We start from the raw sequence: 141,259 nt of genomic DNA on the forward strand, positions 1-141,259 counted from the left end.
TTTTCCTCCAGCAGCTTCCTGTCAGCCACTCTTTTTACTGTCGTGTCACTCATATCTCTGAATGACCAGAGGGGCACTGTATTAACTGGCTCCAGGATGTTAAAAATGATGCTGATCATCATTGTTACATCAATCTCTTGTCAGGTATGTGTGCATATGGGTCATTAGAATTCAATATAATCTGAAAGCTGGTATATCACCGAGTCATCACTAGGTTTTATCAGGTTATTGAAACTATTGTCGTGAGGATAAAATATCTTGGATGTTATTTCTGGAAAAAACTACTCAACCCCCCTCATAAAGACGTCACATTACTGAAGTAATTTATTACTTATAAATGAATGGGTGGATACTTAAACGTGCATTATGTAGTGTGGGGGGAGAATTTTGATTTAGAAGAGAAAAGAAATCTTCACTGACTGATTTTGAAGACTGAATAAACAGACTGTCCTCAAAGGATAACACAATTTTATACTGTCTTACTTTGTTTATATTGGCAAGACACCTTGAATAACCGCCTAACTAGCTTCGAGACAAAGCTAGTGCACCTTTACAAAGGAAAGAAAATATGCCCATAATAAGATGTATCTAGTGCTGATCAGAGAGCACAACATGAAAATGATCTGAAAGTCAAAACAATTGAGACACAAGCTGCGAGTGTCGAAAAACAAACTGAAATTATTCACAAAAAATACTTTTATAAGATCATAAAAAACGTCAACACTATCTTGTTTTTCCTGGACAGCCTCGGTTTGTGTTTACTCATCCGTTCCTCTCTACTTTGCATGAGGCAGCCAGCTGGGCTGTTCCGTGAACGCACCTCCCTCTTCCTGAGTGGCTCTCCTACTTTTTTTTGTCGCGCGCTGAAGGGAGCAGCCTGCTGCCGCTGCGTGACTTTACTCAGCCCCGAGCCTCAGTCCACAGGGTCAGGACCTGAACCGCAGGAGGAGAGTCTGAGACCGGGAGGATTTACAGCAGGTGAGAGGATCGCATCAGACCTCGACTCGTGTGAGAAAGTGGGAAACAAACATCAGCACCGTTTCCCACGGACTAATCTCCCCAAGAGGGCGGGGGCTGGGTGTTTTTTCTCTAAAGGGGTACCACTCGTTTACACACACCCCTCCTCGGCAGCATCCTGAGCAGGTCTTCTGGTCATTTCCACTTTGAAACCAGCAACAGGTTGAGCCGCAGCAGCAGCAGTGTGAAGGCGACACCATGCCGAGCAAAAGCCAGTGTCTGCGCCCGCGGATGTGCACGCTGGAGAAGGGAGACAACGGCTACGGCTTCCACCTCCACGGGGAGAAAGGTAAGACGGGGCAGTTCATCCGGCTGGTGGAGCCCGACAGCCCGGCTGAGACCTCGGGGCTCCGCGCCGGAGACCGGCTGGTGTTCGTGAACGGGGAGGAGGTGGAGAACGAGAGCCACCAGCAGGTCGTGTCCCGGATACGAGCCACTCTGGGCCGGCTGGAGCTCGTGGTGGTGGACCCGGACACGGAGCAGCTGCTGAAGAAACACAACATGAAGTGTCTGCAGGAGTACGTCACCGACGGCGTCCCGCTACCTTTCGACGAGGAAGAGGAGGCGGTGGAGGAGCAGCAGCAGCAGGAGGAGGACGAGGTGGTGGTGGCGGAGGAGGAGGAGGACGTGGAGGTAGACGGGAAGGAAAACCTGGATGTCAAAAAGGACGAGGTGGAGGAAGACGAGGTAGAGGAGGAGGAGGAGGTGGAGGAGAAGCAGGAGACACCGAGGGAGTCCACGCCGGTGCCGGAGAGTAACGGGGAGATCCACGGGCACGTCGAGAAGAAGCTGAGCATCAACTCTGAGAAGGTGAGTGAGGTAGACAAAAGTTTCCGCACTGTGTCACCACTCGTCGTCACCTCTGTGTCCTCCAGCTTTACTTTAATACTGACTTTAAACCCACTGAGGAGAGAAGAGGTGCTCTGTGCACCCACATGCTGCCGGGCTGTGGGCGCGCAGGGTCAGCTGGCTGCACACTCGCTGTGGGTGAGAGGACAAACACCCTGCTTCAAGCCAACAGGGATTTAAAGGAGAAGTTCAACCAAAAAAAGAAAATTCAGTCATCATCTACTCGGCCTCATGCCGATTGGAAAGTCAGGTGAAGTTTCGCAGTCCACAAAACATTTCTGGAGCTTCACAGCAGAACAGCGTCCTCTGAAACAACCGAGGTAGATGGGGACTTGTTTTAAAATGTTAAAAAAAACAACCGTAAACAAACATAAAATGGCTCCATACAGCTCGTCCAGCGCAATCCAAGTCTGAAGAAGCCATAAGATCTGAAATTGATTTGAAAATATGTTATTTACACTCTTTTAAAGCCCAAATCTTCATGCTAGCTGCTAAGCTGAAAGCGTTAGCACACACCCTGTCTGATATAGGTCGACCATGCACCAAGGTTGTAGATAATGTCTTTTTAAATCAGTTTGGTATCTCAGGGCTTCTGGAGACATGGATTGTGCTGGACAAGCTGTATCCAGGTTGTATTTTTCATGTTTTAAAAACAAGTCCCCATCCGTTCAGTTGTTTCTGAGAATGCTGCAACACTGTTTTGTTGTGAAGCTCCAGAAAAAAAGGTTTTGTGGGCTATGAAACCTCACCTGACTTCCCATCAGCAGGTTGGCTGAGTTGATAATGACTGACTTTTAATTTTGTTGGTGAACTTCTCCTTTAAACCATGACCACCCTCTCTGTCTGAACTGATTGTTATGCGTCTCAGTGCCTCAAAGAGCAGCTCAGCCTTCTGTTATTACAGCGACGTGACTTTGTCAAGCAGCAATGACAGGCTGCAGCTCCACACCAAAGCAGGAAAACACTTTGAACCGACATGGTGTTGTGCCTTTGTGTAGTTAAAATCAACCATGACAAATATCTCACATTGCTAAAGCCATCCACAACAAACAATAGGAAATAGCTGGTCTCTTTATATTTTTGTTAATCGCCACAAAATGAGTGAATTTGTTTTCAACCTTTGATCGTTGTCTGTAAAACATTATGGGCACATTCTCTCTCCGCAGTGGCCACTTGTTGCTGTGTCTGCCCTTTTTTTTCTCTTGCCACGCTGTCTGTCTGTGTTTGTGTGTGTGTGTGTGTGTGTGTGTGTGTGTGTGTGTGTGTGTGTGTCTGTATGTGTGTGGCTGTGAACTCAGGGTTCATTAAAAAACACTTGAGGAGACGAGGGTCCCTTCAGTCTGGAACATCTGTGCCCCTCACTGCATCCTGGATGTTTACCCCCGAGGCTGTTTCTGTCCAGCTCTCGTTCTCTTGGCACATTACTGTAGGTGGGACAGAGGTGGGAAGAAGGGCCACAGTGTGCTGAGACAACAGCAGTCATGAACAAGACCCTGTTGTGGTCAAGTCTTTCTCTGTGTCACTCTGTCTAATAGCACGGAAACACGTCCGCAAGTGCATCTAATTTTCTGCCCATGTGACAGGCAGATGGTAGCCAAGCTGGCATCTGTGTGGTCTGATGGAGACAATATTGTTTAATAATGAAACTGTCCCCCAACAAGCTTAAATTAATTATCTTCAGTAAATATAAAGCTACTGTTTGCAGCAGATTATCTTACCTTAGTGTAAAGTATGAAATAAAAACAGTCTGCCATATAATCCCCTGTTAAAACACAATGTATCCCTTTTACACTCAAAGCAGACACAGTATAACATGTTAATTAGTGAACTTTAGAGGTGCTGGTCGGCAGATTTTGTTATGCAGGGGCCTACGAGAGCTAGCTGTTTCCCTGTTTCCAGTCTTTATGCTAAGCTAAGCTAACTGACCAAAGTTCCTTTAAAACCGATTCATATTTCCATCAAAGATTCGCTCAATAGTTGATTGTTGGATCTCAGATCTTTCAGTTGGTAGCTTGGGTCAGATGCCAACACAAAGCATCAGCATTAGACTATCTAGGGATGAGACTCAACAATGTGTTTCTCCAGGAAGTTACATTTCGTTGCTTTAAGTCTACGAAATGCCAAAAAAGGGAGAGCACAACTAAATGTCACATTGTCGATACCGAAGCTCTCCTGAGCAACTCGGTTTTCTATTTAATGGGCTTTGTTGTGATGACATTTGACATGTGTTGCAAAAGCGCGATTACAATTAAGACAAGGGAGGAAATTACGTGAAGGACGATATCAGTTGAGGAACTCTCACTCACTGCTTCCTCACATTGTTTTCCTCAGAACAACAGTGTAATGACGGCGTTCACATATCCAGAGCATGCAGTCAATGTTTCAGGTATTCCAATGGCCCACACTTGTGCACCGCACTTGAGGTAAATGTTGTTTGTCCGAGGAATATACAGCGATTGTTCCCGTGTTTACTCTCGATACTCTCCACAGATGGCTTAATGGAGCTGTGGCGGTACCGTTCACACTGGCACGCAACCCAGAAGGAAGTGGCGTTGTAGAAACAAACAATAGCACTCCTAACAAACTTATTTTCACCACTTGGATTTTTAATTTCAGCTGCCTCACAGAGCTTGACAAATGGAGCAAAAATCCAGCACGAATCATGCATTTCTGTTTCATACAAGAGCACAGTGTGTACAAGTCATGTACAAGTCAAAGTTTCTTGGGGACAGACGACACCGTTAAGTGTGAGAGGGTGTAAATTGGACTCGAGGGATGCAGTTTAGAGTACTCTGTGTCTCTACGGTACAGTCAGAGGCACCTCAGGGTGTGTTTTTCACATCGACTCTTTTAGGAATTCTCTCCCTGCATCCTGTCCGGCATTCCTGTGCCCGGCCAATGACACACACACACACGCACACACACACCCATGTACAGTCTTGGAAGACAGCGTCAGTTCAACAGTCACGCTGACGTCCACACTCCTGACGTCTGGCCCCGTCTTTGAAGGGACACAAAAGAGGGTTCGAGAGAGCGACGCCTTCTCCGGAAACTAAGGGGGGCTCGCTCACGGTTGCCATGGTTACGCTGATGTCGTGTGTGTGTGTGTGTGTGTGTGTTTGTGTGTGTGTGTGCTGTGCATGTGTGAGAATGGAGGTAGGCGAAAGTGAGACAGTGCAGGGGAGGTGTGAAAAAACTGGAACAAGCATTGATGGAGGTCAAAACATGGAGCGTGGCCCGGGAAGAAAATAGGAGCGGCTGTCGTCATCGTGGAACAAAACACACGCACACACACGCACACACACGCACACACACGCACAATAACACATAATCGGTTCCAAAGGTCGTTGTTTTGTTTACCAGGCAGTAAAACTTTTACTAAACCTTTGCTGAGTGCAGTGAAGTGGTAGTGGATGATCTCTCTTTCTCTAACAGCTCATGTTACCAATCTGGATCCATCAACTCATCCAGAAAACAACTTGTTGATACGTGCTGTCTGTCTGTCTGTCTGTCTGTCTGTCTGTCATTTAATTCAGTCAGTTCTTGGAGAGTGAGTCTGCCTTAAAACACCATTTGATTCACTGAAGCCTCATATTGGCTTCAGCTAAATTTTGGAGGTATTTTTTTCATCAAATGAAGACTGGATCTTGTCCTTCATCACATTGGAAACATGTTGGGATCTTTTAATGGACAAACAAAGTTGAAACTATAATGATACTCAGTAGAGCACTTCTCATAGATATCAGCAGCCTTAACACATGGATGAAAACATATCTTCCTTGGTGAGGATAACAAGGTTAACCTGTCCTTTAATTTGTCAATAATTCATATGATTAATTGCTACATTGTTTGGTCTTATATTTTACAGAATATAGCCCGTCACAAGTCCAAAGAGACAGCTTCATATTTATTTTGTTTTACCAGCAGTCCGAGACACAAATCCATTAACGATGATAGAAAACAGAGAAAAGCTGCAAATCCAAGCAGAAAACAGCTGATGTTCAGAATACATCCTTGAAAGATCACAATACATCGGTTATTTAAGTACTGATGAAAAGCAGATGATTTCACTAGCTTTGCAGGTCATTATTTAATAAACATTTTTTAAAATGTGATTGTGTCATCATACTGCTCCGGCTGCTTCTTCAGTGATTCATTCAGACTGAGAGTGAGAGAGAGAGAGAGAGAGAGAGAGAGAGAGAGAGAGAGTGTGTGTGAGGGTGAGAAGTTTTTTTTGGGAGTCTCCCTGAATGGGCGCCGGCTGCTTACATAAACACTAATTACAGGAGAAGAAGAGTGCTTGTGTCAGATGAAATTGACCGAGGATAGATGAGATCTGGTACTCTGGCAAGTGTTTGTAAGAGTGTGTGCGTGACTCTCTGGAGGTGTGTGTGATTCTCCTGTATCTAGATCTCTAGTATCTCTTGTGGCGACTTAGTGTCGATGTGCCTGCTGGTCGTCGCTCCTCTCTAATCTGAGCCTCTAATCTGCGCATTCACATAAAACCTGCTCATTAAAGAGCTTGAAGCCTTCAACCGCTGCTTTCCCCGCACATGCCTTGCTTTTTACATAGAAAGCGCGGTTCCTTAACTGCACGGGACGACGTGTTTTCCCTAAACAAATCATCATCCTCAAGCTGCTGCGTGGGAGGATTCGGTCTATATTTGTATACACTCCGCTGTACGGCCTTCAGTGCACAGCTTGACAAAGGTCTTTGTAATTCGCCTGTCTCCTGAAGCAAAAGCTAATCACGTGTTTTCACATTTCAAACGACAATGAAATATTTAAGTGACCATGTAAAGGAATTATTCAGCCAAGGGTTTCATCACGTCCATGTGACATTCCTATCTATGTACCGTCATGTCTCATTCAGGAGAGAATAACTTGAGTTATCGGTCCACGTTCACCTGACGTAATGCCTTCAGGAATAGCCCATGGATACGATTTTCTGTTAATAGAATGAACGTCAGCTTTCTATGATTATTTGTCGTGCATTAGAGGCAGAAATAGCCACACCCTCAGTAACTATTCGAAGCAGGATGGTCAGGGGTGTGTTTCTGGCTGCCTGCTGCTGTCTATGGGAGTCTTGGCCTGTGCACAGACCCCAGGACGTTTGTGCTCATTTCCTGTCATTGTTGTCGGTGGAAGACTTCCCCCCACCCCGTCGTCTTGATCCTCTTCTCACCCCCCTGGAGTCCAAGCAGCTTGTAGCAGGACAATAATAACTGAAAGGTTAGAGAAACTGTCTCACCGTCACTGTGTCTGAGCAAATACCAGCTAAACAGAAAATATAATGCAGTGATACAGACGCTGGATGAATAGCCAGTCATTCCAGGTGAATCGTTGCTCAAAGTAAACAGCATTTCCAGCAATGTTTGTTGGTTTCATTGTCATTGAAGCTATTGTAACATTGTTCAGGCTCTGTTTGGATAATAGAGTGCTTGTAACGGTGTTTGTCTGACAGGATCAGATGTACTCAGTGATTCATCTGATCGGCCACACACGCTCGCTTGACATTCGCTCACACGGCAGATTTTGAGCATTTATATTTGTTTCGTGTGAGTGTTTTTACATTACTGTGTGTGCTTGTGTTTGTATGTGTGTGTGAGAAAAGTTTGGGAGTCAACCCTTCCCTCTCCTGCTCTTTGTTGGTTGTAGGGCCGTGTGTTCAAGAGGAAACTGCCTTCATGATAAGACGTGGCAGAGATGGTTTATCGTGTTACTACTCCAACATTTATTTGTGCATTTATGAGAATTAATGAACTAGTGCAGTGACACACTGGTTGTATCAGTAACCAGGAATATTAATCCAATGGCAGTATTGGATTTACAAGTAGGGCTGCACTTATAGTAAAGCTCTCATTCAACCGAAAAATCCCTTTTGTTTTCAGTCCTTTCAGGGTCGTATTATCACATCATTGATAATGTGGGCATGGCAGCAGACATAATTCATTTTATTTACTAATAGCAGCTAATACACTCAATAAGTGAGAATCGCAGAACTGTAAAAGAGCCATTAAGATAACAATTAATCCGTACCAAAGGAAACGCAACCACATTCTCATATCTAATGCTGCTCCAGTTACATTCATGTCTTACAAGCCACATGCAGTGGTTAGATTCTCTCTATTAAGTTATCTCTGTGTACGGTTTGTTTTTTAGTAACCACCACCAGACAGGCAGTCTTCACAGTGGCTTTCATTGGAGTAGCTGTTTTTGTGTGTATTATGGGCGGGAATCTCGGAGTAACTCATGATACGATATTATCAACAATCCCAAGATAACCACCAGTATATCACCGGTGTTTTGCAAGACCGTCACGCACTATTCATTCCAATATGTGTTTATCCAGGGAAAACGTAAAAGACTTTAGAAACACACTTGGTATCATCTGAGGAACAGCGTGTACCAATGTAAGTGTTCTCTGGGCCTTTTTAGTAGCAGACAGTGGAGCGATGACAGGAAATAAGGGGAGAGAGAAGGTCTGTAACCAAGACATTATGATTTCATGGTCAGCATCTTAGAGGCCAACAGGACAACCCAGTATTAGCTTTTTTAACTGCTAACCAGAGTTCAGACAGCCTGCACTATTGTTTAAATGTCACATGGTCAAAAACTGGCAAAAAGGCACAAATGTTACATCTTGAGCAAAGAAGGATCCAGTTCTACATCACCACAGAACGTAATATCGCTCTATTGATTATGTCCTTTCAATTTTTATCACTCTCGCTCGCTGACACTTCTCAGTGACGTCAGTCCAAACAACAGCACCACTGTCCCGTCCCCACGGCCCAGGTCAGGGGTGGAACCTGAACCCTGCGTACGCCAGTGTATGTGAGTGGGTGGATGTTGGGGTTGCTGGTGATTGGGTCCCATGGGATACTGGACGGAGACTCTACAATGCCACATTCCAATTCCCTCTCCATTCTGCTGAAGGTTCACCACCCCCGGCTGGACAATGAGCCGGAGGGCCGCGCCCTGCCGAGGTTGGGAGGGAGGGGAAATGACTTGCTGCTCGCCTTGAAATAGACTTACCCACCCCACGCCTCCCACCTCCCTTCCTACCATATGAGACAGAGATGCCATACATCGAGTACGACCAAGACAGAACAAATTAATGTACACTGTTGGTGTTATTTATGTACACTGAATGGTACCAGTGTGGAAATGCCAATCCCAAAATACTTCAGAAATTGTTTAAACAGTTAATAATGCAGTTTGCTTTTTTGCTGTCTGTTATTTGGTAGTGGTATTTTGGCTATGCTCAGTCCGAGGCTCTATAGATTATAATATCGGTCTCACACGTCTGGGTATGTTAGCATGCTACACAATAATAAACTAAGATGGTGCACATTAGAAAACATTATGCCTGCTTTGGATTAGCATGTTAGCTTTGTCGTTGTGCGCACAGTTTTAGACCCTCAGTTCTTGTGTTTATTCATGTCTGCAATATTTTCTCTTGTTATTTTGGCTTTTATTCAATGTCAGCATGATATTTCCATCAGCCTCAGCTGTTGTGCTAAGTGCTTATTAGCAATTAGCACATGTCAGCATGCTAACACATCAAAATAAGATGGTGAACACGGTAAACATACATGTAAACATACGTGCGAGGCATCAACATGTTAACATGTTGGTATTAGCATTTGGCTGCAGACCCTGAACACAAATAACAAACATTCAGTAAATGGCCTGCAGTTACAGTATGTTATTATTTTCTTCAGAAACTCATCATTTTACTTTTTACATGCTCTAGGATAGAGATAAAATATACATTTTTCCATTAACAATAGCCTCAATAAAGCCACACTGCACATTTTGAATAAAGAGCATGACTTTTTCTGGAGCAGTAACTCTCAATCTCTTCACCGTGCTAACGCCTATGGCTTCATCACTGCCCGCCACCTACACGCTCCGCTTCCAGCTGGATACAACAGGCAGCTGAGAGGTCTAAGTAATGAACTACTGGTGTGTATGCAGTGTGAGTGCGACCTCATCGTGTTGTCACTTCTGCTTGAATTTTGAGGCCGAGGCATTGCAGTTTTTTCTCTTTCTCTTTCTTATTGATTTTCTCACATCAGATAGTGCAGTGCCCTGTGTGTTGGCGTGGGAGAAGTGGAAGAGAAACTTGAGGTTGTTTAGCTGATGCTGGTTTCAGGTCTGCAAGGGCGGAGGGTCAGGGACAGGAAGACTGGTTGAGGAGATAAAATCTGTTGACTCTGTGGTTTGTGGTGGACTGAATGCAGTGGTGATTTTTAAATGGTAGACTTAAGAGTGGACAAACTCAAGATGCAGAAGACCCTTTAGTAAAAAGCAGAAGCTGCCAGCTCCATTTTCAAAGAACTTAAAGCGATGGCGAGGCCTTTCTGGTAATCAAGACCACCCCATTTGGTCTTATCAGTGCATGCACCCCTGCTGTGATGACTGACGTTACTTTTCTATTTTCAGGCCTTCCCCCTAGAGAGTCTATTGTAACGGAAACCCTCAGTGGAACCTTTCTTTGGTGTCTTTTGTAGAGCCAGTTTGTCCCATCCTCAAATGGACGAGGGGGGGACAGTAGGGTGCTTTGTTCCCCCCCTCTGCCTGCCTCGCAGCTGGTTCAATGGTCCAGCTTGAAATCCAACACCCCCCTCCTGCCTGAAGGAGTGGTGCGTTCCGAACACTCAAGAGCACAAAACTTGTGCTTCGTGGTTAAAAAGGAACCAGGTTCACATCAAACATTTATTAAGTCTGCCCCCGAGGCCGTCAAAAACTACACATGACAATCACAAGGAGCGGGAGGTCAACGATCTGTCATGTCACTGAGTAACCATGTTGCCTGGCAGTGTGTCACTTTAGTGGTTATTCTTTATGGTGATCAAAGAGGCTGAACTCAGGGGAGAGCTGCCCCTCTCTTATTAGACCGGCGGGGGGGACGAAGAAGGGGAAAGAGAGATGAAAGAGAGGCTGATTTAGAGGACATATCTGCATGAACACATCAGCTGAGTCTGACAGTTTTCATTTGAGTTTACTGGATGTCGTCAGCGGCCGTTTGGTTAGAGGGAGAACAGTGCAAATACGTCAGTCAGGTGTTAATTATAGGAAATTTCAGCATGTGACCTTTTTATGTGAATCAAGAAAAGGGTAGTTGAGTCAGAAAGCCAGAGCTGTGCAAGAATGACACAAGCCTGCAGCAGTAGACGTCCTACACTGAATGTGTGCTGCTTTATTAAGGCCTGCAGTTACACATCAGACCGCTGGCCAAGCATGGGGAAAATATGAAGCAACTGGCAGCCGCTGGCATCTCTCTCACACACACACAGACTGCTCCATCCACGCCAGAGACCGCTCACAGCTACAGTGTCGAAGCGAATCAGCAGGAGAGGCTTAGAGATGCAAACCTGCGGTGGCTGAGTCACGGGGTGGCAGCGGGTGATAAACATGATGGATGGTTACAATGGAGGTAGTTGGCTGCTTTTTAATGCTCTGCGAGATTATTTGGAAGATGATAATCAATCAATTTGGCTTGTCAAACACTCACCTGTGGGTACCTCAAGGTAAAAACAAGGACTCTGTGCTCTTGTGACCTTTAAGCCAGGGAACGTGCACATAAATAATGACATTTAATCATTTTTAACATGGCATGTTTCTCAGAATGGCAAAGCTGGTCTGTCAATCAGTCTACACTGAAATATCTCAGCTACTCTCAGATGGATTAACATGAAATTTGGTACAGACGTTCATGGTCCACAGATGATGAATCTTACAGACTTTGGTGACCCTCTGACTTGACCACCATGAGGTTCACATTTGTGTTTTTGAGTGAAATATCTCAACTGTTGAATGGATTGCTGTGAAATGTGAACACACCACATCCATGTTCCCCTCAGGATGAATTATAATAACTTTGGTTATCCTCTATTTATTATGCACCATTTAATTTGTCCAAACGTTTAGTTTACGACTAAATAATACAAAAGCAATGATATTAGCATCAGATGCATTTTGTGTTTACTGCTAATCAGCAAATGTTAGCATGCTACACACTTAGCTAAGATGGTGCACAATGGGGAAAAAACAATATCTGCTTAACATTAGCCGGTTAGCGTTGCCATTGTCAGCGTGTTAGCATACTGATGTTAGTATGTAGCTCAAAGCCCTGCTGTGCCTAGCGTGACTCAACGGATGTAGACGGTGGGTATAAGCCTGCCTGTTTGCCTACTTCAGGCAGCCAGTGGCATGCAGAATGTTAGCATTTTATAAATTCTCACTGCTATTAGAAACAACCTTGTCAGTTAGAAACCTCCGTGCTGAATATGGCAAGTTACAGTAAGCTGACCTGGTTGCTGACTGTAGGAAGATAGCAGTCATTGCCTCTTTTGCGGGGATTTAGCCATTTTAATGCCAGGGCACCATCACTGCATCCTTGTCTTTGCGTCTCCCAAGTATAATTCTCTATAGCAGAATGATGATGTGTGCAGCCAGACCTTTTTCTAGCACTAATACAGCGCTGTTGAGATAGGTCTGGCTATGCAAGACTACGCTGTGCCGAAGTTCAGCCTCACAGAGCTGCTATTATTGTTCATGTAAAGGTTCATTTTAGTCTTTATTTTATGTTCTTCTTCTATTGACCCTTTAAGTTTTAAGATCTCTTCCACGATAGAAAATGCGTTTTTTGACTGACCATGAAAATGCCTATAACATCTGTGACCTTTGGTTTACTGTTTGTAAAGCTGCAATTTGTGTTTTAAATATTCAGTTACATTCCAGGCAGCAAAGATTTTCCAAAAATGGCTTTTTATGGGGTTCGGGAATTCATCGCTTCACTTTAGACTCAAGAGAGTAAAGACAGAGAGAGGTGTTGCAGTTACAACAGAGGCCTGTAAGTTGAACTTTGCCTCAATATCTTATCTCTTGGCTATCGCAGCTTCCTGAAGAAAACCAGAAACAAGTCTAAAACAGGGTTACATCAACCTCAGGATGTAGAACCTGTAAACTCGTGAAAACACATAGAGAAACAAACTGTGCGCAGCAGATGTAGTGAGATTTGTGAGGCAGCCGAGTGACTCAGAAGTGTGTTTTGAGAATATTAACACGGGGCCTGGTATTGTTTTGGAGCGATTGGTATTCAAAGCAATCACTTATTTTTTTGTTGCCAAAGCCATCTGAAGACTGTGCAGTGGGGACACAAACCACACTCAGACATTAGCGGCCCTGAAAGGGACTTTACAGCCGCAGATGTTAGAGTGGAGCTGGTTCAATAGACATGAGTCTAAGTGCAAACAAATATGTTGCAATTCTACTTTCCAAATGACAGAAAGTGGTTTCTCTTTATGTGGACTGCCCAGTATTACTCAAGTTTGTATCCACCCAAGTCAGTGTTACTGTTTTAGCATTATTAACTGCTGATGTTCAGTTCAAAGAGTTACTGGACTTTATATCAGCCGGGCATCGCAGTACAACTTGTGATACATCATCCAAGAAAACAATGGTATCATGAAACACAGTCTACACGTACTGCAAGACAGTACAATACATCACAATCTGTGTCGCCGAAGAGACAAACAAACCATAAATAGCTATTTAACATTTCAGAGTGCGTCCAGCATTTACTCACGACATTATGAGATAAAACAGTGAGGCTTTTGAACACTCACACAGCAGCACGTACACACACGTGCTGATATAAGAAATGTAAACATCCAATAAATAAGAAAATATCTTCACTTTTTCGTTTTGTGGTCAAATCTGTTGACAGGAGGCGTTATATGTTTATAGAGACTGATGTCTGCATGACTGTGAGTCAGTTGCCATCACAGAGTGTTGTGGTTGTATTGTAATACCTATCGTGAGCTTCTTAATCTTGCACCCGACAAAAAAACCCATATTATAATTGAGAGGCAATGAAAACCAATACTAATTGTTGAAACAAACCCAAATTAACTGAAAATAAACTGAATTGAAAACAACAATCAAATAAAACGAAATAAAGATTGAAATGAATGAAAAATAAAAATGTGTTATTTTTGCCAAGAGTTAGATCAGAAGTTCACTCTCATGTGTGTTCAGCAAACATGAGGCTGTTTAGCTTAGCTCAAGACTGGAAACAGGAGGAAACAGCAGGCTCTGCTCTAAGCTAACAAAACCTGCCTACCAGCATTTCTAAAGCTCAGTAATGAACATGTTACATCTTTTTTATTTATCTGGAAAAGAAAAAAAAGGAAAAATGGGAACCAGTGACCAGTTGCCAGGCAACCAGCAGTTGTACCAGGAAGTCACTGGTTCAGACCAGGAAAGATTACAGCACATTAACCTCATTAAAACATATATACTAGTGTACAATACAAGCGGTTTTCACAAAATGTTGAACGAGTTAATGTAAGATACAGGAACCTGTGATGTGAGAGGTCGGTAGAAATAGTTCTTTCGTGTTTGTGCAACAGTTTGTGTTTCTATCACCATTCCTCCCTTCTCCCCTCTCTCACATCCAGCTTTTTTTACAGGATGTTTCAGGTTAAGACGGGATGAATATTAGTGCTGTGTCATAGCTTATGTTTATGTTCGGGGATCATGACGAGTTGAGTTTCTAATCCATGTCAGATTTGCCTCGTGGTCATGCTAACCAGCGTTTCAAAGAGGCTTGTTGATGCCTGGCTTCTCTTATTAGACGTCAAACACTCTTATTTAATCCCGGCTTTGTAGAGACACTTCATCCTCTACATGCAATCTAATGAAAACCTCCTTTCCCATGATGTCAGGCATGTGTGTTTTTGTGCATATATTTGGTGTGTTTTTGTATATTGATTTCTCTTTCATGTCAGGAAGTTGAGGCAGTGCAGGGGGGAAGCATATTGAGGGAAGATGTGTCAACAGTTCCTGTTCAACACTTCCCTCCTCAAAGGAAAGTTTGTGTCACAGAGACAGTGTGTTCATCTCGAAACACTATTTTTCTGGCCTAAGAGGAACATTTCACACAATAGAAAACTATGTAACTTTGATCTTTAAGTGATACAGAGAGATATTGATAATGAGGAGGGTTCGGAGTATTTGAGTGTCTGGGTGTTTCAGAAGTGCATCAAACTCCTACAAAAACTGTCTTTTCTTACTCCCAAGTGCCCACTAGATCCATTTAAGTAACATATGCCTTTTCATGCTTTTATCTGTAAAAAGACTTAAGGACTACTACACCAGAGATCCTGAGATGGCAGCCATTTGATTGACAGCTCATTTGAGCAGATATGAGCTTCTATGCCCGCCCTAGAGCCTACAACAGCCGATGAGTGATCAGTGAAGACAAGTGACCCTTTCTCCCTTTCTCAGTGTGATTCAGATGATTTGCTTGGCAGTCACAGATACCTTTTTTTCATTATTTAAAGATATTAAAATCCCTAAGTGTAAGTAGGACTTTTACACAGGGTGACAAATATGTCAGGGTTGACTGTCAACATCACACTACATGAGGAAGTCGAGCATTTCCACAGCCCTGCTGCAGGCTTGCAACAGCCAAACTAACTCTGAGGAAGATGACTTAATCTTTCTTTTGTTTTCCTTCCACATATCATGAGCCTGCAGATGCTTTAGGCTCTGGGAAGTCCTCTAAACAAAATAAAGAGTCTGAGAGGAAGTATATAAATGCAGACCTCAGGACAACACTAAGCCTGTCTGAAACAAATATTTAGTTTTCCTCGCTGTATGACACTGGTTTAGGCAAGAGCCTATGAGACAGAGTTATATGATATCAGTTTGTATTTACAGAATTTCCCAAGGATGTCCCAAGCAATGTACAGCAGAAACACAAGCATACTGTACACATTTGACAAGTAGTCATGTCCTCGGTTCCCATCCTGTCCTGCTCGTTCAGCAGATTCCACAGATTTCAGTCCCGCGTGGAGATTCTTCTGCCCTCCACTCCTCTTCGACACAAACCCTCCTCTGTTGTCCCTGCCAGAGCCTCTCTCACCCTCTCTCCCTGCACAGGGATGCCTAACTTCAGCCAGAGCACCCAATCAGTGAGTCAGTTGAGTTGTTGGCCCTCAGTGTTACATCTGCTTCTGGGTGTTCAAAGCACGGATAGTTGAGAGCTTCTATCTGTTATCTAATTCCAGGCTTTCATAGGTGGAGAAGGTCAGTATCGAACACTCAAATGTCCTTTCAGACTGACAGCAGCTAAACGAACCATTTACTCAAAGCAAAGGTAGAAGAGGCAGCTCTTTTCTGTTCAGTCTGTACTTTGAATTGCATCTTTTACATTTAAAGAACTCATAAAAAAGGTTTTATTTGAAGTGTGGGTGTAACACTCGAGAGGATGAAGGACGCGCAATCAGAGATGCCCATTTTTGTGTAATCAGTAACCATTATGATGTAGGGCTGTCATCAGGAGCACATCTGATCAGCAGGATAGATGTTTAGCAGGCACTTGACAGAGACGGACACAAAGACAGCCAATCTGCATCACTGATGAGAACAGACAGCTGCTATGCAGCAGATGTTGTGCAACTGTAATGCCATTACATTTAATCTATTATATCTGCGGAGGTGTGTCACAATGTGTAGTACTTCTCATCGTGTTTTTGTTTAAGATATTTAGACAGTATGGGAAAGGATCTTTGATAACATGACATTTGACATTGACATTTTGGGAAATACGCTCATTCACTTTCATGCTGAGAGTCAGATGAAAAGACTGATACTCCTCTCAGATCCATGCAGTAAATATTAAGTTACAGCCGGCAGCCGATTATCTTCGCTTACCATAAAGACTGGAACTAGTGGGAAACAGCTAGCCTGGCTCTGTCCAAAGGTAAAAATCCTGCCTACCAACATCTTAACCTTACTATTTTGAGCTTTATAGGGGATGGTAGGCATATTTAATTTCCTGTAGAAAGAGCCAGTCTAGCTGTTTCCCCCTGTCATGCTAAACTAAGCTAATCAGCCGCTGGCTGTCTCTTAAAGACAGTAATAACGAACTTCTCATTTAAATCTTGGCAAGATATCAGGAAAGTGTATCTCCCAAAGTGTCAAGCCAGGCTTTGCAAAGCTATCCTTTTTATATAAAATGAAATGTTTCTCCCTTAATATATAAACTGCATGTAAGTGACCATAATTTAAGAATCATTACTTGTCCAAATTAATCCTCCTGCCAGCAAACAGTTCAATCTAAACCGTCTGTCCTGTCCTGTCCTGAAACTGTCCCAAAGTGGTCAAAGATCATCTGGATTGTGAAACAAAAGTGCGGTGTGTGCAATGTACTGGTGCCACATCACATATTTTCTAGGGGGAAAAAAGAAAAACACCACTCACTTTCATTTGGTGCCACCAATGTACAAGTTTACAAAGTGTGTTTTTAAAAATCTCTAAATTATATACTTTCATTCTTTGCTGTTTAATTGGAAATAATTAATCTTCTTCTTAACATGGTCATGCTTGTTATTCCTGGAAGTGGGACCAAAGGTAACTTGTCAGAGGGTCTTGTTTTGCTCCATGAGAGAAAAATATTTAATTCTTGTCAGAGGTGGGGCGTTTGTCCACCTCAGTTATTATAAGTTAATTTGTGTCCACTGATGTTGTGAAGTAGCTTTAATAAATCAGCCTCTCGCCTGCATTTTCTAGAAAGTGAGTCATTCACTCTACTTATTAATAGAGGTTGTTCATTGTCTTCAAGTGTTCAGTTGACAGAGGGCGGGAGCACACAGGGAGTGATGTGGAAGGAGTGTCAGGTCAGACTTGGTCACAGTGACAAAGATTATTCTGACCAGTACTGCCTCTCCTGTAGCTCCCGTATTTCTGACCTCTTTGATGACCAAACCATTAAAGCCCCCTCTGCTAAATAAAGAAACTGCTTCATCCATACTGCGGAAGGGAGGTTCTTAGTTTGAGTTTTTTCCTGGATGACAATACAGCTCTAACTCTTCCTGCCATCCCAGAGCAGGACTGGATGGGACTTGGCAAGGGGGGGAGCGGTCAGAGGTCAACGCCCAGCTTCCATTGTCCTCCTCGGAGCCTGGAGCGGGCAGTGCTCGCGGACCACACCGGAACTGGTCCCTTCCTCCAGCCGGCAAGGCCAGAGTCGAGCCGACTGCCTCCGTCCACCCCCTCCCCAAATTCTCCACGGCAGACCTCCAATCACATGCCTCCAAGACCCTCTTCCTTCCTGGCGAGCAGATTGTAGTCACATGGAGTCAAACAGCAGCTCGTGATTGTCAAAAACAAACTGCACACACACACCCCAGCATGCAGCAGCCACCTGTATGTTCAACCTCGGCTTTATATTCAAGGTTAACGAATCACAGGAGCTCTCCGTAATCTTTGTGCCTCTTGTTCTTCCTGAACACACATCCATGGTGGAGGTACTTTTAAAAGCGTATGTATTAGTCTCTTGTAACATGTCACATACAGTGTATTAACACACTGTATCTGTTTTCTTTCTCCTCTTTCCTCTTCCAGGAGGTGTGCACCGAACAGCGGCCACGTCTCTGCGTGATCCAGCGAGGGTCTAATGGATATGGCTTCAACCTGCACAGCGAGCGGGCACGGCCGGGCCAGTACATCAGAGCTGTGGATGAGGACTCTCCAGCAGAGAGGGCCGGCCTGCTGGCCAAGGACAGGATAGTACAGGTACTTTAATAAGGTCAATGATAGAAGACTGTGAGACCATGCAGGCAGTAACTCAGTAATAATAAGAGGGATATTCGGGAACATTATTATTATTCCAGTAAGATGATTTTACTGTGTTGAAACTCCTTGAACAGGCTGCCAGAGTTTGGTGTTATGTAAGAGGCATTAATGTACAGTAAGTCCTTGGCAGTTTAAAGGAAATGTACTTTTCAATTCATCTTTATGAGGAGGAACTGATTAGAGTCATTAGAGTTACACAAAAATACACATCCAAATAGTGTATCTTGATTAGTCTGCCGTACTTCCGCTCCAAGCAGCCTACAGGGATTTTTTTATTTGGACAGAAATAGAGAAGAATGGTGTGTTGCATAATCAGGCTTCACCTATTAGGTATGAGGAAGGAAGCCTGTTTACTTCCACTGAGAAAAAAAGTGATTTTTCTTGGTAGTTCTCAATATCAGGTCTTAAAATATGAAGTAAGACATTTTATATTGTATCAGGATAGAATATAAAAGTAACAAATTAACAGTTTGAGGGACTGGTTACATGAAAAAAAGATATTTTTAAACAGAAAAGCTGATACTTCTTACTTCTACTCCATTACATCAAAGGGAAATATTCACTTGTTACTCCACTACAATTATTTTACAGCTTTAGTTACTAGTTACTTTACAAATCAGGATTATTGCACACTAAACATCTGGAAATGTAAAAGTACAGCTGAAATGATAAGTTGATGAATCCATGTATAGAAAATTAAGACTGACAGACTATTTAGATAATCGTTTGGGTCATTTTCAATGTAATGTAAAAACATTTCAGTAACACAGTTGTGAAGATTTGCTGCCTCTCCTTTTAATTATTCTAACATTTTCAAATCATTTGTAATCATTTTGAGGTCTGGACTCTTAGTTGGCCAAACATACGTTGTGAAGGTGTCACTTTGACACCTTATGACAGCGCAAAGAAGTGTAGCAGTGTGCCAAACAAGGCAGAGAAGAAGAGGGCTGCAAGCTAGAGAACGTGGATGTAAACAATTCAGGATTTAAAAATTGGGTCTTAGAAGGCATATAACACGATTTTTAGACCTCAAAGATACACACAATGCATCTTGGTGAGAAACATGTTGGTTTACAAGAAAAATGCTTCCTTTACTACTGCAGAAATATAATCTGACCGATCCACATCCACTAAAAATGATTCAGTCCACCAGGTCTTCTGAATACTGCACTCTGTCAGCCCTTTTCCCAAAGTTAACTGTGTGTTCAGAGGAATGTGAAGTGAACTAACAGCCGCTGTGTGGGGTCTTAAATCCCTCCAGACGACTCTGATGTAACTGTCACTGTTAGCAGCCTCACACTGCAATAATCAGCTTCTTAACTGGTCAGGGGTCTGCTCTGCCTCCCTTCCTTTGTGAGACACGTGTATACAAAAAAATCTGATTTTCCAACATGTGTTACTATAATTCCCACATCACATAACTGCGGCTACAATGTAGGATTGTCACAATAAACTGTGTGTCATACAAATCTTCAGAAAAGTGTGGCAATAAAATGTTAGATAAAATCTGTTATGCTCCACAAAATGTGATTGCAATATATCCTAATGTATGAAAGACAGCGCTGTCACTGTATTTTTACCACACACCACATGTCCGCTTTTTATTTACAACCTGCCACACTTCCACTCATTATCAAGCCAGCAGAAGCAGAAGCATCTAACAATACACGACTGTGACTCATTCAGTGTAGTACATTTTTTTAAAAACACATTTAACAAATCAGAGCAGCGGCATGTCCATTGATGTGGACAGTCATGCGCGCCTCCCTAAGAAATAGAAAGAACTAAAGTGAAAAAGAAGAAAGAGGACGGAGGGATTAAAAGTACCATGGAGTTTGAGGTCTCTGAGAGTCTAGCGAGGGGTTTCCAGTCCCCCAGAGGGCCCCAGACAGCCACACCACCCACTGAGGAGCGGGCTTTGTGGGGAGTGGACAGCCATTGTTACCGCTGTTACTGGCCAAGCAGCTATTGTCCAGCTTCCTCTGTGGGACTGGCTTAGACATGCAGGTCCACCCTATGACCTAAACACACGCACACACACACCCTTCGAGACATTTCTAACATGCTTTCCCATGGTGATTTTATCCCAGAACCCTCAGCTGGTGTGGGAGGGAGCCACCTGACATGTTGAGTTACTGTATACCAGAGAGTACAGCTGTCACACAGTCGCGTACCACGAAACATGTAAACATGATGGAACACAAGTTGATTTAAAGGACAAACTAAACCAAAGAAAATCATAATTCTTAGGGCAGCAGGGCTGGTCAGCACGTTGCAACAATTGTTTTGTAAGTTAGAGGTTGAAAGAGTGTGTATGTGTGTGCGTATGTGCGTTTGTGTGAGGACACACAGGATTTCCTGCCCTGGGAGCCTCTGGCAGACAGAGTGATAATATTGGCAAAGAAATCCTGACTGTTTGTTCATGTCTGTGCAGGAACAAAGACAAAAAAAGGAAGAATAGTAATTTTTCTTTTTTTTTTTGAAGGATTTCCGGTTTTAATAAAATGTGTTTTCTCCTCAGGTGAACGGTGTGTCAGTGGAAGGGAAGACACACTCAGAAGTAGTGGCGGCCATTAAAGTCGGAGGGAGCGTGGCTCGTCTGCTGGTGGTGGACACCGACACAGACGCCTTCTTCAAGAGGTGCCGAGTGACCCCCACCTCAGAGCACCTCACCGGTGAGAGGATCATTGTTTGAGATGTTGTAGATAATAGATCCGTCTCCTCCTGTCTTCCTCTCGATCCCACCAAATTAAAAGTCTGTCACACAGTTTCTTTCCCTTCCTCCTCCTTTAAATCTTTCTATCTCTCTTTGACTCTTTCTATCCTGCATGGCTCTTTAACTTTTCTTTCTCCCTCTGCCAAGAAATGCAGACAGAGACGCTGAGACACTTCCTGCCCTCCACTTCATGTTGATGCCCTGAGTAGAAAGTTAATCTTTAGACATAAATAGATCAGATCAGACAGATTGGAGTCAGACTCAGGCACATTGTTGTTTGTAAAGAGGGAAGGCTGCAATGCAGATTTCTCTCTCTCACACAAAAGTCGTCTTTTATTTTATTTTTGTTTTTTATTGATGCAAAAGCAGAACATTAGTGTCTACAGATACAGCAATGACTGAAATGGGGACAAAGAAGGCAAGGACAGAAAAAAGATTAAAGAATGAATTGAAAACAAAACAAAAACACGAGTGACGTCCAAAACAAGGATGAAGTAGTCATTATTAAAAAAGAAAAGGGATTCAGCGCCTTGCTCAAAGGCACTTTGAGTTGACATAGATCCCGGTGTACCTACCACAGCCTCCAGGTGGAGCTCTAGTACAGTCTGTGATTTGGTGTCTGTTTTTGAAGGCCATCCATCTGTCCACAGCCAAAGATCCTCTGGCAGGTGCTATGTGTCCTTGCCTGGCCAAATGTCTGTTTTCTTTCCCCTTTTTTTAATATATTTTATTATTCGGAAATGTTGACAGGGAAAAAGTACAGTGAGCATGGTACTTGATTAAATAGTCCATGTATTTTTTTTCTAGATCATCCAGCACATCACCCACCATTTTCAGAAATTGATCTCTCTCTTTAAGTTAGATCTGCTAGTAAGCACATTGCGGTTTCATAATCTCCTGGACTCTTAAAGATTCAGTGTTTCAGTCCAGGATGATAAAATAATAAAGCCCTGCAGGAGAGAGATTCCAGTCAGGTGTTTCCCAGGTAACTGCCTGCACTTCACATGCTGCCCACTCAGAGGACACCTGCCTACACTGACTCTTAACTTCAACACACTCACACACAGCCTCTCTCTGAGCTGGCCAGCAGCTTTGTTTGGTTTCCAAGGCGCTCGTTCCAAGTGGCCTCTCAGGCTGGAGCTGGAACTGTGTTTGGACTTGGAGAGGCTCCTTTCAGAGTCACAGACACACAGACACACACACACACACACACACACATATACACACACAGCAAAGACCCGAGGAAGACGTGAATCTCAGATTAACTCTGACGGAGCAGCTGCTATCACCTCGAATAATAATCATTAGGTTAGAAACATTTTTGGGCTGTGTGGAGGATCAGAGGGATGGAAGGTAAGGGACGTGTCGGACCTCTGGGATGATGTCTGTCTGCAGGTGCAACCTCTAGAAAAATTATGTTAAAACATGGCTGCACGGGAACGTCAATGCATTTCTGAGACAACATGTTCCACCACAGCTATCTGACATGTGGAGGGATTAATTTGAGGAGGAGGAGGGGAGGTATGGAGGACCAGGAAGAGCACCATCTCATAGAAGATGAACCATGTGTGAATAATAGATGATCAGCTCATACCAGTGCCATGTAATAGAGTAGGTGTTGGCGGCATGAAAGGTGAGCTGCAGAAAGACTCTTGATCTAGCAGAGTGGAGCTTCCTGCTCTGATGGTGCAGGACTAAAGGACTTAATTGGTCTTGACAGACAGAGAAAGACAGAAAGAGTTGTATTTTTGGACTCTAATGGCCGATTCTTGTGTTATTCTCATGCTTATAGGTCCACTGCCTGAGCCTGTCATGAATGGAGGGATGGAGGAGAAGGTAAGATTCACCAGCAGCATAAATATCACTGAGGCAAACACAGGATGACACTTGAAAGAGTGTAGAGCCATCATTTGGTGTGGAAATCAGCTTTAGAGCAAAGCCAAAAGTAGGATTTGAACTTTGAAGTGCGTGAAGAGCTGTCGGTCTCCCACAGCGGCAACTTCCCTCCTCACCGATGGAGCCTCTCCTTCCTGGCAGAGAGGAAGATAACAATAGTTCAGCCTTCTGCTTTGAATACTCTGTAGCTCCTCGTGAGGCAGTCCGGCAGGCCAAGGTCGTACAGCGTACAAGTCACACGCAGCTTTTTCTCTCTCAGGTGTGGTTTGCCACATCAGAGAATTGAGGCGCTGGTGAAGTGAGTTATTAATCACAGAGACGTGTACTGAGCCGACTTTCCTGCGATTGTCTAAATGTTCTGGTGTTCATTGTATGGTGCTGTGTGGAAAACCACACCCAGCTAAAACTCCATTAGCTTTGAGTTATTTGAAAGTGAACAAGGACAGATTGTGTATACAAAATAGAAATCATCCAAGAGATAAAGTTCATAGTGTATTATATGATGGGTATATATCTTGTTTGTTAATCCGTAAACAAACGTGTGTTCAGACATAACATAAAGTAAATCTTAGAGGCGATTCAACTGCGCACAAAGTCGACACAAAGATGCAATTAGAGACAAATTTGTCTGGACTGGAGGGAAATAACAGAAAGGAACAGTATCTGCTGAGTTCTGAGTTTATTTAGAGGCTGAGCTGAAAATAAACACTCAGAAAAGCTTCCAGGGACACCGTCTATGTGTCCTTTTCTAGCTAGCTAGTATAATGTAACGGCTAACATTTGTACAGCTGGTACATTGGCTGTCTGAGTTGAATAAATATGAACGGTCAGCAGCAGTCAAATTCAGCGAATTACACAAGATGAAAATTTGTTTGACTTTCTATCTGAACACACCTTAAAAATTACAAATAATCATTTAACAGGGGGTTATGTGCCAGACTCTAGTTGCCAGGCAACCGGCAGAGACTCCAGGAAGTTACGGCTCTCAGCCAAGAAATAGTCCAGCACATAATGACCCCATGAAACGCTGAAAAGCTGGTTTTACACTTCACATTTTTTGCAGATAACACAAATAACGTATAACAAGTTAATTAGTGATCTTTAAAGGCGCAGGTAGGCAGATTTTGTTACCTTTGGATTGAGCTAGGCTCACTGAAACCTTGTCTGTGCTAAGCTAAGCTAAACAGCTGCTGGCTGTAGCTTTATATTCACAGTCCAGAAGTGAGAGTGGTACCAGTCATCTTACATAACTCTCAGCAAGACATCAAAATGTCTAAATATCCCTTTAACACAGCTTCTTCTGACTGAGAATAATCAAACTTTGAACTGCACTGTATATTCCAACAAAAACACAAACTGTATGTGGTGTGTGTGCTTTTCTAACCTCTCCTTGGTTGTTAGTGGCATCACAGGAATGCTTTTTGAGGTTCTCTCAGGTTACCAGAGTGTCTAGTTCCCAGGTGAACACACTAGACTTTAATGTAAATCAGTGATAATAAGATCGCGATAACTCCAGACTTGTATGAAGACACCAGAACACAATCTAAAAGAAACCACTGTGCTGACCGTGGCTGCCTTCCTCTTGGGCGTTTAGCCAAACATGCAAAGAAAAGCTTGACCCGGGCTTCCCGTTACTCAGGGACCGGAGCAGTAAAGTTACATGTTCCTCGTATTGTTGCGTAACAGACGCTTGTTAAAAGGTTGGAGAGCTGTGAGGGAGGGTGGTGCGAGAGGTCAGGGAGAAGTCGTCTTTAACGGCCAGTGGTTTGGAGTGGGTTAAAAGTCCTTGAACATGAGTAGGTTTAACTGGCTTATGTTCAGTGGGCTGGAGACTTTAATACTGATACTTGAAATCCCTCGTCCTGTAACCTTTTCAGCACATTCAAACTGCTACATGAAAACTCAGAAAGAAATGTTGAATGATTCAACCAAGAAGAGACACGGGAAGAGTTTCTCAAAACAAATTCTTCTCCCTGCCCACAGATGTACTAAATACCTCTTTTTGGTGATTCCCAGATCAATAAATTAGCATCAGGCATGTTTGACAGTAAAATTGCCAAGAAAGAAAAATCATAACTCACCATTATTTGGTCTTACGTTGTACTTGGGAATTGTCTTTTTTACTTATGCTTCACAATATTTTTCTTTTCTTGAACTAGTTGGCATGTTTGAAATGTCAGATTTCTACTGTGCTCAATAGATAACCAACTCAAATGCAAGGCTGCCCCCCTGTGGTGTGGTCCGGTACCGCACCAAGGCTGGAAAAAAGAATAATCAATCTCACTTGTTGAAATGTGACTCCCTCGCAGCTCAGTCTTCATGGCAAAATGTTCATGAAGTTGTTTGTGTATTTGATGGTTTTTCTGTTTCTATAAAGAAGTGACGCTGATGAGCGTTTGTGTTTCCAGGTGAACGGTAGAGGGGCCAAAGAGGCGGAGAGGGACTCAAAGCTGTCAGTCAGTCCGTCTCCATCCAACGCCTCGTCCAACGCCTCGCTCACAACCCCGCCTACAAACACCCCACCTGAGGTACATCACAGGAAATACTCTGAAGCACAAATAAAACATGTAGCATTGAAAAAAAATGACTGCTCCTTTGTATGATATAATGTCGACCACAAGGCCCTCATCCAAACAACGTGATGTGCAGCACATTCTTCATGAAATATGTTGACAATCTGCGCCTTTTCTGTTTTTATTGTTCAGGGTTTGATGTCTGAAGCCTTCCCAGCGCTCAACCTGTCCCTGCAGCAGGTCAAAGAGCTCGCCCACCAGAAACGCTCCAACAAGAGAGCCCCGCCAATGGACTGGACCAAGAAGAATGAACTCTTCAGCAACCTATAGGCCTCTCAGATCACCTCGCACACACACACTCACACACAGATTTTGTAGTGATTCTTAAAGAGAGACATCCGAAAGACATTTCTTATCGTCATGACACTAAAAATAGCTTTTAACTATTGGCCGCCGACAAATCAAAGCTGTTCTGTAAAATATAGTATTCTTCTTATTAGTACTCTTCATGTTATTATAATCCAGATATTATACTGTTCATGTATAATGTGCTACTAACAAGAACAATTCATATGCCAATGAAGGAGAACTGGACCATTTTGAGAATGTGTTTGTGCGTATGTATCCACCATTTTACTTTGTGTGTGTGTTTGTGTGTGGACCCTGACAGTCCCTGCTGGCAGGAGTCTGATGCCTGTGGAAACGCCTTTAACGAAGCACTCCTCCGTCTATCTTTTAAAGGTTTATACTAACATTTAAAATGTTAAAAGTTGTCTTTTGTTAGAAAGACAAAGGGACCAGTCACGTTAAACCAGCCTGACAATCAGTTCATCATTTATTTTTTAGTTTGTAGGGATCCTGACACAAGACTGAGTTCAGTTTACTTTCAGGTCATTTATTTCATGATTGTTTTTACTTTTGAAGATGACAGATGTTAGTACAGAAGGTGAGAACGGCCATGCTTGCAATTGTTTTCTTTTAATGCCATTATCTCAAGATCATACGTTCATTTTTTCATTATCTTGAGAAAACGAGCTTCGTTATCTAGAGATAAGGAGACAATCAACCTGTTACCACAAAAGGTTTCCTCGTATTACCTAAAATGTTTATCAGAGCTCAGCGGTGCGGTGCCAGCACTCTCTGGTAGTTTATTTTCCAGTTCCCCTATGCCAACTTGAGTCTGCTGGATAGTAACACATCTGCTTTAAGTTGACATTCTCACAACAAAGAGTTTATAAAAAGTGGTTTGCTTATGGATCTCATTAAGTTGAGTGATTAATGATCTTGTTATCCGGCGAAATCGGCCTTTGACAAGAAAAATGTACTGTTATCCCGAGAAAATGAGCTTAGTTATTTGACATAATGAAATGTTTAAATTGTGTTTCCAAGATAACGGCATTAAAAAATGTCAACGTGGCAGTTTCTCTGCTTCCGTACGTCAGAGCTTGTTGTGATATTTTCAGATAAGGCATTGCTTTCCTCATAAAATTATTTCTAACGTGAATCCCTTTTTTGAAATACTGGCTTTATACTGGAAAGAACTGTGTTAAAGTGGGTTCTCTTATAATGTATGTATATATATATATTTCATATTTCATGTATATTTTTACATTTCCGACACAAATTCAAACTCTCCGACATGAAAGAGTTCATTTTACTCACGTGTATCCAAACTTTGTCTGAATACATGACATCATCTTTTATTGAATGTGAACTAGTTTATTATGAGTAACTTATACTGTCCTCACTTTGCCATCACGTCCACTGAATGGCTCTTCAGTTCGCAATTTAAGGATATGGGATATTTTTATTGCTCTGTGACATTTTTACACATTTCTATCAATGTCTTAAAAAAATATGTAACTTTGAGATGATGTATTTCTTAAAGAACGTCTGCGCTTCACTAGGGTTTATGCATTTGTCCAGTATTGACAATAGTGATGATATTTCAAAATGAATGATGATGAATTATATGAAGAGTTTTTTTGTAGCCTGTGTAAGCAGTAATTTCTATACTGTAATAAATCTGTCATCACAACATTATCAACTGATGTTTGTTTTTATTCACTTATATCATCATTACTTGCTTTGTAAATCAATAATTAGCAACACATGCAGCAATAAATATATTTATTATGTTGGTCACTATGTGTATGCAATGAGAAACAGCAGATATGATCAATATTTGTATATTGGATCAACAACAATGGATCACTTGACTACTTGCAAGGCTTGTAATGATAAAATCACACAGGAATATCATCTGACACTACACTTCTCCTCAGTTTCACAGAGCTTGGCAGCTTGTGGCATGCACTTTTTTCACTGTTTTCTCACTGCTCTTATGAAGTTGTTTCCAGACTTACTAGGCAGCTGTTGTTAGTGATAATAACCCGATATGCTACCTGCTCAGCAACACACAGCAGGCAGACGAAGTTAGTGATCCGCTGGTTAAAATGAGCAAAGAGTTGGTAGAGACCAAGTTCAGAGGTGAAAGAGTGAATATTCAGAATAACATTCTCCAGGAGGCCACAAACAAAGGTTTCATGTAAAGGCTAATTTACGCTCAAAGTACTTGAAATGACTTTCATCAACACATCGCAATGGCTAAATGCTGTCAACACTTTTGCCTCTTTCCTAACAGGTACATCATCACAACCTCCTCAATCTTAGCATGTTTGTTCTTGTCAGAAAGTCTTGACTCTGAGCTGCCCTCTACTGGATATGTTACATGCCAACATAAAGGACACATGTACTGTAAGTATGTGGGCTGTAACATAGTTTGAGATTGACATACACTGTATGTAAAGGGAGCACAGAAGAGCCTTAAGGAGGTGGTAATAAACAACTGTTTGCTTGTTTCCACTGCCCCCAAGTGCTGAAAAAAATAGCTACTGCAGGTTTAAAGTGTAACACAGAGAACAGCACAACATATGTTTTCTGGCCTCTAATGATTTTTATTTTAAACAACACCAGAAATAGTTTGTTCAAGCAGTTTTTTATGGTATTTTAAGATAGAAAAGTGAAAAAGGAACAATCAGAAGGGGGGCCGAAATGTAGTTAATTTCCGGTTTCATAAATCTGACCCCATTATTGTAAATATGATTCAAAACATTGGCCTCCTCACACTGTTCCTTTAACGGAAACTGTTTTAAAGACATCACAAATGTGTCATTGTCATACTTAATCACTTCCTGCCTGCCCTCAGACTGTGTTAATATTTATTTTTTACAGGACACTGAGTGGTGTCTGTGCTCCTCTTCTGCCCTCCAACATGTCACTCTGTCTCCAGCAGCTGTCTCCTACTAATGGCCACGACCTTTCTGCTCCTTCACTCTCTTTGCCATCATTATCACAGCTCACTGTCACACCCTGCTCACTCTCGATGGGATAATTAACATAATTGGACTCTATGACATTGATGGACATCAAAAGGAATGGGGTGTAATGGTGACTTGGCATAGAAAGATAATAATAATAATGATAATAATAATAGAATAGAGATGGTACAGCAGTGTGATTATGATGATAAGGATGATGCTCAAAACTGTGAGTGTTCAGGGCTGATTGTGGAGATAATGATGATGAAACTCATCATTAGATTAAAGAACAGTTAGCCTTTTGGGGGATATCAATTTGTTTTGTAAATAAGGTGATTATCTTTATCAGCATGCATATATGACAAGCATCTTCTAACTGTAGCTTCATATTTACATTAAAACATTATAGTTGTATTTAGCGGACAGGAGACTGATTTGAAAAACAGAATGGACAAATTGAATCCCCAATTGCTACCAAGCTCGAAAAACACTGGGTCCTATATTTCTCATAATAGCCAACAAACAGCATCTTGTCAGACCCTCACAGCCAGGTAAATGCTTTTATCTTTCCAACTCCACACACCCAATTTGTAATGCCCGCTCTCTGCTAGTCCAAAATAAATGTCTTGATTTCCTTTTTTTCTTTAACTTGACAAACCTATAAGCCAAAGATGCCATGAAATAACCTTGAAGGGCACCGATTTTACTCATCAAAGTCTGTTGAGCGCTCCAGCTTATGTTTGAGTTATGTTTTTAGGGTTATTGTCTTTTGTGGTTCCAGAGGGAGCTGTGTGAAGTCTGATTTATTTACTCTAATGTTGTAATTTCAGCCAGCATCTGGTGGAAATTGGAAAAATAACAAAAACAATTGGATGTGTGTAGTTAAAAAATAGGTGCGATTATAAGACCTCTGCAGCCCAATCAGGTCGAGGCCAATCAGCCACTTGCAGTATAAAACATTCGTCACCAGTCAAGTCGCATTGTGGGTAATGTAGGCACAAGATTTTCACAAGGAAGAAGATAACCTGTGATTCTGCTGCATGGTCTGACAATGTAATAGCAGTACAATGCTAAATCAGTGCGGTATATTTATGTTCAAACACTGGAAAATGTGATTCATAGATGAGAGGGAAAAAGGAAATAATCAGCAACTCATTGCACTCAAAAGCAGTGTGTTAGTGACATCTGATCACCCATCTGTAACAGTTTTCTTCAGGCCTGTGATGCTGCCAAGAGTGAAATGTGAAGTCTTTAAAAAATCCTTTCAGAAAGGAAGGACACAACATACTTTCCTCATACATTTTACAACTGGTATGTAATTTTTTGACATCCCACTCTAACCAGATGTAACTTATAACTCCACACTCACATTATGAGTTTCCTCACAACAACAAAAGACACATTGAGCTTCATGTCCTATTTGGTGCACTGGCACACGATAAAGAATGATGATGATACTGTACGAAGGAGGATGGGGGATGGTGATAATTAAGACGATGAAGGGCAGGTGCGGGTCGTGCGCTGGACCTTCACAGCTTAGGTGCAAACACGACCGGTTGCGAGGCAACCGTGTCCATCGGGGGGTCCTTGTAAGGCCTGGAGCTGGGGTGAGACAAGGGGTCGACACAACTCTACCTTCAAACCCCACAGCATGCTAAAAATAGACCAGGGGTGTGTGTGTGTGTGTGTGTGTGTGTGTGTGTGTGTGTGTGTGTGTGTGTGTGTGTAAAGGACTGTGGAGAAAATGAAAGACATAAACAGAGATACATGGAATAAGTGACATCAAGTGTACGGAGAAGGATGGAGGAGAAAATCTTCGGGAGGTAACAGGCCAATGAGTGAAGGCAAGGTCTGACGCATTAGTAGTGCGTAAGTCTGCTGTAATACGAGCTTTTTTCTATCCGTCTTCTCCGAGAAAGCTTCATCCCCTTCTGCCTTACTTTCCTCGTGCACACACTCACACACACACACCCCATCTCCTTTTATAAAAATACCCAAGGACAATCCTCACTATTAATAGGAAGTGTTGTCAACTGGCTCTGGAGAAATGGGACCTTCTGTTCAGCTAACTATTTTTGCGGTCCTTTGTAGCCATGACCCCTTACACTGTGAATTACATTCATTTTCCAGACTATCACAGACAATAAATACTGGTTTAATTCATACTACATCAAATCCTTCAGGTTGTCTCAAAAAAATTTCAAACACTTACCACGAAAATACTTTTTGTCTTACATTTAGAAGCAAAAAATGCAGATATATCATAACAGTAAAGTATTTGGTCCCCTCACATGTAGTATCTTTAATGGCCATGGTCATTGTTTTCTTCTCCAAGTGCCCATCATAGACTCCCACAGAGACCTGTTTCAGAGTAGCAGTGATGGACTCAGTGTTATATTATTTACTCGACTCCTCTTTCAGCACTGGGCTCGTTTGGTTCCAACTCTGGAGCGGTAATCGAGCTCCACACATACTGCAGGTGATTTATAGGCCTCGGGGTCAGCATCTAGTAGCCCTGTCCTCAGCTATTCCCCCGACTGCTACAATCTGACTGCATGTATGCACACTGTGGCACAAGTGAGCTCCTGCAGTGGTTGTTAGCTATTTTGTTAGCTTACGACTCAAGCCATTTGTCATTGGTTTACGAGACCTGTTGAAACTGCTTTTACATTCAAGAATTTTAATATTTCAACCTATGAACATGTGAATGAATCAGCTGTAGGTTTTCAGGACTGAGGTAATGATATGCATATAGAGTAGTTTTAATTTTTTGAATAAGCAAATAGTCTAAACCGTAACGTTAGTACCAGTTATACCCATCATGCACTCCTATTTTTACACTGATAAAGGTGGCAGATTCACTGCTTGAAATTCTTAATAATTTTAGAAATAATGGGTTCGTGGCACCCATTAGCTCAGTTGGTAGAGCGGGCGTCCCATGTGCAGAGGCTTTGCCCTCACTGCAGCAGCCCAGGGTTTGAGTCCACCCTGGGCCCTTTGCTCCATGTCACCCTCCCTCTCTCTAATAATAATACATGTAAAGTTAGCATCCTCACCGGTTGATGATTCATGTAGAAGACACAGAAGTAAAGGAGCAGCTTGTTCTTGTACTGCAGTGTAGAGTCCAGTATTATTAAGTATGATGAGGAAAAATCCAAGATTGTTTTTTCCAACGCAACTATGTTGCACTGCTCAGGTAACATACTTGGACAAGCGAGAAACAGGATAGCTTAGACATGTTAGCATCTTACATTAGAGCAGACAAACGAAAATTACATTACATTTTATCTTTTGTTTTTGGTGTTGAAGACAGAATAAAAAAAGTCAGCACCCTCCTGACTCTTTATATATGGGTTATCTCTCTCATGACAGTGCTACTTGGAGTCACCTGCATCCTCTGTAGATATAAAATTTTCATTCTGAGGTAATAAAGACACAATGATTTTTACTTTCAGCTGATAATGAAGACATAGAGAAGAAAAGACATGATCATGAATATAATATTCCACTTCTGCAACAATATCCTCCTCTATCCTCTTTAATCGTACGCACTGGACATTTAATACAGCCCCACAAACATTGATGTTGGTATGTGGAGAAGTGGAAGAAATCCCATCTGTCCTGCGTTTGACAGACTGTGATTGGACAATCACTGTTCAAGGGAGGAGTTTACTGAACAATAAATTGGATCTTAAATGACAGGGACAATTGTATCCTTCTGTGATGATTACTATAATGGTATGTGTGTGTGTGTGTGTGTGTGTGTGTGTGTGTGTGTGTGTGTGTGTGTGTGTGTGTGTGTGTGTGTGTGTAGATTAATTGTAAAAAAAAAAAAAAAAATTGAGACAAATATTGATTACCACTCCATTAAATCAGTAATTTCTCATCTTTTCTACAGAGACAATTGTATCCTCCTATTGATGATTACTATGATGACGTGTGTGTGTGTGTGTGTGTGTGTGTGTGTGTGTGTGCGCGTGTGTGTGTGTGTGTGTGTGTGTGTGTTTGTGCGTGTACCCCAGGAATAGGGCTTGCGTTGGGACAGCACTTAAAGCTTAGCACCATTCCAACTAAACACCTGTCACGCACACATACACGCACGTACACTCCCTTGCATGTGCTCTCACACTTGCATGCCCACACACACACACCTGTCTGATGCATACCATACACTCTGTCTGTCTGTCTCTCTTGTCTGTCTGTCTGTCTGTCTCACACTCACACTTGAACATACTGTGACATACTCAGAAATGTTCTCTGCAAGGTCACATTTCTATATTCTCTCACACGGCTGCTGTTACACTTGTTTGTCTGATTGCAGCCTGCATCCACACTGCAAACAGCTTCTTACAGGTGGATGTACATTTACAAATTTAAGGTACTTGAGTATTTCCAATTTTCTATAGATACATATTTTGTTTTTAACGTATGGTTATAAAGCTACTGTTAATTTCACAATGTAAGGCCTATAGAATTATGACACCATTGGCGTTTAGATTGGTTCCCTGTAAATCTTGCGTTCACTACACATATTATATATGCGACATATTGTCTGCTGTCAGACAGGAAATCTCCCAGAAAAGTAAAGACTGACTGGCGCCTGGCACCATTTCTATCTGCTTTTACATCTCCATTATAGACTAAATCAGGACTCCAGACTAACTTTTTCCATTAGTAGTGCTGGTCCTCTCTAATGAAAATTTTAAGAGCATCAGCACAAATTTAGGAGTACCATAAATGCTACACACCATATTCATATTTTTTTTCCATTTTACCAATAAATGTTTGGCAATTTACAGAATTCTGTTGTAATTTTAAAGAAAAAGTCACAAAGCGAGGTAGTTTTCAAAGGTCATTGTATGACCTTTGAAAGGGGACTGCAGCACCTCTTAAAACCAGATATTATCAAAACCATCAACTGATAACATAAAGTTTACACAGAGTTTAAATGCAGTTAAAACTATAGTGTTTACTTACTGTGATACTGGCTAAGAAGAAAAACAAAAAAAAAAGAGTTGGCATATTTGCAAACCTATAACTAGGTGCTCCTAGTTATTAAAGATAGTCGCACTGTCTCCAAAAATGGTTGCATAATGCGACGTAATGCATTAATCTGTAGGCCTGTAAGTAAATGAATAAACTCATTATTTGTCCCATGTTGTTGGAAAACGGAAAAAGCAACCCAGTCGTCGTTGCAACAGTGGCGGAAACAATAATACCACTTGGGAACGCTGGGGGGAGAATTGTCTGTTTTAGCTTTAAGTAAAATTTTGAATGCAGGACTTTTACTTGCAGTGGATTATTTTCACAGTGAGTACTTTTACTAAAGTAAAGGATTCTTCCACCACTGGCCACAGGGATATCAGTTAATAAAATGCAAGTCAACTAAAGCTGCAGCTGGAGCATCTTTCAGTACTGCTCAGTCACAGCTGGTCAATAAAAGCACGAGCAAAGAGGGTAGACACTGGTCGTCACTGAGCTCTCCTGTCCTCCACCTCTCTCTCTGTCTCTCTCCATAGTGGACTCCCTCATCTTGCTCAACACTCATCCGTCATGCTGTCATCGCTGCTGTGTCTCCAGCCCTGTGCACTCAGTCATTCCCCGCCTGCCTGCGCTCCAGCCCGTATATGGCGGGGCCATCCGGCAGGGGAGCCACAGGGTTAAATATACTCTGAAGCTCCAAGAATGTCAAACTCCTCCAACTAACCTGCCAGAGAGAGATGCACCACGCAGTGGAGGGGGACTAACACACACAACAATGTGCACATGTGCTCATTGTCTCATTAGCGTAAGCATTTTCTGCAATTGTTCTAATTAACTATGAGATGCATTCAGGAATGTTAAAACTGCATCGTCCACTGTGGCATTGCAACAATCAGACATCTGAAAACACAGAATAAAATAATCAAAAGGCAGGTAAAAGCCAAAAATTTCCTACATTTAATCTACACAAATCACACAGCAAGAGGTACAGACAGGAGCAAATTGTAAATGAAAATATTACTAACCTTAATCCTAATGTTACCAATATTTACCTTAAGTTTCCCTTATGTAATCAGTCACATCACACCAATGTATTTTGACCAGAAACCAAAAAGAGGTAACTTATTTTTAGAATTTAGAGTTTTCCTATTTCATTTGTGAATTTCAACACACGCTAAAAGCCCTCTCCATACTGCCAGGATAACATCTCAATCAAAATTAATGCCTGTTTGAAACACACAAGCCTGATATCAACAGGTTGATGTCATTTGAATTGGCTACAATTTGAGATAGTTTCAACACTTCTTGGGAAAACATCAATCAAAGAGATTTAAATGTGTAATACAAGGAGAACAGCTGGTACAGAGCCATTTATTGATGTCATAACTTTTATAAAAGACTGGACAGGCCTCCGTAAACAAAACCAGATCCTGGAGGCACATGTGGAGAGTGTATATATGGGTGTATGGGTGTATTTGTGTGTCATGTTGGCTCTGCTTCACTGCGAAGCCCAAACAGATCTTCTGAGGAGGAAGTGGCTCTTTATCAGTCTCTAGTATCACCTTTGGGGGGGGGGGGGATTTGGTGACAGAGTCTGAGACTGGACTGAGATTTGGTGACATAACAGAGCAACACGAGAGCCTGGAGTGTGTCCTTACTTTATGTTCTCAGGGACACACTTACTTAAGAGAGCGCCTGGCCTTGGTTTACTTCCAGGGGCCGTTTTCAAGGCACGTGGCAGCAAAGTAATGAAGTGGGTGCAGGAGAGGACAAGAATCATGAGCTGGTGAAACAGAGAAGAGGGAGATTTCAGGCAGGAGATTGTTAGGATGGCAGAAGGCGGGAGAATATTCACACATATGAGCTGGATTGCAATAGTTACTATTGTGAAATCTTCCAGAGCACGGTTTCACAATGAGAAAAACTGTGTGAGTGACTTAAACACCCTATTTTTTGTTCAGCTATAGACTACCACTGACGACATCTACATGTACAGTACATACAAATGTATTACTTTTAGTCATAGGTTAGAGACATAAGGTGTTTACATGTCATTCATAATGACCCTCCAGTGTGCATGTTTTTTGGTCAGTAATCAGAATTCATTAAAACAAGACAGACCAAGCAGAGACAGTGTGTTATTTGTGCGCCATTACTTTTTAAAACATACATTTTCAACATTTTGTTAGTCCACCTCTTCATTAATCTTATCACAGATAAGAAATCTTAAAGAAACCTTACTAGCTATGCCTTAAGACACCAAGTTATTGTTTTTTCTTAATAGTGACTCCACAAAGTTACTGCTCCTAGACCAACCAAGAAATAGTTCAGTAAACAACTTGATAACTAGAAAATATTAACAAACAAATATTGACATTTTTACACTTTTGGTTTTTGCATGTATTAAAGGTGCTGTATGTAAGAATCTGAAACCTGCTAAATTCAAACTCAAATCGGGGGCAGCGTGACAACACAAAGGTGGGGTGTCCACCCATGTCGTGGGACATGCACATACTTCCCGGGGTGCTTTGTTCTTTCAAGAAACAGCTAACTAAACAAACATATTAACACTGTCAGTAACACTGTCAGTTGCCAACTATATAATTGGCTAGGCCTTCCTGTATAAGCTATCACTAAAAGCCAACGTTAGCAGCTGTCGACCTATCAGTCTAGAAGAAACGTTGCAAGTTCAACAGCAAACTTTTCGCCAAGAGTTGTCTCTAACGGTGGAAAACCACAGCAACATTAACTCTTGTTTCCCTGCGCAGTGATAGCTCATGCTGCTGGACATTTGTAGGATTATGCAAAATTTCACGTAACTTTTCACAAGATGTCATACGAACCGTTGCATGAGGATATGTTGCCTCTTGTGGCACAAAGTGGCATTGCGGCACAGGACAGACCGAGGCTAGCTGTTTAGCATGCTAACTTTAGTAGATATCTCTGCAACTCTATTCAAATGTGTCATTGAGATAACATTAAAACTTTTATTTCTCATAATCTGTTGACAACTTGAGTTACTTTTTGAATGTTTTAAACTAAAAATGATTACATATTACACTCTTTAGAGGTGCTGACAGTCAGGTATTGTTACCTAAGGAGAGATCGAGTCTGTTTCCTGTCTTCTCTGCAAGGAAGGGAAGAAGATTATTTCCCAAAAAAACCTGAACTTTTCCTTTAGCTTAATCCTACATCCTGCTTTTTGTTGACATGGTAAACAAGGAGAATAATCTTGTTATTGCAGTGCATGTAAACACTGGCTTGAAGGTTACTTGATGTAACCTTCAAGCTTCATGTAGCATCTAGGGGGGTCTTCGCCTGCAGGGTGTCACATTCTCAAACCGCCCTGAAAGAACACTGAAATTCTGCCATTGTGTCATAACTGCCCGCCAACATGCCCACTGCACTATTTATACCAGATGAGCACAACTGCTGCTATAGGTACAGTTACAGTGGGGCACTTCAAACCCCAGCTGCCCTGCCTCAGCTAATAATACAGTGCAGTATACGCACTAACTACCTACACGCACACAAACAAACACGCACACACACACACACTTTTGGCTACTTTTGGCCCTCACCATCCGCCCTCAAAGTACTTCCTGTATCTATCACAGCAGTGATGAGCAGCCACAGGCAGGCAGTCCTGACGTGCCCACCTCCCACACCGTTCCGCCTGCCAACAAGCCCTCACACACACCATAGTTAGTTACATCACGACTGAGCCTGTCCCGTCCCAGCTCCAAATCATTATTCACATAATCATTTGAGGGGTAAGGACAACGTGGATTATAACTGCAGGATGTTTGTGACAGGTGCAAAGAGTCCATGGTCAACACTAAGAGACAAACAAACAAAAAAGGCAAGAAGATAATTAGGTGACAGTTTTTAAATTGAAGTCCCGGATTTTTGTTACACCCACTTTTATGAGCGAAAATATGTTGGCCCATCACAGGTCCTCCTGCTTCCCAAAACAAAAGTTGTGCCATATTTTCGTCCATGTTTTAATGCCTTAAAATGTAATCAAATGCAAAAAAATATAGAACAGTGCCTGTAAAATATCTAGACCACCTTGGAAGTGTTCATGTTTTTATTGCATCACAAAAAAACACTTCACACAGGTTTACTCCACGCTACTGACTATGTGACTTCTCACACCAAGTGGCTGCTCCAGTGATGATTTATGTTTACTCATTATACTCTGTTAAAGAAGGTAAATAAAAATTCAAAGTATTATTGCTAGATTGAAGGAATAAAAACACAAAAACTTCCAAGGTGGAAGAATATTGTTACAGGCACTGCTATGTATTTGTTTGCCTTATTGTCTTCTTTCTGTTTAAGCACGTTTCATCAGCAGAGACATGTATCTGCAAGGTGTAATAAAGTTTTACTGAGGTAATCATTTTAAAATGTGTTTATGCTGATTCATTCTTCTATGGCTGATTGATGAGCCGATTATTTTCATAATGGATTAGGTCATTTTTTAGGCAAAGATTGCAAAAAAAAAGGGTTAATCAATCAGTTTGATGTGATGTGATGTTTTTCTGTGTTTTTTTAATCATTGTTTCTTGATGTTTTATGGACCAAGTCTTGATATCAAAAAGTAATAGAGTTGCAGCATTATATTTGTCATTCATTTTGCTGGCAACTTACATTAACAGAGTCAAGCATTTAATTCCTTATTATTGCTTGTATTTGTTAGAGAAGTTGAAAATGTGGCACCATATGGCCACGGCAAACACAAAAATTCAAAGAAACCAGATTTCATACTTGATTTCGATGAAAATCATATGAATAGTGAGAGAGATGAAGCTAATTAAGTTTTTGATAAGACAAAGAAATGTCTCACATTGTCTGATTTATTAACTATATGGTTTGATAAGAGATTTTGAATGGACCGCAGAGCACTGAGCGGTCGTCAGTAGAGGACGTCCTGTTTTAGGAGTGCTGTGTCCTCTCTCATGTCCATGATATCCTGGGACTTAAATATCCTTAAGTCAACGATCACAACAGGAGACATGACATGTCAACCCTCTGTGAGCTATAGTGCCTTGAAAACAGGAAGTCATAGGTAAGACTGCCAACTCTTACCAACTGACTTGGCAGCAAACAAGAAACAATCACCTCATCAAAGTCACAATAAGATTAAGCTAATTATTTTAATAACAATGTCAGTTTCCAATAAACACCAGGATAAGTGCAAGTACATTAAGGTTAAGGATGTGAAATGATTCTACTTTATGTCATTTTGCAATTTAAGCCACTTATGTTGTTAGAAAATTGCTTTCAGGAAAAATAATGATGTGTGTAGTCTGTAAACAAACAGTTCAAATGACTCCACGAACGTATGATACACACCTAATCATTCTTTCCAAGAAATGATCTCAAACCAGTGTGTGTGTGTGTGTGTGTGTGTGTGTGTGTGTGTGTGTGTGTGAGTGTGTGCCTCTGCACGAGTGGTGCAGCATTATCACTGCTGTGTTTTATTAGCATTAGAGCACAGCGCTTAGGATGAGTCGCAGTAACCTGATGCCAAGGGGAGATTGAGCTAAATGTCAGTGAGCCACCTTGAGCTTTGCACTGCTACAGACGGCCTGCAACAGCACCGCAGGTCAGAAGGGAAACACACAGCGGAGCAGCTTTAAAGACAGATGCTAGCCTGGAGGGAGACGAAGGCTAGGGGGAAATGTTTGGGCAGATAGAGGGAAGAAAAACAGGGAGAAAGACCACATTAGAGTGTGTACGTCTTTCTTTTTTTAAACACTGGTATACCCACTAATAATGGACAATTCACTCTTTCCCATTACCAGTAGACAAGTTTGCCTTTCTGTTTTTTGATTACATTCGATATCACAAATACGCTGGAAAACAGGGAATAGTAGAAAGCAGCATGGAGGCCAGAAACAACATTATGTTGGTTACTATTTAGGATCCTTTACGCCTGTCTCCTTCAAACTCAACGCAGACTGAACAATGTTCAAGGGCTGCAAGAAGGGACACAGATGTATTTACACGCCAACGTGCTTAACTTCAACACGCATCCTTACATCACAAAAATGTGTGTTTTCATGTTTGCTTTACAGCCAATTGGGGCTGAAGCCAACAAAAACTGTGACTGCTGCAGTTATTTGACCCGAGAATGAATGTCAATTGCAGATGTTAGTGGGTTGTGATGGGTTTTTTTGTCCAGTGTGAAAGGGGTTTTAGACTTACATTCATCAGGTGACCAGAAACAGACTTCAATTTACAAACTCAATGACTGCTGGATGTGTAAATAAACAACTGTTTGCCCTAAAGTTCACCATATCAACTTAAAAGGTGATGATAGGTCAACACTGTGTTCACAGCTTGTTTCTGCTTCCCCCAAGTGGCCAAACAAATCAGTTATTGCAGGTTTTAAGATTAATTTGCTAATTTGTGAGAGATACAGGTTCTGACAGGGTTCCCTTTTAATGCATTTGGCCTAGCATTATGCCTTCAACATGAAGATACACACTTTAGACCTTTGGTTCATGTGATGTGACATAAAGGGCTGTGACAATAAGAGACTGGGCAGCTATAATACATGTGCTTTTTCACTATACATATTATAAACATTTTGCAGTGTTAACATGTTTTCCATAAATGGGGCTTATTTGAACTAAACTCACATGTTGTACATAAAAGCCTCCCTATCTCTCTCTTCTTTTCATGCTTTTCTTGTGTCTGTATGTGTGTATGTGTACTTATGAGTTCATCACTCTATCTATATGAACATTGGGCATTCAGGGAACTGCAACAGCACAATTATTTTACTTCCATGTGCTGCACAGGAGAAATAGTAAAGTTGGAGTAAGTTGGGTTTTTTTTTTATGAAAATGTGAGGTGTTTTGGGAAAATAAAGACTTGAAATGACTTTATAATAATTGTGAATATTTTTATCTGACACTACACAGCCAACAAATAATGCTCATAAGTCTTAATCATAGTCTTAATCATAATCATGTTACTGTATTGAACCTTATACTGTGCTTTAACTTTAATCAAAGTTCATGCTGTATCATAAGCACATGCTTATCCATACTCCAGACAATTTTCCCTTTCTGAATTTATATTCCCTTGTGATACGTTAAAGCTGTTCTCTGGCTAAAGTTATTATAATGTGTTGTGTGAGCCAGGACCCAGACTCTTCCTTTAAATACTGTTGTCACTGTGGCATGGAGGTGTATAGAACTTATAACAGATTATGTCTACCACAGTTAATACTTTATAAATCTATAAGTTGTCGTGCATGATTATAAACATTTATAAAAGTTAAATTAAGCCTTATAAATGCATTATAATGTCTTATGAATGTGCTATGATGCATTATAGACATGACCTTCATAGGAACTTCTTTTGTCCTTGATACACAGGAGACCTTTTTAAACTGTACTTTTTTTTTTACATTTCCTTTATTCACTTGTTGATCATCCCAAATGATGTTGTGAGTCCACAAACGTGCACACACATGCACAAAGTAGTACTCTGACATGTGCTCATCAGTGTCCCCTACCTCTCATTCAGAAAGCCTTTATGTTGCCCCTCCTCATTGTCCTGACTACGCATGTTCTCTTATGCACATCTTATTTCCAGCTTGCCGGGCAGCAGACCCCTCTGCAGTTGTTGCCCTCTCTCACCCCCACCCCCTACCCCCGCCTATTCTTTACCACAGGGCCATCCCTGCCCACCTATTTGTGATGTTCTCAGCCAATGAGGGGTGAGTGCATGGTGAACAAGCACCAATGAGGCGACTTTTTCATCTGTATAAAACTTTTCAGGACAGTTTGCCGGGTTGCACTTTCTGTCAGTCCAGGGCTCCGAGAGGAGAGCAACAGCCCAGAGAGAGAGAGGGGGTAGAGAGAGAGCAAGTGTGAACGCAGGGGGGTTGCCAGTTTCTAATCCCAATCCCACACTTCAAGAAAGTGGTGGGTGAACATGGCTTCAATTGTTTTAACTTTCAGTATCAGGCCAGCTGGGCCGCTGAGACTGATCTGAATGTTTCTGTGTTTTCTATCCCTTTGTCCTGAAGCCTCTCCGTTTCAGCGAGGATGGAGAACGCACACATGAAAGAGTCAGGGGAGGTCCTGTCCTACTTTGGCGTCACTGAAGAGACCGGCCTCTCACCTGATCAGGTTAACAAGAACCTGAGCAAGTATGGCTTCAACGGTGAGGAGAAAAAAGAGATGGAAGATGGATGGATGGATGGGTGGATGCAGGAATGGAGTTGGATGGAGCTTTGGAGAGTGGAAAGAAGGAGTAGTAATGAATGAAGCTGTTGAGAAATCGCAGAAGGTCCAGGACAGTACATTTGGATTTAGAGAGGGAGGAAGGCACAGAGGCAGAAGCACAGTGTGGCTGAGAGGTTTACCAAGATGAAACTTCAGAAACAGGCAGAAGGTGGAGGAGGAGAAGTAGTGGGATGACTGACAGATGAACTGGCACAGTGTGTGGCTTCGTGGTGATAGTCTAATTAAGGGAGACTATCTGAAAGACACAAAGACAGAGTGACGTTTGTGTAGCAGGTGCATTAGAGATTCAGGTTACTGACTACTGTCTTCATTTTAGATTGAAGATTATTTATCTGTCTTTTATTTTGAAATGTAAGCAGGACAGTTCAGTCTTGACATTGGAAACTTCTCAAGGTCAACTTGCTTAGTTTTTGTCCAGCTGCATCTCACAGCCAACCAACTCAATCCACTGAGGAAGGTAGTGAAATGCAGCTAAAAGCTTTTAAGTGGACCTTGAGTTCAGATTTGTTTTGTCTCCATCTTGTAAATTTAGTCTTGATCCTGGAATTTAAGAAACATCTGCATCCAATGGGCCATTTAACCTTGTCACATAGTAAATAATAACATTTACGCTGGTTCTGTTCCATTTAATTGGCCCTGAAGCTGTAACATCGCTAATGTTATTATTTACACCTGTGCTTTTCCTTCTGTGACAAATCAAAATGTCTGCTGTTAAAAAGGCCTATTTGTGACAAATATTTACCAAACTAGTGCATCTTACACACAGTAAACTGAGCAAATGTTTTACTGTTTTACTTTTTACCATCTTATTGTTGCATTAAATCATGCTCAACAGGTTGCAGTGATACTATATTGTCAGCTGACAAATGGATGTTGACAGAGAAACAGCAAACTCAAATAACAGAGTAATTAGGGTCATTGTAAAGGTCAGTTACTAGAGACACTGTTTGTGTCATAAACTGGCAGGACAAGGAGGCCAGAACAAACCAGCTGCTACATAATATGAATTGTTTGGTTCAGAGATGGATCTTAGATTATAGTTTCTGTAATGTGATCTTCAGATTGTTGTGTTTTGATTGATTATGCTGTAAACATTACAAGCAGTGCAGTAAATGTGGCGTGCAGCTTTGCGTTATTAATATCATTTGTCTCTCTTCGCCCACAGAGCTGCCAGCAGAAGAGGGTGAGTCCACTTTAAACCCCTTCCCTTTTAATTATTCACGTTTGAGCCACATGCCCTGTTGATCAGAGTGAATCTTTTAACTTTGTGCCACCCAGACACACCTGTTCCCTCACTTCCTGTGATGACAAGTCATTTATTTAACACCTGCTGGCTCCTTGCTCTATCCCAACCACTGAGCCAAAGGCTTGGAGATAGTTATAGTGGCCCAAACTGCTAACAATATGCTCATACCACACACAACTCATGAAATCAGTTGACACAGACACAGGTTACAATACAGCTTCTGTGGTTTGGGAGATGTTGGATGTTTGTTTTTTATAACTAGCATTTTTGTTTAGCACAGCTAGAACTCAGTTTAGTTAATCTGGCACACTAGAGTTGTGCACACACAGTAAGAGAGCTTAAACACCATACAGATTATTGGGGCTGATGTTACAAAATTACGAAACATTTATCATTGACTTCATCACAAATCAGTGTTTTTTTCTATTCACACCTTGTTGGCTAATCTATCTTGCATGCAAAAGCACATGAATTATAGAGATTATATTGACATAACATTAACATTTTAACCATTTACCAGGTAACTTTATAAATACATTTAACATATACAGCGAGCAACTACACAACTGACCACATATGCTTGCACACTGTATGTGATTTCATCTATTTTCTTGAACAGGAAAGACTATCTGGGAGTTGGTGGTGGAACAGTTTGAGGACCTGTTGGTCAGAATCTTACTGCTGGCCGCCTGCATCTCTTTTGTGAGTTTGCTCACTTCTATCTTCACACGATACAGCGTATTAATATTTGAAATATCGTCTGAGTAAAAGATAGACAGTATGTACACATGTGAAGCCTGAAGAGTCATGTATTTAAGGATCCTATGGTAAAAAGACAACGATATTTGTTAAATAATTGTTCTTTTCCTACTTTACATTTATTTTACGTACATTTGGCCCTCAAAGAGTTGAAGTAACTGAATCCCTAAATCAAAAGGATAGAAATCCAAGGTTCCCTCCCTAAGCATTAAGTGATTGGCTAAGCAAAAAAATAAAATAAAATAAATTAAGACAATAAGAAAGTATAGAGAGCACATTTCCCCAAAACTCTCAAGGCTTGGTGCTGAACAGTTTATAATAGCTGTGTATCTTACATATAATTACTTCTTTTTATTTTATTTTGATAATAAGCATTTGTGATACCCTTTGTAACCCCTTCCTGTATTTTAGGCACCATAGCTTATTATTTTCCAAGATAATTGGTAAAACTCCTGAGCCACGAATGGTTTTTTTTGGGCCAAGATTATACTATATACTTGAGAGAGAACAAAGGTATACATTAGCTACTCAAAGTCGTTGCAAATGAGGTCACGTCTTGTCACTGCATCTAACCGTGCTTTGATAAAGTGACAGGGATAAAAAGAACAAGATTGGCGATTACAAAAGCGCATGTCCAGGGACAATAAAGAACCTGATGGTGACATGAGAAAGTGTAAACTCTGAGCTGCGTCTTCTCTAGGCCCTCGCCTGTTTTCTTTGTGATTACACGCACACTCACACACTTGGGGCCGACAAACAGAGCGTGTACATCGCTGGGTTATTAGATTACATTTGGACCCATGTCCTCACTCTCATTTACACAAGGAATCCCTCTCTCTCTCTCCCGCCCCGGTTGCTCTCTCCAAAACAGTTTTGTGGAGGAGAGTAGGCTGGACACATTGTCTTAATCCTCCATCTCTGCCCTCTGGCCTCCCTGCACAGCTGTCACTATGGCCTTAGAAGGCCTGACGGCTGTGTGTGTGTGTGTGTGTGTGTGTGTGTGTGTGTGTGTGTGTGTGTGTGTGTGTGTGTGTGTGAAATAGAGAGAGCAACATAAAGAGAAAGACAAAAAGAGAGTGGCTGTGTGTGTGGGTGTGTGCACATATGCATGGCAGGGGCTTTATTTTAAGAAAGCCTCAAGCCAGGACGAGAAACTGTATCCTTGGACAAAGGTCAGGGATGGAAGGAACGAGGGATGGCTTGCAGCAGGAGGAGAGAGTGAAAGACATGGAGGAGAGGGAGGGAGGGGGTCTGGGATTAGGTTGCACAATGGCATTGTTTGTTACAATGACAAACGAGAGCAATAGATTCAGAGTCGTATACGGTTTCTAAAAGAGAGAACACTAAATACTGCAAATACATGGTCACCCTATTCATACACACAGGAATGTCCTGCCACTGCAATGTGCTGACAGGCTCTGACTCTCATTCTGGAGATCGATTGTGTCTTTGAAGAGAAGCAGGGTGAAGACAGACTGGAGAGAGCGAGCAAGAGAGCCTATTTTTGGGAAAGGGTGAGAAAAGATGTGAGATGAAATGAAAAACACGGCAGACATGATGATGAGCGAAAAATAAAATGCTACAAGAGAAGGATGGGGCTTCTTCTCCTCTCTCTCCCTGTGCCTGTGGTTCACTCTGTGCTCCGCTGGCCTGCAACTAATCTGTGTCAATGTCAACACAAAGCCTTTCCGAAACAGACCTGTGTTAGTAACATGGGAGCCCCCGCTCACAGGGGCGCACACGTGTTAAGACTATAGGTTTGGAAAAGAGTCACATGTCGAGATTTCAAAGATAGGATGACATAAGAGACAACGGCGACAAAGTGAAATGTCACTTGATCCAGTAATGGTATCATAACTGGCAGAAATAGCCCCTCGCCGTGACTATTTTATGTTTACGTTTAATGCTGGAACGACAGGTGCACATCAGCCTTAAAGACACTTGTTGTACCAAGCAGAGAATCACAGGCTTACTGATACTGTAAGTAATGCTACACTCAGTCAGTATCGCTAACAGACCCACTAGTGGATCCTCATAAAATAAAAACAAAAAGAAAGAAATATATGTAGGAATTGGAAATACTTCAGTTCATGATCAAACGGTGCTTCTTCTTAAAGGTGTGAATGTAAACATCATATTAAGGCTATAACTGTGACAATTTTCTGTGTGTCTGTTATTGACATAACAAGTTCCCTGAGACAAAAAATGATGTCTTGTTTTATTCAACCAGCAGTCTAACACCAAAAAGTGTTTGATAAAAAGTAAACAAAGGCAGCAAATCCTCATATTTGAGTAGCTGTAACCATAGAACGCGTGTCAATTTTGATAAATGACTGTGATAAACAATTAATCGATCAAAATTGTATTTGATTGATTTTCTGTTGATCGACTAATGGTTTCAACACATGCAGGTATACGTATGATGTCGCCTCAAGTACGTAAAAATATTTTTTTTCTAACTTAAAGAGTTATTTCGGAGAATAGTTTGATTGGTTACAATGGCTCTCATTTAAAAGTTGCGATCAAATAAGTAGTATAGCACTGAACCAACTGAAACTGACAATCAACAGAAATTTACCAACAAATAATTTGATAATTTATTTGTTGTTTAAGTCACTTATTCATTAAAAATGCTAAACGTTTGTTGTTAGATGTGAAGATTTGATGCTTTTCTCTGTTTATATGATAGTGAATTGAAAATGTTTCGATTTTAGACTCTTGGCCAGACAAAACACACAGTTTTAAAGATGTCACCATGAACTCTGGGAATTGTGTTAAATGTTATTACTTATATATAAATAACTGACAGATTAATTATGAAAACAATTCTTGGTTACAGTTCTAATGTTCAACCTGTTAAAACGCTTTGTTTTGTTTTAACATAAGGAAAAAAATTGAATTTGACGTGATGAAGCCATAAACAACATAAAGTTAATGACATTTTCATTCAGATTTGCATACTGATATGTACTTTCTGTCTCTCTCAGGTTCTGGCCATGTTTGAGGAAGGAGAGGAATCTGTCACTGCTTTTGTCGAGCCCTTCGTCATCCTCCTCATTCTCATTGCAAATGCTGTTGTTGGAGTGTGGCAGGTCAGTGAGCACACGTGCGCACACACACAGGACCAATTGCAATCACAAGGACACATACCTGCCCCTCAATGCTGTCTTTTACACACACCTAAATAGACTCTTATACTTAGTAACAGTCACACACAATAAATCACACACGATGGCGGCCTATTCAGGTCGCAGCCTGTGTCCTTTACGGAGAACACACGCTCCTTCCAGAGCTCAGAGTTCAAGGGAATCCAGAACGAGAAGCCTGACGTCAGCAGGAGGTGAAAAGGTGAAAGGTTAAGCCAACAGGGGCGGAGAGGGAGGGGATGGCGAACCGGGACCCGTGCTGCCTTCAAGGCTCAAACTGCAGCCTGCTTTGTTACGATCACACTGTGCAATCCACAGTAAAAATACAGAGGGACGATCGGGTTACCACTGGCCTGGGGTGTGTGTGTGTGTGTGTGTCTTTGTGCATGGTAGGGGGGTTCATATCAATCCTGTGGCAGTCATTTGGAAACTATGCACAAGGATTCACACATGGGGGGTTTGGGGGAGAATGGAGAGAGGGAGGGCGGCTGGCATAAGTTGGGCTTTACACTTTGAGGCGGTCGAGGGCAGCCTTGGAAGAAAAGCACAGAGTGAACTGAACATCAGCCTGTTGGACTTCTCTCATTGACCTGTTGTTCAAGCTTGAGACAGACAGACAGACAGACTGCAGACACGTGTTGTGTTTACTGAAGATTTGTTAATGACAAACAAAACTTTTTAAAACTATAATTCAACATAGCATTACTCAAGCGATGTATTGTTGTATCTGTACTCCTACTATACTACTATTTTTGAGATGTTTGTCCTTCAGATTGACTCAAGTTCTATACTACTTGAATTGTTTATTGTTTGTACATGATTGATGATTAGATTGTTAGCCTGTCATAACAGACTAATTGGTACATATAGCATTTTGCATAAGAAGGCTCTGGCTCTGAAGGTTTGTCTGCAGTTGGTATGATCAAGGAGATCATGGCACTAAAATGACCATATTTTATGTTTTACTCTGTGTGTATTTCTACAACAGGAGCGCAATGCAGAGAGTGCCATTGAGGCTCTGAAGGAGTATGAGCCTGAGATGGGAAAGGTTTACCGGGCGGACAGGAAGAGTGTTCAGAGAATCAAGGCCAGGGAGATTGTTCCTGGTGATGTGGTGGAGGTTTCCGGTAAGATTCCCAAAACTGAAGGCTTTCTTTTCACTGCTCTACCTGCTGAATGATCTCAAAGTCCATTTACCCACTGTTAAGGAACAGTCACAACAATTGTAACTGGCTGCAGAAGAGATCATCAGGGTCACAGAGCTTCTATATTTGGTGGAGCATCATTGTGTAAACTCTTGAAGAACACGAGAGTCTCAGCTCAAAGTTAAAAGAATCAGAGCTGGTTAAAATTAGGACAATGCACAGGAAATCCTGTATTTTGTTAAAAAGCAATCCACAAGTGCAGACTTTAGCCACACAGTGTTAAATGTTCAAAGGAGAGAATAAAGTTCTCTATTAAATACACAAGTAGCATGTAAAAGCCATGATCACACATGCAACAAAGCTATAAGAAAATGTAAAAAATTGAGCCACTGGTTGGTGGCTTTTCTTGACAGAAGACGAGTAAGCAAAATAAGCACCAGTAGAATAAATAAAGTCATTAATGATAAAGTCTTTAGCACAGAAAACAACAAAAACATTCATCCAATGTTGCAAAAGATTGCTTCTGTTCTATCTGGAGGTCAAATTATGTATGTAATGCATGGTACAGTGGATTCTACACACCAAGGGCCCTATCTTACACCTTGCACAAAGCGGTGGACAGTGCAGTGCAAGTGTCAGTGTTAGTCTCCTACCAATGCTGTTGCCATTGTCATGCCCAGCACCAATGATGTCTAAGTACTCATCTGTGTGCCCATGGGCGTGTTGGTCTTAAAATGACGTGTGGTCAGGCGCATTGTTTGCACATTGCTATCTTGAGGCAGCAGAAAGCAATTGCAACATAGACCAACAACAATCTGCTATAAAGTCAATGGCTCTGTATTTTTCCTGCTATTTCAAGAGTGTTTTTCCCGTTTCCTGACATCATTATACCGCTTTCGACATTGTGTGCTCATTCTGATGATACAAGAAGATGAGGACACGCTCACACCTGTTTCACCTCAGAGAGCTTTGGTCGATTCCTTTTCCCATAGGTGAACCGTTTCCTCAGCAGAAAATGTTTCTCCAACTTGCCCAATCTGCGATTTTAAATCATGTTACGCCCAAAACACACCTATGATTTATAAAGAGACTAAACACAACTTCTTTGTGCCTTTCACCTCTACGCCAAGATTATGCACTGTTTAAATAGCAAAAGGGAGTTGGACAGTTGGGAGTCAGTAGCCTCTCAGCTCATATCGTATATACGTCAAAAGAGTTACATGCACGTGCGTTTAGTGTGTGTGTGTGTGTGTGTGTGTGTGTGTGTGTGTGTGTGTGTGTGTGTGTGATTACACGGCTCCTGATGTCCTTGAGAATGAACATGAGCCCTTTTAAGGCAGTGACAGAATAAAGGGGTGGAGGGGAACTGAAGGAACTTGCTGCGGGAAGAAAAAAACAAGCTTGAGTATAAATACACTTAATATCGACAGGCGGACTCGCTCCTCTGTCTCTCCCTCTGTTTGCTGTACACCTGTTCATTTCATTTCATGATCTCCCCAAGGTCTCCCTCTCCCTCTGTCTCTGACTGTGGTATCAGTTTTCAACAACAACACGATCCATCCAGAGTGCTAAAACCAGTCAATCAACCCTGCAACCCCTCCCTCCTCCCACCATCCATCCTGCTGTAATGCTGCAGTCAGATTGATACAAGTTAATGAAGCTGTTTGTACTGTCGTCCGGCACAAGCGGCAAAAAAACATAAATAAATCAGTTGTTTAGTGTAAAAGGGCTTAATTTAATAGTATTTTGAACTTCTCTGTGTCTTTCTTTTGTGTGGACACTAGTTGGAGACAAAGTGCCCGCTGACATCAGGATCATCTCCATCAAATCTACAACCCTGCGTGTGGACCAGTCCATTCTCACTGGTAGGTGTTACAAGACAGAAAGACAGACAGGCAAAAAATTATATATTTTTGATGTCTACTTCCTTCCCTGACCAACACCTCACCAAAACTTGTCTCTCTTAAAGGTGAGTCTGTCAGTGTGATCAAGCACACTGACTCCGTCCCAGACCCCCGAGCCGTCAACCAGGACAAGAAGAACATGCTGTTCTCTGTGAGTCTTTTTCTGCGTCTTGCTCAGCTCTTTGTTTCAAACCTTAATTTTCCCATCATCACCAAATTTAATAGCAATCCAGCCAACATTTCTGGAGACATTTCCATCAAAACCATAAATTGGAACTTCATGGCACTAAAAAGTAGGTCAGGAGATCACCAAATTCAGTATGACTGGCCCTTCAATTTCAACAATTTCTGTTTCATGCCAATCTATCGAACAGTTGTTGAGATGTTTAACTCTGTTTGGTTCAGACTGACTAACTAACTTCCCAATGGTTTTCTCTCCCTCACTCTAAACACAGGGCACCAATATCGCAGCTGGAAAGGCCACTGGTATTGCTGTTGCAACTGGCGTCACCACTGAGATCGGTAAGATTCGTGACCAGATGGCTGCCACTGAGCAGGAGAAGACTCCTCTGCAGCAGAAACTGGACGAGTTTGGAGAGCAACTCTCCAAGGTGGGTGAGACAGAGAGACAAAAAGCCTCTCTGAAACTGCATTACCACAGTGACAGTTTTTATTCATTCATTCAATTGTAATGCCTATACTGTTTGAAATAACATAAGAAAATATGTTTATAAAACAAAGCCAGAGCGAAGGCTTACACATCTCTATGACTGCCTGTCCTCCAGGTCATCTCCCTCATTTGTGTGGCCGTATGGATAATCAACATCGGCCATTTCAATGACCCCGTCCATGGAGGCTCCTGGTTCCGCGGTGCTATCTACTATTTCAAGATTGCTGTGGCTCTCGCTGTGGCTGCCATCCCTGAAGGTAAACCCCTGGGATTAACTTCCATTTGGTTGGCCAAGAAGATTAACATATCTAAGATTCATCTCATGTAGCTCATCTATATGACCCTGCAGCTACCAGCCCATTAAAGATTAAATTGGCTTACAATTGATCTTTACAATATTATACAGCGCTATACAGTTTATTAAAGATGAACTGCAACATTCAATCCATTCAAGGATGTGTCATCAATGGAGGGGGCTGCACATTGCACAATGGAGGTAAACAGTGAACGAGGGGGAGGGCGGATCACATTGATTATCTGCAAGCTTTTGTTCTGTTACTGCAGATATTTGTTTTTAATCCAAAAAAACAAGCAAGTCCTCACTTGACTTTTCAACCTGTAGATTTTGACATGCCCAATACAGTGCACACTTCAAGAAAACTTGCTGGGAACCAACTTTTTGGGTTCAAAAACCTTTTTGTTTTTGGTTTAGGGATGCAAACTAGACCAGAACCCATTCCATATTGGTGGAAAAGGGGTACCAAAGTGCTCTCAGGCCAGCTGGGATATGTACTGTGTCCTGGTCTGGCCTAGGATCTCTGCCAAGTCATCCTCTATCAGTCATCTTTAGCAGGTGGCTATAGCAGCTTATCCGGTTCCTCTTAGCGTGGAGAAGCAGCTGTTTGTCACAGACAGAAAGCCAAACAATCATTATTTTCTTGATCTGATTGTTTTGGTCACTACCCAACCCCAAGACTAGATGAAAATTGGAAAGACATTTGGTCAATAAATCAAGAACTTGCATATCACTCAGCTCTGTCTTTAACTGTTTTACTCCTCCAATTGAAACGGCAACTTTTTTGCCACCTGTTCTGGGACAGAAACAGCCTGGCTTTTTGGAGGTGCTCTCCACCTCATAACACCGCAGTCAGCTGCAAACTGTGCCAATGTTCATCAGAGACCGCAGTCTGATGATACCAAAAGGACAACATCATCTGCAAACACAGATGCCACCATAATGTCACTAAACTGGACACACTCCAGACCTTCTCGACACCATTGTCAGAGATGATATTTGCCAAGAATCTGAACACAGATCAGACTGAATGGCTTGCAGCAGCCCCCTCCCACAGAAATACCTTGGAGAACACAGTAGTCTGGGTGTGCTCCAGCTGATGTGTTACGGGCTTTCAAGGGACCACCACTATTGTCAGCCTGCCCAGAGACAGTCCCTACAGTCCAGGTGGTTTTCTTTGGCTTAAGAGGTTCCTCTTAATGTTTTTTCCACCTACCAACGTGTCCTTGCAGTAATAAAGCAATGACTAAAAAAAATAACTCTTGGCCTAATCTCTTTTTCCGTCCATTGCAGGCCTGCCCGCTGTCATCACCACCTGCCTGGCTCTGGGAACTCGTCGTATGGCCAAGAAGAACGCCATCGTCAGAAGCCTGCCCTCTGTGGAGACCCTGGGCTGCACCTCAGTCATCTGCTCGGATAAGACCGGTACCCTCACTACCAACCAGATGTGTGTAACTAAGGTAGGCTCATACTCACAGGTGTGAGGTCAAACATTCATAAGAATGCTCAGATTCATTTTCAATCCAAAAAGTCTGTTCATTACTAAAAATAGAGCAGATCTAATGCAAAAACTGTTTTTTGTCATGTTTCCATGCAGATGTTCGTCATTGATAAAGTCGATGGTGACAGTGTTTCCCTTGGTCAGTTTGACATCTCAGGCTCAAAGTACACCCCAGAGGGTGAAGTGTAAGTATCAAAAGAGTTCAAAGTTAATGTTATAAGATCATGCACGCACAGAAACACCATAATCCATTCATATTTTTGTCAATCATCTCTACTAGTACAAAGAATGGCGGGTCAGTGAAGTGCGGACAGTATGACGGACTGGTTGAGCTGGCTACCATCTGCGCTCTGTGCAACGACTCTTCTCTGGACTACAATGAGGTTTGTAGAGCATTCAGGGAATTTTGTGTTCGACTCACTTATGTTAACATATAACACAAGACCAGCTTAAGATGTATTTTTGCCATTTCTTATTTCTCCCTGATACAGTCCAAGGGTATTTATGAGAAAGTGGGTGAGGCCACTGAAACAGCCTTGTGCTGTTTGGTGGAGAAGATGAACGTGTTCAACACTGAAGTGCGTGGTCTGTCCAAGGTGGAAAGGGCAAACACTTGCTGTTCTGTAAGTCTACAAAATATTGCATGCAGCATGTAGTGTGTTATTACATTCATATTCTAGTTTATCCATCTATCTCCAAATGAGTGTTACTTTAACTTATATAGTTTTTAAATTAATGTTTGGCAGTCTAATTGCTCACATGGCGTGGTTACCAGTGCCAGCAAACAACTGTTTTCAGTGAAAATGCTCTAAAAAAACCAACTCCCCCTTACGTGCGTGACTAGCTGGTGAACATAGTGGAGCATTTAGTAGCTTGCGAGACAGATATTATTCTCAGGAGTTGGTGGAGACCAAAAAGACAGCTAAAAGGATGGTGAATATAGGACTTAAGGTCATCAGGTTGCCAGAAACACTCCGCTGAATGATAATGTTGCTCTGTAATTGCTAGATGTGTATATACGCATGTTTGCTACCAGTTTAGCATATCAGCTTAAAAGATGATTAACCGTCCACTGCCCAAAAGTGGTTAAAATACAGTTACTGCAGGTTTAATCAGTGCAAAAAGGTACAAATATAAACAATAGGGATGCTCCGATCAGGGTTTTTTGCCCCCGATACGAGTCCGAGTCCTTTGATTTTTGAGTATCTGCCGATACCGAGTCCCGATCCGATACTCTTATAATACATTTAAAAAATTAAAAAGATCGAAGAAAACTATCCAAGGTGTCCCTTATTTTTTATTATATTTTACCACCCCTCGATATCCCAAATTTACATATCTGACAGTTTGCAACTGCATCGTTCTCGTCACTCACTTTAAAATACTTCCACACAGCAGACATGGTGCGCCACAACTCGCCACTCCGCTTCAAAACAAACTGGCGTGCTGGTCTTCTGCGCATGCGCATGTCGTAAACGGTGGTAGTAAATACTCATTTTATTTTTTTTATTTTGAATCACCAATAGCCCATATATCAACAATCTAATACAAATAATGACTAAATAAATATATATAAAACCGATCTCTGATCGGGTCGTAACGTCCGAGTCCCGATCGAGTCTTCAGTGGCGTGATCGGCCCTGATTTCCGAGTCACGTGATCGGATCGGTACAACCCTAATAAACAATAGCTTAATAGAGGTACTAGGCACTACCTTGATGGATCCTTTTGCTCCAGTTGACCTTCTCTTCCTTCATTTTCTAACAGGTGATCAAGCAGCTGATGAAGAAGGAGTTCACCCTGGAGTTCTCCAGAGACAGGAAGTCCATGTCAGTTTACTGTTCTCCTGCCAAGTCTGCCAAAGCCCCTGTGGGAAGCAAGATGTTTGTCAAAGTAAGTGTGTGACCCAAGACAGACATTTCCACTGCATGGTCTGGTTCGACTCCAATAGCTTTAAACTGTTCTTTGTTTAGTTTTCCATTGGCAAAAGTTCTCTTTAAAAGTCTCATAACAGAAATTATGACATAATAAAACAGCCATGCCAGATAAAGCTTCTAAATTTGAAAAAAAGCGCCTCAATGGAGTTAAAGTTAATCAAGTCATATTATATCATATTGTAAAAGGGCTATACTGTATGTTGATAATGATGTTGTATGTTGTAACTGCGTCATCAGGGTGCTCCAGAGGGTGTCATTGACCGTTGCACATATGTTCGTGTGGGAACCAACCGTGTGCCCCTGACCGAGCCGGTCAAAGACCACATCCTGTCCGTCATTAAGGAGTGGGGCACTGGGCGCGACACCCTCCGCTGTTTGGCACTGGCCACCTGTGACTCACCTCTGAGGAAGGAGGAGATGAACCTGGAGGACTCCACCAAGTTTGTAGACTATGAGGTGAGCATCACAGGACCAATAATGATATGATGTTGTACAAACATACAGTGTCACCCTGGTGGCGGTGTATATCAGAGGTGTTCAAATGTTGTATTTATAGTTCAAAGTTCAAGCTCCAAGGGAAACTAAACTTGTTGCTTTCTTTGTTTCTCCAGACTGACTTGACCTTTGTGGGCTGTGTTGGCATGCTCGACCCTCCTCGTAAGGAGGTCATGAGTTCCATTGAGCTGTGCAGGGCTGCTGGAATCCGTGTCATCATGATCACTGGTCAGTAAACTAATCAAATATTTTAACCCCATTGTAAAATAAATCAAGCAGACTTCATAGAAATGATGAAATCTTGATTCCGTCCCCCCAGGTGACAACAAAGGCACAGCTGTGGCCATCTGCCGTCGTATTGGTATCTTCAGTGAGGATGAGGATGTCACTAGCAAGGCCTTCACCGGTCGTGAGTTTGATGACCTTGCTCCATATGATCAGAAGAACGCTGTCCGAAAGGCTTGCTGCTTTGCCAGAGTAGAACCGTCCCACAAGTCTAAGATTGTGGAGTTCCTGCAAGGCTTCGATGAGATTACTGCCATGGTGAGAGGAAGGAAATAACTTACATATTGATGTATGTCCTCTCCTTAAAATACCTTTGATTTGAAATAATCAATTTTTCCTCTCCATTTTCCCTCTACTCTTTACAAAGACTGGTGACGGAGTGAACGATGCCCCCGCCTTGAAGAAGGCGGAGATTGGCATCGCCATGGGCTCTGGCACTGCCGTTGCCAAGTCTGCCTCTGAGATGGTCCTGGCTGACGACAACTTCTCTTCCATTGTGTCCGCTGTTGAGGAAGGCAGAGCCATTTACAACAACATGAAGCAGTTCATCCGCTACCTCATCTCCTCCAACGTAGGCGAGGTCGTCTGGTGAGTACATGATACTATATATGGAGATTAGGTCTGATAAGAACCATATCTTTTGTGAGATTGAAAGGTAACATAAGAAAATGTATCAGTCTGCGCAAGTCCAAAATATCTCCAACACTCACTCTTTCAGTATCTTCCTGACCGCCGCCCTGGGTCTGCCCGAGGCTCTGATCCCTGTCCAGCTGCTGTGGGTCAACCTTGTGACTGATGGTCTGCCTGCCACTGCGCTGGGCTTCAATCCCCCTGACCTGGACATCATGGGCAAAGCCCCCCGCTCTCCCAAAGAGCCCCTCATCTCTGGCTGGCTCTTCTTCAGATATTTGGCCATTGGAGGTACAACACTTCTATGTTCTCATCCAATAAATGATTTCAGTGCAATATAAAAATAATCTATATATCTTGTCTTCATACTTCACTGACTTTTAGCTTTAGCCCTTAATTTAGCTTGAATATTACTGATACTGTAGATAAATCCCTCATCCCTCATCGTGGTTGAAGCACTTGTGTATTGCACGTCCTTTAGTTAGTCTCAAATGACCGCCAGTAACTTTTGATAAATGATGCTGTCGCTATGGACACAAATCATGTACCAAATGAAAGTTTCACTGGACTTATTCACATGATAATATTTCTTCCAGGTTATGTTGGTGCTGCAACTGTGGCAGCTGCTGCCTGGTGGTTCCTGTACAGTGACGACGGCCCAATGGTCACCTTCCACCAGCTGGTAAGTATTTAACACTCACTAAACTTACACACCTCTTTAAAGACACACTTCAGGATGGGATCTTAATTTCTTAGGGACTAAGAATCAGTATTAAAGTTTCCGTCTCCCCTCTCAGTCACACTTCATGCAGTGCAGCGAGGACAACGAGGACTTTGATGGCATCCACTGCGAGGTGTTTGAGGCTGCTCCTCCAATGACCATGGCTCTGTCTGTGCTGGTCACCATCGAGATGTGCAACGCTCTGAACAGGTCTGACTACACTGTCAACTCATGGGCATTATGGGTACTTTCACCTGAGAACAAAAACCCAACAATATTAAAAGTAAAAATGAAGACATAAATGAAAATTGCAATATGGAAAATGATCAATCCCACTATCGCAAATCATGCATAATATGATGTGATATGTTTTGTTTTGTTTTGTTATGATATTGTGCAGCCCTATATTCTACCCAGTGGTGGGATATAACAAAATACATTAACTGCAATGTACTTTAATTGTACACAGATACACTCGTACATATGCCCTCACACATGTTCAGTCTGCCTTAACGTACCCTTCCACCTCCCCATCCAACCCCACCTTCCTCCTCCTCCCTCCCCCCCAGCTTGTCTGAGAACCAGTCCCTGGTGCGCATGCCCCCCTGGAGCAACCTCTGGCTGGTGGCCGCCATGAGCCTCTCCATGTCCCTTCACTTCATGATCATCTACGTCGACCCCCTGCCCGTGAGTCTGGCCTCCTGCACCACAGCCCTCTTCACCAAAACAAACATCCATCTTCCTCTGCTGCTCCCTCACACATACCTTTACACACTGCCTCTGCAACCTCTCACATTCTCATTGCTTAAATATTTACAGATGATGCACCGCTCAGTTGCCCCTAATTACTAACAGAGGTGGCATTTAAGGTCCCACACAATCAAACCAGCTGCACAGCCCTGGTAGATAGATAACTTTTACAATTTTTTTTACCCATATTTCTTTATTTCTTTCCAATTTCTTTCAAGGTGAATACTTTATTAAGAGTGTGTTTTAAAATAAATCTATCTCATGAATCAGAAAACCGAGGCTGTCAAATACAAATCCACAGAAATGATCATGAATTCAATCAGATGTTCATTGATCTCTGGTGGTCACAGTTTGAAACTATAACTAATACCTCAGTGGGTATAATACACACATTTATACTGATTGTTATTATTCCTTAGATGTATCAAAAAGGGTATTTCGTGGTCATGTGAGCACTAATGTTTATAGTCTCTCCATAATTGTTATGCAGCTGTTTCTTACTGTGGTTTGCCAGCTATAACACAGCTGCTCTCGTCCACAGATGATCTTCAAGCTCACTCACTTGAATGTTGAGCAGTGGTTGATGGTGCTGAAGCTCTCCTTCCCCGTCATCCTCATCGATGAGGTTCTCAAGTTTGTGGCTCGCACATATCTGGAGGGTAAGTTATACATGTGATCTGTTTACCACGTTTCCTTTATTCTATCAGTGAGAAGTTCATGGTGTACACTATGAAAACAGATGTGATATATACAGGTAAAGTGTATAAGTTGTAAACTGCGAACATATGAGATTCTGTTTTTTATTTTATATTCTAAATAATGTAGCTTCAGTGCACTCCTTTCTATTCAGATTAGCCATCCTAGACCTCCTTTTAAAATAAACATACTGTATTCGAATAAAATGTAAGAACAGATGGCTCCATCCTCCTTTAACAATTCTCCTTTTTGTTGAATCTTAAGGAAAACATAATTGATTAATGGAATGTTATGGAATAATTTACCTCCCAAATAAATGTCTTTTAATGTCTTTTATTGTAACCTCTCTTCCCTCTTTCTTATTTCCTGACACAGTTTTAATTCTTTCCCACCCTCTTTCCTCTAATCTCTGTTGACTCTGATGACATTTATCTAATTTTTCCTCTCCTTGGATGCTCTTTTTCTCCGTTCCCTCTCTGACAATCCAGTCTAAACCTGTTCCCCCTCCTCCATACCCCTGTAACACAACAAGGTATTCCCCTGACCCATACTAAAGGGTTAAGCACTCTGCATCTTGCACTTCTTTAAAGTTTCTTGCTGGGTATTATACGTGTTTAAGTTACTGTGTCAAAGGCATAATGTCCATCATGAGTGTGTGTATATGCTTGTTGACTTTTTATCTGTCTTGAAAATCTTTCTGGAGCTGTGTGCATCTGTCATGAACTGCCAGCAGAAATCTAATAATTGGTCATACATTGTATAGCATAATTGTATTTTAATTGTAATGTAATTGGAAGCTTTAAAATTTTACTTTAGCTTATTGCTTCAAGTAGCTTTCTATGGCAGTGTATAACCGCCATGCCGGAAAAACAAAAAAAACGGATCAGTATCATGTTATAAGATGAGAAGTTTATTGTTCTAACATGATTTTTTGTATTATAATTATTATAAATTTATCACATTACAACAAGAATCTTTTCCTGTTATAACATGATACGTTTCACGTTATAGCCTGATAATATAACGTTAAAATATCTTGTAATATCGTGAAAACATCTGGTTATAACAATAATCTTCATGTTGTAATGTGATAATAATCCATTTTCCTGTTTCTGGCATGGCAGCAATATGCTAAAAAAGAAATAGTGAACTAGTTTTGACTATGCATGTACTATAATCCTACTAATTTTCTATTTGCTTAACTTTATACTTTGGCAAATTAATTTGAAATGCGCAATGTTTCTCCCCAACATGTGACACTGATATGCTAAAATTAGATATGATTAGATGATATTGGAAATATGCTTTTTAACTTTCTTGCCATCCATGCTGGAAACAACAAGCTCTGTCTCGCTCTATCCAACCTGCCTGCCACCACCTGCAAAGCTCACTCATTAACTTGTTATACAATATGGTGTTTGTTTAATCTAGGTATGTATTATTTTGTACAAAAACTGAAAGGTAAAACGACAATTCATTGTTTTGCCAGTGTTGCTATCTCTTGGCTCTTAGCAGTTAGCTTAGCTAGGAAAATCCAGAAGTTAGCTAACGGTTACTGGTCCAGCCAAAAACTGCCCCAAATACATATCCCCAGTAAAAAAAATTGTACATTTCGGTTTTTTTTGTACAACTTAATTATTATTTTGAGAAATGTTGAGTTTTAAGGGTGCTGGGAGGCATGTATTGTTTGAGTAACATTTATGCTAGCTGAATTAGCATTAATCAAATTAGCATAATTTCCCAAAGTGTTCCTATAAACTCTACCTTTAACAGACTATGAACTCTTAGCGCATTCACTTAACCTGAGCACATTACCTTACAACTGACGGGCTGTTTTCCTCTCCAGGTAAAGTCTAGAGGCAGAGGCCGACAGAGGCTGAAGCCCACAGCGAGGACACAGAGGATGGAGAGAAATGGCTGAGCGCTCCCACTGAGAGAGAGCTGCCAGCAGACACCTGATGTCATCGAAACATCAAGTGGCTTGAATACAAAAGAAAACACATAAGCCATCTGAAAATACACCAAAAAAAAGCTGCAAAATATTTTTTCTGTGTATGTACTGAGGTTAATATATAGGTGAGAGTTATTAAAACTACTGTGTTGATTCTATTCTTAAAGAATAAAGATATGTATTAAAAATGATTGACTTCAGTGTTAATTATTATAATATTAAATCTGCTCTTATAATATGTTTCACACCATTTCCCAACAGGTTTCTGCCCTGCTCAAACAGAAGCTCTCGTCAACACATTGACAAAAGAAGTACATTTATGACTGGAGTTTGGTTTCAGACAGTTTTTTCAAGTTGCTGTATGTATTACGAAATGTTTAAAATGGAAATCAAATAATGCAGTATATGAAACCCTCATTTAATGTGTTATTAAATAATTCAGTCTAAGAAATATATTACGCATATCAGTCTTATTAATTTCCTGTGATCCTGTGAGCATATTAAGCAAATTTGCATGGAGTTTTATGCCCACGGTAGAGAAACTTTATCAGATCATACTGATAATGAACTCAAAGGTTAAAGGAAAGAATGTGACAGCCTCCCTTTAATTTGTTTGAACACAAAACAAGCTGACAAAGTTTTAGATATTCACATTTCTTCATTGATTTTTACTCCGCTTCTTTCCTCATCCACAATCATAAATTTGCTTAAGTCTAAAAGCTAGTATGGTTGTAGTAAGAACAAGAATATTTAAAACAATGCTTATCTGAAAATAAAGACAACAAATAAATGCACATAAGTAAAACATCCCGTCTGAAACGCAGTTCATTTAGGAGAGTTTTTCTACTTTGTATCACATCGTTATTGCATGGTGATGCATTGCTTTTAGAGGTCCTTCTTCACAGAAAAGTTTGCCTGGAGAAAATGATCGTGTAGTTTTTTACAGTGCAAAATAACTGTTGGACTGTTGAGTGTTTCACTGGAGTCATGTCAGTGTTATCTACATAATGCATTTACATATATGTTAGTATGGAAATAAATGTGTAACTGGATGTAGGAAAACATTTGTACAGTGTCCCCAGAGCTATCACGGTTCATCAAAAATCACTTTGGTCCCTGACACCAAACCATCATCTCTGAAAAATACAAAAAATGTCTCTTCAGGAGAATCCATCCAGTGTTACAAGTACTAGCAGCACCAGCTGTGATAATCCCAGTAGTCACGACAGTATTTCATGTTTCATGATGGTGACTGGTCTCCATCAGTCCCTCTTGGAATGTTTTCTCTTGGTCTTTGCTCTTTGGTTCCAACGTGACTCTCTATGACTCATGAGGCATCTGCAGGGGAGGAACCAGCTTCACTGACTCCCTCTTCCAGGATTTCCTTGACTTGTTCCAGACTCTCAGCCTGTCGAATTAACTCCAGCTTCACCTGAAGGGCAAGTGAAATATCAAGTTGTTATTCAGATACAGCGCTAAAAAAAAAAAAGGTTTGAACTGATTAACATTTCTGCAAGTGCAAGAAAAAGTTTGACCAATTTCATTTATTCAGGTTTTTTAACCATCACTCCTCCACACAGTCTAACTTCTAAAACTTGCTTCTTACCTGCAGCGACTGGGAGAGCTGCACAAAGTCCCTCTGTACAGTCTGGCTGGTGTCCACCTGGGAGCGCATACTGATCACTTGGCTACGCAGCTCCAGACACTGCTGCTGCAGGGCCGCCTGAAAGCCACAGAAAAATCAGTTTGACATGTGAATATGTGTTACTTTTGCAACTCCTAGTGGATCAAACAACAATGGACTATGTGTCACGCTTGTTTTCTCATTATTTAAATACTGCGAGCATCAACAGTCACAACATTGCTTAAAGAGCAGGCTGGACTTACTTTATCATTACTGACGGCCTTGCTGGTGTTCTGAAGATGAGAGAGCGCCACCCGCAGGGCTTCCAGTTCAGTGCGGCAGGCCAACAGTTCAGCCTGCAACTGGTCCTTTTGAGCCTGGATCCTTTCCGTCTCCGTCTTCAGACTGGACAGCTGCACTGCGCTCACAATAACAAACAAGAAACCATGAACAAAAAGGCCCTGTGATTGTTGAAGAACAATTCAAGTTGTCTTCATTTTAAACATCAGTTCTGTTGCTTAAGATGACACTGTACTCACCAAAGATGATACAAAGGTTAAGGGTGAAATGAATCTGCATGAAATACACCAGTCACAATACCTACTAACTGCCCTAACTAACAACAAAGCATGAGTTGTTTACTCACCTTCTAAAACTTCTGTTGACAGTTTAGGAATGGGAGCATCCAGGAAGAGAGAGAGAGAGAGAGAATAAAAAAATGTTTAAGTGTCAAGACATCAGTGTTGAAATCTTTCCCTAAATGATAATAATATAATCCACGGACCATTCTCCTCCGTCCGGGTGTCCAGCTGCTCCCTCAGGTTGACGATCTCAATGCGGAGACGTTCCTCACAGTGTGCCCCCTGCAGGTTACACAACAACAGTCAGATACTGACACTGACACTATAAGCAGGAGACTCACACAGTGACTGCTTTTAACATTTTAAACCAACAGCAGATATTCAAAATGTCACCCTAACAAATATCGAAACAGAACAGTTGCACCTAATGAAAGGAAAGTCCCATAACCAAGCATCTCACAGGTTTCTGTTCCTTGTTACAATGCCATGTGAAACTATTCTTCTTTCCGGCAGCACTCACGGGGAGTGACGATCTCGGGAGTGAGGGGAGTGAGTGCTGCCGGAAAGAAACTGTGAATTAAATTCAAGAAGAGTAATTGTACCTGCAGGGTTGCTGGGAATGATGAGCTGGACTCTGGCGCCTCATCCTCAACCTCCTCTCCTTTCAGTCTGGACAGCTCACTGCACATCTTCCTCTGGGAAAAGGATAACTCTGCCTGGACACACAAATTCAAATTTGAACACCTACTCCTACTGAATGACATGTAAGCACCAACTCACAACTACCTTATGGGTAAACTATACAGACAGTGGCTCAAAAGGTAACAAAATCTACCTTCAAGTACCTCTAAAGCTCGCTAATTAACAATTTGTGTTTCATTTGTCTAATCTGCTCTGTTTGTGTAGGCTGTCCTAACCCTAACTGAAATGTAAAAACAACATATTTGTGGTTTTACGGGGGTGATGTGCCAGACTTTTCTTGGTAAGGTTCTGGTTGCCTAGCAACCTCAAGGTGATGACACTCATAGTCACTGTGCCCCTCCAAGAAACAGTCTAGCACCCCTCAAGCCACAACTTGTCATTTTTACACTTAGATTTAACAGAGGATAGATGATACAACATGTTAACCAGAGATCTTTAGAGGTGCTTGAAAGCAGATTTTGTTAGCTTTAGACAGAGCCAGGTTATTGCTTCCCACTCGTTTCCACTCTTACACTTAGCCAAGGCAAGATAAGCTAAGCTAACTGGCTGTAGCTTCATATTTAATGTACAGCCATGACATAACTCTCAGCAAGAAAACAAATAATTGTGTATTTCCCAAAATTCTAAAATATACTTCAAGGGAAATTACAATCCCTGACACAGACACACACACTTTGCAGGATCGACATCATATCACTTACCAGCCGACTCTGGACTGCATTCTGTGATTGGCTAAAAGATTTCTGCAAATCCTGGAGGAGGGCCTCTGAAGTCTGGACCTGACACTGGAGCATTGATACCTGAACACACACACACAAACAAATTAGCATGTCTGTGTGTGTGTGTGTGTGTGTGTGTGTGTGTGTGTGTGTGTGTGTGTGTGTGTGTGTGTGACTGGGGCTCGCTGTATACACACTCACCTGTTTGTGTGTGTGCTTGGTCTGTGTATCCAGTTCTTTCTCAAGCTCCTCCTTCTCAGCCTCCAACCGACTCACCTCCCCTCGCAGCTCTGACACCTGTTCAACACACCACACCCTCATTACCCCACGAAGTCATGTGCCTTGGGAAGGTTGCTCTTTCTATGGATATACATAAGTGTGAATGATCTTTCACTGCTCCTAATACAGAAGCAGCCTAAAACTGAATTCTAGCCTGTGATAAAAGATGAAGTGATTTAATAAAAGCGTTCATTTAAAACCTGTACCTGAGCGTTGAGTGAATCCCAGTCGCTGTGCGTGACCAGCCGGTGTCCAGCCGGCGGCAGGTAGATGGCTTCAGGCACCAGAGTTCCCGTGGAGACCAGAGAATCGGTGTCGTCCTGAGCGTGGAGTTTTCTGGGCAGAGAGGGCGTGTCTAAGGAGAAGGAGGACAACGAGGCAGAGTCGCAGTGTCGCAGCGAAAAATACCCGTCCGCTGTGAGTGCCGCCCCTTCTCCCTCTGCCACCGCTTCGAGCTCCGCTGGTTGGTTGTGCGTCCTGTCCGGCGATGCCATAGACTCGGCCTCTGACTGGCTGTTGGTGATCGGTGTTGGCGATTCGTTACTGCCACCTTCTGCGTCCATCCTGGCTTTCCTTCCACTGATCTAACAAGGAGAGATAAACAACTGTTGGGATCAAGTCCAGAACATTTTGAAACAATTGTAGAGAGAAGACAAAGTTTAACACTGACCACGTTCTGTCCACTAGCTCTCCTCCACTCCACAGGCTGAGACTGGAGAACAGATATCCTGGCCTCATACTGCGCTGCTGTCTCTGTAAACACAAGAGCATAATGAAATAATGATGAAACCATTCAATCCTCCAGATGAACGATATACGGTTTGCCTCAATTGTGGAGACTGCTAAAAAGCTATTTATAAGGCCACAACATACCTGCTGCATTTAAGATTACATTTTGACTTTAAAGTTATAAAAATATAGCGAACTTTCATTGTTTTTAAAAAGGAGCATAACTTACCAGACATGTAACCTTTTCCCTGTCCTCTCCTGACCTTTTACTTTATGGAATACCTTGGCCACATACCAATATTTGCTCTCTCTCAGCTTCGTCAACAGTGAAGTTCATATTATTTTAGTAGTGTGGCTTCAATTGGAAATGGCAAAAACAGGAAATAAAAATGAAAACGAAAAACCCTTCAGCTGTTCCTTTTTTTTAGAAGAATTACCATTGTCTAAAAAAAGATTAAAAAATGATATGCGATGGAGGTCCTTCTGTAATAATGCCCTTTACACTAAATATGCTCAAACAAACAACAGTTGAATTGCATATTTTACTTTACTCTTAGAAATTGTGAAGGCACAGCATGTCAACGCATATCCTACTGGATTAAAAAATGAAAGTCAAGCTCTCTCAGACGATCCTTACAGACCTCTTATTTGTTGAATGACAACAAAAGCTGTCACAGTTGCTGATACTTGTATATGCTGCTAAACCTCTTACCAAAGCAGGATTACAACTTACCTCAAAATAGTGATACATACACAAGTGTATTTTACTTGTTTGAACCGTATAATTTTATTTATGATATGCTGTTACTGTATTTGTGTTAAGTACATGGAGTTTCTCTTGTGTTTGTCGACACAATGTTAAACTTTAACTCGCTCTTACTCACAACTATTTGCATTATCTTGAGGACTTACTGAATACAGAGTGTTTGAATCTATGGTGCAAAACTTCCAACCAGCAGTTGTCCAACCAACAATCCAAAGCCCAAAGACTCTTCATTTTATTATCATAAATGACATAAAAAGCAGCAAATCCTTTGATTTAAGAAGCTGGAACCAGCAAATGTTTTACATTTTTACTTGAAAAATGATTAAACGATTAATCAGTTATCAAAATAGTTTATTCATTTTCGTTTGGTCTACTTATCTACGATTAATCAACTAATCATTGCAGCTTTGACACACAACTTTGTCCTTACAAAAACACCAAACAAGATACTGTGTTATTATGTGAAATTAGAGAATTTGTATACAAGGACAGTCACAAATACATTGTGCTTATCACAAAACACACAAACACAAACAGACAAACATACGTACTGACCTCTGAGAGCCTCCTGCAGAGACTGGATCTCTTGATCACATTGTTTTTGCAGCTCTGCCAGTTCCTCCTGTTTGCTCAGCTCACAGATCGTCGCCACGCCCTGCCAGTGTTCGACCTGAGCTCGGCACTCGGCTAGCTGGGCCCACAGGCTCGTCTCTGAAAATGATAAACAGGTTGCTGTGCTTTGCCTTCATGTGTGTTGGTTTGAGAATGTTTGTATCAGTCTGGCTGGAATCACACAAATATGGGAAACAGTTAGGTGACGTGATTAAAAGGAATCTGTGTTACTACTTGAAAAGATCTGCAAATACCTTACTATAAGATAAGAAGACAGCTGGACTTATGTGCCTGATCGATGCACTGAGAACTCTGCAGGAAGAAACTCTAAATTCCTCCTTGTTAGTGCACATACAGCTGTCTGAAAGTTGCTTACAAATCATTTAATTGTACGGGTATGCCACTTACGTCATAGTGTGCGTGTGTACTTTGACAAACATTTTCATGAGCAAGGATTCAACCCTGAATGACAGCACCTGACAACATTCTTAGATGTTTGAATGTGTGACGGCACACGCAACCAATTGTTTACATTGTTTCAGTACACCGGGTGATCAATAAGGAGACTGAACCTATCTAATTATTTAAATGACTCACTGGTAAATAAACAAAAACTAAAAAAAAATAGTTGCCTTTACATCGTCATTATTACTAAAGTAAGTGTAAAAACCGCAAACTAATATTACCCATTGTGACAAGTATTGTCGTTGCACCAAATAAGTAGATATCTTGTGTTTAATGTTATATAGACGAACAAATAAACAGTATAAAGTTGGTTTTAACCTAAGTTACTTTGACATACTTATATTGACCCCTGTCATGTTTTATCTTATTTATTTTCTTTTGTATTGTTATTATTATTATTATTGTGAGTATTACTGTTATTATCTTGATTCATGTACATAGTTGTACACTTTTTCATATTTATTTTCAGCTGTGATTTCTGATGGTTATTTCTATCACTGCTTTGTAAGAGAAGTGAAAGAAAGAAGAGATAAACAAGTTATCACCCTCTTCTTTGGAAAACACATTAGTAAGTAATAAGTGTGATTGTATGACAGTGATTATTAAGTTGTCAGAGCTCCAGATCCCCAGACAAACACAAACTGATGCTTTATTAATTATTGCTGTTATTGTCATTTGTTGCTAGGGTTAGGGTTAGGACCTGTCTTCTTATGTTGGACACTTGTTGCTCCTTTTTCAGCAACCTGGTGAAAACTTGCTACAGAAGCTAGCTGTCAAAGGCTGCATATCTCCCGTTAGCTAACATCAGAGGTGCATTTATTTAAAAAAAAACATGACTATGTACAGTAGTAATATCACTGACTTAATGTATTCATACTGAGCCAGGTTAAGTTAGCTTAAACTCACTGTGGGCTGAGCTGTCCTCGGTGGTTACAGAAGTCCCCCGACCCCAGTCCGCATACAGTTAATCGGCTAAAGTGTTAGCTAGCAGCTAGCATCGCCCGTTCATTTCTACGGTCAACGATGCTAACAGGCCGTTTAACGCTTATGTGACCCGCGCCGCTTCAACAGGTTGAACTCACGATGACAACAAGCAGCAAATCAGCGTTAATGTTTACTAAACCACATGTCGTGAAGAGGCCATTAAACCCTCACGACCAGTCCCGTTAGACGTGGGGCAGATTAAAGTTGAACTTTGCAGTTTTTATTACCTGTGTCTTCGCTCTCGGAGCTCATCTTCCCGTCAGACAGAGTTCACCGGCCGCCTACAATGAAAAGTCCCAGAAAGCCGTCCGAGTCATTTTGTGCCGGCGCACCGGGGCTGCTGGTGTGGAGAGTATCAGCGCAGTGTCAACTTCAGGAAACAACTTTCCCCGGTCTGTAAGCCTGCGGAAATCACGTCAACCTGCTTCCTGTTCGCAAATACCTTTCCCTGTCCGCCTGCAGTGTTAGCCTGCGTTTAATTTAGCTGTGTTTAAAGGTGGTTAAATGACAATAAAAGTGGTGACATGTTTGCATTTAGTGACTGCCACACCCTGGACATCAACTATCCGGGCATGTCCACTGTGTGGTGACCACTGGAGGTCACTGAACCACACTGAGAGCAACACTATGTGCTGCCTATCACAGAAATGACACCAAATAATGTATAATATGTATTTATTGGACATGTTCTTCGTTGCATTGAGATACAGGAATGACTGATTTTCCTCTTCCTATTCAGATTAGATACAGTATTTTTGAAACTGGTCCTTTAACTCTCCAAGATAGTCTGCAAACTGCATCAGATCAGCACAGCTGTGGTCATTTTTGAGTGGATAACAAAAAGTTAGTGCATAATTAAGTTAATTAAATGTTTTCAATTAATATGGAGGTGTTGAAAAGCAGCCTTCTTGTCTCTAACTAATGATCCCTCTGGTGGAGGAGGACTGGTATTGTTAGGGAAGATAAAGTGTTAATTTTAACAGATCTGAGTAATTTAAGCATATTTTGGAGATTTTAATTGTTTTTAAAAAGCTTTAAATATTATTACACGACCCTGAAGCTGTGGAAGTACTCAACCCTGTTGCCTATCTGGAGTCTGGAAAAATCATTTTCAAAATAAAGGCAGCAAATGACATCTCCTTTTTCTAAATTCACTTGCACTTGATGTATTGCCTCCTTTGCTGTTTGGCTGATTCTTGAGTTTTTGTTATTTAAAGTGAAGGGTCAGTGTACAGTCAGCGTGCTGGGTCACAAGATTCTGAAGGTAAGCAGAAAATTCAGTCATGGCTTCTTTATCTTGAAGGGTGTAATGCGGATCAACATTTTTTAACAGGCTGTAATCGTCTCTGCACAGCTTATGTTTTTGTTCTGCACAGGACGAGGGACCTGCTGGTCATAAATAGTGTCACTTGGCCTCTTGTGTCATGAAAGATGCTGCTGTGTCCAATTCCTCCATCCAACCAAATTTAACTCATCACAGAACCGTGCTCATTGAAGTGTGTCCTTCTCACAGTGCTGTCTGCAAGTGCAAAGTGCAAAATGAGCTTTGGTTGAGTGTTATCAGCTCTGGCTGTCACGTCTCGCAGAATAATGTCTCCTCTGTGGCAGGCAGGTCACTTTTCATACAGTGTGCTGATATGATATGATGTCCTCTGTCACACTGCACAGAGAAGGTCGAAGGTTATGTTAATATGTAGTGCATGTGCATGATACAGTCATGCCAAATTATCAACTAAATACTAAGTACTTCATTTCCCCTCTTCCTAGTATAAGAGCAAGACTGATTAATAAACAAAAAGTGATATTATTATCAGAGATGTCAAAATCCAAGCTAAATATTACCCTTGAAAGGAGGAAACTGTATTCTGCTAGCAGCAGCTTTGCAGTTCATTCCTTCTGCACCTGCTTCCTCTGCGTAACAAAGGCATAACTACACAAGGTTCATGGTTTCCTGTGTTTGGTTTTCATTAAAGACCACTGGACTCCGTGGAAACCACTTGAAATGGTGAAGGCACACGTTTTTTTTTTAGCTTCGGTTATCAATCTGTGATTACAGCAGAATCCTTACGTGTTTCCAGCCCTCATACTCTTCCATCCCTCTCTTCGATTTTCATCTCTTCTTTTAGTAATCTGATATCTTGGAATTCATGCATCAATGCCTCTGCCTAGTCTATTTACAGGCAAACAGGGTGTGGCAAGAACAAATGTCTGAAGCAGAGAAGAAATGTGGAGAAGCAATATGCATGACAGTCGTATTAGTTACATCATTTTTCAAAAAAGGAGTCACCCAGGCGTTCAAAACACAAGCAGAGCATCGTGTCTTGACTACCTTTCGAAGGGGAAATCAAGAGTTCATGCACAATTTTAAAAAGGTGAAGATTTGTTTAAAGTTCAAAGCTTAAAGTCAAGAAAAAACCTCAACACCTCCGATTCTGGACATCGTTTTTTTTTTTTATTTAATTCAGTTGTAATTAAAAACATGGTCACAATGTAGAACAAGAAAATACAAAAAGTTGAACTGGTCCATGATAAAATGTTCGACTGCTGGCTCACAATCTTCATTTACTTCCATAACAGGAGTTGTGCTGATAATTGAATACTCTATATATAAGCTAATACCACAGACATTCCTGATATAATACCAAAACTGTGACTTCATGATAGCAACCCTTCAAAAGTACTGTATAAAATGCTGGTGAAAGTCTTCAAAAACAGTAACTCATACAAAGTGACTCATGTCAAACAGTGCTCTAAGCCGTTTAACCAAAATACAGTTTCTCTGATAAAGAAATATTATAAATAGTTTGAAAATTCTTAAATATCTTAAAGTGGTATAAGCCTGAAATCCTTTGAGTGGAGCAGAGGCACAGAATACATGTTTATAAATGCTCACAACAACAAATAAGTGATCAGTAACAAAAGCTAATTTGCCATTTAACTAACTCTACTTATCTGCAGGTAGTGTGGTTTAAGAATGCTTGCAGAGGTAACATCATCTAACGGGTAAACCGACTTTACACAGTAACCAAAGTACCACATCTTGGATGAGTTTCTAGGAGAGTACCAAGTGCTTATATCTTTACATCCGCAGTGAGTGGTCAGAGTCTCATGATGGCAGATTGGAAACTGTGGCAATACTTTGATTTCATATGGTCCTACATCAGTGTGGGGACGCTGAATCTTTGTGTACATTTCCGTCTTTCTTTACAAGTCCATATCATGATCGCTGACACTCTGGCGAAGGTATTCTTCATACAGCTTTTTCTAGAGGGAAAGAATAAGACGGTTAAAACACACCCAAATAATACTGCTTTTGTATTGGCAGTACTAGGGCTGGGCAATATATCGATATTGTATCAATATTGTGATATATGAGGCTACATATCGTCTTAGATTTTGGATATCGTTTTATATAAGATGAGATAAGATAAGATGTTCCTTTATTGATCCCGCTTGGTAGAAATTTGCAGGTAACACAGCAGTACAGAGAAATAAGTAGCAGCACAAGAATAATAAAGAGATATTGGAAAGAATGAAATAACAATTTGAATAGAAAATATAATAAAAATCTATTAGAATAAAGATAAACATACTATATACAGTAACTGTGTGTGTGTACAGGACGTGTGCAATATATAATAAATGTGCCTGTGCAAAGTGCAGGGTTCCTTAGATAATAAATAGCAACAACAACATGAGTATATGGCACGAGTGTTGTCTTATCCTCATTTTAATGGCTGATTTGAACTTGTTATAGTACTTGCCTTTACCAAGTCATTATAACCATATTACTGATCATTATCTGTCATAAATCTCAAGTATCAACAGTCATTCATACAATATTGTTGCAATATAGAGCATTTATGAAGTGCTTTTGAGGAGATTTCAGAACTTGAGATACATATTAAGTATAGCGATACAGCTGTAATACCTTTTTGGTCTTGACCACCTCCTGAACGTACTCAAGCTTCTCCTGCAGTTGCCTTTTCTGTTTGCCCGACAGAGTTGGTTTAGTCCTGCAAAGAATTGAACGGAAACGCCTCAAAGAACTTGATAAGATTTGTTATTTACACACAAGCTGACGTTAAAATATGTGAGTGAGAAAATAAAAATCACATGCAGCCAATTAATATAGATTAAGTTCACTACACAAGGGAAAATTAAAGCGTCAGAGCTACAATTAAAAAAAGGTGAAATTAAGACTAAGTGTTGACATTAAATAAAACAAATCAGACTAAAAGCTGTGAAAGTGCTGAGCTCTCACTCTTGTACCTGAAGGCAAAACGCGCAATGATGAGCAGGAGGAAGGAGAGAAGGACCATCCCGACACCACCGTACATCTTCTGCTCCACAGAGAGCGAGTCAAATACTTTCACTACGGGAATCTGTGCATAAAAAGAGAAGCTGAATTAGACTTATTTATAAGTTGCCTAAGCAACAATTTCAACACACCGGTGAACGGTCACTTTAATACTCACCATGTAGAGTGAGAGTGTCTCTCTGCCCTCGGGGCCCAGAGCCATCTCCAGCAGCTCCTTGGACAGAGCGCCCAGTACCAGTAAGGCCATCAGAGCCATGGGGACGGTGAAGCCCAGCAGAGTCATGAAGCAGCTCTTACAACGTGCTCGTCGGTTCCCAGAACTGGTCTGCCTGTGAGAGTAAAGGTCAGGGTTATTCTCTGAAGGCTACTGTGTGTCCCACTAGTCTGAAATATCTGCTTAAAATGAATAGCTATCAATGAAACTGTCTTTAGCAAGTAAGCTATATAGCAGCAGTTTTTGCAGTCTGTAGCACAGTGTTTCTGTGAGTTACCTGTCATTTATGAGCGTATCAGTGATGGCCTCGCTGATGAGCTCACAGTCCTTCTCCAGGGAGTTGAGCGTATTCTGGACTGTTTGGTTAATAGTTTTTTCAATGGTGCGACACACCTCCTCAATCTGGTTGACGCAGCGACTTGGCTAAGAGGAACACAGACAGAAGATAAAATTCTAAGTAATGAAAAGGTTAAGGGGGCAAAGGAATGAAAAAGTAGGCAATCACCTAGAACTCACTGAGAGTACAACCCGTACCTTATTTGGATTAGGAATGTAGATGGTGGGCATGTCAAAACCACATTTGTTGAGTCCCGGTCGCTTACAGAGCTCCTGAACGATCTGCATCATTACTCTCTGAGACAGCCAATCACAGAAAGACAAAGAAATAAATTAGGAAGAATGAGCAGGTACAGATGTCACTTCCTCCTGTGAAGTATCATGTAGAGAAAGTCTGGTAGTTCGGTTAAAAAGGACTACGTTTTATGAAAGTGATTGTCCATTGACTTGTGTGTTCTGTACTCGTACATACTTCCAAACCTGCATCAGCACTTGACAACAGCTTTGTACAACCCAAACACTGAAGAGTGGTGACATTGTCAAAGCAAACTTTTAAACTGAGCTGCTGCTGTTCATACCTGTCTGTCAGACTCTCCCCCGGCCTCGTCAGCCTTGCTCAGGTAAAAACGCAGTCTGTCCCCGTGTTTCTCATTCAGGCTTTCCACAATGTTGAGGGTGCGCTTGCAGAGAGCCTGACCCATGGGGTCAAAGAAGACCAGGATCAGGTCACAGAGATCACCTGAGAGTGACAGTGGGAGGAACCATTATTTTCCACAAAATTTCTATTGCGCAATATATTCTTATTGTATTAAATTGCATGGAATAGATCTTATTTCTTTATATTTGTTTCTTGTGGTTACACAGAATTTAGTGTCATGTCACAGTTTCATCATACAGTGACAAATACTAAGTACAAAGAAAGTGGTGAGACCAGCAAAAAGCTCACCGGTGGCATGTGTGAAAGAACAGTCTGGTCAAGATGACAGATAATGAAATAAAATGTTTATAAAGAAAGGTTGTTTCAGTTCTAGTTTTCCAAAATAGCTCTACTCTCCATAATGTTTCAAGAGTGGCTCCATTTTCAGTTTTGTTTCCCAGCTACTGACCATTTCTATTATAGCTATTTTTAGAGACCTATCTCAGTTTAGCTAATAAGAAAAGCCAATAAGAAACAGGACCCAGCATTATGGATTTTAGTCTCATCATGACTAGTGCCAGTCATGACGAGACTAAAATCCAAAATGCTGGGTCAGTATTCCACATTAACTTGAGAAATCATAGATTCAAGAAATCTCAACAGAGCTACTTCATGCCATTTAAAAATAACTTGGTGTCACAGCACCTGCTCCCGCAAAAGCTTTAGGGGACCACTGACAGCTACAGTAAAAAAAACACAAAACAGACACGGTCAAGTAGTGGCAACCCACCGAGCCACAGGATAACTTCATCCACATCAAAGGGATACTTCATATCACCGTCCACCAACCCCGGGGAATCCACAAATGTCACCAGGCTGAACCGTTTCTGTCTCGACGTGCAGATCTCTGTACCCAAGTACTCGGAAACACCTAGAAATCAATTCAAGAAGGCCAGAACTGTGGTGAAAAACAGGAAGGACTGCAGATGTTGATACTCTAACTATAGATGTTTGATACTGATGAGACATTATACTGAAGCCACATGGCTGTATACTTTAAAACAAGTTAATCTACTGGGCAGCACCTGAATGATTGTTTGAGTAACATGTTATAAACATCACTGTTTATTTTCCACAGTATTAGTGATTGTGGGGGTCATGGCTGCATCAGTGATTTCAAAAGGACAAGATGTGTGAGGATGCTGCCACACTGATCGATCTGTGTTGTTTCTGCATCCTCAGCCGGCTACAGACAAACAACACTCAATGTTCTGTCAAATGGACGAACAACAACAAAGCAAAATGCGATGCTGGGAATTTGGGAATGGATCAGTGAGGCGGCAGCCTGAGGAGAGACAAAGTGCATCATTGTGGCGAGACTCTAAAACAGGGAAGGATTGTGATCCGAGCTGAAATCTCACCTTTGAACTCCTGCAGAGGCTTGAAGTGTGGATATAGATGGAGGGTGGCATTTCCCTACACAAAAAGACAAGATCAGTCAAGTTTGTGAACCAGGTTTTAGAATCTTATTGAAAGCACTAGAGAGGAACTACTTTAAGTCACAATAAAAAGTCGTTATCATGAGGAATGACTAACAAGTTTTAACAATAAACGCATTGTTGCACTCACTGTGAGAGATTCTCTCTTGCGCCCACTTGTAACAAAGCTGAAGCCTTGGGTCTCAATAGCCACTCCAGTGCGCTGGATGTGCTCTTCCACATACCTGACAAAACACAAAACAAAGCATAACAAAAAGGAACCAATCACAAAATACTTTAGTGATGTAGTAGTGAATACTTTTGTCCACTGTCCAAACAAGATCAATTTAAACTATGTTCAGCAAAATCAATAGACTGATGCAGAACGAGGACAGTAAAATCTTTGCAGCACTCATGCATTATAGATTGCGTTTATCAGTTAAACGTTCCAATATATTACATACAAAACTGTGCCAAGGACGCAGTACCTCTTGTATGTCTTGTCTGTCTGATGCCAATTTCTATTTTCTTTGTTTTATTGTTTCACTTTGTTTGCCTAGTTGTTGAATTGTTTGATTTCTGGGTGGACGGACATGCTCTCTGCGAAGTCCTCTAGGACATGTAAAATATATTTACCAGTTGATGAAGGAGCTTTTCCCAGCAGAGTGGTTGCCCATCAGGAACACAGTGATCTTTTTCCTGGGCGGCAGCAGTTTCAGACCAACGGATTCAGCTACTGAGATCAATCCTGAACAAAACCAAGAAGACAGTCTGAACAATCACTGATAGCCATTTTTACAACTGGTGCACTGGCTTTAGTGGATGCATCCATCAAACTGAGCCATCACGGTGCTGGGGTTGCACCTGTTGGACTAAGTCGAACAGTCAGTATTTTTTTATTTATTTTGGAAAAGCATTGATGGCATTTTAAGATGTGATATGGCATTTTAAGAAATGATGTACCATTTTATAGGGACCTGGACATCTTAGTGACACTCCTGGCTGACCGATGTCATGTGAGCTGACCTGAACTGTACCAAAACTCAGTATATTCAGAGCAATGCTACACAAAAATTGTAAACGTACCTCACTCAGAATGACTTATTTACTGAAGCCAATGCTGCTACAACTGTGCGTGGCTAATTTAACTAGCATTAACGCAGGTTAGTGCGACGTCAGCCAAACTACAAATTAAATCCTTGCCTATTAACATCAGCTAGCTAACGGTTAGCTGCCTGCATCAGAGCTAACGTCACGTAACTTATTAAGTTAGCTAGCTGATCCTCAGTCAGCAAACAGCGTGCTAGCTTAACTGTTTTATCAATTAAGTGAATGCTGGAGCGATTCCCAGGCGAGGCTCGAGTCCAGCAGATGATATGTCAGCCAACTCACCGCTATCCGGATCCGTGTACAGTTGATGACAGTCCCGCAAGATGCGCTCATCGCAGGACACACCGCCAGTAATCGATTCTGCGTTCGCGGCACTTCGGTTCTTGATTTTCCCAGACATTGTTGCACAGTGATGATATCAAACTTCTGGAGAGACTCGTCAAAGCATCTGAAGTTCACGACTCCCTGAACTTGCACTGAACAAAGCCGGTTTGCCTTGTTTGAATCACCCCGGTCCGTTGAAGCACCTCGGCCACGTCGTCAGCTAGGGCGGCTTTTGACGCACAGGCTTTTGGGTAATGTAGTTCTACCGTTGAATCGTGAGTGTCACACATGGACATTACACCCATTTTTCTTCGGATCCAGACACTCAATGGGAAAATAACGCGCTAATAAATAAATATTTTAAATATTTTTTTGTATAGATGGACAGTTTATAAAGCTAAAAAGCAGAATATGAACATTTTTGCCACTATGTCTTACTGGAAAAAAATGTCTGAGGCAGATAAGAAAATTCTAATTATAAGAGAAACTGTAAACATTTTTAGGAAGGGGTGAGAATGAAATAGTGTTTCTCAGTTTGGAAACAAATAAGTTTACACAGTTGACAAAGTGTACTGATAGATTAATGCTTACAACCATTAATAAGTGAGGACACCTTGACATCTCCTCTTTTGGCCTTGTCTTAATGACCAACACATTTACCTCTCAGTTACACAACTCACAATTTCTACCTGTGCAAATACAATTATAATTGTATAATTTGTAGTTCTCGGCTTTAAAATACTTTTTCCACCTACTGTCCACCACCCGTCTTACTGAATTGACCTTACATATGTATAGCTGCAGTAATAATACTGTATGAGAGGAGTGTATCTATCAGGTTTGACGCCACTGAGAAAAACATTATGCTGACTTTCATCAATTATTACAGATGTGACCACCCATTATAAAGAAGTGGTCATTGGACGTGCATTTATATAGTGCTCAGAGCACTTTACAACACTTGCCACATTCACCCATCCACACACACAAACATTAATACACAGATGGCAGAGGCTGTGATGCAACCCAACAAAATGTCTCTGCTCACACAAACACACAGATGTAAAACACCACAGACAGTGTGATCGCTTTCAAGACACACATATATTTTGAGGAAAAATGCACAAATCAAGTCAAAAATTCACAATGAGTTACAATTTCAAGTGAGCCAACAAGAAAAACATAAGATCAGACACTTTGGTTTCAGACACTTTCAGTGCAATTTTTAGTCAGTAGACTACTCTGGGTTAATTTTCATATTATAGCATATACAGACCATCCAATCAGCAGAGCCTTATGTAACACTGGTCATAATAACGGAGGATTTTGAACTTGGGAAATCTGAATGGGAAACACTCACCCTTCCTGCAACAACACATGCTGTAAATGCTCCAGTGGAGCTGGTAGGTGGCCTGGCAGAACTGGGAGTCCACCAGAGCTGAATGTACAGTGAATCAGCATAGATGTGAAGATTTTTTAGATTGTGCTATATAACGTACTGACTGTATTACGGTGAGGTTTGAACAGTAGAACCTCCTAACACACATCTGCTGGTATCATGCCTTTATAGAATTTAATATCATGTCATGCAGACAGATGTTGTGGTCTGAGCAATGGCTTATAGGATTTGTGGTGCCTCCTAAACCTATTGTGGACCTAATTCAATTAAGTTTTTCTTGGAAGAGGTTCCCACTTGATAAAGCAGCAACCGTCTTCTCCCTTTCCCAGTAGTTCCCAGTGGACACAGCATACAGAATATTCATATCACATCTTATGAAATCTGTTAATTCAGCCAGAAGACTTCTTGTTATTTCAAAGTAAGAAACATAAAATCATGCAGCTTTCTCTTATTCAAACTAATTTAAGCTTGTTTGTCTGTTGTTGACAGAACTGTCCATGTGTTAGTGTTTGCATCATCAGTCCTAACAGATACGAGCCATTTAATCCTCCATCCCTGCCTCATCACAAACTATGCCCAGCAGTGAGATGACACGTACTGATGTGTTTCATAAAGCCCGGCTGTTGAGTGTGAAACGGCCTTTGCTTCCCACCGTCTGTTACCACTCGAGAACATGTTTGTTCTCTAGCTTCAGCCGGTGTGAGCTCAGCTTCGGCGCACTGCTGGGCTGTGTGGGAAGCTCCAGCACGTCTTCATTGTCCATTCATATTTAAAGATCAAAGTGAGTCTACACTTTGTTTCATTTTGATTGCCCCCCTTATCACACTCAAGTTAATGTAGTACGTGCTATGTTCATTGCAGCTCATTGTGTTTGTTCTTCCATGATCACGCTGTGTTAATGTGATCCTTGTTAACAGTGAATACATTTGCATAATTCATGCCAACAGAAATAATGCGGGGTACCACTCAGCAGCATCTTTCGTTTTACAGGCTCATGTTAAGTTTCTTCCAAGTGGGGAAACAAAAATTGCAGCCAAGCTTTCAACCTGCTAGTTTCATTAATTGTCTAAGTTTTGCTACATTTGTCACAATGTTCCTGTAAACTGTATTGTGGACATACATGAGTGTCAAACTAATGAGATGCACTTCAGGCTTTCACTTTTATAACTATTGATAATTATGTTTAAATTAGTGAGGGAAGATTTACATGAGGTTGGGTGTTATACATCCTAAATGCACAAGGACCCGCAGCACACTGAGAGCAGTAACACTCTCAATGTTTCCTTCATTGTTATGAATCGTCTTTCGTCCTTGGTTACCAGTGTGCTTTCCTCTCTTTGGCAACCAGCTCCAGGAATTGGGAATGATTCGCGTAGAGCGGGAAGGACGAGTCTACATCAACCCACTGGACTTGTCCTGCATCATCTCCAGCTTGCAGCGGCAGCTCGCTCACACTGTTGCCTGTGGTAACAACAAAGACGTGTCAGGGCCCTAGAAAAAAATACTATTTGTTGTCCAAAGAGAGACAATGTAGCCAGTTTTAAAATGGGAAAAAATTACATGATTCCACATCACTGATACCTGATTCATCATGGAGGTTGACAGCAACTGTCTCCATCCAAGCATTGTCAGTGTTTCTAGGATCATCCACATAGCCTTTGAAAACCTGAAGGAGAAAAAAGAGAGTTTGGGCCCGTTTACACCTGGCATTAACATGCATCGCGGCTGATCTGATTATAAGTGAACAGCAGGTCCGCAACAGGTGTGAATGCACCCAAGACACATTTAGCCTGTTAACATTTGGTAGTATCATCCCTCCTTCGTGATCCGCTCACAAGTGGACAGCTTTATACGTGTCAATTCACACCTGGCATTAAATGTGTCTTGAGTAACTTCATGTGATCGGATCTCACTTCTCTGCTCTATATGCAAATACACTGTATACCTACATCACTGGAACAAATGGTTATTTTTTTACACAAAGAAAGAAAATCTCCACGTGTAACCCAACTAGTTAAGAATGTTTTGTAGACAGTGTTTCACAAAGTTTATTTAACGTTTATCGAGTGTTTTTTCTTTGCAAACGTCCTCTTATTCTTCTTTTAATTTTTTGGCAGAATAGGCACAGGAGGTTCACTGCTGTCTCTCGTCATTCGAAACAACAAAGCCCTTTGTCTTGCAAACAGAAATGATGTATGTGATTATTTGCATATAGAGAGGGGAAGTGAGATCCAATCACAAGTGGTCACTTATACACTGTAATTCCAGCTGTGAACTGATGTACTTAGAGCTGTCAAATTTGATTGGATCACCAAAGATAAATATTAGTCCAAGGTGTAAACAGAGCCTTAGTTTTCCTCATAGAGGCATTTGCTGACTAAAACGTGACAGTAAACAAGTGAGAGGATGACAGTTGCTGACCTGAAACCCTGGTGATTTGAAAAGATTAGTGATGCGCTCTTGAATTTTTGCTTTCTCTACTGTCGGGACTGCCAAGGAGTTCAACGCCTCCTCCGAGAACTCCCGCTGCAGTGTGAGAGAGACCTGCTCCCCTGGATCTACCATCCCCTACAAAACAAGCAAGTCACAGGAATATCTTAGATACCTGAAACCACTGTCTGTGATTCTTTTTGGCTGTTGTCGATCAATATTATTGAATAGCTGTGAGCCTATGGTAGGCATAATGAAAAGCAAGGCACAATGGCACAAAGTAGCAGAGAAACACAAAGAAGAACAACAGTGCTCATCAATAATGATTGAAAAAAAATGTAAAAGCCACTAACCCCAGGGATGGCCCACTCCCCACAGTCTTTCCTCTTGATGGACACAAACTGCAGGATAGGCCGCTTGGTGAGAGAGTGATTCACCTTTGCTCCTTTGGCATCTACTTTCCATCTGCCAGACAGTGCCACACATCATGGATTTATAAAAAAAACAACTTTTCATTGATTAATTCTTTATGTAAATGAGTTGAGTAATGAACTACAGTTAGCAAGTATCTGGATAATACTGGGATGTAAAGTAAAGAAAGAGCTACCTGGTGACAATGGGATCTGCTGCGTGATTGGGTCCCCATCGTCCGAGCAAACCTCTACCAATCACTCCTGTGCGTCCACGAGGATTTCTAAATGAGTAGAAAGTAAATTCGAAGCAGTTCTGAGAAGATTTGTTTGCCAAAATTAAAAAATCTAAATCAAAATTAATATACAAACTAATCTTGCCTATTGTAAAACTTCAAATTACAGGCTTTACATTTGTGCTGACGGCCCTGGTTTGGGCACTCATGTTACTGTAAGTTAGTATTATAGCTTAATTAAGTAGTAGCTTTAAAATTTAATGAAATTACTCCTTGTAATGGTAAATGGACTATAGCATTTCCAGTCTACTGACCACTCAAAGCACTTTACAACACACTCACATTCACCCATTTACACACTGATGGCAGAGGTGCAAGGTGCAAACTGCTCATCAGGAGCAATCTGGGGTTCAATATCTTGCTCAAGGATACTTCGGCATGCAGCTGGGGGAGCCGGGGATTCAAACCAGCGACCTTCCAATTACTGGACGACCCGCTCTACCTCCTGAGCTACAGCCGCCCCACACTTGTAATATGAAAGGGTTGCTACTGCTATATGTGAGAGCAACATTAGGAAAGTGTTTGCTCTCACATTAAGCACTCTTGTTAATATCACTGTCTTTTGGGGTCTGCTCTCTAGCCTTCAGTGCTTTAAGATTACTAAATGCAGATGTGGACGACCAGCATTTGAGCTAAACCAACTCAATGTCAGGGAAAATTTTGTTGGAACCATTTCTCTTAGTGCCCAATAACTTACAGTGGCTTTCCCTTATCCTCTTTGTAGGGGCCCTCAAAGCTCGTCCTGTCCACACCACCATCCACAGTGTTGAACTTTGGAGAGAAAGAGCTGCAAAACAAGCAAAAGTCATCAAAACTGGTATGAATAAACTCCAGCAGCATGTTTAACAGTAATAATGCCTCATGCCAACTTTGATTGACTTGATGCACTTTAAAACAGGCAAGTGTTGCTCACCCAATTTCAGGATCCGCCCACACTGGCTTCTTTAACACTGCTTGGTCTGTGTAGCTGACCGGACTATACTGCGGCCAGTTCTGACTCCAGTCCACCTTGTCATCAGGCACGGCAAAGCGTTTGATTTTGGACCCTGGATACTGAGGGCATCTGGACTTGACATGAGGCCCCGTTGAGGATGGCATCATCAAGTAAAGGTTACAGCAACTGGTACTGATGGATCTGATGGTTTGACTGAAGAGATGGGACGCAGAGCAGACGGCGGCAGGCCTGCAGGAGAGGAAATGTGAGACATGGAAATCCAGTAAATTAGCGTTGCTCTGCTTTCCCTGCAGCAGCTTGGACTCCTTGACCTCCTGGTTCTCCAGCAAATGAAGTGATAACAGCATCTTCTGTCACTCACTGACAACACATATTCAGGAGGAAAGCAGACTCTTGACTGCTTGTCACTAAAACACATGCATGCTGTTATACTGCAATACACATCTGTTGACTGAATTAATACTGGTTCACTTTAATTCTGAATGATTATTTGTTGAATTTTGTTTGACATTACATTTCATATTGATATGATATTAAATAGTTCTATTTAATATCATATCAATATGAAATGTAATGTCTAATAGTCAAACTGTATTTCAAACTGTATTTCTAAATGCAGTTTGACTATATTCTGCTCGTAAGCCACGTTAATATACTGTACATTGATATCAACAGTTAGCTAATGGTTATGTCTATATATTGACTTCAGTCATATCGCCTGGCTCTGCTACAGCCTATAACTATGTCCACTTTCGATTACAGTGTTAGTTTAAAACCGAAAGTGTCCTTTAATGTAGCTTCCAGTTCAATCCTTATATTTAACGTAATGTTCTATAACGTACCTAACTCCGGGGGTGCAGACGGTATACGGAAGTCCGAAGAGAGTGAGCGCTAGACGAAGCCGGCCGATCCAGTCTCGCCGAAGAAGAAAATGTACCATACCCTACAACAAATCAATCAATAGTCCTACCACAACATGCAGTGCAGCGCAAGGTAACCAGGAAGTACACCGCCCGACGCGATGACGTCAGGGAAGGGGTGTGGTTACAGCAGTCGCACTCGTTTCCATGGCGATTAGATCCCAGTATTTATTTGCTGAATCTCTTTCAAATAATTAAATAAATGTAAAGAGGAAAAGATAGATGGATATTTAAATTAATATCCCATAATTTTGTATCTATGACGTTAATAAAAGCCGTTTTGTAGCTCTTTTTACAATGTTATCTCTTTTATCCTGTTTTTTCGTGTTAATCGTGACATAAGTCATTATACGTGTAAACATAAAAGCTTCAGTGTTAAGAGTGCCATAAAAGTGTACACATCCATTAATGAGACACTATCGGGTTCAAGGGGCTGGATAATCAGGAAAAAAGCCTGTAAACAGAACAATATGTTCATAAAGTCTATTTTTCTTGTCACCACTGACAGCATGCAACATATTTCGGCACGCCCACTCGCGGCTGCTGCATGTTTATTTTGCAGACTGCGCTTGTTTCGCCGTCACAATGGGGCTGAATAGGCGGCGCCTGTAGCCAACTGAGGCGACTCCGCCCAAACAAGCCAGCCCAGTAAGCATATCTAACGCACCTGTATTACCGTAGTTTGGCACGCGCATTTACGCTCGGTGCTGAGACCAAATCCGCGCTCGCGCACCAAATCCATTTACTCGTCAGTAGTAGAGAGGGCCCTGATCGAGTCGCTCTGCTCCGTCAATCAGACAATCCGCTCGGTTAAATCCTCGGACAAACGTTACACGGTGCTGAGAGCGGCGGCGGTCCCTCGGTGAAACACAGTGACAGAGCAGGAGCGGTTTGGAGCGGAAGAATGGCGGATTCGAGCAGCACCGCAGCGGTCGGGGCCGCAGGCACCGACGGCGCTGCTGCTGCCGGGGCGGCAGGCACGGTTGCGCATGATGGAGCGCCCGCAGCGGGACCCAAGCCCGGGTGCGAGTCCGTGAAGGGCCAAATGTTCGACGTGGGCCCCCGCTACACGAACCTGTCTTACATCGGGGAGGGGGCTTACGGGATGGTTTGGTGAGTTGTGCTTGTCGTCTCTGTCGGGCCATCGTAGTAGTATCTAAATCAAAAGTGCTAGCTAACATAAGCTGTTTGTTAGCAAATACTGTTAGCCAGCTAACCTGAGCGGCTGTATTCAACAAGCGCTGTCCAGTAAATTCAAGTGCTGTCACGATGTATGTATTTAAAACAGCTGCCTGACATTTAGACATGATTTTAATCTCAATGCAGCTCATGTTGTGTTAGAGCAGGTTAGCTGACTAGCTACAGGCGTGGCTATGAGCCTCACAGGAAACAAGATTGGGAGTGATTGCGCAGGACGTAGATTGTTCTCACCGATGAGAAATCCTTTGCAGACTGCACTTGACCGCATAATTTTAGTTGGTTACCACTTTGGTCGTTTTACACGTCCGGCATAAGTCTCTCAGTCACATTCATCTCTACCTGAATTGCTTAACATTGAGCCTGCAGCAAAGCTGCTGCAGAGGATGTGAGTGGGATTTGTCAGTTGTGGCGAGGCCTTTCCTCGTGTTATCGCTTTATGTGATCTACAGCTTTGTGTGGACGTGTTAAGCAACCCTGTTGCACTTGACATCAATGCCTAGTCATTGCTATCTGTGGCTGAACTGTGAACACGATCAGAAGTGACAGCGCTGCGTGCCAGTGCAGAGAGGATGGCAGCATGAGAGCTGGGCCCACACATCCATTTGAACAGGACCAACACAAGTGGGACAGCACACTGCTATTTTGTTTGTGTCATCACGGTCATGTGATCTCACTGTTGCAGCATTTGGTGTTTGTAAACATTGTCAACACCCACTGTTTGGCACAGTGAAAGAAGGCTAATTAGAGTTCAATCATAATACTTACGGCAGCTCATCTGGGTGCACAGACGTTTTGTTGCAAGTGTGATTTTAACCAATCCAAGCATCCTCTGCTGTGTGTTCATTTTACTATATTTCAACCACTGAAGAAGGTTCACATGCTGCGAACATGCCCAGTTTATTCAGCGTGTTGTGCAATAAGAGAACACGCTCTCACCAATAGGAAACATGTGATGTAACTGTTGTTCCTGTTCAGGGTGAGTGTAAAACATCAGCCGTAGACAGTTTTTTTGGGGGGTAAGGGTTTGATTGTTTTTCATAGGTTGCACCCCAAACACTAAATTCAAGCGCCCCAGAAACGCACCATTCACGGCTGCTCTCAACACTGCCTGTTCTCCATCTACTCTACACCTACACCACACTGACACTGCACCTACACTCAGGCCTACACCTACAGTACTTCACCACATAACACTGCAAAAACAAAAGTGTCACATGTGCATCTTGGCAGTCTGCAACGCCCTTTGTGGAGCTTAGTTTTAGCCCATTTTCTGATACCGTCAGTGTGTGTGTAATATGTAATATGAGACCTGTTTTGTGCTTCTTTCCTCATTCCACAATGCAGCTCTGCTCTGGACAACATGACAAACCAGCGCGTAGCCATCAAGAAAATCAGCCCATTTGAGCACCAGACGTACTGCCAGCGCACGCTGAGAGAAATCAAGATCCTGCTGCGTTTCCACCATGAGAATATCATTGGCATCAACGACATTCTCAGGGCACGGCACATTGACAACATGAGGGATGTGTATCCTTTAATGCTTCATAGGAACGGTCTCACTTATTTCCCAAACTTGGATTGAATCAAACTATTATATAAATAGTTTTTCAAATCAGTACCTATGATCAAAAAGTTAGGTTTTCTTTTCAAATCCTATTAAATCCTTTTTGAAAAAAAGCACTTAAATAGCAGCAGGTTTATTTTTTGATGGTGTTAATTTAAATATGTGGTCATGATGCATTCAGTAACCTGTAACAAAACTGTGCAGTGACTTTTTTTTTAAGGGTATTTTTTCTCTTTATTGCTTTGTGTCTGCGTGTTAGCTGTGTGGCTTTGAGCATTCTGCAGTGACTGCACCTGACTTAAAAGTTATTGAGGCAATGTGTCCGTGTGGTGAGGCTAAACCAAACAAATAAACAAGGAGTTATTAATCCAGCTTTCAGTCACTGTACTCTTTCCACAGAGCTTCAAGATCGGTGTGATCAAGCGTTCAGTGGAACTGTAATTATTAAGTTATGTTCCTTTTGATGTTTATGGCTGCCCGAGCTCAACTAAAAGGCTGAGTATGAAATATAAATAAGAGATTTTGTCATTTGTTTAATGGACGTTGAATCAAATTTCATGATAAAGACATTAAAGTAATGTAGATATGTGTCTATATTCTGGAGATCAGAATGTAAGAAGAACTCCTGGATGCAGGAAGATCATTTGAGTATTTTGACTAGATTAGACTCAACATGTCTGCTGACACCCGACATTACTCAGGTCAGACCTCTCGGACAGTAGTGACCATTTGTACAGCAGCTAGCAGTGGACAGTACTGTAGCCACGGCCGGTCAGTGAGTTGCTGCTTTCTCTGTGAAAAGCTGCTTTGTCCACTGAAAGACGCAAAGGAAATGTGTGATGTCCTTGTATTTTTGTGTCTGTTTTTCTCGTTTGATCTCTTTAGTTACTCCACTTTGTTGTCTTGTGTTGCTGTTGACTTGTGCTGAATTCTGATTCGGGCGGATGAAACCAAATGGTGGGATGCCAGCACCAGTTAGCGGTTCATGCGTAGTTGCATCCTGGAGTGTGTCACCTGAAAAATCTTAATGTGTGCACTTGCTGTAGTCTGATGGCTTGATTCCACCTGACAAAGCTGCCTCGCGTTCTGGCTGCAACTTAGCCGTTGGAGCTGTTCGCAGCCACTGATTGCACCAGAGACGGCTCTCCATGCTCTGCTCTGCTGAAAAAATGTCTATTTCTGACGGAAGGGCGTCAAGTTGCACAGATTGAGTCGGCAGGAAGTAAGACACAGGAACGGCAGAGAGCATCTTGTCAGTTTTCAAAATAAAACATCCCCTGCAGACTCCCGATCTAATATTACATCACTACACCAACATTACATCATAACCAGTGGCACCAGGCCAGGAGTCAACCAGTCAGAGTATTGTTACACCACTAATAACAAGAGGTTCATCTTAGAAGTGGAAAAACACAAGATCTTATGAAATCTTAGGGGCAAAAAACTTGGCTGAAATGTTGAAGCCAGGGTGTGGATGGAACAAAACTGCGTTGCAGACATGATGTCATAGAGCCACACCTGATGGAACAGAAGGGTTAGCAGTGTAGCTAGGAGGTGCTATAGGATGGAAAAATAGAGAAAGCTGACCCCGCCCATTTGGTTTCACTTCCACTGAAAGCAACAATGGCTGACCAGTTAGTCAGAGCTCTTTATCGCCTCTTTATTTAGACAGGAATACATTAATAAAACATACATACTGTGGTGATGGAAACCCTCTGATTAGCTCTTAACGACTGATGTTCTTTGTTTGTTCCATTAGAAAGCACATGGCATATGTTCACCGGAGTTGCACGTTTGTGCCCGCCGGGCCACACATTGTCATTTGCATTGGTGTACTTGTGTTGACCATGTTTGGGGCCTCAAAATGTACAGTCATGTCAGCAGCTCTGTGAGGCTGTACTCAGCATTCATCCTCTGGGAACCATTTGAGTCTGTACAAAATTTTGTGCAATTTCTTCCAATAATTGTTGAGATATTTCAGTCTAGACCAAAGTGGTGGACCGATCAATCGACTGACTTTTTGTTTAGTGCTGCACAGGACGTACAACTCCCCAGGACTCCGGCTCTTGTGACTGTGTACTCTGTGTTTTCATAATTGAGTAACTATAAAATGACACAGTAGTTGCTGTAGTTACAGTTGTTTATTGTTGTACATGTTTGAAATAAGTAACAAAATGATTGCATCACAACTCTTGTATGACCAACCTCTCTAAATTCAAGTTTAAGATCTCAGTTTACCCTACAAGATATAGTCCAGAAAACATGATGGAGAAATCATTGTGCTGGAAGCTAAAGGTTCGAATCAACTATGGGTTTAAATAAAAGTGGTAGAAAATATGTATGTATGTAAGTATGGTTCAGCTACTCCTGGTTTGATTTTATTCATAAACTTAACTTGCTGAATAATTTGGAACAAAGTTATTATAACAAAATTATTTTCAGAGCAGTCCTCATGACTCTCCTGGTGTCAGGGGATACTGTTGTTGTCCTCCTTGACCCGTGCGTCCGTCCAGCTACATCGTGCAGACTCTGATGGAGACGGACCTGTACAAGCTGCTGAAGAGCCAGAAGCTGAGCAACGACCACGTCTGCTACTTCCTCTACCAGATCCTGCGAGGCCTCAAGTACATTCACTCAGCCAACGTGTTGCACCGTGACCTCAAGCCCTCCAACCTGCTCATCAATACCACCTGCGACCTCAAGGTCAGCTCACACTTACACACGAACCATCATCACTGATGTCAACTAGGCTACTAAATCTAGTTTGTCTGCACCCTTTACCCCAAACAGGAAAAAATATCATATAGCTATTTTAGTGATTGGTTTGTTTCACATGCACCCACAATACAAGAATACTGCATATGCGCTGCATATGTTCTGCACTTTTTATATAATGTATGTGAGAATCCTGCAATTATATACTTTATTAAAGAAAATAAGCCAAAATTCTCAGATTCCAGCTTCTTAAATGTGAATATTTTCTGTTTTTTACACCTCACAGTAAACTGAATATCTTGGGCTTTCAGAAACACTGATCAACATTTTTCAACATTTTCTGACATTTTATAGAGCAAACAAGTAATCGATTAATACAGAAAGTAACTGATTGTCGATGAAAATAATCATTAGTTGAAGGCCTGCTGAAAGTATTTTCCCTGTGATTCAAAGTTATGTGGTAACTGGTTTATTTATGAGGGACAAAAGTTGAAACGGCATATGTTCTTATTCTCACATGGTGCATTCAAGTCAAATGCTTATTTTTAAGTTAGCTAAAAAGGTTTTTACACAAGAATCGTCATGATCCTAAAGCATTGGTAAAAGTAGCAAGTTGAAAAGGCATCTCAGGAATGTAGGATACGACTGACTGATTGACCCAAGCCCTTCCTTGCATGCCGTTGACTCTGCCAAAGGGTTGTTTCTCTTTAAAATAACACGTACTTTCAGGCTTGAAAATATGCTTTTCTTAGGCCTTTTAAGAGTTTTATAATGACACAGAAGAGCCTTGGTCACCTACTCTGTTGGCCTGTGTGCCTCTCATGTAACTCATGAAACTGCCTTTACTATTTTTAATCTAAGTTTAAGCTCCTCTAGGCTAACTGTTCTCTGTGCAGCAAACACTGAATCAAATTTGGTATTTGCAGATACCTCGTATTAAATGACTCAGTTTGTTTGGGACGCTGTAAAATGTTCTCTGAAGGCATTTCCCTTTCCTCATTCCACTCTACTCTCAAGTGTGTACGTTTCCTATGTACCCTAAGATTACCTCTGTTATGATTTGTTTCGCTGTATAAAACTGAAATTGACTTGACATGTTGGCAGAAATACTGCTGGAATGTATACAAATAGGTTTATTCATGTTGATCTAAATTGATAATATTAATTATTCAGTTTGGTCTAATGTAGGTTGGAGGGAAGGAGTCTTTCTAAAGGCCTTGTCTGTAGCTGAATACAGCTGCAGGATGCTACATGTGTAAAGGGCGTGGCCCTGGCCTCTCCTTAGCTGGCAACAGCTGCCCTGTTGTGTCGTTGCTTCTTTTTCCACCTCCACAGGGCTGAATATTCATGTTTTCATGCTGAATAACTTGTAGCTGATCAATGTATCTGGTGGCTGAAGAATATAGATGCCCCAATTGCAATTTCCAAAAGTCACAGACAGGCAGCCGGGGAGAGGAGAGAATAGCTCTTAAGTGCGACCGTAAATGTTGTAAAGACTCTAAAACTGAGCTGAAATTGAACAAGTGCACATAAATTAGGTAAACAACATAAAATATGGGAAATGTGACTGGCACAGAATCAGGTCGCTCCGAAAAACAACCCATTCCTTTCACTGGCCGATCGGTCGGCACTTACATCCACTGCTTTTTATGTTTGAGAAAATGTACCCACAGAATATTAAGCTAAATGGAACTGCTTTACGCCTGATCAAATCATTGAGGGTTGCTGAAATGCAGGAAACCACACATTAAAGTAAACAGTATCAAAGTTGAGAGCAAAGAGTTTAAGCATTAATGAGTCATGATGTGCACTAATACAAAGGCCAGAAGAACTGAGAACATTTTCAAAAGTGAAAATAAACATGACATACAAAATGACATGATCCCAAACCCCCCTGTCCCAGGTTTCCCGTAAATAAAGGTAATTTGGAAGATGTTAAAACAAGCTGAAGATTAGAAAGAAAGGCAGGAGTGAAGCGTGAAAGAAGCATAAAAGTGTGAACTGGTGGAGCTGTAGAGCCATCAAAAGTGGCTCCTCTAGCTTCCTCCCCACTCTCAAAGTCTTATCAGTTGTTCAGATTAAATAATCTGTGATAATGGGGGCTTGACTTATAAATATCAGCTGGAAGACTGATGTTTCTGACCTCTGACCCTCTGTGTCATCCTCAGATCTGTGACTTTGGCCTGGCGCGGATAGCTGACCCCGAGCACGACCACACAGGTTTCTTGACCGAGTATGTGGCCACGCGTTGGTACAGGGCTCCAGAAATCATGCTCAACTCAAAGGTAGGTGTGTGAGGAAGTGATGTGGATTCTGTACTGGACAGGTCAGCTTCACAGTTCGTTGTCTGAATGTACTACATGTGTGTTTGTGTCTCAGGGCTACTCCAAGTCCATTGACATCTGGTCAGTGGGCTGCATCTTGGCTGAGATGGTGTCCAACAGGCCCATCTTTCCAGGGAAACACTACTTGGACCAACTCAACCATATACTGGGTACAACATTTGATTCATTTCTAAAAAAATGTTATGGCTATGAAGTCATCTGAAGCACCAGATATGTTCATCAGCTATTTTATTCGCAAGACGATCACTCAGCCCTGATTTTGGTGTATTTTTTATTCAGTCTTTGTTTGCCGAGTTATCCTTTCAATTACAACCAATTTAAACAGCATGTACTTATTAGCTTTACAGTATTTTTCCCTCAAGTCACTCAATGTTTTGAAAGCTCAACTTCCATAGTTCCTGAAAGCAAAATAACAGTCATATCTGCCCTCCAGACACTGTCGAGTAGCCATATTTTAAAAAAGTCCCTCACTCTCCTCTTCGTGCAGGCGTCCTTGGCTCTCCATCTCAAGACGATCTGAACTGCATCATCAACCTGAAGGCCAGGAACTACCTGCAGGCCCTGCCTGACAAACCCAAGGTGCCCTGGGAGAAGCTCTACAGCAAGGCCGACTCAAAAGGTATGGCAGCACGTACTCCTTTCTAATGCTGGAATGTAAAGTTGTATGTCAAATAAGAAAACCTTTAGACTCATTGGAAGAAGTAGGTGGAGGCTAAAGCAGATTTCTGTCACCCACCTATAAACCAAAAGAATATTTCTGTATTACATGATTTTAATGTGTGATTATTATTTGTCAGATGCTCTGTACAAAAGCTGTTCTATGTCAATTATTATAACACATCATGGTTATTTAGCTGTGTGGGACAGTAAAATTAATGAAATGTATTTCATATCACTGACTGAACTGATTAATCTCACGCAGCTCTGGACCTGCTGGGCCGCATGTTGACCTTTAACCCCATCAAGCGCATCAGCGTGGAGGAGGCCCTGGCTCATCCTTACCTGGAGCAGTACTACGACCCCACAGATGAGGTACGCACAGCCATTTAAGCTGATTGTGAATTATTGCTGCAGCACAAGGAAACGACTTACAGGATGCCAAAGCTGCCAAGAAATGACACGAAGGACTGTGTTAATGACAGTTTTCTTAAGACTACAGATTTCAGTAGTAAGAACAGTAGCTTTTGAATGCTCAGTCTATCAATATTAACACTGTACTCTACAGAGAAATTTGTGCTGACTGAAGAACGACAACAACACGCCTCAAGTGGGCTAAGTTTTGAGATTTGCACAAATGTTGGAGGCAGAAGGGCTCATTCATTCAAACATGTTTGTCATTGTTTTAGGATTTAATTGTGAGCCTTTCTGCGTTGTGCTGGGAATCCTCTTAGCTTGTTAGGAATGCAATTAGTGTAAAGTTTTGCTCCGTGGTTCAGCTTGAGAGAAGTTAAAGAATGCAATCGCTAATCATATCAAATCTTACGCCAGCGTAGACCGAATCCTCAGAGTGTACTGTACTATGGGGATATTTTTAACCGTAGTTGTTACGTCGCTGCCAGCTTCCATTTATTTGCACTTCCACTTTCACTCTTGTTGTGTCCTGATCACATTTTAGACATTATACTGCGCAGTTCAGGTTACATAAACCCACTTGGTCTTAAAGCCTAACTTCAGGGTTTGAATAAAGTCTTGAAAGTTTGGAAAATGCTTGAATTCTAATATACCTCTTGAAAAAAGCTTGATTTACAACATAATGTGGTGTTTCATCATGCAAATCAAATATCTTTAAATATTTGGAATGAAAGGATCCGGTCATCAGATTTGTTTTTTGTCTCCTGGGATTGAAATGAGTAAGTATTAAATAATCATGATTTAAACATAAAATTAAAGTTAATATTAACAGCTGGTAAAATAAAAAAGTGACGATATACATTGATTGCTGTAGGTGTGAAGGACTCCTGTAAACTTAATTTTTCGCTATTTCATTTATAACAATTTAGATGCAATGATAAAGGCTCAGAGTCTGGAAAATGTTGGTTTAGTTACCTTTTTAAAGGTACTGCACAAACACTTTTCAATTTTGCCACTAAGACCTTGTTGTTGAAGCTATGATTTACCTTGTAGTTAAGGATTTATTCAATGTGTTTGTGTGTAGCCAGTAGCAGAGGAGCCTTTTACTTTCTCCATGGAGCTGGATGACCTTCCCAAGGAGAAGCTGAAGGAACTGATCTACGAGGAAACTGCTCGTTTCCAGGCAACCTACCAGGGCTCCTGAGACACACAGGTACTCGGCCAACACGCACACAGTCACAGAAACACGGTGTTCTGCTAGTATAGGTCGCAAAAATATATTTTAGAAGATAGTCCTTTGCTTTTCCTGACACATACCAGTTACTTTACTGTGTCATCACCTAGTTTTGTGTGGCTGAACACTTTGTCCAGTTTAATGGAAAGGAAAGTTAAAAGAACCACTTTGTTTTTCAGCTTTCATCTTCAATAGTTAAGCAACTGCAACTGATTGATTTGGAGGGTGAGATTGATGCAAATCGGCAAACCTGTACAACATCAGTCAAAAATCAACCACTTCTAATTATAAAAAGCTGCCGTCAAAGGTGTTTCAGCCCATGCCTGATATTTTTTCTGTAAAATCTGAGGGCTCTAAATAAAGTTTGTGGTGATTTGAGACCACTAGATGTCAGTGGAGCAAATGCATTTGATCAAACACACCCCAACCTCAACTTCAGCTTCTACCTTACAGCTAAAAGATGATGGTAACTGTACATTACAGGAGAAATATGGAAAAGTTGGTGGTTGATGCATGTTGCAATCAGACAAAAGCCAGATAAAGGCTTATTGTGTTATTGAGAAACGACGACTTACTTGAAGGGCAATAAAAGTTGCTCAGGATTTTAATGAAAAATTGTTTATTTAGAATGAGTCTGGCCTAGATTGACACAGATCGTCAGCTACAGAGTGATAAAGTCTTCATGTCCTGCTGCTATCATCAGGGATGATATTCAATGCCAGAGTTTTAAACCCAGTGAGGGGAATTAGTCTGGAAAATTGACTCTGAAAGTGGACTCCAGTCTGACTATTATTCCTGTCAAGTGAGATAACATTTTACTTTACTAACTTTTATTTTCATAATTAATTAAATTGTTATTTTCTTGATTAACTGATTAGTTGTTTGGTCTATAAAATGCCAAAAAATGGTGAAAAATGTTGATCGCTGGTTTTCAAACCCCAAGATGATGTCCTCAAATGTCTAGTTTTGTCCATAACCAAAGATATTCAGCTTGTTGTCATAGAGGAGTAAAAGAAGTTATAAAATATTCATTGTTTTTCAGACTGGCACAGCCTCATGCTGTCCTTTTTATTACAGCTAGTGATAGAAAACTGATCAAAACTGAGTTTTGGGTGGGGGGGGGGGGGGCGCCCAACAAATGCCAGATATCTATTCATGATACAGGATATTTTTATAATATAATTTATTTTATAATTTTATTATAATTAATTAAAAATAAAGGACTCATTGCAAAATGCATTGTATTACATCCTAAGATGCTGGAAAAGCTAGAAAATGCTTAATTAAGTGCTTAATTTTGAACATGGAAATAGTGTAGGAACCCTGTATTGATTGAATAGTTGTTTTGTTTTTTTTCACAAAGTGGTTCTGCACAGGTGTTTATTTAATCTAAAACCATCTATCGCTTTTTAAATGTTGATCATCTCACTCAGAACTTGAAAATTATTGTTTTGAAAGTTAAAACAAAGGTGAAAAGTTATTACCCTGAAGCTATGACAGACTTACCAAAATCTAACAAATTTGTTTGGCTGAAGTTATTCAATATAATATGTGACTGTCGAGGACATTTAGGGTCACTCATCTCAGTTCTCACCTCTGCCACATCCTCCTAGCAAACCGTGAGTGAGTGAGTCACAACCTATCTTACAGGAAGTAATGGAAGTTTCCAAAGAGGGCCTAAGTACATCTCTTTTTCTTTTCTTTTCTTTTTTTTTTTTTTTTAGCCCTAAAGAGTGATAAAGCCACATCGAGGCTTGGAACAAGAAGACCCCCAACGACATGCTAAAACAAAAGAAAAATGCATCTTCAAGCAACCAACAAAAAGAGAAAAACAAGAAATATGAACATTTAACTGCTTATCTTTCCATTTCTACTGCAAGAGAGCTAAGTTTGACTTTGATTTCTGTGGTTGGGTGGTAGGGTCTGGCGTACTCATACTGTTTCAGTTTTGTCCATGTTGGACTCTTCCCCCCTCTCACCTCACGTTTGTTTACCCTGTTTGAACATCCTGTCTCATCCTGTCCCATCTTCAGTGACTCTCCTCTCCTCTCCTGTCCCCGTCCTCATCCAACTATTTTTTTCTTCCTTCTACTCTCCTGCACCTGTTGCCAATCTGTCTGTCTGAGCTCTCCTGTTTCTCTCTCTGTCGCTCCCTCTCATGTAAACACATACTACTGTATTAACCAACACCATAACTTCTCTTGTCTTGCTCTATGTAAATGACATTACCGGGAAAAATTGAGGGCTAAAAGATCGGGGGATGCTAATCGGCTGTGTGTATGTATATACAAAAAGATAAAAGCTTTGTTTTTTTCTTTTTAAGTGTGCTTGTCGCAGTTCTTGTTTGTACACTGTCGTTCAAGTGTTTTCGGATCAGTTCAGAGTCGTATTTGTATGTTTTGGGGTTTATATCTGCTAGTCTTGTGTTTTTTTGGGGGGGTTTTTCTTGAACATTTGATTTTGAGACAAACATTCAATGTTTTTACCGGCATGTTAGCAGGTTTATAGATTTCTTTGTCGTCGCTCTTTTTCTTTTTTCTTTCCAAAACAAAAAACTGTGTATGATGTTCATATGAATGCATGCATTCCTGAAATTAACCAAAGTGGCAGAGAGATGTGAGAAACTTGGCTGGGGAGCGACTAAGGAATATCTGTCGTGGTTTATGATTTCTACCTTAAATGCATCTCTCGACCTATATCTTGTACCAAGGGCAGACAAAACTTAACTCCCCCCTTCATTTGTGGAAAGTTTGTTGTATTTAGGAGGTGATTTCGACCAAGCAGATAGAATCAAACGGCATAAAATATAGTTTCTCTCATTCGGATTTTACAACAGTGCTAACTATGCCCCATTTTCCAGAACATACACAGTGCTCTGTAAAAACATTTTTCTTTTGCCCAAATTAGCGGCATATGTGACTTGAAACATTTGAAATTTAATGAACAGGAACTACTTAAATTAATGTAAGTTTTACGGTGTTTAGAAGGAAAGTACTGCCAGAATACTGATGTGCGACGCTGGTATAACATGACTGTATCGTCCCCTAACATCCCCTTTTTCTATGAAATACAACCAACATCAAATAGCTGATCCAGTGTCAGTATAACATTCCTATATTAAATTACATTTCTGCTACAGACACGTAGCAGCTGACTGAAGGATCTCTGTCGTTCGTCAGGGAACACGAACAGTATTCTGGAAAATCGGGCCTGGTTGACATCAGCTTTTCCACCTCACCGTGCTGTTTATGTATCGTGTTCCTGTCTTCTACTGTTTGACCCTGTACGGAGTCAAACGTGAATGCAGGCTGGGGCCTAGCTGACGGCGAAGGCCCAAACCTAAAATCAACTCAAAGTGGCCACACTTGAATGAAAGTCTCCAGAAGAGCAAATGCACTTTCCAACAAAGCATTTTGTTATATGGCTCATTGATGTGAGTGCTGAATGTAAATGGACTAAAAACTTGTCTGTCACGGCAGCTTAGAGATCCTTTTACAAGTACTACTGAGAAGACTGTGCCGTGTTGCTGAAAAATGCTGCGTTTGAGTCATACGGTGATGGATGGTAGAGCATTTATGACGGTTGGATGAAAATATAACGCCATATCCATTAGAGTTCAGTCTTTGGTGGATGTTAGGCGTCTATATTTGGATTGTTTTCCAACCCTTCAGTGCTAAGATGGATACATCAAAGATTTCAGACTTATCATGATACCTCCGATATGACATGAACGTGGCATAATCAACAACATAATACTGTCAGACTGATGTACAGTTATTCCTGCTCATGCATAGCCAAGCGACCATCCTCCCTTCACGGTTGTACAGTACATATCCCAGTTTTTGCGCTCTTGTCTGCTCTCCTCTTTGCCTGTGAGCTTTCCTGTTAACATCCTGGGTGTTTATTCTTCAATGTGATTTTTCTTTGAGTGTGTGCATGTGTGTTTATTATCCGTGTTCCTGTCAGTTGTCGGCGTCTGCTCCCTCCTCTCTTTGCTCTGGATGTGACTGTACTAATCGCTGCTTGTTGGAGTCCAGCTCAGTCACCAGCTCAGCCTGCACTAACTTTTGCCTGTTGCACTGGGACCAGTAGAGGAGCCCCCCTCCCCCTCCCTCTGAATGGACTAACACATGCACTGGATCCTCTCTTTCTGTCTGTCAGGGCGGGACTGTGATGCTTACAGACTCACCGGTTATCGATGTTGTTTTTCTTGGGCTCGAGCCGCGTCATAGGCTGTTTTTCCTTCAAAGCCATAGCCAGCAGCACTCTGGGGATCGGTTTGAGGCTTTTTGGTGCATGTGGTGATTTTCATCCTTTTTTTTGTTCAACCTCTCCTAACTCTCACCACGCTTTACTCAAAAGGGCTGCCTCTCCCTGCCTCCTCCTCTCCCCGCTCCCTTTGTCTGCTTCTTCACAGTGGGACTGACTTTGCTGCCACTTTCCCTCCTCAGAAAATCATTGCCTGGATCATTGATCATGGATGGTCATACACGCAGGAAACTGACTCCAATCATAACTCAATCAGCACGCCTGCACTTTGTCTTTCCAGCCACGCTCTCTCCCCTTTAAGGTTGATGTTTTGGTTCCCTCCCTGTCTTGCATCCTCCTTGTTCAGCTTTAAGTTTAAGTGTATGTTAAGCGTCATGAATCTGCAGTAATTTATGTCTTTGTACAAGTGTTTATGTGCTCCTCAGTAACATAAAGCCAAGACTCTTTTTGTCCTGTATGTGTGTGTGCGTGTGTGTTTTGTAAGTGTGTATTGTTTCCTCACAGCTTGGGCCCTCTCCCTGCAGTTACCTGTGCTTTTTACATCTGTGAGACCAACACAAAAACAGTCGCACAGACATTTTGTATGTATTTCATATGTATATTTGGTCAGCAGTCAACCAGGCCCTGCTTGCTTTGTTTTGGTTTTTCTCTCCGACCTGCCACCAGGCCAAACATCTCACTGGCTAACCATGGGAACGAACCAAGAGGACCACATTTTGCAATCCTCCTGTCACACTCTCTCTCACACACACTCACACACACACACACACACACACACACACACACACACACACACACACACACACACACACGTCCTCTTCTCTTTCTGAGGAGTGTATCCGTGTGTTTGTGAAAAGTTGCACTTAAACACACCATATACATTCACACAGTATCGACAAGTCTAAAGGCCGTCACGAGGCCTGTTTCCAGATATTGTTGTTTTTAAATGGCTGTTCTTATTATTGCTATTGTTGTTATATTGGTGAGTTGTTGTATTTTCTTTCTTTCTTTTTTTTTTTTTTTTTTACATAAAAGGGAGTTAAAGTTGTATCATTTTTTTTATTATTAGGATGTTTTTATTTGTATTTCTTTTCTTCCTTTTTTCTCTTATGGGCGTGATCATTATTGGCAGTGTTTTCAATCTTTCTGAAACTTTTCTCTCTTTTTTTTCTTTGATTTCCCCTCCAAGATCTTATAAGGAATTATTTTAAAAGAAGATATAACTAGATTGTCAAAGAGATATGAGTTATTGAGGGTTATAGTCTGTATATTCATGGGTATTATGAATTAAACGATTAACAAAGAAACAGAATTATATACATATAATTAAATAAAATTTCCTGATACTGTTGCAACTGTTTGTGGAGTCTTTTTTTTTTCTTCCTTCTGGTACTTTTCGCTCCTTTTACACTCTTATTGAAATACAGGGCCAGGTTTCACTATGACTCTGGCTTAGATCTAATTAATAGACTTCAGAAAGATGAACCAAACTGTCTCGTTCTTGGCTGAGTAAGTCCGCATGTAGAACTAGTTCGCCATGGATTCTGGTACTTTCATCACCAAGATAAATGGCTGCCTGGGCAACCCCATTAAATTGCTTAGCTTTACTGACCCCCACAGGCAGAGGGTGGCACATGCCCCTGCTAGTACCACCCTGACCATAGTAAGTAGATGATAGGTAGTTGGCTTGGTAGTATCAGAGCCTTTGTATGAAGTGACTGTAAACATTTCTATGTATGTAAATGGTTACAGAGAGACACAAGACAACTGCAAAGAAAAGGAAAACTACTACAAACACCTTAAATGGTCACAAAATGATGCTAGACGATTACAGAGACACGAAGCACCCGACAGAGACAAAAAATTACTAGAATGTGACAAGAAGAACACACAGTAATGCAACAAACTACAAAATGATTACAAAGTCATGCAAAAGTACCATAGAATGAGGCAAGATAACTACAAAGAGACATAAAACGACCACGAAATGATACAAATCAACCCCCAAAAATGATGCAAGGCAATAGTTTAAAAAACACAATGACAGAAACACAAAACTACCGCAGAGATGCAAAACAACCACTAAATGATGCAAAACGACCTCAAAATGATACAACACAACCACAGAGATGCAAAACTACTACAAAACAATGCAAGACTAATACAGAGATGCAAAACTACCACTTAGAGATGCAAAATGACCACAAAGCGACCTCAAAGTGACGCACAACTAAAAAATAACTCATAAAAACTACAAAATGACCAAAGTAATGCAAAACATGGCACGATGTCTCATAATTCAGTCCCTCTTTATTTTTGTGAAACTGTCTAACTTGCAATAAACTAACTAACTAACTAACTAACTAAATCTAGACACTACTCACACTACAGGCCAGTGTGAAATATGTTCTTGAAATGAGCCCAGAAGTAAAAATTTAAGTCTGAGAGTCGTGGGAATGCACGTAAGTGTGTGACATCCCACCATGAACTTGCTTTTCTTGCTGTACAACTTTACATCGTCCTTCATAACATGTCTGAGCACGGCTTCCCCCTCGGTCCCAGACATTCCCACAGTCTGTGCCCGTGATTGCATGAATGACAGCAGCAGTATACGCTGCTTATCTTAAAACAGGGATGACAGCAGGAAAACAGAAATGTATCCAAACATTAAACACGATCTGTCTGTCAGAACGACTGGGATTTCCACATACTTTGTGTGTCCAAAGGAGACACCTGCAAAAGTGAGAAAATGCTGGAAAGTCACGTCACACTGCCGTGAATAGATTTCTCTGTTCTGGTCAAAACCAGGCTTGTTGTAACATTTCAGAGGCGGCTCGACATGACGCACCATTGTTTGTCACATTCCAGTTTTGCTATTGAAGTTGAACAATACAGACCTACACTCTGCTGACTGTGTACTGTACGTATAGTGAGCATACATGCCTCTAGACATGCGGTTGTTATGATATTTTTTGGCCTTATGGGTCAGAGTTGAGTTTACATATCTCCACACACCACGTCCCCTTTGTCAAACACACACAGGCTAATAATCCGGCTGCACTCCCAGTGATGCATTCCTCTCAAACTGCAAACAATGAAGCAGAATAAAAGAAATCCTTGAACAGGTGTTGGCAAACATGCAGCTCCCAGGTAGAACAACAAAAAGCCACCACTATCCCAGCTTAACAAAAGTGCTCTGAAGAGAGTGAAATATTATTGCCACAGGCAGGGGAGAGGCCAGTGAGAGAGAGAGAGAGAGAGAGAGGTGAGGTGAGCTCTGGGTTATGAGCTGGTGCTTCATTAACTCATTTTTACTGCTCTGAAGAGTGAGCAAGAAGGAGGCTTTCTGAAGTCACACCAGTCTTTCCAGTTTCTTATCTTCTATGAAAGACAGAGAGCAAATTGTCTTCAGTCAAATTTTTGAAGCCGTTCACAAAGGGGGATTGTTGTCAGAGCTTTATTATCTGACGCAGGTTGTATTTGGTCACTGCTTTTTTGCGTTGGGACCTTGCAGACTCAGTCAGGACTCACAGAACGTATTTGCGGGGCAGGATGAGCAGTTTTCTGTACTTCATCCTCCCAGCTCTGGGTGGGTACACTCTCACCTCGGTGTACCTCCTGAAGAATCCACTCATTCTCCACAGGAGGAAACGCACAGCCTTCTACTGCACACAGATCTCACACAGAGGAGGTAAGGGGACGACTGGCGGTCTGCCTTGGAGGGAGGGAAGCCATGATGTTCTGCAGGTTGTCGAGAGTAGCAATGGAGATAGAAGGATGTTTGCTATTGAAGTGTTTTTGTGTAACTTAACCACATTTTAAAGGATCATTTTATTCCCTAGTTGCACACTGCTAGTTAACGAAACAACACAAAAGCTCTCCCATGACTCATGACTGCACAGATGTTTGATTAGGAGGTGAAGCTGAATTCTTTCCAATTGGAATCTCATTTTATTTTAGTCTGTTTTCTCAATATTAACCTGCAGCTAATTCCTCAAATGAAGATGTAAAATGTCAACAAAAACTAATGAGAATGCAGATTTCTGATCGCTAACCTCATTGTGTGCTGCAGAGTAGTGAGACTTACTGTGTCTCTGCTGACACATCTGGCAAAATCTTAAATAATGTGACTACAGTGAGGAGCTTACAGTATGCTGTTGGATCTGTGTGTTTTCCCTACTGTTTCTGATCAAACAGCCAAGAGATGTAGCCATGTGTGCCTTTTTTTCCCTATATTTTTTTTATCACTTGTGACTCTGCTGCTGTCATCAACCCTCTGTTTATTACCACCAGGATGTGGAGAGAGGATAGAAAGCACGATGGAGGCGTTCACACAGTGAGTACCAAACTGCTGTTCTCGGACCAGCTGTGAAAGAACAGCTTGCATTTGGATGAAACCCTTTCACTTTCTCTTTTGTGTGCCACTCCTATCTCAAAAAGGGCAACTCCACTAATTGTACCCATTAAAGTGTGTTTGCAGGTCTTGAGGAGTGCTATGGCATATGTTAAAAAAAGAAGTATTAAGCAGTTTGTGGCTCCAGAGGAAGCTGCATGTCATTTGATAAATTACCTCCAGTGATGTCACTCAGTGGCCTAAGTTGCAATATGGGTGTTGTAGGCGGCACGTCTGGAAAAGGAGGAAGAATGTGTGGAATAAAAAAGGTTCTGTCTCTGGCTTCAATTTTGATAATTTGTTTTTAAACTGTCAGGGAGCTCTTTACAGTCTCTTCCACCATCGGGAAGAATAGATTGATTGGTTTTATTTATAAAAGAGAAGAAGAAGAAGAGAATGAGAAGACAAGGGAGTTGTTTCCGTCATGGTCCCTGATGTCAGAAAACAGGACAAACAGTAACACATAATATTCATAGATTTCAAATATCCAAAGGCAACTTAAGGTAAACACATTATTTATCATTAAAACATAAGAGCATTTCACAAATAAAAACATGATTTGATTGCTCATTTTGCTCCATACAGACCAGAGATCTTGATATGTTGACTGACAGTGAGATAGAGCAATCAGGAAGCTGGTGTTCAACTGGGACTAAGAGGGAATTTAATATCCAACTTTGTGAAATGTCTCTCAGTATATACGATAACAGAGCGGCAACTTGAAATTAGCATGTTCCCACTTGCAAGCCTTGGATGTTGTCTAATAAACTGTCTCTTTGAGCTTATTGCGAAAGCTAAACTAGTTTTGCCAGGACAATGTATTTCCCATGAATTTCATAGATCCAATGAAGTAGTTAACAAATCTGCAAAGATATACCTTTACTGCAAAAATGTGAATCCTAGTATTTGAGATATCAAAGAGGCTGGATGTCAGGGCTGTCTAAAAATGCAGTGAATGACAAAATATGTGCTTTGTGAAAGAATAGTAACTATGCAACACTGTGTACAGTCCCTTATTGTGTGCTTATGATTACATCACTTCAGGATTAGATATGTTAGTGTCATGTTAAGTATTTTAAGAGATTTGTACATGTTGTCTCACAGTTTAAAGAGACATGGACAAATGCTTTCTCACTGTGCGAGTAATGAATGTATGTATCTTCATTTAAAAAAAAACCAAAACGTTTCTCCATCTGTCTCCAGTGCGGTGGAGCAGGGCACACAGATGCTGGAGATGGACTGTCACTTGACACACGACGGACACGTGGTGGTGTCACATGATGAAAATCTGCAGAGGCAGACGGGCCACGATGTCACCATCTCCTCACTCAACCTACAGGTGGGAGGACAAAGGTCACATGGTCATGTTGCGACAGTAGTGATGGTTTACTTGGTTATTTCTTCAGACGAGACTCTCATCTTAGGGTCAGACTTTTTCAGGTTAATCATCTGCTCAGGTTTAATTGTTAAATGTTGTTAAATGTGCAAAAGATTTGCATGCAAAGCCAAAATATCAGAAACTGAGTGAGGCTGACAATTAGAATATGCCAAGATGGATGCACATTTTTTGTCACGGTTATCATAATCAGTATCATTTTAATTCAATACTTCATAAATAATAAACCTTTTTCTCTACTTGTCAACTCTTTTAGGATTTGCCCCTGTATAAGGAGAGACTGGAGGTGACTTTTTATGCAGGTGAGATCCTCCTCTCATTCTCTAATTCTCTATCATTAACAAAAGGACACTGAATAAAGAAGTAGGTCAGCGGGAGTGTGTGTACAAGAATGTGTGTGTGTGTGTATGTTCTTCATTTTCACCTCTCCCTCCTACAGGTCGCTACAGCAGCGGTGCTGACAGGAAGTTCGCTCTGCTGGAGGACGTGTTCAGGAAGTTCCCTGAGATGCCTGTCAGCATCGAGATCAAAGAGAACAACAGCCAGCTGATAGAAAAAGTACATTACACATAAAAACAAACAAACTCTTACCACAGCAGTTTTAGTTGTTGTCTTTGCAGTTTGTCAGTTTTTAAGGAAATGCATCCTGCCTGTGAGCATTTTTTTAATCTTCAACTCAAGATATTTCCAATATTTAGTCCTCCTCCGGTATAATAATGATGCAGTCCATGTCTTGAACTCTAAAACAGCAATTCCTGCAACATGTCTATGTCTCTATCTTGGTTCCTGTATTTTCTGCTTTTGATTTGACACACATTCATGTCTCATCATTTCACCCCTGACCCTCTCTTGTCCTCATGAAGGTGTCAAACTTGGTGAAAAGCTACAACAGAGAGGAGATAACAGTCTGGGCCTCTGTGAACTCCAGGATCATGAAGAAATGCCGCACAATGGTACATGAACCACCTGAGGGAGACAGAGTCTCTTTTGCATCATTTAACTATTGATTCACAGGCTATGTGACATTTTCATCCCCTCTAATACAGTGATTGCTTGATCTGACCAGGTGAAATTAAACTGTTAACTTTGTCTTAAAAACTCGTAGAACGACTCCATGCCATACAGCTTCACTGTGAACCGAGGTGTGCTGCTGCTGCTTCTCTTCTACACCGGCCTGCTGCCCTTTGTACCGCTGGGAGAGAGTTTACTGCAGTTCTACCTGCCGAGCATCATCAACAGGTGTGTCTGCAGGAGCGTGTGCATGTTGAGTTCATGTGTGTGTTCATGCACGTCTTGGCTGTTATGTGTTTTTTTTAAAGTGTGATGTGTATTTTTTACAGGTCTTACATACCTTCTCAGCTTGTTCAGTTATTTAAAGCATCCAATGGCCAATTACAGTAACTTGCAATCACATTATAACACATTATAATAGTGATTATAATGTATTACAACTATTTTCATACAATTTTCATACATTTTGATCCTTGCAAAAATGTAAGTGAGCAGCGATGAGAAAGTATTGATACTTGACCTTATCAGTAATTATAAAAGGTTTTATAATGTGATATGAATATTGTTATGAAGCATTCCGAATATGTATGATTGCTTACAACTATATGCACACAATGTATCATTACATTACATACATTATAATGGACCTATAGCGTTGTATAATCATAGTTAAAAGCTCTCACTCATTATGATGCAGATGTCTATCATGCTTATAAAGATACTTTTAATGCGTTATAATAATGCATAACAGACACAGGCTTCACAGAAAGTGTGACCAAGTCTTCTTCTCTAATCTTATGTGTGGTGTGAGATGAGTGTGTCACAGCGTCTGTTGTATCTTTTTTTGTGCGTTGAAGGAAGTTCATCCCTGAGAAGCGCATCCTGAGGAACAGGCTGGTCATCTGTTTGTTGGAAAAGTGAGTGGAGTCTTTCTTACAACTGACTTGTTGTATGTAGAAATATGAGAGCAGCATTACCTAACATGTCAACAAAAAACTCAAAACATTACTGAGGATGTAACATCCAGAGTACACAGATTGGTGCTTTTTATGCAGAATTCCGTCATTTTTGGGGTACACTGATGTTTATGTAGCAGAAAGATCTAATTCTGGGTTATTTTCACTGATGTCTGTGTAAAAACTGAATTATTCATGTATTCATTTGTGCTTTCATTCCAGAGTAACAATGAGGAAGAGTCTTTTTAACCACCTTGCAGCCCGTGGAATTCAGGTATGAATCAGAATCAGCTTTATTGCCAAGTAGGTTTCCAAATACAGTACAAGGAATTTGCCTTTTATTTTGGTGTACAGCAATAAATATGGTAATAAAACATAAGAATCTACTGCAAAAAGACTCAAGAATCATATAAAATAGAAATTTACATGATGATTTCAACATGGATCTGTCAGTGAAAGGAAAAAAAACATCAACTAATATGCAGAAAAAGAGTGACTGAGAGAGAGAGAACAAGGGCTTTCTTTGTTTCTTGTTACTGCCCATTATATCAACTGTAGGACTTAATATAACCGAAGCACTTAATGGTTAAATGCACACTTCAGTATTTCAGCTGAGACAAACAGTAACGCTCACAGGGCCACTAAGAGCCTCTTGAATGCATCACCTCTGTCCTGATGTGAGTAATCTCTACTGAGATGAGGTCACCCCCATCGTCAGACCGTGAGTGGTCACCGAATAGCTTGAGCATGAAAACAATTGAAGTCATATGCTGTAGCCGTGTCAGCTGCTGAGGGCATCACCGCATTTGAACGCTTGTGACTAAGAAAAGCTCTTCCCCTCATTATCCGCATTCAAACAGAGGGTGGAGATTTCCTGTGTCCTATTATGTCAATATTAGGAGTAAGGCTCAAACTCAAAACAGCTGTTCTTTCACCAAAATTCAGCTTGATGTAATACATTGTGTGAGACAGTCGTCTGTGCCATGGTGTATGTGTAATAATAATAACCTAAACTAGATGGAACGTTTTTCTCTAATAACAAGGAATCCTTCATATAATGATGGATAATGAGCAAATAAATCCACTAGAGTAAGCTGTATATTTTTAATAATGTAACACTGAGTAATATCACTGTATTCTGAAGTACTTATCAATACTTCATTAGTTTCCAGAGAGGTGTAACTCGCTGAAGATACTGTTATAAAACTCCAATAGTAGAAATCCAAAAAGACTCATTCTGGATTTGGGAGAGGCAGTGATGCATTTAAAGGTCCTCTCAACAACAATCACAGATATAGAGCTAACAATTAATTGTGTTTATGCCTGTTTTACTGCTCTGAGACCCAAAACAGAAATAAACTGTCCTTTTCTGTAGGGAACAAAATCCTGTTTATGTGCAGTTCTGTTAAAACTGGGTCACATCTTGAGGTATGAAGGTGATAAACCTGTTCTGAGTGTGTGTTTTGAGCTGTTAAAGAGGACCAGATGATTACAGTTGACTATTATATCTGTAATTGCAGGTGCATTTATTTGTGTGCAACGAAGAGGAAGACATTAAGAGTGCATTTGATGTGGGGGCCACGGGGGTGATGAGTGACTATCCGACTCTTCTGTCAAGCTACCTCAGCAGAAACAGACGTCAGGATTGACCCCAGACACATCCACACATGATTTGACATGACAGACTGTGAAAGAGGAGTGAACACAAGAAGCGTCAGACTCATTTCTTCAACTGTTAGTTAGAGTTGTTAGTCAGCATATTAGACACCATGCAAAAAAACAAATCATTCACCTATTAAATCTCAATCTCTAATCACTGTTGATTGAATTATCTGACACAAAATATAACAGACAATAACACAAAACACTTAACATATAACGAACAGATGATTTGATCCGAACTTGGTCAAGGTTTTGAGCTGTGTATGTTTGTCTATAGGATGTATAGACATTTTATATTAGTATGTGTTTCTGTACATGTATGAGAGTATGTTGTGTCAAGTATTTATGTTTGACCAGAGGAATGTCCTGTTATGTGCGAGGAGAAGGAGAAAGCTAAATTAATGGTGGTGAAAAAAGATACATGCATACAGAATGTGCACATAAATGTATGTATGTTTTCAATATTAAAAAAATATTGGGCAAATTGGGTTCAATGCAGCCTGTAAGGAGGTAGTTTCTCGTTCCCTTTAGTTTAGTTTTCTGATCTTTATCCTATGGGTGTCATTGTCTTGGGCCACCCACAGACCTTTTGAAGAGAACTGGTCCACTGATCATAGTTGATCTAATGAATGATTAACTGAATGGTCAACGGCTATGATAGATTATGAATGGATATGAAGTAGAATGCAAACAATGTCGGTGATTGAAACACGTATATATGCACATAAGAATATATTGGAGTTGGTTTGCCAAGAAATAATGGAGATAGTGTGGGGCTTAAAAAAAAAACCTTTTTCTTTTGGTTTTTGTAGGGTTGTCAGTTTGTTCTGATGGTGTCTTGTTATTCAATAATATTTGGTGATGATAGGGTGAATTGGAATAATTGAGAATATATCTTTTATTTTATTGTCATTGTAGCTGTAGCTGTTCTGCCTGTAACCAATATGTTTATTGTTTATAATGTTTAAGGTGGGAGCTCAAATGTTATACAGCCATCTTCCAAGTTACAAGTTGTATAAACATAATGTGGCAAATTATGATTAATTCAATGCTTCCTAATTGGTCAGCAACAGAAAAGATGAATGATAGTGAACATTTGGGCTACATTTCAAGGTAAAAAAACATATTTGATAATATGCTAATGGCTTATCAAATATGTTGTTTCACCTTGAAATATGCCTCAATGCCTCTTTAGATTTTCCATCAAGTTTTCAGTTGTTAATCAATCAGTTCACTACGTTTATATACAACATTTGAGCTTTCCACCCTGAGTGTGACATCAGATGAAAATGGCTGCCACGTCAATATGGTCTTTAGGGTGAAGTTTAGATTGAACCGCTCTGACAGCGTGGGGGAAATGTTAATCCCAAGATATGTGCTGTGACCCATGCAAAGAGGAATAGGAGGTGTGTGGGTGCATTGATGGAGTAACTGGTTTTGATGATTTTCCAGAGCCAAACTTCTCTAATTTCTATTATCTATGTATTATTGAGGTGAAAAATGTATTAAACTGAACAGTTTGAATGTATTACTGGATGAGTGTCTATAAAACTGATTTGATCAGGATGTATTATGGAAGGAATCCATCCTTTTATAATCTGTGAACTGGAGCCACACTTGATTTAAGTGTGTGTTGAGTGAAATGAGATGGTAGCTGGTTGAATGAGGTCTTTGTTTGGTTTTCAAAAGAAGTGAGATTGTGCAGATATTTATGTTTGTTGGTAGTTTTGCTTTATTTCAGATGGGAATGTGGGAAAACATGGTGCTAGGACGGTCTAGTGTTTGTAGCTGGAGTTAATATTTAACCAGCGGGACCTCGTCACCTGACATCACATTTCTCCTGATAAGACCAAGACTTTGTTTTGACTGTGTCTGCTGTTATTTTCTGACACTATTTGATTGCTTTGATTAAGTGCTGGGCTTAAGAAATAAATGATCTGTGACAATTCACATCGGTTTATGATTTTAATTCTTTTTTGTGATATTAACACATGAAAAATACACCTAATGACGACTACAAACATATCTATATTCATATCAGTGCCAAATCTAGGTAAGGTTTTGCATCTGTGTATAAAAACAGTAACTAGTCTACTACACATGTAAGTATTAACAGAGGGTTTACATGTGCAGCAAGCCTCACCTGTGTCCTCGTTTTCCCAGGCTGTGGTCAAAGTCCAGCCACACTGCTGTGAAAATAATCAACCAGTATGTTGCTGAAACAAAGACTGTATTTTTCTGACCTGCTTGGCTGTGACTCGCCGTGTGACAAATAAGTTAATGGACTATAAGTAGATCAGTGCAGACTGGCGACTGTAATACAGTAGATGCAAAGAGCAAAGGTTTGAATAAGTGACCCAGCAGAGATTAAGCTCTTGTGATCTTAAAACCAGGCCTGCAGCACCCATTGAAGACACAAAGAGAATGTCATCAGTAATATTTTTGGAGCTCCAAAGAGTTTTTTGGCATAAGATGGGGTTTGAAATCACATTACACATGTTTGGACTAAAAACCTTAAAGGATAAGTCCACCCAAAAGTGAAAATCCAGTCGTTATCTACTCATCCTCAAGCCAATGGAAATTTAAAGGGATGTTTCTAGTCCACAAAAACATTTCTGGAGCTTCACAGCAAAACAGCATTGCAGCATTCCTCAGAAACAACTCAAGCAGATGGGGGACTTGTTTAAAAACAAAAAAATAACAACCAAAAAAAGAGCTCGACCACGTGTCAAGGGTGGATAACGTCTTTTCAAATCAATTTGGGATCTTTGGTCATATGTACATGTGGATCGATAATTAATCTGATCTATTTGATAATCGATTTCTCATTTTAAATAGCTGAATTTAACTGGGAGGATGAGTAAAGTCTGTCTTCTTAAATAATTTTAAAATGTTCTTAAATGCAATAGTTGCTGTTTGTCTTCAATTTATATAAATGCAAACTGAATTATGTTTGGGGTTTTGGACTGTTGGTCAGACAAACCAAGACATACAGTATGAAGATGTCACACTATCTCCTAAATAGACAAAATGATCACCTGAATAATCAAGGCAATAATCAATTGATTGATCAGTATGAATGAAAACTGTTAGTTACAGCCCTGCTTTTCAAATAACATTAAGACCATAGTGTGAAGAGAAAATATAAATTGAATCAAATTAATCAATAATCAAATGTTGGGGCAGATAGTAAGAATCAGTCAGTTAGTAAAATGTAGCCTTTTGGCTCCAGGGTTCAACATACAAACATCAAGTCACTAACGCAAATAAATCAAGAAACCACAACAACCACACCGCCTCCACTTCCTTCCTGAATCTCGTCACGTAGCCACAAACACACTGTTCCCTACAGTGTGTTCGTGTGTACCACATCTGAAGGACATTCATCCCAAACCCACACCAGAGTGATAATAACACACCAACAGCACCACTAACTATCAAACTGATAGCCACAAAGGGCTCGTGTGAAGTCCGATCTGATTGGTTGACCCACATTCTAAACGTCACCCGCAGCCTCCCATTGGTCGACGGGGATTTGTTTTGCACTCTCCAGACTTCCTCCTACTGCGTGTTTTCATAAACAAACCACATTTTTCTTCCACCGGGGCCGCAGCACGGTCATCTTGATTGCCTGCCAGCATTGTCGAAATTCAGCTCCCGTTTTAGCGAAGGTGGTGGAGGAACTTTGAAGGCTGTTAGGGATTCAAACGAGGGACGCGGGTAAACGGGCTCCGCTGCAACAACCAGAGGCTGTCTGTTTGTCTTTATTGTCCGAGCCGTCAGCGCGTGGTCGACTGCTGGACCGAGCCGACCTGCCGACCACATACCTGCTCTCACCGTCGGATGATTTCCATCCGTCAGTCACATTGGTCCGCTGTGTAGACTGTGAAGAGTTTCCGTTTTATCAGGTAAGTCGTCGGACGCTGGAAAATATCCTGCAATGCGCATCCGAGCTGCTGTTAGCTGCTCTGTGTTGTGACAGCGAAGCTAGCCCGCTAGCTAACACGCAAGCTAGGTCAGAGCTAGTGGTCCATTTCTCTCGCAGCTGACAGATGTATCAGGCCGTGTGAGGCCATGTGTGTGATGATTTAGCGACTGACAGACGGTCACCAGTGTTGGACAGTGCATAAATAGCGCAGCACATGTTGCAGGGGCTTGTATTTCGGTTGACGCTAACAGATTGCATCTAATGAAGCTAGGATTGTTTGTGCAAACTATTATGAACCAGGAAGAAGCTGGTTAAGCTGTGCCCTAACCTGTTTGCCTGCGTTAGTCTCAACTAATTATGTAATTAATAACAACACAGTATGGGCAAATGTTAGCTTGACTACAGGTCAGCCTCTGCATACTGAGAAGATAGTTGATTACAGCACATTGAGCAGCAATTTAGTTATCAATAGATATGTCTGAATCTGTGGAAGTCCATTTCTGAAAAATAAAGACATTTATATTGCCATGAAGAGTAATACAATTTATTGGATATACACGTCTCCAGATTATGAGATATTTAGTCAAAGATTTGTTTTCCTAAGTCATAATTATGAAGTAGTGACAGCTTGAAATCAGCTTGATCAATTAAGTGTTAATTTTAATTTAATCTACCTGAGCCCAGACTTTTGTCTTAAGATGTCTTGCCACCCTTAATATTCAGTAAACATAAATATAAGCATTAAAAAAGCATTTGCCTTGCAGTCTTTTATTGCTGTTAACCTGTCTGTGTCTAAAGTCCTCAACTTCCTCCCTGCTATAAATGTTGTCATGTTATCAAAATGAATCTTTAATCAGTGGATCTTAGATGTCAGCCTGTATGGCCCGAATCACTGATCCATGCACAACAATGTACTACCATTCTGCTTCCTTCTGCCCTCATCCTCCTCAGACATGGTGAAGCTAACAAAAGCCAAGACATTCCAGGCTTACCTGGACTCCTGCCACCGTCGCTACAGCTGTGTGCACTGCCGCGCCCACCTGGCCAACCATGATGATCTTATCTCCAAGGTGTGTATGCTGCCACTGTTTGTTGTTAATAATCATTTCAGGTAACTCACAACACTTCATGGCTCTCACACAGTTGTACAAGTAGCTGCACTGGAAAAACTGGACTGACATAAAACAAATTGGAGAACTGAAATACTTTGTAAAGCTGGAAGAATTATAATGGATGTCATGTTGTATTTGATCCATATGTAGCTTTTTTTCTCTAATGTTATTTTTCTTCCATGTCTCCTAGTCGTTCCAAGGCAGTCAGGGCCGAGCTTACCTCTTCAACTCTGTGTGAGTATTTTATTTTTAAATATTACTACTTGTTAGGTCATTGAATGTGCCAAGTGGCTGTGCTTGTCGTAGGTTTCCAGTCTGACCATAATTACAGTGTAGATGGGAAAGAAGTGGCTTCAGTAAGTGTTACAATTCATTTATATGTGCCACAGTTTTAAACACCACTTTCCTTAAATGTTCCTTTGTATTGACTTTGTAGCAACATCTTTTCAGATAAGTTTAATGGCCCCTTAAATGGGTGTTAGACACAAGAAAGCTGCTGAATCTGTGCTCTAGCAGTCTATAAATAGTCTACTTCTAGTTATCTCGGAAAGGAAATTCCCAGTATTAGGTGTGTTTGCACGAACCACACTGTCAACATATAATTTGATTTGCTTGAGAATGGACCTTGAAATGATGTGAGTTCACTTTAGTCGCACTATTCCCGGGTTAGTAGGTCAGAAATACACAGCCTCTCTTTGAGCTGAAGATTTGAGCCCATTAAATAACTTTAGCACGTCTAACGATCTACATCTAGTAGATTCCAGCCTCAATCTCTTCAGGTGAAGCTCTGTTCTAAATGGTTTCAAATGTGTTATCTCTGTGACTGTTTCATGAGCTCTAGCCTTTTGTCCCCCCTAAAATAAGTTATGGCTACACGGGAAAGTGGTTCCTTTGCTGTCTAGGGTCACAGTAGTTTCATGTTAAGGAGAGTAATTACTGGGAATCTGCTGTTCAACAACACTGCCTTTGTTTTCAGGGTGAACGTCGGCTGTGGTCCTGCAGAGGAGAGGCTGCTGCTCACGGGACTTCACGCAGTAGCCGACATCTACTGTGAAAACTGTCACACCACACTGGGCTGGAAATATGTAAGTGCGTCCACCTGAAAATAAACAGCTGGCTCATTCACCGTTAAACCAGTGTAATGCTCGATGAAATAGGTCAACGTGGTTCCCACCGTGCATAACTATGGTGTAGGTTTTGATTCGCAGTTCAGCATCAAATTTCAGCAGTTGATGGTATTTTGATAACAGTAGCGGGAAGTGCCACATGTGATCCAACCACGTCCTGCTTTGCTTGTATTCCCTAATTGTGTTTACATTCTTTCATATCGAGCGTTGGTAAGCTACACCCATAAAACCGGAGTTACAGCCTAGTTTCATAAGTGAGTGGCTGGGACACCGCTGTGCAGTTGCTTTGTTTACTTTCGTTCACAACAACAATCTGAAGCTACGCCATATCCTTTAATGCACAAGTATAAATATAGCTTTCAATATTTAGTGACATTGTTGTACATTCAACATTTTCAACATCATTTTTAAAATTGCGTTTCTTTTCTGATTAAGCACACGCGGAACCACAGACTCATTCACTCTTATTCTCAAACTATAATATGCTACTATTTTTTTGTAGAAGAAAAATGTATTTATTTGGCAAACGCGACACATCACAATGAGAAGTGATCATGTAGCCAAAAAGTCAACATAGTATCAAGTTTAAACACTACCTTGAAATTTTACATTTTGTTTTAGTTGAAGAAAATGACACATTTGAAGTGTCTGCATATCCTTTTTAATAAACTGTTGTAAATAACCATAGTAGGAGTCTGATTTAAACAAAACTTTAATCTATTCTCTATTAACTCCTATGCATCTTCCTTCTGCAGGAACAAGCCTTTGAGCTGAGTCAGAAGTACAAGGAGGGGAAGTTTATCATCGAGCTGTCCCACATGATAAAGGACAACGGCTGGGACTGAGAGGGAAATCTTCATCTTTTCTTCATGACTCTTTCAAAAGTTGTATCCCCTCGACTTAAAAGGGTTCCAGTGTAGCCTCCTCATCCCGCGTACGAGCCATCGCTGTGCCACACTTTCACTTTGTACGGCTTTGCCAAGAATAGCATGTGATGCCTTATCTTTTTCTGTTCTTCATGTTTTTCCAGCGACCACAACAACACATTTGCTGATATCACTATCCCAATTGCTAGTTGTGCTGGGACATGGACCGAATGGGTGCAGGGTTTGTGTGTGTGAACGACTGGGAGACGTAGTCACACAGGCACGTGTGCATGTTGGATTTTGAAGCGTGTGTTTGAGTGATGAAACCCTTATCAGCGACCACGAAGCACGCTCTGTGGGGGCGAGGCCAGAGCAAGTCAAATATTGTCCTTATTAAACATCAGACTAAGGTATTTGGTTTTCCTTTTGATTTTAAGGTGCACATTTAGACATATCTGGCCCAAAATGAGTAATGTATTTAGGCCTGTTTGAACCATAGATCATCTATGAGTGATGCAAGGGTATGGGAATACTTCTAGCAGTGGGAGGGCTTGTTTTTTATCAGTGAAATTCATGTTTTTTAATGTAAGATCAGTAGCACTTGTTCATATTTTGCCAAAGGCAATCAGGATGTTGAATTAGTAATGTGGAATGCCGCACAAGTCTTCTGCAAGAATTCTTAAATCTGGAGTATGAGTGTTGTATGCGTGCAGGTATACATTTTACTGTGTGGGTGTGTGTGTGGGTGGGTGTGTGTCTGTGAGTCTGTGTGTGTCTGTGAGTCTGTGCAGCGTATGCTGAGCTGGATATGTCTGGGGTTCACATCTAGAGTTTTCACTGCACAGCCAGGATATCTTGACTTTCACTTCATGCTGATGAGATCTATCCTACATGTGTTTGTGTTTAACCTAACACTGAGCTGCCCTTACAGATACATTTACTCTATCGTGTTAAAGTGTGATTAGGACTATGTAGCATATTTATGGTGATTTTAATGTCTGCTTCTTCCATTAAAAGTGTATTATTTTAACCTAATCTTTCATTAAAATACAGTGTGTATGTAAACTGTGTAGTTGTTTTCTTTTGCTTGAGATTTTATTGTATAAACGCTATCTTGTCTCAGATTCCCACAAAACACTCTTTTCTTCAATTATTAAAACAACTTAAAAAGAAATATAGATACTTGAGATAATTAATTTACCCTCAAAGTACAAATGCAACGTTCAAGTCTGATCTCCACCACTTGAGAAGTGATCATCCTCTCACTTAGACTTTTTTTTAATCAGCATTTAAACTTCCTTTCCATGACCACTTGCTGATGCACAAGGTGTGATGAGCTGTTCTCATGGTCACAGTTTCAGTTTGTAATTTACAGACAGTGTGTAGTTTAAGCATGTTGGCAGAGCTCTCGTTCACAGAGAGGAAGATTTCCAACAGGATGCTCTGACTGGTCAGTAAATCAGCCAGCAGATGGAGATGTGGGCACTGTTAGATTGTAGGTATATTTGTACTTTGTGATAACTGTAAATGTGCAGTATACTCAACCAAATTCAATTCAAAGTTGCTTCCTTGGCATAGGAAACGACGTGTACATTGCTAAAGCAAGTTTGAAATACAATTAAAACAACAAAATGTACTTAAACAGAAGAACTTTTGCTGTCAGAAAAACCTATATACAGGTGAGTGCACAAAATATACATAAAAAACGTGTATATAAAAAATCTGTTACTTAAAATATATTGCATGGATCAGTGTGTTCATTATCCATGTTTACATCAGTCGACCACAAACCATACATGCAGCTGGGCTGCATTAACTGGTTGTGACTTCAACATAAAAAAAATCAGCATAATATGAAGGATCTGATTCCAAAACCTTTTTACTGAAAAAATAAAATGTTAAATTAACTATACTCTCAGTGGCCAGTTTATCAGTAACGCATAGCTTATAAACTAATACAGTCTACTATAACAGATGAGTCCAATCATTAAGGTTGCATTGCTCAGTATTTGGTGAAAGCTTTGTTGAAACTGTTGATTTAACAACTCTATTATCCTGACTGATATACGTGGGGTCAACAAAATAGTAAAAAAAAAAGTTGTTATTATAACTCACTACAGTTCAACTGCGCCACAAAACTGTAAGCCTCTGTAAAAAAGTTTAAATATAAAGTGAACATTACAACCTTCATGATGGTAGGATATATTGCAGAACTTGTGTTTTACACTTATTTTGTTTTATTTAGGTGTACCTAAAAAAAACAACTAGTGTATAATTTATATCAAAGTGCTAGAAGGTTACGTTAGGCCACTGCAACAGTTTATAAATGTATTAAAATGTATTATTCTGTTTATAAAACTTAAATATAGCATGATAATACCATTTCCATAAGGGCTCCTTCTCCTGGAAACTAATAATGTAAAAATAACACTACATAGAGAATATACAGCCATGGAAAATTAAATCAGTTTTGTCGATGAAAGCTAGAAAGTTAAGCACTGTAATAGTGACACTATAGTTATGCTGTCTGACAGGTTTGATTGATTAACACACTCATAGTTTATGTCATTTTAATATTGTTAGAGGGCTGTCATGATACCAGACTTTATCTACACGATTATCACGGCCAAACAAATTCACGATAACAATATTATTGCAATATTTATCTATAGATCATTTGAAAGAAAAAAAAATTTTATCAGTCAAATTAATCTTTGATTATGTTATGTTATCTCTTTCTTGGCAAATAAATTACACTCAAGTGCAGGGAGGTGGAGATAGAGTTTGTAACCATAACTGTAAAAAAAAAAAAAAAGCATACATAAGAACAATTATACTTCATAAATAGTGAAAAGGAAACCAGATGAACGGATTTACAAAAGATCGACAAGGCCTTAGATCTAGGCTGGATTGTCATATATGTATTCTTAACACAATATCAATATTTCCGTTTTTAATAATAACGCAAAATAAATTAATGTTCTATATCTTCTCTCAAAATTAAAGTTAATTCATATGTTCCTTTAACTGTAAAGAAACGATTATTACACTTGCAGAGCAGGAGAAGGTCACATGCATGAGAGGCTGCTGACAGTCATGTGTGTTTGCAGTAGCTGTTCGCTCTGCTCTCACTCTTCATCCCTGAAAAATCTGTAATGTATGAGAATGTATTTTTAAGTCCATTCTCATGACACAATTGTACTAGTTAAAAGCATTACTGAGTGACAAGCAGTGGGAAACTTTACACAAGTAGCACTCAGGGATATTAGCTTTAATTTTTTCTTCTTTAATCCTCTGTAATAGCAGAAAGTCCAATACACTGCATGGTACAGTACATGAGATGTTTTCCCCCAGTGTACTGAATATAAATGCTTGCATAAGTATCAGAGTACTGTCCTAGTTTGGGGCTCACAGTATAGACCTCAACATCAACGAAAAAACATAATAAATTAAATGGTGGAGATGACGCCATCTAAGATAATTTGTACAATTCCTCAAAAGCCCTGTGCAGGAGGTGGAGCTTGGGGTGACATTAAAACTTAGATTTCCCTGTCAATCATGTATTAGCAGAACAACTCACCAAGGCAAATCCTTCTCATTTAAAATTGTGCTGAGTTAACTAATAATTAGTATTGTTGTCAAGGCTTTTAAAGTCAGGGAATAAATCTACTGTAGCTGAGAAGTGATTTAAACCATAAAGAAGAGGCAAGATCTCAAACCTACAGGACAAATTAATGTAAATAAAGCTTGTAATCTTGGTAGAATATTCATTTACTGCAATAATGTGTCTATATTTTTTTATTTAGACTAAGTGCACAGTACAGTTTGTATCTAATGTATTGTAAGTCTTGTGGGATAATGATTTATTTTACAATGTATGTATCTGTTTTTGAATTACATTCATTAATAATGTTTGAGGCTGTGGTGCCTTGCTCCAGGACACTTAGACAAGACATGTGGCTGCAGTGGAGCAAGACGGGACTCCAATTAAATTGTTTATTTATGCATGGATACTTGGGGCAGACGCCCTTCCTCAGCATGCAAAATGTCAGCAGTGTTGTGCTGCACAATAAACAGATCTCTGGTTAAATATTCTGGAGGATAAGTGATGCAACTGTATACGTCATAGCCTTTTTTGCTCCAATCTTTCAATGCAATTATATGCTACAGTGAAAAAAAAAGGTTGGATCAACAAATCTATATGAGCGTGAAGATGCAAACTGGACATGATCGCTTTCAAGGAGATAGATTATTAAAGGCTAAGAAATAGATTATGTAAAACTTTGATTACCATCAAGAATATGGAAGCAAATAAGGGTCACTGTTGAAAATATTCCAGCACAAATATTAATAACACACACAAAAAATATTTCTAGCAAGTCTGTGTGAGTTACATCTGTGTGCACAAAACCTTTTCATACATGCACAAAACTTGATTGCACATTCCCAAACTTTGAATGTGTAAGATTTGTGTTTACATATTCAGATGTGCACATGCATTTTTATACATGCACACAAAAGAAAATAAACAAACAGAGCAGTGAAATCATTTGTTTATAATCATAATTTCACAAGATCAAAATATGAATTACCCTTTTTGGCTTCCATACACGAGGACTCGCTGATGCTGTGGTAGAAATATACATTTTAGTGAACTAACCTGTATTAAAAATTGAGTCGTCAAATATTAACTTGTAAATTTAATTTATAAATATAATCTGCCAAAAAGAAACATAAAATGTTCTGAGGGTGATTATTAGGTGAAATGTCCTGTAAGCTGACATTTAAACACCCATTTTACAGTGTCACCTTGACAAAGGAAGCTCTAGGATTTGCCTCCAGGTTACTTAATCAGGATAATCTTAGTTTGTTTGACTCCTGAGGGGAACCTAACGTAGTCTTAACTTAACCTCTCCCCGTCAGGTTATTTCATGCTGAGAAAACAACATACACCAGACAGACAGGCACACATGCTGTGTGGCTAGGAGGGTGGATGTATGGTGGATGTAGACATTATGTTCCTGAGCTCTCTCTCAGGTCGTCTCTACTCTGATCTGTTTGCTTGTTGATGTATTTTTGAAGTTACAGAGCAAAACAATGTTTATGTTTGATTGTACTATTTAATAGCTTATAATTAATACGCCAGCGTGTAGTGACAACTAGCGTTTCAACTGCAGTCAGTGCACTTGCAGCAGAACATACCACAATACACACACTATAAACTGCTTAAATCTTACACAGCCTATTACACACCCCTGTTATACATAATTTCTGGGAAAATCACAATCAAATGAGGAGATTTTCTACAAATTATTTCACGGTGCAATAAACGATAAGGGTTCGATGTTTTAAGCCTATTTGTGTCGCGCACCCCCGTGTCCACAGAAATGGATCCTTCCGACATGGTTGATCATGTGACTTTTTCCGTTTCGCCATTTTCCTCTTCTACACCGGTGCTCTTGCTGGCAGCTACGTTGTCGCCCCCTCCCAGTGTTTTAACCTGTCCAGAGCTGACGGTAGGAAAGGGGAAAACCTAAAAATAAAAAGAAGATAGTTTGCTTTGTAGCTGTATCGCCCCGAGAAAAGAGCGAGAATGTCTTCTGAGGAGAGCCCCGAGTACTCGCCTTTCTTCGCTGTGATGGGAGCCTCTGCGGCCATGGTCTTCAGCGGTAACTACACCAGCTCCTTCATCTGACATTTCAGCCTTTGGCGTAATTATAGCGCTTACGACAAGCTAGCTTAGCCAGATGATACATTCCTGCGACGATGTTAGAAACGATAACACAGGACTGCGTTAAGAAAAAACAGTGTGTTGGTGTTAGCTGAGTCGGTCACGGCTCATACACACACCTGCCAAGGATGCGAGGCGAAGGCGGGGGGGGGGGGGGGGGGTTTGCATCGACATCAAAGCTGCTGACCACCAGCTCTTCACATTGCTAACACTATAGCTAGCTACCTCCCGATTGAGCCAGGTTGTATCTTGTCATATTATAGCTGTAATGCTGTTTGCTAGTAGCTTCTGGTTGGTGACGCAGACCCTCACTTAGGTGGCAGCTGCCCCGCTCAGGCCGACACTAATCTGTCATAATGAAGTCATCTTACAGGACGAGAAGGTCCAGATCTGTATGAATTACAACATCAGCGCGATTCTTCCTGAGATTGGATCCAGCGCATGTTTCCCCGTTAGTTGTATTGAAGTGTTTTACCGGAGGGCCAGCATCAAGGCCTTAAGATCAGTGTGGGGATTTAAAGGGAAAATCCATCCATTCATTCATGTACCACCGCCTGTCAGCGTGCACGCGAGGCAGGAGGCAGGATCCACCCAGTCTGTCAGAGGGGAAATAGGATAATACATCCAAACAGTAGTGAAGTTAAGTCAATGAGGTTATGCATGTTCCTGCAGATACAGATTATTTTCTCCATGATGTGCAAATCCTCTTCCTTTTGTGGAGTTAAGTCCATTGAGTCAGTGCCGGAGTTGTTTCATCAATTTTAATTAATAAGATAGTTAATCCAGAGATGCACATAAAAAAGTCAACATTTCAAATATTTATGTCCTGATTCAATCCTGATTCAAGGCTGCTGTGAGGAGTACCGATCCAATACCAGCACCCTCTTCTTTTTTTTCTCCTTCCTAAATTTAAAGTCTGTATACTACACTGCTTGAAACGGTATTTAATGTGAAGCGGTTGCCTCCTGGACCCACCCAACTGGATCAGTGCATCTGTAATTAAATCTAAATGGGTTTTATTTTGTTCTTCAGTTATGGTCTATGTCAGAGGTGTCTGTTTTGTGCTTCATGTATGCTAGGGATTGGCCAGATAATGGGGATTTATATAATCGGCTGTTTATATCAGTGAAATTATAGCTGGTAAATAGAGCTGATAATGTTGAGCTAAATTGCTTTCGTATTGGTTCTGATCCACCATTATAAAACAGAAAGGATGAAGAGGATGACAACACATTTGCAATTTTCAATTTAAGTTCTGCACGGGTTCTTGATGAGGCAGAGAGACTTGAGTTTTAACACAACAAATCTTATTGGAGCTAAAGAATATTAAATCATCCATCTTAACATCTGAGCCTATTTTACCCTCAGGAGTGTGTAAACTTCAGGTTAGAAACTTCTTTTTAAAACACAAAAATGTTAAATTATCAGTTATTTTATTGGTATAGGCCATGAGAAGCAGGTAATTATCGGCATTGGCTAAAAATCAAATTAATGTATACTAAAACAAACATATAAGTTTGGACTATCTGGCACAAAGACTTTGGCCCACTTGAAGTGTTTCTATCATCCATGGGGTCCCCAACAAAAAGAGGAATAAATCATTTTCATTAATAAGTAGCACAATGACTGATTGTGTGACAGTATTGTTCATCAGTTTTATTAGCTTTCTGTAATAAAACATCTAAAAGTTAAAATCTTATCAGAAGGGGGGCTGGACTCAGTTTAGGGGTGTTTGATATTAAAAAGTCTAAGAACCACTGATTTAGTTACTGTAAAGGCAACATAAAGCAGACTGAAAAAGATAATCCAGCTAAATAATTAAAATAATAATTCAGTAAACCATCACTTCTAATTTTTGTTTGCAATATACAGTATCAGTAAATCTGATGGAAAACACGGTTAGTGTTAGCAGGTAGCAGGTAGCAGGTAGCACAGCACTGACTGAATGTTTGACATTGACATCTAGTTTTGCAGCATTCTCACAACGTGCAGCTGGTAAGATCCACTATAGTCCAGGTTTTAATGCCTAGAGAATTAAAAATTTGACTGAACCTGGATTTCTGTGACTGATGTTGGAGATTTTAAAATGATCCAGTACTTTATATATTGGCCAATAATTGTTTTTAAATTTAAATGGCAAACATTTGGTTAATGAGTAATTGTTGAAAAATAAACTTTCTGGTTCTCACTAGCATTCCTATACTGCAGTTTCTTGTTATCTTTAAATGTTTTTGTCAGGGTCAGTGCTAGATAGTAACAATAGATTTGCAAGATTTCAACCTTTTGATTCTGAACCTTGATATCGTGCACATTGTACAAACTTATTATGTTTTGTAATGTGACAGTACTGTGGTTAAGATCCATTCAGGCTTAGGAACAAAAATGTCTGGTTAGAGTTGGTGATCACAGTATGTGTTAAAATGATTACTCACGAGATCTTTAATGGGTCTGGGGTTACCATCTCGATTAGAAGATTGGTCAGGTTATGTTAGAAATAATTTCCTACACCATAGGCCTACAGATACCCTTTGATACAGCAGTATAAAGTGGTCTTTACAACACTAGTCAGAAAAATATTATGGCTCTCAGTAAAATCCTCACGGGTACTGTAATAGTGTAATTACAGGTGTTTGTTTGTTCACAGTGGAGTCTGTCCAGCATGAAGCAGAAACAGTGATGTAACATTTAGGAAATGAGAGATGAAAGCTGATCCTTAATAAACACTCAAGGCAACTCAATCAGTCATCTAATATCTGACATCTGGGTGAGGCTGAAGACCCAGTGCATAGAAATGCAATGTCCACCCCCTTCATAATCTATTGGATGCAAATGCTGTGCAGAATGAGTCTGTGATGCATTGAAAATTTGAGAATTCAAAAGCTACATTTTTATGCAAATAAGAGCTACATAAAATATAGGAAGATAAAAAATGGTTATTGCATTTTCTTTTGTGTGGCCTTTCCCTCCCAGAATATAAAGAAAAGTGCTGTGTGGCGCACAGCTGTTAAAATTGTTGGAGAAAATGCTGTGCTGCTTATTTACACAAAAAACTCTAACAATTGCCTGTACACTAAAAACATAACTCTCAGCGGCATCAACACACCCACAGCAGCAAGTGAGAAGTGGTGGATTCGTGTTGTGTAATTTATTTATTATTTCCATCAAAGCCATGTATGATAATCAGTAATCGGCCTGCACAGGTTGATACGCTCCAGGTGACAAATAATAGACGTGAGACAAGTGATTTACTGGCAGACATACACCTGGCTATGTGACAACTAAGCAGATGGGACATCAGTGAAACATGAGGTGACAGTGGAGCAGAAAGGGAAACCTACAAGAAGCTACCATTTGTGACATTAGTCATGAAAATAGTCAGATAATAAAGTATTGAAGTGGTCAGGGTGTGGTGGGCTCCATAGTGCATCACTTTTTAAAATGTTTTTCTGAGATGGTTTGTGAGGAGTCTTTAAAAATAGACACACTAGTGTGATTCACAAGTGCGGCTCTTTTTTAGTGATATATCGCTTTCATTTCTCAGTTATTTATTGCTGGAAGTCAAACGTGTTTTGCTCTTACATCCTGTCTATTACATGTCTCTGATCGAGCATGTCGGCTGGGAGAGCTAAAATCGATCAACTGGATTAATCGTCCTCACACAGCTCCATCTGAATCCACATCTTGTCTGGTCTGATTGGTTTGCCAGGAATCGTTTGTAAGTAAGGAGTTGACACTGAGTCGACTGGACAGATGAACTAACAGGAACTCTCTCCTCTCTTACTCAGCATTAGGAGCAGCGTATGGGACAGCAAAGAGCGGCACAGGCATCGCTGCCATGTCTGTGATGAGGCCAGAGCTCATCATGAAGTCCATCATCCCCGTGGTCATGGCTGGTATCATCGCCATCTACGGGCTGGTGGTGGCTGTGCTGATAGCAAACAACATCTCTGAGAGAGTCACCCTCTACAAGTAAGATGAACTTCTGATACAGTAGTTTATTAGAATGGATTTTACATCTACGCATTATTTCTGCACAGGTTTTTTTGTGTATATTGAGAAGAAAAAAGTATATTATGCTACAAAGTTGGTATGCTAATGAGTTGAAGTATACACTTAACTGTGAAACTCCTTAACTGCCAGGATTTTTAAAAAATAAAGCTAAATTCAGGCCGCCCAATGACTTGGAGACCAATATTCACTGGCCTTTTATCTCTGTTTTGATCATTTACAAAGAAAAACATGGTTTTAATCTTGCTTAATGTTTGATTACCCTCTTCATGGTACACTTGCTATCTCAGGCTATTGGCTGAGTTTTGCTGGTAATGTAGTAAACCGTTAACTTGTCAAAACTTGTTTTCTGGAACAGTTTTATATGGAGGTCTGGTGAGGGAAGTCACACGTCCTTGAAATCCATGAAAGCTTATGAATTTGAGGGGAAAATTTCAAGATCTTGAAAGTTTTTGTAAAAAAAGGCAAATGGAAATGGGTCATTGAACGTATGGCGAGCAAAAAGGCTGCATCCCGCTGTCTGCAAGTGTGTCTCTGGCAGTTTTCTGCTTTAGTTTAACACCGCAGCAAAACTGAGAAGTGTTCACACGTTCACGCCTCTCTTGTTATAATCGTCTTCTGTGAGCTTCTGTAAAATCTAATTCTCATTGTAAAAATTCTCAGTGTTGGAAGAGTAATCAACCTAAATCTGAGTCTCAAACTATTCTGTTCTTCTGCAGGTACATTTAAGTCAAAACTTCATTACACAATTGAGTCCTATATATTAAGGGGTTTTTTTCTTTCACATTTTACCTTCGTTTTACAGGGACAATAGAGATACAGACAGGAAATGTGAATACTCAAAATATGATTTTCTTTGCATATAATTCAGCCATACCTCAAAATTAAAAGTGGTCCTGTTTGCTTCCAACACAATTTGATGGGTAAGCAGTTACGTCTTTTTCAGTTTAGGGAGCAGGATTTGATAAAATCCTTCAGATTTGATTTGTTCGCTCAAAAGCATGCATGGTTTAGCATGCACATGTTGATACCAAGTTACAGAGGAGTTGTTACCAACTGACTTGATCGACTGGAAAAATTAAGTGTAGACGAATCATCAAAGATACTCAAACTTTACAGGAAGAGACGGGAGAGGGTTTTTGATGATTGTTTTGACATGACTTTGGCGTGTAATAAGAGATAATAAGATAACTTGTGCACAAATTATGGATCTTGTGGAAACAAGTTACAGACATAAGTTATTTATGAAGGCAGGTGGCCTCAAACCACTCATGCATTATAATCTACTTCTCTGCTGTCCATCTGTACACTCAGACATTCATAATGCATTCTTGCCAAGACATGACTAAATAGATTTCCTTTGTTCCCCTCCAACAGGAGCTTCCTGCATCTCGGTGCCGGCCTGAGCGTGGGCCTGAGTGGTCTGGCAGCCGGGTTCGCCATCGGCATCGTGGGCGATGCAGGTGTGAGGGGCACCGCCCAGCAGCCTCGGCTTTTCGTGGGCATGATCCTGATCCTGATCTTTGCCGAGGTGTTGGGGCTTTACGGGCTTATCGTGGCCCTCATCCTATCTACAAAATAAGTGTCTGCATCAAACACCATCTCATTCATTCCACAGCAAAGCAGCAAGAACAAATAGGAGATTTTCACCTACTTCCATTACACCCCGTGGGTCTGACAGGATGGGATGGCAACAGAAACATGTTGGCGGTCGACTTGACAGCTGTGCCCTCAGTAGATGTGATCTATCCATATTGTTTAAAGCCATCCAGTTGTGTCAGGTCTCGTGCGTACAGAACGGGCATGAAGATGTATTGGTTGTTGTGGGATGATGTGTGGACAGTCTGCTTGAATTTGTTGTCTGATCTTAACCTGTACAGTGATCCAGAGTCCCTCCACCCCCTCTGTAAATGTAGTAACCAGTCTGTGCTGTGAGTGTGAGTATCAACGTTTATCCCTCTGCCCACTCCCCCTCCTTGAGTTTTGTTTTTCGTTGGTGGTTTTGATCATTCTCCGTTTTGAGACCGCTGAAGAATCGTGCACATTAGTGTTTTATTTTTTCATGTTCTTTTCTGGGACCATATTTTGATCACAGTGGTGAGGAACTGACAAAACATATTTTTTTTCACTATTTATGGAAAGTTATGAAGATTTTGACTTACTGAAGCTGTCTAAATGGAATAATGTTTATTGAATACCCTATATACATCGAAATATATAAATTATCTGTGTATAGTTAGATTAATTGCACTGTGGGTAATTGTTCAAAGTGCTTGGAATTCCTCTGGATGTAGTGTGATTATTAATGGAGGATGTCCACATGATGACATGGAGTTGACAGTGTGTGTGTGTGCGTGCGTGCGTGCGTGCGTGCGAGTGTGCGTGTGAATGACCTGAGTGCATAATGTGTGCAAGTCAGTTTATGTTTAATATGACATTCTCAAACACTAGTATCGTTTACCTGTAGTGCTGCTGTCTTGGTTTTTTTGTTTGTTTGTTTGTTCTGTTTAAGGTGAGAGCTCACTGTTCAGCCATGCCTGTCAGATTTCCAAATAAAACTCAACTTCCTCCAGAACATCGCTGTCGAGAATTTCTTTGTATGATATTAATACGATGACTGAACTTGCACAGCAACAAGATTTATTCTCTTCAGTTTCAAGCATTTCTTTTTAATGGAAAAACGGGTGATTGATGGTTAATTACATTCGGAGATTAAATACAGAGCAATTAGGGTTTCCTATGGATCAGTTTAGTAGTCTGCTTTGTCAGTATTGAACTGATTGTGCTAGATGAAAAGTCAAGATCATAAAAGTTATCACAGTTCATCCTGAGGTGGACATTAAGCTATTAACATATAATGATATAAAAGATTTTCTTGCTTTATGTCGAGTTAATTAACTCATGCTACAGTGGTCAAAATGTGAACTAAAGACACAATCGTTGTATGGTGTACGGATATATAAAATTTAGATTTCTAGCTGTGTGCAACTCCAAGAAACAGGACTTTGGAGCACCTGGACCAGCTTCCACAATCAATGTATCAATACAAAAGGTGTCACCAAGAACACATTTTGCCACGAGGACACACATCGCAAACTGAAAAAATGACTAGCTGACACAACACAGAATCTGAAATGTCATTGAGGACAAAATGAGGATGAATTTGACTGATACTGTGCACCTTTGTGATGATGTAAATGTAAAACAAGCCTGTAGATCCTCTGAGCTTCAAATCTCTGTTGCTGCTGCTGCTGAAGCAAGCGAGGAGAATGTTTTATGATAAAATGCATTTAAAACAAAGATACCCACATGTATAAGCTGACTTTGTGTTCAGTGTGTACAATATATCAGTAATAATTGAATAAAATACATTCAGAAGTGGAAAGTAACCAAGTACATTTACTCAAGTACTAAAGTACAATTTTGAGATATTAAGTATTTGTATTTTATTTTGTTTTGTTTTATACTTCTACATTAGCAACATCTCAGAGACAAGTATCATACATTAATTTAACTATAGCTACAGTTCCTACTCACTGTTCAGCTTAGGATCTTACTCACAAAATATATGAAAAGTTTATAAAATATGTAGATGAACCTATCAAACACACGTAATGTATATACAGTACAAGCACAAATATAACTAGAAAACTGAAAAGAAGCATGCAGCATAATGAATATTTCTACTTTTAGAAACACTTTAAAGGATAGGTTTGTCATTTTTCCAGTCTGTCTTAAAACATTAGTCAGTTGCCCACATGTACATTGAAAAAACATAAACATTTTTTATTATATTTCAGTGAGATTGTACGATAAAGGCTGTTATAACATGTGACAAATGAGCTTGATTACAGCCAAAATCTGTTCACCATGCTGCCACCGGGCAAAAGATACAGAAGTATCTGCTGCCATACCACCAGACTATGGAGCAGCTTAATTCCCAAAGCCGTGAGACTCCTGAACTCATCCTCAACACTCAATTACAAAAACAAAAACAAAATGGTTTAAACTGGCTTTTTGCTTCCAAAAAGATATCCCAAACTTTATCTGAGGTTGATATTGGGCTTCAGCAGTCTGCATTAGATAAACCAAATGGTTACACTGGCCAGAGAAACAAAAAGTGGCAATTTCAAACCCATTTCAAAGACATTATTATTTTTGGAAGATATCCACTTCATTTGTCTGACCCTGCTAAGCCTCAGCTTAGCTTCACACAGACATTTGAACACTTTTCTTTCTTTTCTTTTTTGTGTGTGCACAATTGTGTAAGCCCTTGAGGAGGTGATATTTAATAGACAAAATATGAACAGGAGGAAGATAAACCAGTTTTAATATTCATAAAGGAACCTGATCAATTGTTTCTAGACAGACTTGAAAAATGGTGAACCTATCCTTTAATACTTTGCTACTGGTAATGGAGTTATGTTGTGACATTGTACTGGTACTTCTACTTAAGTGAAACATGTAAGTATCCCGTAGCTGTGATGACAGGAGTGGTTGAAGTGTAGTGAAAACTTCCTGGCTGTGAAGGAGGCTGTGCTGTGAGCTCCTGCAGAGAGACTGCCTGCCTGTTATTGTTTACGGTCAGACTAATGTAAAGTAGGTCATGGAAAAGGGGAAGCTTAGCTAGCTACTCAGTCAGTTGTCGTGTGTAAACGATCCAGCAGCAGGTGTCTTCAAGCAACAACGTCTCTGCGGTGTTGTCGATGCTTTCCCGTGAATGCTGGTTGTGAACAACAGGCAGGTAATGTTAACGCTATCCTTTAATCCAGCGCTGATAGCTGCACGCAGCTAACGAAGCTAACTAGCTACTTTATGCTAGGTCTGAATCTGCAACGCTAGCCCAAGTTGTTCCGCCTCTGGCAGCCGTTTTTTTTTACTACATGGGTAATAAACCGTGAACGCAAGATAGCCAGTGACACCTCCCAGTGTATTGAGGTGTATACACATGTGTAACCAGCAGTCTGACCTTGTTATAGCCTGCTAACATGTTAATGCAGCGCCGTTCAACCACGGTGCAAGCGCTGGCTGCCCCTGTTAGCTAGGCTAGGTGGCTAACTGAAGCGAGGTAGGAAAACAGCATCGCACATCAGAGGATAATAATAATTGAACTGATGATGGAAATAACCTACAGGCCAGGACTAGACTTCTAACTGCTAGTTAGTGTTAAGTAAAGTAGTTACATGATGTGCAAGTGACTGTCAACCTACAGAGAGTCGGTGTCTGTGGGATGTTAAGGTTAATGCTGCCCCACAAAGTGTCTCAGTGGGCTAAACTGCATTTGGCAATATTTCTCATAAAATAAGATGCAACTGATGAGTGGGGAAAGGGAGGATGTGCCAAATGTTAATGGTGAGATTAACAATATGAAGAAATCCCTAAATTATGTCATACACCTTATTAGATTCAGAGGACACGGATTGCATGAAGCAACAACCAGAAATAAAACAAAAAACAATCCAGGTTATATGCCACATAAGACACAAGTCTTGTGTACAGTATAATACACATACAATATATGTGTGAACATATATATATATGTGTGTGTGTGTGTATATGTGTATATATGTAGTCTTTTTGTATTTCAGCAACTAGACAAATGCTGGTCTTCCAACGTCTGGATTGAAACCTGATCCGACTGTCAGGCTCTTCTGCTGGTGAGACTCTGTTGCTGCCATGTCCAGGCGAAGCAGGAACAGTCGTGCATGGCGATATGTTTGGGGTGGGATACGGCGGGATGCTGATGCCCGGGCGCTTGTGCTGGCCTCTGAAAGTGAAGAATGGAGCTACGACCGCCTAGAGGTAAGCATACAGTGGCTGTTGTTTTTCACGGACCTAAAGCTCTGAGCAGATAAGATTTGTTGGTGTCACATGATGCCACTTGTTTACACTCCAGGGAGGAGATTGGATGTGTCATCATGAGGAGGCAAAATTCACCTCAGAAAGCCAAGTCAAACTAACAGCCTCTAATTTGCCTATGGCCATAATAAACAGTGTGTGTTTGTTGATACTAATGTCTGCTGTTTGCATGCATTGTATCAACACAAACAATTTTTCTACAGAAAGGAATTCAACATAATGGCTGCTTTTTACTGTCAAATTTCAGAGATGCATATATTTTCCAATCCAGTGCCCAATTCTAGCAGCCTAACATGAGAGGCAGCGCCGTCTTGTTACATAAGAAGTGCGGCTGACATTTGCATTTGGTCTTTCTATCTATATTGTTGCTCTCCAGTACAGTGATTCAGACTCCGAGGCAGACTTTTCAGCAGTAATGGTCCCTCCAGTCCCCAGTGCAGTGCCTGTCACCGGAGAGTCCTACTGTGGCTGCGATTCACAGGCAGACACCAGCTACAACCCTCGCCTGCGAGGTTTTCACCAAGTGAAAGACTGCCACTGTGGAGAAGATGACCAAGGTACAAGACAACTGCTGGATTTCATTATAGGCTGATATGTTAAATGATCTTATTTGAGTTACAACACCCTAGTCAATTTTGTTATCTTTAATTGAGCTCTTAAAAACGTTTTTCTTTGCTAGTTGACTAAAGGTAAAATGGTAGTTTCTTTTATCGTTAGCCTTGAATAAAGGGATAATGGAATAACTTCTGTTGTTTCAGAGTTTGATTGGGTGTGGGATGCCAACAGCCGATCAACAGCAACATTACTGAGCTGCGACAATCGCAAAGTGAACTTCCACTCTGAATACAGCTGTGGTACAGCAGCAATCCGTGGCTCCAAGGAGCTGGCCGAAGGGCAGCACTTCTGGGAAATCAAGATGACGTCCCCAGTGTATGGAACAGACATGGTAAACATCAACTCTGTTGACCTGCTCTTATTATGTAAATGAACTTTCCTAAAGGCATACAAAGGTAGAGCAAATGTTTTGTGTAAGACAAAAAATAAATCCATGCTGAGAAAGGGTTTTTTGTCTCTAAAGTGTTGTTAATTTCTTCACAGATGGTTGGCATCGGCACTTCTGATGTCAATCTAGACAAATACAGACACACATTCTGCAGCCTGTTGGGAAAAGATACAGACAGCTGGGGTCTGTCTTACACTGGTAAGCTTAGCACAACATGCTATGATGTAGCAGTAACTTCTCTCAATAGTTATTGTAAAAGTTAGACTTCTAGTCAATATTTGACTTCTTTTTGACAGGCTTGTTGCATCATAAAGGAGACAAGATGAACTTCTCCTCCCGGTTTGGACAGGGATCCATCATTGGAGTCCATCTGGACACGTGGCACGGCACCCTCACTTTCTTCAAGAATCGCAAGTGTATAGGTTAGTATTGAATTGAATTGCAATGAGCCTTTAACAAGATGGAATAAAACAATGTTGACACGGTTGTTACTGATAAAATTGCCCAATATGGCAACGGTCTGTACCTCGCTGTCAACATTGTTTTCATGTGAGGGCAAGCCAAGAATACTGCAACACTAAACATGAGTGGGTGGTCTGGTGTGATTTGAATGAGTGCATGTGAATTTTATTACATTGACAAAGAAACTATTTGACATGAATCTGTCACATCTGACTGATACTGGTCTGACATATTGGATCGTTTACAAACCTTAAAAATTTGCCTGAATCATGAATTGATATTTATTTATTTATTTATTTATTTATTTATATAAAAGGCCATATGTATGAAGCATATCTGTGTACACATCTGTTAGTGGGGATTCTGTACAAACTGCCCCATAGAAAGTCATTGTAGTAAGATATCACACATGAACATAAACACTCTGTTTATGTTTTCTTGATCTAGGTGTTGCTGCCACAGAGCTACAGAATAAGAGGTTTTATCCGATGGCGTGCTCCACGGCAGCAAAGAGCAGCATGAAGGTGATCAGATCTTGCTCTGCACCCACCTCCCTGCTCTACCTCTGCTGTGCTCGCCTTCGCCAGCTGCTGCCGGACTGTATAGACACCCTGGACGTGTTGCCACTGCCACCAGGCCTTCGTCAGTTGCTCCACAACAAACTGGGTTGGGTGCTCAGTCTCAATGGTGGCGCCACAGAGGAAACCCCGGAAGAGCCTGAGTGCCCCTCACGCTTGTCCGTCCCCCCATTGGCTGGACCGTCGTCCTCTGAGAGTGACTCAGAGGGTTGTACGTCTGACCCCGAAGCCTGTCAGAGGAAGAGATGCCGCTGGACATGACTGGACGGCTCCAATCCTACCTCCTCTTAAACACTGGTAGACGTTACTGTCCTATGGCATCTAATCTAGTGTTTCCTACCTGCCGCAAACTTTCCTCAACATCCGTGTTGTCCAGTAGTGAAGAAAGTAATGGAGTGGTACGTAGGAGGAAAACTGTGATGGCGGTATTACTGCCTGCACGTCTTTACTGTGATCTTCTCTCATGCCATTCAGATGTCTTCATGCTCATCATACATTCAGTATCCAAACCAGCTTCGGTAATAAGTGAAAAAAAGTGGTGTTGTTTTGTTAGCAAGCATAACTTGTTGCCATGCGTCTATGGGGATTAGTGAGCAGATGCAGGGACAGCCTGTACAGTCTAACACTGAAGTCATGTGTGGCCAAATTCTGATGGTCATCGTGGCATATTTGCAAAAAGGGGGTTTTAAAAAAAAAAGAGAGACTGGATTTTTTCTGTGTTTTCATCTTGTATGCAGATATTGTATATTGTTCTCAATCTAAATGATATCAGTGCATTATCAAAGTAATATTTTACCTGTTTTACTGGCATCTGCTATTTTCTGTTAGGTTGCCAAAGTGAGAATCAGTTGAAGAGTGTCCCATGAGTGGAACAGACAGGAAGTGACACGCCATAGGTCATATTCTTTATTTCTTACCCACAGGTTACAGCTGTAAAGCAAAGACAGATCAAAAACTTAAGAAATGTTAGAAGGTGGTGGAATGAACCTAAATGTACTTTTAGTCCTCCAAAAAATGAAAATACTCCCAAACAACTAATGCACCTGTGATTTTTCATCATTATTCCTGTTTCTTGAGAAAAAGAAAAAAGTTAAATATGTTATATTTATGGAAACATCCATCTGTCACCAGCTTTTCAAAATCTCTTTTTGAATCCTTATGAACTAAAGTATCGATTTCCTATTTTCTAAACGATGTAAGTAAGGCAGTATACATTGTTATTTAGTGTAGCTCTTTTTAAATCTGATCACGAGACAGTATGTCACTCAGAAGAGACTGCCACACATTGTCACACAGTAAATTGTCATCGCTGTTACACCTTATCATTATGTAATACTTTTTAAATTCTTAGTTTCTTGGAAAAAATATGAGATTATGAACAGTTTAAATGTTAAACTCATTTGTACTTTATGCAAGGGTGTTCTTTTGGTGTTTCCAAGGCCTTGTTCCATCTCTTCCTTTAAGAAAACCTTTTAGTATCAAACGCTCAGCCCCTGTTGGCCAAATAGATTGCTGTAAAAAGTTCCTTGTTTCCCCATGAAAGTATTCACAGCAGAAAATTAGTTTCAATATAGTTATTGTAACTTCACACTGCTCCTGCAGCATGGCTTACCTCTCAGCTCTCTGTGCATATGCTTGGCGTGTTTCTAACAATATTCTTTAGAAGCTGTAGATTCAGCCATATTTTGTCATGACTACATATTTTAGAATATATCAAGTACATGAAAGGACAGTGAAAATGTGGATTATGCTGCAGGAGTGGTCTGACACAGTTCTGTGGATGTATTGATCCTCATTTAAAAAAACATTTTTACAGTCACCTTTCGAGTCGACATGGGCTGAGTGGTGTTAAGATCAGTTTAAGTATTAACTAATCTTGAATGACTGAGGAGGGGATCATTACCCCTGGGTCAGATATGTAAATAATTTTAGTTTTTAGTTTCTTTGGAGTAACAAACCATAATTATACAGATATTAAAGTAGTGTTTGACCCAGGTGTTGAAGTTAAACAGTATGCCAACTGCTGCCTCAGTCACCGGTGTTTGATCACTTTCTCTCCTCACAGTCTTGGTTTAAGTAGATGCACACAAAGACTTAAGGTACTATGCAACACAAGCATCTTATGTGATGATGGTTTTCAGAAGTAACGGGTGTTTTAGGATATTATGATGGAGGCGCAGACACGACGACAGTGGTGAAGGTACCAGAGGACCATGCTCATTAGTCCCGAGTAGTGTCAGTGTGACACGACACACTTAATTCTGTCCAGTTGTGTAATGATCACTCAGATTGATCCCTATAGATCTTGTAATGTAACCACCAAGAGGTTAGTCGTAGTACAGCAGATTAATTCTCTGTCTTATTTCACAGTATTTGTCTTCACATCGATGCATCCAAGCACTTTTTCTTACTGTTATACTGTAAATAAAAAAAAATTCTAAGTGTCTCTTCTATAACATGTCATATTAATAATACTGTATGTGAAGCCCTTTACTCGCCTTTTTCTGTATAACTTATCAGCATGATTTTCAGCTGAAAATAAATGAATGCTAAATATGCACAAAGGACTGGATGTGTTATTAATTACTAAGGAAACTGGTACCAAGGAAATTTCAAAATGTCAAATTCTTGAGGGGTCAGCTTCAATGCTTTAAGTTTGAATTGCTTTTTTAAACTTTTCATTTGACAAAATATTGCAGCAGCACTTTAAATCAGTAGAAAAATGAAAAAAGCTTAGAAATACTTGGAATCTGATATTTTTCTTTTTGAATACAACATTTCCTGAGTGAAATAAGCAACTGAAACACAAGTAACATTCTTTTTTTGTCGCACATAATCCATATTAAATGTATTTTTCATTGTATTCATAGCAGAGTGGAGAATGCTTTGAAACACTTTTACCTTCAGAAAATTTACAGAAATATAACTGCTATATCGAACAATTAGCTGAATAAATGTAGCAAACAAAAACCGATAGGAACATTTTAGAGGGTTTTGGCGATGGTGCTGCTTTGGAGTGACTTGAACTCAGGATTTTGTGTTTTTATTTTTTTATTAACATTTTACTATCTCGTTTTTTTTGTTTGTTTTTTGCCTTTTCACTTTTATTTCTATTTATCCAGATGTTTTTATTTTACCTCTAAAATCCTCACTAATAATATAAATCAGTACAAAGGCCAACACTGTAATTTATTAAAGTAATGACAATTTTGGAGACTACATCAAACGCAAAAGCACTCTCCTTTGATTTAACACGTATTAGGAAATTATGTAGAAATTCTTTAAAGATTATTAAATAGCAATTTTATGTAATTACTCGGCACCTGTAGCTATAATTATTAATGTTTTCAGTTTTCTACTGAATTTACCTCATGCGGAACAAAAAAAAGGCACCGGCGTATTCACCCGGAACTCTTTGCGGTCGGACCAAGTGAGCGGAAGTTGTGTTCCTTGCTTGCGGAGGTCAAGTGGAATTGGGACATTGAGGTATTTTTAATTTCAGGTGTTTGCAGAGTTTCAGCAGTGTCGATATTTCATCTAAAGTAAATTAAAAGACATTAGTTGGCATAATTGTACGAAGCGATTGTATAATGTGTTGTTAGCATCTGACGGTAGCTAACAGGCTGGTAGCCTCGTTCCATCAGGACCAGTAATGGGTCCATGGCCAGAACATGTTTTATGCTCTCCACTGACAGTCCATGATGGCAGCTTTACGTGAATTATCAATTATTAATTTCAGATAAAACTTCCATGACTCGTTGTATTCTCTTGCAGAATAAACACTGACCAGTGTGGACTGAGGAGCAGCTCCTATACATCAAACATGGTGAAGAAAAAGCGACTTCGCCTCATAGCAGAAATGGCTCGGAAGATCCGGGCGTACCGGGAGCTCAAGTCCCGGCCGCGGGAGTCCCAGAAGTTCGCCCTGGACTATGAGACGATGAGGCGGCCTCTTACAGGGAAGATGCTGCCTGTTCTGACCTGGCAGGATGTCCGCAGGGAGAGTCGTCTCTTCTCTCTATTGGCAGGCATGAGGATGTTCGGGGTCGGTCGCCTCTTTACCCGCAAGTCCTGGCTGGAGGACCACCCAGAGCCCAGCTACTGGGAGATCACCAAGGTCAAGGTGGACTACACGGCACAGGTGAGAGAGATGTCAGGCCAAGTGCAGACCTGAGTGATAAACATGACTGGTTTGGCATCTGTAATCAAATGACACCTGATTCTTGTGATTTCTAGAACATGGATCATGGCAAAGCATGGGGGATCCTCACCTACAGAGGTAAGCCTGGACCTTGTTTATTGGTTTATAACGCAACACTGATGTTGTGTGTCCTTTGGGGGTTCAAAAAGAGTGAAACATATAATGGAAATTTAGAGTGTAAAACACTTTGAAACAACATTCTGACATATTGCATTTTTTACTTTCACAGGAAAAAAGGAGAGTGAGGTCAAGGAGGTGGACAAGGTGATGTACCATGACTGGCGCCAGGTTCCCAAATACATGGAGCAGCAGTTGAAGGACTTTAAGCCACTCCCTGAGCCGCCCGTACAGTACGTCCCCTTCCCTCCCCTGCTCCGCGCCATGATGCTGGCCGAACACAAGAAAGCATTTGGCCGGGTATTGGCTGAGGAGCCGGCTTTGCCTTTAATGAGGGACACCCTACTCAACAAAGACTATTTCAACAAGCAGGAACAAGAGAGGCAGAGGCAGAGGACAGAGGGGACAGCGGTGTGATACTCCTGGTTCAGAAGACAAAAATCTTGGACACTTTGGACAAAATAAGTGTTAACAGAAGTCATAACTTCTTCTGTCCAAGTACACTGGAAGCCCTCGCCTCAATGTCTGGCTTAATACTGGATAATCAGTTCTCTGCTATTTTCATCTGAAGCAGGCCTCTCTATGTAAATGTATCTGTGTGATGTGGTAAATATAAGATTTGAGATCAAATATAGCTGTGATCACTGTATTTTCATTCTTTGTGCCTGCCTTATTGAGTACTTTACTTCTTTGAGGTAATTACAGCCTTATAGCACTGGGAATGCACAGTGAACACTTAACAGATATCACTGCAGACTGGTATTTTAACACTTTGAAATCAACTTTTTTGTTCCACCAGAAAAAAGGACTTGCTTGTCAGCTTGTAATAATCTGCAGTAGCCTACATTTGTTGCTAAATGTTGTACTACCATTTTAAATACTGTAGGAGTCGCTAAAGATTCTACATTTATATTTCTACAGTGTTCTTGATGTCTATGCCCAGGGTTTGGGTCTTAGATTAAACACTCAAAACAATTACAAAGCTGCATCCCTGATACAGGGTGACCTATGTATTTAGTCTATATGGAATGTTATGTCACTGTGGTTCATTTTCTGGTCCTACAGTAGCTGGCAAACTATTTTAATGAATGCAGGCTTGTCAAATTTCCCAACTAATTAAGCAAGGAATGTCTCCTGCACTTAATTATTTTCTAATAAGTGCTAAAATCTAGTTAATCACCCAAATTAGACGTGAATCAAAGCGTAACTGGCCCCTATCGTGATTTTACAAAGAACAGCTCACTTAACTACTGTGCTATATATAAGCCTGACAAATCCTCAGTCTACAGTCTACATTTTAATTTGGGAGCACAGCACAGCTGTAGTCTAAATTGTATTACAGCAAGTTAAGGCTTGGCTACTAGAACAGAGCATCATTATTTAATGAAACAGTTGTTGGGTTCTGTGGAAGCTCATTTCCAACAAGACAAAATAAGAAAAGATAAGCCTTTATTGGTGTCCAGAGAGGAAATTCAAGTGGTTCAACAGCACAAAGAGTGTAAATATAAAATATATAAATAAATAACTGCAGATAGAGATGGTAAAACAAGAAAAATCAGTTTATGAAATAAAAATAAGATTCATTCATATGTATTTTAAAAATTAAAATACATATGAATGACTTAGCCACAAAGCAACAATATGCCAAAAGTAAATATGGCAGTCACCAACAATCTGCAAAATAATAAGTCAGTTTCATTTAATCGTTTCTAACTTTTTGTCCTTTCTCGGCTTCCACACATTTTGCACATGATTCGCGCCACGTGCCCGCGCTTTGGAGTGTTCCTAAGCAACGTGCGTGCTGACGTGCGTGCGTACGTCCTCCTTCCCTCCCTCCTCAAGTGTGCTCCGTCCACCGGCCACAATGATCTGCCTGTTTCTGTCTATATTTGCCTACTTCTTTCAGTCAGGTTGGTGTTTTGTCTGTTTCTACTTCACGTATCATTCAGTTTGAGTGTCTCTCTGGATTTTATGCTCACAGTTTCCACCATGTGTGAGCAGGAGACTCACCGGACCTCGGCTAGCTAGAAGAGGAGCAGAGTCAACCGGTGAAACAATGTTGTCTGTCAGCCTCCAGTAACTTTGAGTGAGCTCGTAACTAATTTAATGCTAAAAAGAGGCAAAGTAGAGTCGTTCGGCTTTGAAGTGTGACTATTAATACTCAAACTGTCTGCGTTTGACTCCTCTAGCGTTACATTTGACGTGGCTAACGTTACTTTGTGTAGCTACCAGCATATGTCCTCCTCACTGTGAATAAGTTGATTCATCATCCTATTAATAGTTCCTGTGGTAGTGCGCTGCCATTGGTGCCTCCAGGATTCATGTGGAGCCTGTGAGCGCTGATAGGCTGCTGCCTGCAGGAGGAGAGCTGCAATGGGGCCGAGAAAAAGGTCACGCAGAGATCTGCAAGAACTTGGAGATTTGGTGGTTAAACATGCGAGGATTGAAGAATCTGGTGAGATGAAATATAGGCAAAAAATGAGTGAGATCGAGCCTGCGAAGAGTGAGAGGTTTGTGGCAAAAAAGTGTTGTGTTAGTGTAGGGTTCATACATACTCCCTGCTGGGTGAGGGGACTAGATTTTTCCAACGCAAGTCTTCTAGCAGAGGCCTGAAATTGATATTTGTGAATCGATCAGCGGCTCGTAAAACTAACAGATAGCAGGCAACATTTGTGGAGACGCATGTAAAGTTCAAACCTGTGTTTGCTCTGCTGCATGGGATGGTTCGATGTGTGTATCCACAGGGTGAAGAGTATGACACAGGCATGCACAACTCAACTGTGTCAGCTACATACAACACACTGCATTTTTCTTCACTATGATCACTTGAATGAATGCTGCTGCCTCTCCAATCTGTACTAGAGCTGCAACAATTATTCATTTAGTTGTCAACTATTAGATTAATCACCAACTATTATGATATCTGATTAATCAGTTTAGGAAAACATGAAAATTCTCTAATCCCACCTTCTTATATGTGACTATTTTCTGGTTTCTTCCTCTGTGACAGTAAACTGAATATATTTGGGTTGTGGACATAACAAGACATTTAAGGACGTAATCTTGGGCTTTAGGAAACGCTGACTTTATTCACCATTTTCTGACATGTCACAGACCAAACAAAAAAATGTATTAATCGAGAAAATAATTAACAGATTAATCGACGGTGAAAATAATCGTTAGTTGCAGCCCTAGTCTGTACCAAGGTGCATGCAAGCTGTTCTGGGTTGTGTGTGGTGGCCATTGTTGTTGGCTTTACCTTCATTTTCACCGTACATTCTAGGCTGGACTGGTGTGAATGAGCGCACCTTCATCGCTGTCAAACCAGATGGCGTGCAGCGGAAACTGGTGGGCGAAATCATGCGCCGCTTTGAGAGGAGAGGGTTCAAGCTGGTGGGCCTCAAACTTGTGCAGGTATTTGGGTTGTCTGTCTTGTTATTCTTCCTTCATACTCCTTTTCTCCATAATGGTCCAAATAAATAATTGTGGCTAATATAATACATTAATTATATTTTTGACATTTTAATTGAGTACGTCTCTCTTGTGTGTCAGGCATCTGAGAGTCTTCTCAGGGATCACTACTGGGACCTGAGGGGTAAGCCTTTCTTCAGGGATCTGATCAGCTACATGAGCTCTGGACCAATCGTAGCAATGGTGAGATTCTCCCACCTACGGCACGCGTGACCACAGGACATTACAGGTTTTCAGAAATTCAGAGGTCTTTTGACTAATCATTTGCATAAAAAGTCACAGTTTACAGGCATTCTACTGAAGGAGATGCACTGCTTTGGAGTGCAGACAATGTGTTGTTTTATAGATCTATAAATGAAGACTGACGCAAAGAAGCTCATATTGAGACAGTGTTGTTCTGTGTGCTCTAGTCATGTCCAATTCTGTGTTTGTTCAGGTGTGGGAGGGTTTGGACGTGGTCAAGACAGCACGTATGATGTTGGGAGAGACGAACCCTGCAGACTCTCTGCCTGGAACCATCCGAGGAGACTACTGTGTGGAAGTGGGCAGGTAAGATTCAGATCCCTCTTCTTCTCTTCTAATAATTTACCAGTCTCATGAATTCTCTGACGCGAAAACTTGCAGATAAAAGTATCAAAGTAATGTCACTGTAGCTATCATCATCATAAATGGATTGTAAAAAAAGAACCAAATTACCAAACAGAAGTCAAATGATGTGCTGAAGTAAATTTGTAAGATTTTTTTTTTATTATTACTTTCTGTTATGAGTCGATCAGCTTTTGTTACGTTTAGTTTCTGTTGATCCTGTCCTGAACATGGTTGTGTCGACTCCGCGTTGCAGGAATGTGATCCACGGCAGCGACTCGGTGGAGAGCGCCCAGAAGGAAATCCCTCTGTGGTTTCGTCAGAACGAGCTTCACTGCTGGGAGGACAACAGCAGCCACTGGATCTACAACTGAAGGTCCGCATGTGCTGCACCACACCATCCTGTGTTCTTTTATATGTGTCATTACAAGACGGATGACATCATACCTCTGAATATTTTTGTTTTGGCTTTAGTAGCTTGTAGCCACACAGGAGAGGAAGTTTCATTGCTGTCTTGCTGCTGCTGTTTTCGTAAAATGCATTTTTTTTAACTGAGGTGAAATGTCTTTAAAAAGCAGACGTGCACTAAGTGAGCAATAACTTGATCAGTAAACTGACAGTTCTTTCATTGTAGTTTTTGTTTAGTGCAGAAGACTAGCTCATGTTTACAGTTTTTGAGCAATAAGCTTGGAATGTGGAGCAATAAAAGGTTACGATTTTTTTTCTTTTTTTCAGGTTGAATAGCTAAATTTAAACCCACACTAATTTCTATTTAAAAGTACAGGAAACATGTGTGTAAGGTATTTAAGTTTACACAAATCACCGAATGTCATAAATTGTTTACCAGCTCATCTTGTTTTGGATGCAGTTCTCACTGAATTTTGCACATCACACAAATATCCTGTTTTTTGTCACTTGCAAAACTCTTTGCAGTTCTCATCGTGAAAGATCAGCCAAAATGTGCATGTTTCCCCGTAATAGTACTTGCAAAACCCAACAACATGGGAAGAATTAACCAACAACACTAACACAATTATTGCCTTGTTACAGTCATGATGTTCAGTTTCCTGTACCTTTTTTTTTTTTTAAAAATTCAAATTCTGTATTGGTTTAAAACAAATCACTTGGGACTACTTGAATGTAAAGGGTAGAAGTTTTGAAATATGATGCTTAACTAAAGCTTAAGACGCACATCGCTCTGATTATGGTGTTGAAACGTCATTTCAGGCTCAAATCAAAGAGAAACTGCGCTGAAATGTCTTCTTTTGTTCGACAAAAGTGTCACTTTTCCAGTTGCCACTTTTGTCACATTCAGGCTTTTCTAAAATACCATGATGCTGTATGAAATTATATGAAAATTGTCCAAAACAATAAATTATAAACTTTAATCAGTTATGTTTCTGTTTTGTAAAATAAGACATCCACACACCAAGTGTACGTTTTTTCAGCACACAAATATGTTTAATATTTAATCCACACAGATAGAGATCAATGCATGAATTTCCATACTGAACAAAGAGGATGGGCTTCAGTGTGTCTGGAGATTTACAATAATCCCTGTACACATGATGACGACACTTCACTGGTCACCTGCTTTACACCGAACCGTCTGATCAACAGCCAGTCAGACGAGAGAGAGGAGTCTCGGACTGAACCCTCGACACATTACACTTGACCCCCTTCGACTGCTTTAATAACCTTGTTCACACGACTCCAGCATGTCTCTTTTACATCAGGCAGCTGCACCAGATATTTC

The 141,259-nt window shown here is 40.8% G+C and overlaps 13 protein-coding genes across 14 annotated transcripts in view; 9 read left to right on the forward strand and 4 right to left on the reverse strand.

Moving 5' to 3' along the window:
* Window positions 1–892: 892 nt before the first annotated feature.
* On the forward strand, window positions 893–27,687 carry LOC141019093 (Na(+)/H(+) exchange regulatory cofactor NHE-RF1-like). The gene is made up of 6 exons (XM_073493894.1): window positions 893–1,827; window positions 18,289–18,459; window positions 21,041–21,194; window positions 23,028–23,071; window positions 25,540–25,659; window positions 25,837–27,687. The coding sequence occupies exons 1-6, from the start codon at window positions 1,216–1,218 to the stop codon at window positions 25,972–25,974; spliced, it is 1,239 nt and encodes a 412-aa protein (XP_073349995.1). The 5' UTR covers window positions 893–1,215; the 3' UTR covers window positions 25,975–27,687.
* Window positions 27,688–42,016: 14,329 nt separating this feature from the next.
* atp2a1 (ATPase sarcoplasmic/endoplasmic reticulum Ca2+ transporting 1) lies at window positions 42,017–58,377 on the forward strand. The gene is made up of 23 exons (XM_073494102.1): window positions 42,017–42,134; window positions 43,383–43,400; window positions 44,083–44,165; window positions 47,210–47,314; window positions 48,357–48,495; window positions 50,298–50,378; window positions 50,483–50,568; window positions 50,873–51,028; window positions 51,203–51,344; window positions 52,676–52,842; window positions 52,980–53,068; window positions 53,164–53,266; window positions 53,375–53,506; window positions 54,651–54,776; window positions 55,058–55,276; window positions 55,432–55,543; window positions 55,635–55,858; window positions 55,968–56,188; window positions 56,319–56,521; window positions 56,827–56,912; window positions 57,028–57,161; window positions 57,521–57,638; window positions 58,243–58,377. Exons 1-23 carry the CDS (start codon window positions 42,017–42,019, stop codon window positions 58,375–58,377), a joined length of 2,997 nt encoding a protein of 998 aa, XP_073350203.1.
* A 2,557-nt stretch (window positions 58,378–60,934) lies between these two features.
* Window positions 60,935–68,322, reverse strand: rabep2 (rabaptin, RAB GTPase binding effector protein 2). Its single transcript, XM_073495315.1, has 12 exons — window positions 68,037–68,322; window positions 66,304–66,459; window positions 64,924–65,006; window positions 64,460–64,837; window positions 64,176–64,271; window positions 63,957–64,055; window positions 63,156–63,269; window positions 62,757–62,835; window positions 62,619–62,630; window positions 62,236–62,390; window positions 61,955–62,071; window positions 60,935–61,780 (listed from the first exon to the last, which is right to left on the reverse strand). The coding sequence occupies exons 1-12, from the start codon at window positions 68,059–68,061 to the stop codon at window positions 61,676–61,678; spliced, it is 1,419 nt and encodes a 472-aa protein (XP_073351416.1). The 5' UTR covers window positions 68,062–68,322; the 3' UTR covers window positions 60,935–61,675.
* A 1,917-nt stretch (window positions 68,323–70,239) lies between these two features.
* Window positions 70,240–76,424, reverse strand: LOC141019642 (uncharacterized). Its single transcript, XM_073494624.1, has 12 exons — window positions 76,188–76,424; window positions 75,432–75,543; window positions 74,947–75,040; window positions 74,739–74,793; window positions 74,108–74,248; window positions 73,259–73,419; window positions 72,879–72,977; window positions 72,622–72,767; window positions 72,288–72,459; window positions 72,082–72,194; window positions 71,741–71,825; window positions 70,240–71,073 (listed from the first exon to the last, which is right to left on the reverse strand). The coding sequence occupies exons 1-12, from the start codon at window positions 76,303–76,305 to the stop codon at window positions 71,014–71,016; spliced, it is 1,356 nt and encodes a 451-aa protein (XP_073350725.1). The 5' UTR covers window positions 76,306–76,424; the 3' UTR covers window positions 70,240–71,013.
* An 890-nt stretch (window positions 76,425–77,314) lies between these two features.
* nudt9 (nudix (nucleoside diphosphate linked moiety X)-type motif 9) lies at window positions 77,315–82,714 on the reverse strand. The gene is made up of 8 exons (XM_073494169.1): window positions 82,562–82,714; window positions 81,678–81,947; window positions 81,462–81,551; window positions 80,666–80,752; window positions 80,412–80,523; window positions 80,050–80,196; window positions 79,210–79,294; window positions 77,315–79,089 (listed from the first exon to the last, which is right to left on the reverse strand). Exons 1-8 carry the CDS (start codon window positions 82,657–82,659, stop codon window positions 78,944–78,946), a joined length of 1,035 nt encoding a protein of 344 aa, XP_073350270.1. The 5' UTR covers window positions 82,660–82,714; the 3' UTR covers window positions 77,315–78,943.
* A 664-nt stretch (window positions 82,715–83,378) lies between these two features.
* mapk3 (mitogen-activated protein kinase 3) lies at window positions 83,379–97,494 on the forward strand. Its single transcript, XM_073493791.1, has 9 exons — window positions 83,379–83,752; window positions 85,184–85,366; window positions 87,917–88,106; window positions 90,287–90,403; window positions 90,498–90,612; window positions 90,951–91,082; window positions 91,386–91,495; window positions 92,619–92,747; window positions 94,493–97,494. The coding sequence occupies exons 1-8, from the start codon at window positions 83,544–83,546 to the stop codon at window positions 92,736–92,738; spliced, it is 1,176 nt and encodes a 391-aa protein (XP_073349892.1). The 5' UTR covers window positions 83,379–83,543; the 3' UTR covers window positions 92,739–92,747; window positions 94,493–97,494.
* A 3,095-nt stretch (window positions 97,495–100,589) lies between these two features.
* Window positions 100,590–106,442, forward strand: gdpd3a (glycerophosphodiester phosphodiesterase domain containing 3a). Its single transcript, XM_073495171.1, has 9 exons — window positions 100,590–100,728; window positions 101,331–101,373; window positions 102,634–102,769; window positions 103,083–103,128; window positions 103,266–103,384; window positions 103,932–104,065; window positions 104,695–104,754; window positions 105,016–105,067; window positions 106,314–106,442. Exons 1-9 carry the CDS (start codon window positions 100,590–100,592, stop codon window positions 106,440–106,442), a joined length of 858 nt encoding a protein of 285 aa, XP_073351272.1.
* Window positions 106,443–109,974: 3,532 nt separating this feature from the next.
* Window positions 109,975–114,553, forward strand: ypel3 (yippee-like 3). The gene is made up of 5 exons (XM_073494670.1): window positions 109,975–110,363; window positions 111,335–111,453; window positions 111,686–111,729; window positions 112,472–112,580; window positions 113,378–114,553. The coding sequence occupies exons 2-5, from the start codon at window positions 111,337–111,339 to the stop codon at window positions 113,465–113,467; spliced, it is 360 nt and encodes a 119-aa protein (XP_073350771.1). The 5' UTR covers window positions 109,975–110,363; window positions 111,335–111,336; the 3' UTR covers window positions 113,468–114,553.
* Window positions 114,554–118,928: 4,375 nt separating this feature from the next.
* atp6v0ca (ATPase H+ transporting V0 subunit ca) lies at window positions 118,929–125,802 on the forward strand. The gene is made up of 3 exons (XM_073495167.1): window positions 118,929–119,157; window positions 123,005–123,188; window positions 124,605–125,802. The coding sequence occupies exons 1-3, from the start codon at window positions 119,082–119,084 to the stop codon at window positions 124,807–124,809; spliced, it is 465 nt and encodes a 154-aa protein (XP_073351268.1). The 5' UTR covers window positions 118,929–119,081; the 3' UTR covers window positions 124,810–125,802.
* A 1,978-nt stretch (window positions 125,803–127,780) lies between these two features.
* On the forward strand, window positions 127,781–133,696 carry spsb3a (splA/ryanodine receptor domain and SOCS box containing 3a). The gene is made up of 7 exons (XM_073495229.1): window positions 127,781–127,971; window positions 128,816–129,029; window positions 129,463–129,643; window positions 129,845–130,032; window positions 130,185–130,287; window positions 130,386–130,511; window positions 130,999–133,696. Exons 2-7 carry the CDS (start codon window positions 128,904–128,906, stop codon window positions 131,388–131,390), a joined length of 1,116 nt encoding a protein of 371 aa, XP_073351330.1. The 5' UTR covers window positions 127,781–127,971; window positions 128,816–128,903; the 3' UTR covers window positions 131,391–133,696.
* An 859-nt stretch (window positions 133,697–134,555) lies between these two features.
* On the forward strand, window positions 134,556–136,096 carry mrps34 (mitochondrial ribosomal protein S34). The gene is made up of 4 exons (XM_073494802.1): window positions 134,556–134,615; window positions 134,904–135,270; window positions 135,366–135,408; window positions 135,560–136,096. Exons 2-4 carry the CDS (start codon window positions 134,953–134,955, stop codon window positions 135,862–135,864), a joined length of 666 nt encoding a protein of 221 aa, XP_073350903.1. The 5' UTR covers window positions 134,556–134,615; window positions 134,904–134,952; the 3' UTR covers window positions 135,865–136,096.
* Window positions 136,097–137,263: 1,167 nt separating this feature from the next.
* On the forward strand, window positions 137,264–140,891 carry nme3 (NME/NM23 nucleoside diphosphate kinase 3). Of its 2 annotated transcripts, none has more exons than XM_073494804.1 (5): window positions 137,264–137,357; window positions 138,731–138,861; window positions 139,000–139,101; window positions 139,355–139,467; window positions 139,760–140,891. In XM_073494804.1, the coding sequence occupies exons 1-5, from the start codon at window positions 137,312–137,314 to the stop codon at window positions 139,875–139,877; spliced, it is 510 nt and encodes a 169-aa protein (XP_073350905.1). In that variant the 5' UTR covers window positions 137,264–137,311; the 3' UTR covers window positions 139,878–140,891. The 2 variants fall into 2 exon arrangements, with proteins under 2 accessions (XP_073350905.1, XP_073350906.1); XM_073494805.1 differs by lacking the exon at window positions 137,264–137,357 and adding an exon at window positions 137,809–137,902 and having other exon boundaries at window positions 139,760–139,959.
* A 47-nt stretch (window positions 140,892–140,938) lies between these two features.
* The window catches only part of mapk8ip3 (mitogen-activated protein kinase 8 interacting protein 3), a 29,192-nt gene continuing 28,871 nt past the window's right edge, over window positions 140,939–141,259 (reverse strand). The window contains exon 31 of the mRNA XM_073494262.1: window positions 140,939–141,259. This exon is cut by the window's right edge and continues 1,142 nt beyond it. The gene's annotated coding sequence lies outside the window, so the exon portion shown is untranslated.

This window comes from Pagrus major, chromosome 23 (genome assembly GCF_040436345.1).
Source record: "Pagrus major chromosome 23, Pma_NU_1.0".
Lineage (NCBI taxonomy): Eukaryota > Metazoa > Chordata > Actinopteri > Spariformes > Sparidae > Pagrus > Pagrus major.

Coding starts and splice junctions, on each gene's coding strand:
- LOC141019093 (XM_073493894.1), top strand. CDS start 1,216: ATGCCGAGCAAAAGCCAGTGTCTGCGCCCGCGGATGTGCACGCTGGAG. Junction 1,828..18,288: donor TGAGCATCAACTCTGAGAAG/GTGAGTGAGGTA, acceptor TTCCTCTTCCAG/GAGGTGTGCACCGAACAGCG. Junction 23,072..25,539: donor ATGGAGGGATGGAGGAGAAG/GTAAGATTCACC, acceptor TTGTGTTTCCAG/GTGAACGGTAGAGGGGCCAA.
- atp2a1 (XM_073494102.1), top strand. CDS start 42,017: ATGGAGAACGCACACATGAAAGAGTCAGGGGAGGTCCTGTCCTACTTT. Junction 44,166..47,209: donor TGGCCGCCTGCATCTCTTTT/GTGAGTTTGCTC, acceptor TGTCTCTCTCAG/GTTCTGGCCATGTTTGAGGA. Junction 56,189..56,318: donor AACGTAGGCGAGGTCGTCTG/GTGAGTACATGA, acceptor TCACTCTTTCAG/TATCTTCCTGACCGCCGCCC.
- rabep2 (XM_073495315.1), bottom strand. CDS start 68,061: ATGAGCTCCGAGAGCGAAGACACAG. Junction 62,836..63,155: donor CATTCCCAGCAACCCTGCAG/GTACAATTACTC, acceptor TGTAACCTGCAG/GGGGCACACTGTGAGGAACG. Junction 61,781..61,954: donor AGCTCTCCCAGTCGCTGCAG/GTAAGAAGCAAG, acceptor CTTGCCCTTCAG/GTGAAGCTGGAGTTAATTCG.
- LOC141019642 (XM_073494624.1), bottom strand. CDS start 76,305: ATGTCTGGGAAAATCAAGAACCGAAGTGCCGCGAACGCAGAATCGATT. Junction 75,544..76,187: donor GTACACGGATCCGGATAGCG/GTGAGTTGGCTG, acceptor GGTTTTGTTCAG/GATTGATCTCAGTAGCTGAA. Junction 72,768..72,878: donor ACATTCCTAATCCAAATAAG/GTACGGGTTGTA, acceptor TGTTCCTCTTAG/CCAAGTCGCTGCGTCAACCA.
- nudt9 (XM_073494169.1), bottom strand. CDS start 82,659: ATGGTACATTTTCTTCTTCGGCGAGACTGGATCGGCCGGCTTCGTCTA. Junction 80,524..80,665: donor GCAGATCCCATTGTCACCAG/GTAGCTCTTTCT, acceptor ACTGTCTGGCAG/ATGGAAAGTAGATGCCAAAG. Junction 80,197..80,411: donor GGGAGTGGGCCATCCCTGGG/GTTAGTGGCTTT, acceptor CTTGTTTTGTAG/GGGATGGTAGATCCAGGGGA.
- mapk3 (XM_073493791.1), top strand. CDS start 83,544: ATGGCGGATTCGAGCAGCACCGCAGCGGTCGGGGCCGCAGGCACCGAC. Junction 83,753..85,183: donor GGGGCTTACGGGATGGTTTG/GTGAGTTGTGCT, acceptor TCCACAATGCAG/CTCTGCTCTGGACAACATGA. Junction 85,367..87,916: donor ATTGACAACATGAGGGATGT/GTATCCTTTAAT, acceptor GCGTCCGTCCAG/CTACATCGTGCAGACTCTGA.
- gdpd3a (XM_073495171.1), top strand. CDS start 100,590: ATGAGCAGTTTTCTGTACTTCATCCTCCCAGCTCTGGGTGGGTACACT. Junction 101,374..102,633: donor ACGATGGAGGCGTTCACACA/GTGAGTACCAAA, acceptor ATCTGTCTCCAG/TGCGGTGGAGCAGGGCACAC. Junction 103,385..103,931: donor ACAGCCAGCTGATAGAAAAA/GTACATTACACA, acceptor AAAAACTCGTAG/AACGACTCCATGCCATACAG.
- ypel3 (XM_073494670.1), top strand. CDS start 111,337: ATGGTGAAGCTAACAAAAGCCAAGACATTCCAGGCTTACCTGGACTCC. Junction 111,730..112,471: donor GCTTACCTCTTCAACTCTGT/GTGAGTATTTTA, acceptor CTTTGTTTTCAG/GGTGAACGTCGGCTGTGGTC. Junction 112,581..113,377: donor CCACACTGGGCTGGAAATAT/GTAAGTGCGTCC, acceptor TTCCTTCTGCAG/GAACAAGCCTTTGAGCTGAG.
- atp6v0ca (XM_073495167.1), top strand. CDS start 119,082: ATGTCTTCTGAGGAGAGCCCCGAGTACTCGCCTTTCTTCGCTGTGATG. Junction 119,158..123,004: donor TGCGGCCATGGTCTTCAGCG/GTAACTACACCA, acceptor TCTCTTACTCAG/CATTAGGAGCAGCGTATGGG. Junction 123,189..124,604: donor GAGAGAGTCACCCTCTACAA/GTAAGATGAACT, acceptor CCCCTCCAACAG/GAGCTTCCTGCATCTCGGTG.
- spsb3a (XM_073495229.1), top strand. CDS start 128,904: ATGTCCAGGCGAAGCAGGAACAGTCGTGCATGGCGATATGTTTGGGGT. Junction 129,030..129,462: donor GGAGCTACGACCGCCTAGAG/GTAAGCATACAG, acceptor GTTGCTCTCCAG/TACAGTGATTCAGACTCCGA. Junction 130,033..130,184: donor CAGTGTATGGAACAGACATG/GTAAACATCAAC, acceptor ATTTCTTCACAG/ATGGTTGGCATCGGCACTTC.
- mrps34 (XM_073494802.1), top strand. CDS start 134,953: ATGGTGAAGAAAAAGCGACTTCGCCTCATAGCAGAAATGGCTCGGAAG. Junction 135,271..135,365: donor AGGTGGACTACACGGCACAG/GTGAGAGAGATG, acceptor TGTGATTTCTAG/AACATGGATCATGGCAAAGC. Junction 135,409..135,559: donor GGGGATCCTCACCTACAGAG/GTAAGCCTGGAC, acceptor TTACTTTCACAG/GAAAAAAGGAGAGTGAGGTC.
- nme3 (XM_073494805.1), top strand. CDS start 137,821: ATGGGGCCGAGAAAAAGGTCACGCAGAGATCTGCAAGAACTTGGAGAT. Junction 139,102..139,354: donor CTGGACCAATCGTAGCAATG/GTGAGATTCTCC, acceptor GTGTTTGTTCAG/GTGTGGGAGGGTTTGGACGT. Junction 139,468..139,759: donor TACTGTGTGGAAGTGGGCAG/GTAAGATTCAGA, acceptor TCCGCGTTGCAG/GAATGTGATCCACGGCAGCG.